Raw genomic sequence first — 120,063 nt, 5'->3', positions numbered from 1 at the left:
GAAGGGAGGGGAAAGAGGACAGGCCGATGTCCTTGCCACAGACCTCCCGCCTCATACAGACTGGAGAGTTGAGTTTGTCCGTCTGCCTTCGGTCAGACAGACGTCGGGACTTCTCCCTCTTCTTCTCTCCTCCATCTAAGAGTCTCACCGCTCTGTCATTTGCCTCTGGTAAGAGGCTGTGGACCATTCAGCCAGTTATAGCCACCACAAAAGAAAATAACAGAAAAAAAGAGCTGTCAAGTATACAAAATGTCAAGTATAATTGCTGAAGTGATGAGTGTTCCAGACAAACAGTATATTTAGGTTTAATTTGAAGAGGAAGTCGTTAGGTGTTTATCTAAAAAGACATTCATTTATTTATGCACTATATCTACTTGCCAAAATGAGATGGACTTTCATGTGGTCTTATTTTTTTATAGCCAAAACACAAGGAGGAAATGGCTTCTGATTTAGATTGAGGATAAACCATGAGAGGATGAGGAGACACTCAGAAACTGAATGCAGATTCATTTTGTGCAGCGCCTAATTACAGATTAAAGCTTTTAAAAGACGTCCACTGCGGATTATGGTAATGACACGATGATAATCGCATTTCTTGAAGTATTTTTTCTCATATTTACAATTTAAGGCTAGTGCTATCTGGCTGACACCGTAATGACAGCTGTTAAATATGAATCAGTATTCGGTGACTGCAGATTTGGAGCATCGTTGATGTGTATTATTCTCAATCGACCATTCTGACCTCTGGTTTGGGACTGATGTTTAAAAAAAGAATCCCTGTGCTCTCTGACAGGAAAGCTCACCTCTGCCAATCCTCATGAGGCATCTCCAGTAACCTCTACTAACGCTCCTGATCACAATTTGTATATGTGCTTCACTTCTGGTCATAGAACAGACACACCAAGATCTCAGCCTCATGACCGTCTCCTAATAGTACTGGATGGGCTTTTTCTTTTATTTGGGGGCTTCTAGTACCTTTGACTGATGCTGTTCAAACTTCAAAACCATTCGCTGCTGGGGGATTGGGGCTTATCAACATTTCCAACAAAAGTGCAAAAGAGGCAACTAAATATGGTGATCACGTACAGTAGTAGTCTGGTTGTAATCCGTCGCAGTTCATCATTTGATCATTACGATGTTTAGGAGCCGCTCTGTTTCATAGTGCCTTGATGCACTTTGTTTTGGACCACATTGGCTGTATAAGAGTAGAGCCACTGTATAGTACCTTTATAAAGCAGCCACCTTTGAGGAGCCTGTGAGACTGAATCTGTCGGCTATAGAAATAGCTTCACACAGAGCCATCGCACTGATCGGCTCTCGCTTAATGTATTTGCCGTCGCGACTGTGGTTGCTCCAGAGCCACCCGACTGCCATCATATGGGGTTACTATACCGTTCCTTTACAAAGCCATGTATAGAGCTATGATACACTATCCGTATACAGCAACTTAACTGGCCATAGAGCGTTTTTAGGGCCACCTGACTGCTATAGTTCTGCCTGAATCGTATGTGTTTGTGTGTGGATGTGTGCGCGAGTGTTAGTTTGCGTTAAAAACCCTCAAAGGGAATGTCTTTAAAATGAGAAGTGGAGTGTATGAGGGACGACAGTTGTGGTAGCATAGCTGTTTTTTCCTGTTCCTGTGTCGCAACGGACAAAACCCAGTGTTGTTGTGGAGGAAAAAAAAGTGATTTTACTGAAACAAACAGAATCCATCTTTAACCATCAGTCTGCCTAAATGTTAATCTAAGAGAGCAGAGGTATCCAAAAGAATGTGTAGTTCATCAGTGTTTTCTGCTTCAAATGCAACATAGTTAACAAAGCCTCTCTAAATGCCTTAGTGTTACACAGTACGGAGCTCTGATACGTTTCCCTCCCTCATGTTCACTCACGCACACAAACAAATAGATCCTCCAAAATATTCACTCCCTGGGTTTTCTTGGTGTTCTGCAGTACGTATAGTGAGCTCTAATTTTGTATTTTTGCGTCTTGAAACGGTTCGTTATTGATTGATGCCTGATTGATGTTTTGATTAAATGCTTGAAAGCCAAGTGGGAGTTTTAAATTTCAAAAAGCCTCCGACCTTCAATGTTCACACCCACCCAAACCTCACTGTATTGCTCCGGAGGGACGACTCGCGCTACAATTTGAACCTTAACTACTCACTCTGTACAGTTGTTGGTACTATTTGATGTGACAAACATGCTGGCACAGTAACTGCAGTGCGGCTCCGAACAAATCTGACTCAGAGAAACAAAAGACCGTTTGAAAATTGAAATGAAAAAAATGTCCAATTTGGCTCCTTTCAGTGTTCAGTACCTATCATCTGATGCCGGATGCAGTTTTACTTTTCTGGCATTTGTTTGTCTCTGTCCTGTGCCATTTAATTCTGTCTGTATTTCCCCATTTCCACTGTCTGTAAATGAGTGCTACACGTGCCTGTGGAAATGTACCCCCTGCAACTTCCTCTCTTTACCTGGTTCTGTATGCTTACAGTCCTCACACACAAACTAAGTATGTAGGCCTACAGTTTGTTTTGCACCGCAACATTATGCACAACACACCTAACAGCGAACATGTAATGACACTTAGTCACGCCCAGCTGGGAGATGTCAATCACCAGGCAGAAGTAAGCCAAGGATGTCACTTCCCAGGTGTTTTTTTGGTGAGCGGGTGGGAATGTCAGAGGCAAGCTCAGGGAGTGGGTCTCCACAGAGCAGCACGGTCCCGTCGAACAGCAGGTCATGGAGGAATCATGTAGTGATGTCTGTGTGCGCATCCCGACAGAAAAAAAATAAGTCGTCTGAAGGGACCACACGTCTGATTTCTGTGGTTTGACAAATTTACTTTTGCCAAAAAAAAAAAAATGAAAAAAAAAAAATTTGAGAATTGGACCAGCTTGGGAATGATGAGAGGGAGGGGTCAGCTTTAGGACAGGACCCTGGAATAAGTATGGGGTGGTTTTCATAAAGCCTCTCGCCCCCTCCCGACCCTCGCTGCATCTGTGTTGGTGCGTCTCTGTGGGAAAGATACGTGCGTATGTGATTCTGTAGTCTGTAGTCTGGTGCTATGTGACCATGTTTGACAAGTGTGTTTAAAAAATAACAGCAACATTTAGAGAAGAAAAAAAGTGTAAAATCAGTCGAATTTTCAGTGAAGTTATAAAAAATATAGGAATACAGCACTGTTGATAAGTTTGAGATCTGAAGTCAAAATGTTTATTTTTATTTTTTCTTGTGCGAGTGTGAATGTCTGTGTGCTTGGAAGATTTAGCTCCTTCTTTTCTGGACACTGGTCCATGTCGCTCCATTCTTTTTGTAAAAGAAAAGAAGAAGAGGGCAAAATTTGTAAAATCTTGTGTCTGTGACTCCTTGTAAAATATTTTCAAATTGTTTATTACAGAGAATCAGTTATTAAATAATGTTCATATTTTTCACTTCATTTCAGCGTGTGGTGTTTTGTCTTTTTGTTGAGACAGGTCATTCATTAAAAATATAAAATCTATATATAAATATTTTTTTGCACCTTTACATTTAATTATAATACACAATAGCTTGTTAGATTTCATGGTACAAAGGAAAAGTTAGAGATCTCAAAAATACACTTATTAGCTTTCTTACCGAGACGAGACAATTAACACGACTCATGTTCAGGGGTGTAATTTAGATTTCAAAGGAAGTGGAGACAGTCATGTGTACAGCTACAAATCCTCTAAAGGGCTTGAGTTTTTTTCAGATACCCCTACCGGAGCAAAACACAACCATGTCTTTTCATAATCTGTCAAATCTAACTATATAATTGTAATTTTGAGACGTAAATAACCTTTTTAGTGACATTCTAGGAGCTGTAATCACCTTTTAGTAGGCTGCTCTGGGCCCTACATTATAACCAACTCTGAATTTTTTTACCAGGTTAAATATGTTTACAGCAGCATTTCATATGTTTTTTAGATTCCCGCCAGCAGTCGGCTAACACCGGAAACACGGAAACAGCTAGCCTTAAAAAAACATGCTAGATAAAGCATTCATTACTTAGTGGGTTTTCGAGGTTCTGGTGGGTTTATTTTGTTACTGTTGGACAAAGCCAGGCTTGCTGGTTCCCCCTCTTTCAAGTCTGCATGCTAAACTAAGTTAGCTGGCTGTTAGCGGTAGCTTCATATTTAGCATATAGATATATCAATCTTCTCATCTAACTCAGCAAAGTGTTTAAGCCGATTTCTCAAAATATCTTTGAAAGTTTTATTCCTGGTACAATTTAAAAAGCCAAAATTAGGTTGTGCAGGACGACGTGTGTGGGCTAAATTTCTCAAGAATGAATATTGTGTATTTTTGTGTGGCTCCTCTGAATCATTTATGTGACTGTTGTTGAGTATCTCTCCACTGATGCACAGCGAGGAGCTTCACAGCGTATTTAGGAAGTCAGTGAGAGCTTTGTGCCAGGTGTCTGGGTCATCCAGGTAACAAGGGTGACCCGCTCCTTTCATCACCACCACGCTGTGATTGGCCAGACTGCTCAGGTTGTTCAGCGACCGTTCTCCGAGCTGAGCGTCCTGGTCGCCGTAAACGATCAGCGACGGGACCTGGAGGAGAGACGGGACACAAAAACACACGTGAAGGTAAGAGATCTTTCTGTTGAGTCCTTTCTAGAGTCCTTTCCCTCCTTTTTAGTTAATCTGTTGTTGTTTTTTAAGGTGGTCAAATCCGTAACTAAAGGGATTCTGTAGTTGTCCTCTATTTTACCTCAAGTTAAAAACAACAACATTTGAACAGGTCTCATAAAAAGATAGAAGGCACGCTTTTTATTTTTATTTGGTGTGACTAAAAAACAAAAGTATATAAAAGAGTAGTCGGGCAGACCTTGATATTAGCTTTTATCAGCTGCAGAGAAAGTATTCAGACCATTTCATTAAATAAAGTCACACAATACTTGGATATAAATACACTCATTACAAAAAATTACTCCTGCATTAAAGGATCACTCCAAAGATTGAGTTATTCATTTACATAAAGTTGGGGGATTCGCAAGACACAGATTAAACAAAGACTTGCGACCGAGTTACCCCCAAACAATCTGGGATTCACACTGACCTCTTGCTGTGATTGGTCAGCTGTGCTGAGGTGAGAAAGGAACCAAGTTCTCTAGCTTTTCCCTCCGTCTTGACACAACTGTTTCTGTCACTTTTTGTGTGAACAATTGAGTGCAACGCCTTGGATGTTTTCCAGGAGAAACTGTATGAAAATATGTGTCATTATCCCCATATTTTAGTTACTGTTGCATCTCCCTCTTCTCTAGGGCAACACGCTTTTTCACCTCGCCTTCGAGTGTTGCTGTGTGTAGGAGATATTAAAACCTCCGCCTTCTGATGACATTCAACATCACATTCAAGGGGTTAAACCAAGATAACATCACCACGTCATCATGAGGGTTGAAGTCTCTCATGTCATTATGCAGACAGATGAGCGGTATACTATTAATTATTTTATAATTGCATTATAATTACTGATGCCTTAATGTTTAAAGGTAATTGAAAGTTGTATAATGTCAAGATGGAGCTAATTCGAACAACTTCATATTTTACAAGCTTATATTTTGTATGCAAAATCTCAACCTGCAAAGTAACTAGTAATTACAGTTCACCACTTGCTTTTCATCTACTTTATTTACACTACTGTATGTATTTAGTTATTTTTATTCAACATCTCACTTTGTTATCATGTCGCTGCTTTTCTGCTTCGCTATTTTCCCCAAATCACTGAACATTAAGCAGCCACGACGCTCTTATATACAGTGATTTCGAGGGGAACTACTTCTCAGTAACAAACACGTCTCCTTCCTGGATAATCTGCCTTTACTTGGTTTGCCATTTGAGAAATGTTTTTTAAATTGTTGGGCACAGGATGAAAGCAAGTGTGAAAGTCACACCAGCTCTGCTCCTCTCACAGTCGCATGTAAAAGGGAGAGAAGGTTGTGCTGGAAAATGGGGATGACATTCACGGTTGCTCAAGTTATCCTTGAAAGAGGAAATGAAGAGCACAAAGGAGTATAAAGTAAAACCTTACACACAGACTGTACCTTTACACTCTGGTACTGCTCCGCTGTGAAGTTCTCGGTGCAGATGGGAGCCACGGGGATGTAGGCTCGTATCAGAGCCTGGTGCTGCAGGAGGAAGGGAAGGGAGTACATCCCACTGAGGGACGGGCTGATCACCACCACAGAGCTCAGGCTCAGCTGCTCACACACCTCTTTCAGGAAGCCTGCAGGGGCCAGCTGTCCAACCGCTGCCGGGGCCTCGGCTGACTTAGACCGGCCGAGTCCTGTGCACAGAGAAAGAGAGTGGACAGCAAACTAATGAAGGCGTAAGACAAGAAGAAGACGAGGGCTGCAGGTTTTCAAATTGAACGGATACCAGAACCTTTTGATCAGATGTCTTCAAACTGTGAGATATGAGACAAACTGCATGAGGCGAAGGGAGCAGGTTCATACCGGTGCTCTAAAAACCACAGCAAGTTGTTTGTTGTAGTAGTTAGGCCACTGGTTTGGCGTGCTTACTGACACTGTCAGCAGTTGTTGCTGCACCAGTGGCTTTGATAAACAGCTCATGGAGACAGTTAAGGAACCCATTGCGCCTGATTGCCTCCCTTTGCATCAAAGATAGCCCTCCATATGGGACGGCTTTCAGTGCCGTCAGACTCACCCGGCAGGTCGATGGCGACTGCACGGCATCCTGCTTTGGCCAGAGTCTCCAGAGTGCCGATGTTGAGCCAGTTTTCTGATGAGAAACGGATGCCGTGAAGGAGTAAAACGGACATCCTCACTTCCCCTTCAGTAGGTTCACTCTGTCTGTAGAACAGCGGCGCTTTGCAGCCCTCGACCTGCACACTCCCCTCTGTCATCTTAACAGCTGACATCCTGAACAGGAAAGCAGTCGTTTAACTTCACACTGCTACTGGTACACACTATTATTATGTTGTGGTAAAGTAAAAGAATAAGTTAAGCATCAAAATATACTCCAAAATACGAGTAAAAGTAAGAATACTCATTATGCAGAATGATCCATTTCAGAATCATATCTTATTATTGGATTATAACTCTGGGTGCATTAATGTGTTGGCGTAACTGGTGAAGCTGGTAAGGCTGTTTTTAATTACTCTATATACTGCTGGGTATTTAAATCTATAACATTACATACTAATTAATGAGTTGATTATTTTGTGATAATAGTTTGAATCAGATAATAGTTTGAACTCATGTAGTGGAGTACTTGTATAAAACAGCATAAAATGGAATCCCTCAAGTAAAGTACAAGTACCTCAACATTGGACAGCAGTTGAGTAAATGTACTTAGTTAAACTCCACCAGTGGTCGTGATAATATAAAAATATGTCTTCATAGGAAAATTTGAATTGCTAACAAATACTGTACATTAATAAACACTTGAAAATGTCCTTATGGCTGCGTACAACCACATTTAAGTGGGCAATAAACCTTTTTTGAATGCTAAATAGGGGCTTTAATAGTAAAAGTTAACCTGTTGAATATGTAAACACGTACATCCCTCTGACATGTAATGCAGTACAAAACATAAAGTAGCATAAATTGGAAATACTTACAAGTACCTACTAAGACTGTACTAACTAATGCATTATCATATGCAACCAGAGTTCCTCAAGAAAAGCATCAGTTGAGCTGCTAACATTAACACACCAGACGATGTTTTTACTTCAGTTCTCTGCCACAGTTTCAACAAGTTACACTTTGTAACTTTCTCCACAGAAACATTGGTCGCATCGGACTGCACTGCTCGTTGTCCGCTGCAGTTCACTGATGTTGTGTCCAGTTCAGACTACACGAAGAGTTTGTGGACAGCTGGCAGGTTAAACAGTCCGATCAAAGTCCAGATTAGATCATTTGATTTGTAATATCGAGCTCGCGCTCAGCACTTCATCGAAAACACGATGAGAAAATAATCCGCCTTTTTTTTTCTTCTTTTTTTTTACCTGACGGCCTCCAGTAGTGAACCGACGATTATCCTGCAAAGTCGAGCTGTAAGCAGCTGCGGTTTCACCTCATTTCCCGGAAAACAGGAAGAAAAAAACAGCACTGGAAGATTATTCTACTGACGCCTACTGTTTGATACGAGAAGTGCTTTTGCTCTGACAGCCATTTAAAAAAGTATATTTCTTCTGTATTTTTTCCGTAAAATATTTGGTTTAATCGTTTGCATTGCTGTCAGAGTGAAATCAGTTGAGTAGCATGAAAAGAAGAACATGAACAAGGACTGATGTGCCGCTCGTCATTAATGATTAATACGCAGTATTGATCTGTGTTTGGGAAATTAGGGCCTCTGTTTGTGTAAGAGTCCAGTGTGGGTGGTTGTGTGTTAAGTCAATAGTATGTTTTCTGCGTGGATTTCTAACATCCTCCTGGAGTTTTTTGGGGGATTTGTTTTTCAGCGTCAAACCGACCTGTGATCGGATTTGTAATCCTCAACTAGGACTTCATAGCAGAGACCTCTGACTTCCATCCAGTGCTATAAAGCTCTTTATCGTCCGCAGACCACAAACAATGAAACTGTTGCTGTCCTTTATTCTCCTGACTGTCCGACTGGCTGCTGGTAAGAACGTGTTATGATCCTCAATGTCTTCAGCTATAAATGACTCATATTAATTGTCTGCGTTGTTATGAAGAGTTAAAATGTTTATGAAGAAATATTTAACAAAACAAACAAAAACAAAAAAAGTCGTCCCATATTTGTAGTTGAATATTTTTGAGAGTACCAGGATTATTATTTAATACATCTGAAGGAATGTCAGTGGTGGAGGACGCATTTAGATATTTTACTTTAGTAAAAGTGTCAACACCACTCTTTGAAAACATTCCACTGCACATTCTATCAGATGATCATGTTTGTAGCGTCGCTGTCCTGTGTGAACCACTATCCCTAAAAAGTCAACTTTCAGGAAAAAACGGTTTTGTGACGATGCCTTTTCCAGCTGATCCAAGATGCTTTTCATATATTTTATTTAACTTCAGAAGTAGGAGGATTTGCTCATCACATAAAGGAACAATTCATCCTTCAGATTATCGGAAAAAGTAACTTCGGCTGTCACACAAATGTAGTGAAATAAAAGATAAAAGTACAATATCTGCCTCCCAGATGTTGTGGAGTAGAAATATAAAGTAACATAAAACAGAAATACTCCAGCAAAGTACAAGTACCTCATATTTGTATTTAAGTAGTGCTTGAGTAAATGTACGCAGTTAAAGTTCACTTCTGTAAATTACTCATATAGGTATATAGGTATATCTGTGTTGTTATGAGGAGTCTAACTTTCTTATTTTATATGTTATATTATATTATATATATAGAGCGAGGACCAGTTTAGTAACTATCGCCTTGAGAGGGTTGGTAAACTAATGTGGAAACTACAAAAGTAAAAACCAGTTATTTTCAATCTTGTGTATTTTGTGAGTAGTAGGATTATTTTGTTATACATTTTAGCACTGCATGAATGTATACCAGTATAAGTAGTAATATTGGTGGTTGTCGGTTATAGTAACAATGGTGTACTGATTTGCTGTTTAAAACTTGTTCTGGTCTCTGATCTCACAAACTCTTGGTCCAAAGGTTATATGTATGCAGGCTCGTGCCCAAATGTTGCAGCTGGTACCAATGAGCAGCTGCACTCTAGTTCAAACCTGGACTCAATAGATCAAGATACAGTCCTGCCAACACATTTTATTTAGTTGTATTGTTCTGTTGTGCATAAACAGGCTACCGAACTCCCCTGAATGACTTCCAGCGCTCAGAGGGCAGAGAGCTGGTTCCCACCTCCTGGAACTCAGCTCGAGTGTTGTTGTTACCGGTTCTGAACCTGGAGGACTGCGCCACTCGCTGCTCTCAGTCTCTGGACTGCAGGTATACAACCTCTACTTTAACACAGCAGGTTGTAAGCACTACTGGTCAACCTTGTTCTTTCCAGCAAGGCCATAATTAGAAATATGACTTCATTATTTAAAGCATTCAGGTTGTGTTCGACCTGTAAACTTGATGGCTCACTGTGAAGTGAATTAAAGTCTTAATAAGGTAGCTCATGTAAAATGAATCTGTTAATTATTAACTTCATCTACAATGTATTAAATAGGATAATTGTGGTCTTTTACAACCTGTCTTGTTTTCATCGGTTAGGATGAGTTTGTATTGGTCAGAAAGTCAGACAGGTTATCAACAAACCATTAGACAGGTCATCTAAACTATTGTATTGGCATTGGGTTTTCAATGGATGTTGTTATTTCTGACAGAAATGATGGCCAACACTGTAACAATGGGAGCCAAGTTGTAATAAGCCAGAATTTTGTCCAGTAAAATTTCGGTTCACACATTAACAACCCAACAGATCTTTTTATTTAATTTATATAATGGCCTATTGGTGATCCATTCCTGAGCATTAAGAAAGGGATTTTTGCTAAATTATAAACCCTTTCATTTATATACCTTGTTGTAAGTTTGTATTCCTTAATATCCCTCAACACCAGAGCGTTTAACTACGAGACACGTCCAACTGTGTCCTGTAAACATCTGCCCTGGGTGGGCGACGGGAGCAACGCAGAGGTGAAGAGGAACGTAAACTGTGACCTTTATGAGAAGAAAGGTAAGACTCAATGTGTGATGTTACAGAGATCGATGTGACGGATCAGTGCTGGAGTTGTTTGATTGGTTCGTTTCTATTATGAAGTCTATGTCAGAAAGTGCATCGTGGGTAAAGGAGAAGACTACCGAGGGAAAGTCTTCACCACAAGAAGCGGGCTCACCTGCCAACAGTGGTGGTCCAAGTTTCCTCATGATCACAGGTGAGACGTTCCTCTGATGAATCTTAGTAGAGGCTGCAGTCTTTGATGCAGGGTAATCAGGCACATCAGGTTTAAAGTGGCAGGACATCCATATTGGCTGAACAGTGAAGGACTCGTAGCCTTTTTTTTTAAAGATAATCATCAAATATACAGACAAGCCAAACAGTTAAATGTTTCCAGTCCAACCGAAATCAAGTGAAACCGGTATGTTTCACTTGCTAAAACTAGAAATCCTACCAGACGGTTGTATGCCTCCACCAACCAGTCATGTTGCAGTTTACATCACTTCATCATTTTATCCTATTAGCCATTTTTATGAAAGTGTTTTAATTAGCATATCAATTCTTGAGTTATGGCCAAAGACGTGTTTTGTGAGGTCACTGTGATCTTGATCACCAAAATCTAATCACTGCAGCCTTCAGAGTCCAGGTGGATGTTTGTGCCTAATTTGAAGAAATTCACTCAAGGTGTTCCCGGGAACGCTGGACAGACGGACATAGGGCCTAAAAAGGACTGAAAGCAAAATTTAAAAAAACAAAACAATCAGGAAGTGAAGCTGTCTGCAGTACAGGCCTGTCAGAGAAGACGCTACTGTCTGTTAATGTTTATAGGTGGTAGATTTCAGGCTGTCATTGACAAAATAGTAAATATGACAACTTAGTTTAAAGCTCTACGAATCAAAGTTTTTCATATCAACACCTGATTTAAATGAATGCATGTGAAAGAAAGGGTGACCTGACTGCAGTTCCCCTAAGCTCTTCAGCGCTTTCAGTCTCTTTTAACGCATTGTTTTCGTTTTTTTGGGCCAAATACTCTACTCTAATCTACCTCGTTTCTAATAGTAGATGGCAGCTGTTTTGAATTTTTCTGCTGCCACGTTAAACAAATATATAGCTTTAAGTTCATATTCATTTCTCCAATTGCTTACTGTCCTCTAAAATTGTGACTGTGTATAAAAAGAGCTCCCACTCTATTGATCTTATTATTGGTTGTTAAAACCCTCAAATTAAAGCTGCGAGTCGTCAAAGAAACATGTTACATTTCCAATCCGATGCTCATAAAAGAAACGAATGTGACACTATAACATTTTGACTGCACTGCATGCTAACTGAAGCCGTCCCCCACTCACTGTGAAACTCTCTGTTCGTCTCAGGTGGACTCCCACAGCTACCAACGGTCTAGAGTTGAACTACTGCAGGAATCCAGACGGGGATCGGATCGGTCCGTGGTGCTACACCACCGACCCTGAGCGCCGTTATGAAAGCTGCAACATCCCCCAGTGCAAAGATGGTACAGCCCATATATTTAGTGTGAAGGGAAACGCTTCATTTGCGGGTCTTGACATTTCTCAATCATTTTTCTAGAAAGTTTCTTGTTGCTAATAAGAGGGGAATACTAATTAATTCGATTTTTTAAAGAAAGATGAAGAAAATGTAGTTTCATTTTATTACTTAATTACAGTAATTACAGGAAAACTGACAAATTAATTGAAACCTAAGGAAATACTCACATTCTTCTTAACTCCCTTTGCTAATTTATATGTTTTCCTGTAATTTTCAGCTACACAGAAAATCAAATTTCTAACTTCTGACTTTTGTTTTCAGAGGTATGCATCACATGTAATGGAGAGGACTACCGAGGGCAGGTTGACCACACTGTGAATGGCAGAGAGTGTCAGAGATGGGACCAGCAGTACCCTCACCAACACATCTACCAGCCTGAAAAGTACTCCGTATTTACACTACATTGCCCAATTCATTGATCATATAAACGTGTGTGTTCTAAACAGTTTCAGTCCTTTGTTTTGTTATTTTGGACGGGAAAAAAAACGTGTGTATTTTTCAGATACCCTGATAAGAGTTTAGATGACAACTACTGCCGTAACCCCGATGCCTCTCCGGTGCCCTGGTGTTACACTACAGACACCGAGGTGGAGAGGGAGAACTGTGAGATCAGCAAGTGCAGTAAGACGTTGCTTTTCTTATAGTAACTCGATTAGAAATGCTCATGATAATATTGATGATGGAACGAATAATTGATTCACTATCATGACAACGGATTCATCTTCTTTTCTCTCTATACATTTTTCACTATTAATCATTTTATCAAATGATTAATTAATTCAGAAAGTAAGATTAATAGATGATGAGAATAATCCCTAAATAAGATATAACTGTAAAGTTTTCTTGTTTCTTCTGTTTTGTTTTTGCCATTCGTTTCCTCTGGCACAATCGAGGGGAATAGGTGTTTGGAGACACAGTTGAATTAGAGAGTCTCATTAAGTCGCTGTAATTAAATTTAGAAAAATCACCCTTTTGGTGTTTGTGCAAATTACTTCCCAAATTGTGTGACATTTCACAATTGCCCCAATGATTCTCTTTGATTGAAGAGTGAATGCGGCTAAACTTTGTCAGAGATTCAAGCCCTGCGTCGTCCCACAGGATTTTAGGTTAATTAAAGATGTATTAAAACGTTTACTCTGGTATGCTGTAGTTTCCATTAGGAATGGTGGTGCAATTTATTTGACAAAGAATTAACGGTATGATGAAATGTAAAAGGTATTTTGTACTTTTACAACATGGTTTGTTTAATATAAAATTATAGATTCTAAATTAATACTCTTTAGACTTATTTTTTCCTCCGGTTATGCAGTTGGGAATGCGTTCAGTATAATGACTGACATGCCAAGGCCGAGTCAAATGCTAAACTTTTCATTTCAGAAGATGAAGAAATAAATAAACCCAACCAGGGCATTGGTGTTTTCTCCAGGATTTCAACACAAGTTGTGCAAGATGACACAAGATGACACTGGCTGGCATTTCCCCTGAGGACAGAGTTCACTGGGGCCCAAAATCTATAAGAGAGCACCATCTGGTGGTGCAGGCAGCGTTGAGCCAAAATCAAAACACTGCTCCAAATCAATTCTCATTCTCATCATAGATTAAGATAATTCTCAACGTCACAAAAAAGAAAACAAGATCGATTTTTATCCTGACTTCAAATTAAACATGGTAGCGAGTAGGAATCAACCTGACATGATCATTGAAAAGAAGATTGTTGAATCAGATTCATTAAAGATCTCCTCCAGACAGAGAAATACTCTACTTGAAATAATAATTTGTTATTATTACGAGTCTACCGTGATGAATAGCATCTATAATATGAGTATGCAAATGTTGCTTGTTTCAAAAGTTGAACTGCTGGACACAAGATGTCTTCAGACTTTAAGCTCCCACATCACACTTGTGTAAGTTACATATTGAAACATGTCACAAAATCCTGCTACAAAACTTTAAGGTGAGCACAGAGAAACTTCAGCAGATGGATTTGAAAACAGCCTTCTAGTCTCAAACTCTTAAATAGTTTCACTTAAACACATTCAGTTAAATGCTTGTGCTGGTAGTTTGTGGGTCATTCTGTCACATTGAGTGTAAAAAAAAGAAAGACAGACTTTCTGTTTGGACTTTAATTACACTACAATAACAGAACTCAAATCACAGAATAGTCTCATCCTTCTAACTTCACCTCTGTGCAGCCCAGAAGTGACCTTTAACACTCATTTATTTCCTCTTCAACTTGCTCTTCTCCTCCAGCTGAGGTGCGGGTGGAGAAACGCCAGCGCTCCAGCTTCACGACTAACTGTTTCCGCAGCCGCGGGGAGGATTACCGCGGCAAAGTCAACGAGACAACATCAGGTATCCCCTGTCAGCGGTGGGATGCCCAACAACCTCATGAGCATCCCTTCTTCCCAAACACATACGAATGCAAGTAAGAACATGAACAAAGTAAGAACAAAGTGCTCTATTTGCTCCACACATGAATATTAATGTCAAGATGTCATTGCAGTGAAATTTCTTGCAATCTTATTTCTCTGCTGACAGTTGACAGTCGATGATAAATGGTCATCAACTGCAGATTAAGGAGCCGGTCGCACACTGAGTGGCAATATGGATGTGAAATGAATATTAAGTTTATTTGTAATGCGGTAATCATTCATCGTGCCTAAATCGATTACGAGCATTTCAATCATCTAGTTTGTAGTTACAAGAAGTGTTGGATTTTATTAGTATGTTGTTTCAGTGTAATCCTACATCTCTAAATCAGGGGTTTTCAAAGTCTGGGACTGTGGGCCTCCCCTCACACAAAGCTTGAAAAGTGGCGCCCCCTCACCCCTTAGTTCAATTGATAATGTTATTTGATCCCAGACACTCAACAATTTAACCAAAATAGCCTAATATTGCTGTTTCAGACTACATCACATACATAAAAAAAAGTCTGTCTTATCATTATGGCATTTATTAGTTTCTGACTCTCGGAATGTATTGGGAAAACATCTCTTCTCTAGCTAAATCACTCACATTTAGGCTACTCTATGTGATCTTATTTTAATAATTAATCTAATGATTAATGTCATTTTTATCTTCCAATAAGTGAGCCTCCCACTTTGAACACCTCTGCTCTACTTAAACATTAAACAGGCTAAACAGATACAGTAAAGTCTGACTGTGTAACAGGTCACTTAACGTATTAAAGCCTGTACATTTATAAATATAAAAATAATTCTTAATGTTAGCTGCAAGAAAATATTATGTGTGGCCTTGGTACAATCAACAACTAACTTTGCATTTAATTAGGCATTATTAAACAATGACAGGCTCGCTTATCAGGATTGTACAAAATTTCCTACATTATAAAAAAAAACAGGACATTTTAAATCACTACAATGGTTAAACGATAAAGCCTTCAATATCTTGCCGCAAGTCATGTTTATAAATGCCGATCAGGTAAGCTGTTCTCATGCCTGGATAATTGGGTATTTTATCTTTATTTTGATCCTGTGTCATGCTTTAATTTTATGCAATATACTTTGTTTTATAAAGTGTATTTGTTTGTTTGCTATGTCTGATTTTTCAGTGATACTTAGTGTACTAAGTGTGCTGTGTGTAGGTTTTTTATGACAGAATAAAACCTAAAACAAACCGATTGACTGTGTGCAACGTCTCATCCAGGGGTTTGGAGGAGAACTACTGTCGTAACCCAGATGGGTCGGAGGCTCCCTGGTGCTTCACATCTGTGCCAGAGATGAGGACTGCTCTCTGCTTACAGATTAAACGCTGTGCAGACGACATAGAGGCTGAAGGTATGACCTTTTTATTCCGATTTTAGCAAAAAGAGGAATTCAGTTTCAGCTTCCTATCAAGTGTAATAGATAAAGATGATGTTGTAAAGAATGTATGAATATTTACATGCAGGGCTTAAACCATGATACACTGAGCCCATGAGTCCAAGTTTTCTCCAATGCAACCTGAGAATATTTGGACCAGGAACTGATAATAGTATTTATTTTTGTTTTAAGTATTTAAAGTATTTATCAAATTTTATTTATTAAATGTTATATTTCTCTATATTTTATTTCCCAACATTAAAGCAACACTCACAACGGAAAATGTACACATCTTAGCAATACAATGCTGCTTTGGTCAATTCAATACACAAAGAGGTTTCACTGCTACAGCCTTCATTTCAATGACCAGTAGCTTCGAACGGCTAATGTTGGCTGATTTTATCTAATTTCTTCTTGTACAATCGATACACTATGATTTATTTACATTTACTATTATAATGTTATTGTCATTTGTGGCTCCTGATGAGCTACACTGTCTGTCTTTGAGGTCCAAATGCAGTTTGGAAGAACAAATTTCTGGTGGAGAAATACAGAATCCTTTATCTATTTATTTATTTACATTTTGTATTGTACATGATCAGTGTAAATAATGACCACCACGTTTTTTAATGTAACTCCCTCAGTGTTACTAAAACCCCCAAATTACCCAACAAATATGTAGAATATAACCTCAATGGCAACTATGGTCCTGCATGAGAATTATGGAGTCTCACTGTTTGTTTTGTTTTACATTTTCACTGTGTGCCATAATTCATAATAATAATTTCTTCAGATTGCTACCACGAAAATGGAAAAAACTACAAAGGAATGGTCCGCAAAACTCGTAAGGGGATCACCTGCCAGAAATGGAACGTCAACACACCTCACCGGACCAAGTACGACGATCATTTAAGACGGATGATTTTTTATCCAAGAGGAAAACATCTATGACACTAAACAAAGAATGGAACAACGGGCCATGCTTGTTGCCTTCATGTTATTGCTGTGTCCAAAATCCAAAATGCATAATACTTGAAAACAGGTGTTGAGTATGTTGTGTATTCACACAAGAAAACTGACCAAATTAAGTAACAGTCCATATGCATGCACCCTAAAAACCTTTAATTTCCAATCTGCTGCAGGGGACACTATTCTCCCACAATGCAACGCACGGAAATGTGAGAGCGTCTCACAGCTGGAAAAATCTAAACTAATTATTGATGGAGGTGAAACAGCTGCAGGAAAACCTCTCAAAAAAGTGTTTTATTTTTGGACAAACATTTAGCCGTCTCTTTGTTAACTCGTTATCAGGAGTGACTTTTGACCTCAGCTATAACAGTTAAATATGTTGATTACTTTTATAGAGACTACAAGTTCCATCAAGACTAGTATTTAGTATATAATGTATACAGCTAGTATATAAAGTAGTATTTATAACTTGATAACATGATTTTCCAGGATAAACCCAAGGACGCATCCTGAGGCCAACCTGACAGAGAACTACTGTCGTAACCCAGATGGGGACCAGCACGGACCCTGGTGCTACACCACCGACCCCAAAACTGAGTTTGACTACTGCGCCATCAAACAGTGTGGTACATAACTCTGCTTTTATTGTCTATTTCAACATCCTCAGAGTAGCTTGATCAACTGTGTGGTGACAACTCAAAAGAGCTTCTGTATTCTGACTTTAACAATTCATCTGTTTCTTGTTGTTTTCAAACAGCTGGAGAGAAAGTGTCCATGACTGAACCAGTAGGTTAGTTTCTGAATGAATTTGAAGCAATATTTTGTTGTTGACAACAAGCCTTCTCGTCTGTTTTTTTTGTTTTTTGTTTGTTTTTAACAATAATACGTCACCGTTTTGTGAACACAGAGAATGTGGAGTTCAGTGAGTGCGGGAAGAGAGAAGACCGCATCCAGAGGACGAGGATGCGTATTGTGGGTGGGATTCCTGGGAACTCGCCGTGGACAGTGAGCCTCAGAGACAGGTGAGTCTGCGAGCTGACGGTGTTTGAACCAGCCATGGACACGTAAAATACGCTTAACTGTGCTTTATGTGACCTCTGACCTCTTGGGTGCAGGAAAGGAAACCATTTCTGTGGAGGATCCATGGTTAACCCCAGATGGGTGATCAGCACCAAGCAGTGTTTCTCCTCCTGGTAAAGCTTGTTTATTTAACATGTTTATTTAAGGGTGTTAGCATTGTCATGGTGAACATGTTAGCGTTTAGCTGAAAGCACTGCTGTGCCTAACTGCAGCCTCACAGAGCTGCTAGCATGACTGCAGACTCTTGTTTGAAAATGTCTCTTGCACGGCATTTATGGAAGAGCTTTGTTAAATAGGTCGAGTCCCCCTTGTAGACTTCAAAGCATGAAATAAAAAGTGTTGCATTTTGCTTGTCTGTATTTGTGCACAGCTACGTGGACCTGCCCGGATACTCGGCCATGATGGGAACACTGTATCGGGATCCTCAAGAAGGAGAGCCTGGCGTGCAAACTATCCCTCTGACCAAGATTGTCTGCGGACCCTCAGAGTCTCAGCTGGTCATGCTTCAACTGGAATAGTGTGTACTTTCAAGTGCCCCCCAGCACACACACACACACACACACACACACACACACACACACACACACACAGACCAATAGTAATTTCCCTGCCTTTCTCTCCTTTCTGTAGCCCGGCTCAGTTTAATGAGCGTGTCTCTCAGATCTGCCTCCCTCCTGAGCGCTACATTGTAGCTGAGGGGACGTCTTGTGAGATCGCAGGATGGGGTGAGACTAGAGGCAAGTATAATCCTTTGGCGATGATAACTTGACACTGAATTAACTACATGCTGTGCTTCATTCAACGACAATATGCTTCAATTGCAGTAATTGATAATAGATGACTTCCTTCGAACAAGCATCTTGTTTCTGTCCTTGGAGTAATGTTGCATCTAAATGAGAAAACTATTCAGACGATTGAGCAACAGATGGCATAGATATTTCTAGAACCAGTCAACATCTGTTCACCTTCCTTTTCTTTTTTCTCTATGTCCCTAAACACATCGGCTGCTAACTCATTCCTCCTTCTCGCTGTTTTTAAAGGGACTGGAGATGAAACTGTCCTCAATGTGGCCTACATACCAGTTCTCAGTAACAAGGACTGCAACAAATACTTCAGAGGTCGTGTTCGTGAGAATGAGATGTGCACCGGCTCTTTCCAGGGCGGGGTGGGCGCCTGTGAGGTAGGTGTCCATGAAAAGTGAGCACAGCATTAAAGCTTTACTGTCCATTTTAGATGTATTTGTTTACCCTGGAGCAGCAGCAGAGTTACTTCAGTCACTATTTTCTTTTATTTCTTTTTTTTTGACAACTTTGTATTGGTGGAAGTGGGACAGGTATTATCCAGCTACTGTACATTCTCTGTACCTTGAATATCTTAAGTAATTCAATACTTTTTTTTTACAGTGTTTTTGGGGTCATTCCTCGTTTAAGTTACATATTCTGTGAATTCACTGGATTTGTCTTAAAGTTATATTTTACATATATTTACATATCGCCAGATTTTACTTTACTTTAACTAAAAACACCAGAACTCAAGAAGCTAGAGGGGGGGAAAAAGACAAGAAAGAAAGGGTGAAGGTAAATTAATAAACAAACCAAAACCAAACAACAACACAAGAGAAGGAACGAAACCTTTTATTGTTGCCTTTTGCTTTTATGCGGTTACAGAAGAGATGCATTGTGGGCAATATGGTATATGTCTTAACAACTAAGTCACCATGACACATAAGACCATTTTTTTGAAATTTATTGCAGTGTGTAGTGACATTGAAAGGAATAGTCTGACATTTTGGAAAATACACTCATAGTTTTCTTGTTGAGAGTTCGATGAGAAGATCAACACACAATCTATACCTACTTACACCTGTATGGCTAACTAATTAACACATTATATCTTGTTTGTTTTTTTACCTCTGGACAGAGCCAAGCTAGCTGGTTCCCCCACTTTCCAGTTTTTATGCTAAGCTTACCGGCTGCTGGATGTAGCTTTAGTGGTATCAATCTTCTCATCTAACTCTCAGCAAGAAAGCGAATATACGAGTTCCCCAAAATGTCAAAACTATTCCTTTCAATGAACAAGTATAACATTGTTTGATGAGAATTAATACTTCAAATACTGACGGTGAATAAAATCTTTTGATGATGAAAATCACTTGAAGTAAAGAGCATACAGCTATTTATATGTTCCTATAAATTAAACACATTCACCATTTGGATAATGGAGGAGGACTGGACAAGATGTGACTGCAAGATGTTTCCGACCTTAGCAGTGACAGTCAGTCATAACAGAGACAAATAATGACTCCAGAGTGTTGTTCCTGTGTGTCTGCAGAGAGACTATGGCGGCCCTCTGGCGTGTCAGAACAGCGACTGCTGGGTACTTGAGGGTGTGATCATCCCCATGAGGCGCTGTGGACACCCGGGGCAGCCCAACATCTTCATCCGTGTCTCTGTCTACGTTGACTGGATCAAGAAGGTCATGGAGATGACTTAGAATTAGAGACTGCCATCTAACAGGAACTGATCAAATCTGCTCAACCCTCAAGACCAGTTTTTCACTTAACCATATACATTTTTTCCTTCTCAGATGTCTCTTTAAAACATTAAAAAATGTGAATAATACATTAAGATGTATAGTCAGATTTTATTAGTTAAAACATTAAGGTAAAACATTACTACATCATAAAAAAAGAATCATTCATTCATGGGGAGAATGCAAAGACATGCAGAGTAATGTCTTACAGTATATTTTCTGCTTTAGATTAATTTATATATGCATTTACATTTAGTGAATCTTTACAGCCAGACTAACTGACTTCTGATGCATCAGTCAGAATAAGCAGAAAATATCTATATTCCCAAAACATGATCAAGAACGCTGAGGTGCAAAACAATGCAGAGAAGATTATTATTAAGATCATATAAATGTAGTTCAGTTAAATTCTGTAAATTCCCCATTTAACATTTACATATACATTTAAACTATGATGTAGTTGTTAGCAGATATAAAGAAACGTATTTGTCAAGTAGTGTGCAGTATTGTTCCATGGTTATAACTTCTCCCATATTTTTTACATTATTTTATTGTGTTTTTACTGTTTAGTCATTCATTATCTGTTTATACACCAGCCCCCACTTGCTGCGTGGCCACAGGAGGAGTTATATCCATTGACAAATATATTAATAAACACTGCTTGCAGCTACTTTTTAGTGTGTTACAAACCATTTATCAAATGATATACTTCTTATAAATGCTAAACATTTGGACTTAAGGTTAAGCGTTGGAAATGTTTTGTTATTTATTCTCGAAGAAATAAAAGGGATGCAGGGGCAACATCTAATTGTAGCCCCACAGGTTCAGAGAAGAACTATCAATAACAGGGGAGGTGTGGGTGGTTTACAGCACACATTTTAAGTTCCTAACATCCCCTGGAAATGCACCCTTTACCACAAAACTGTACGCCTCCCGTCCTCTCCCTGGCATTGAATGGAGCTCCAAAATACCTTCTTTGCCCCCAGCCTCTAAAGAAATCCCTCCTCTGCCTGTCTTTTGATGCCTGCCCCCACCTCTAAAGACATGCCTTTGTGCCTTATGCAGAACTGTATGCGCTGCACATTCTTTCTAGTTCTATAGGAGGATTTTTGTAACCCGGTCCTGATGAGCCCACGGAATTCAGCTTAAATAAACCTCAAGATCAGAGTCCGACCGAATCTCAGACACACCAGCCTGCAGAGGACCACTGAACTCACACATATACACGCACACAATTCTCTCGCATGCTAACCCTCCCCCCTCTGCCTTATCCCCCATTCTATCTGTCTGTTTTCTGTCGCTTAGAAATTTTCACATTTTTTTTACTTTTCAGGAAAAATTCAGAAGATACTGACATTTCATCGTTAGGAGAACTATTAGGAATGAGGTGTAGACGATGTTCCCTTTAACTAATGATGCCAATTATCCACAGCATTTGGAAATGGCAGGTTGACAGTTATGATTTCATCATCATTCTGTTCACTTTCATTTAGTAATATTAATAGTGGATGACTAATGAGATTCAAATATGACAGCAGTTCTCACCAACTGTTAAAGCTTCTGGGAAACCTGAATACATTTTAAATAAATGCTTCCACAGAATTATGCCAACAGTTTCTTTATTTATTTCGTTTTATGCCTTTTAGGGTGAATGACATAAACATTTTGTATGTTTGAATTCAACATTTTTTTTAGTTTTTAATGGAATAGTCAGATTTCAAAGGGTATTTAATCAGTAAACATCTGAATAACATCATTTAACCTAAACTATAAAGAATTAAAATGGAGCCCTGTGCTTTATCTTTGTAACTTAAAGCTTTATATTTTGGTCTCATGCCAGCACGCTCACCTTACATGACTCCATGCAGCCGCCCCTGGAATGTGTATTCACTGTGGTTCAATCATGTCGGTCTGTGTTTATCAGTTTGTGCAAATTTACAAAGTTACCTCTTGAAAATCACGAAGGCACGTTAAAAAAAAAAGAGAGATTTTTAAACCTTCACAAAAATATTCAACATAAACTACGATGGGAATATTTCTTTCCAAAAATACTACATGTCCACCCAGGGAGGATGAGATTTTCCAGTTTTTATTTCATAAAATAAAGAGAGAATAACTCAAGATAAGATTAGAGGAATAAAGAACTAGAGTGTCTAATAAAAACACTTTAGCTACATGTTCTAGGTAAGAAACTTAAAAGGGAAATGTTGTTCTTTTACTACTCACTTCTAATGTATGTTTGCGTGCAGTGCGTGATTAAATGAACCAAACTGGGGTCAATTCCTCCCCAAAAGCAAACGCTCATCCCGCAGACTTTCTTCTTAGAAACCCCAAATGTCTGTCCTTTGTTATGACTTACAGAGTGATATCTCTCACACTGTGGGTGGGGAGAGAGAGAGAGAATGAAACTTCTGCTCGAAACTGTCTAGACAGACTGATCTCACCAGAATTTCTACTAAACCTATTTCTCTCGTCTGTGGGGAACTTCCCAGCCCCCGGATCCCACTTTGGGAACCCCGGAACCAGACTCTACCCTCCCGTCTGATGCCCGTCTCTCTCCCTTTCCTTCTCTCGAGTGGGTGGTCCCGGTGAGCTTTTCGGGGCGGGGTCCTCTGTTTCAACCCTCCTACCCTCGTTCCCTCTTGAAACATGCTTTAATAGAGAAAGTATGCAATGCATACTGCTCAGCTACAACCCCCCCAATTATACTGCAACTGGGGTATTCGTGACTGGACGTCTGGGGGGGATCACACACATTTCCGATTAGAGGAGGAGAGAGAGAGCGAGAGCGAGAGCGAGAGAGAGAGAGAGAGAGCGCGAGAGAGAGAGGGAGAGAGAGAGAGAGAGAGAGAGAGAGAGAGGGAGAGTTTACCCTTTCAATCCGACCAATGAGACTGTCGATACGCTAAGATTTTCATAGTTGTGCAGGAGCACAAAGTGAGCTGACTGTGAGAACTTCCAGGTAAAACTACAAAACCGTCTCAAGGTAAGTTCAACTCTCTCCGCTCTCATTGTTGCATTTGGCGCTGCCTGCATGAACAGGAGCACCCAGCCTGAAACACGGAGCCCAGAGCCTGAATGTATGTATGTACGCTATGGGAGTGTGTATGTTCATGGCTGGTTGCAATGGAGATCTTTTGCACCTGTGTTCTTCGCCTTTGTCCTGCTTGGTAAAGTTTTTGCAGCTCTTCGGTTCATATGCTTCGGCGGACCTGCTATCACTGCGAAAAACCAACACATTTAAGATCGATTGCGCAAGTGATGGGAGCAGGGGGACGTTGTATAGCGAGCGCCGACTTTACGCTTTAAAACACCGTTGGCTTCGACTGTTGTTTTGGTGTTTTACATACGTTACTCAACCCCAAAGTCAGGAAGGTTTGAACTCACGGCCTTTGCAGCAGGAGCGCTTCACGCACCTTCTTTAAAGACTGTAAAATAATGTGGTTTTTTTTATGGTTGCAATTGCCGCCCATATGCAAAAAAAAAAAGTACATTCAGTCCCAGTACTTGACTGCCAAAGACAAACTCGTTTAAGCGGACGGTCCGCCGCTGCAAAAGAAGCGAGGACGCTTGTTGTGTTGCTCCGAAATCAGTTTATTAGCGAAACGAAACGACGCCGTGCGCCTCGTTTGCTTTTAAATCGTTTCAACGAGCATACATTTCTCAAATGGCTCTGACTTCCTTCTTCAGTGCGGCCGTTTTGATAGGCTGTGTTGGCAATTAGTGTTTGGCACATTCCACACAGAGCTGTGGTGAACGACCACCTTGGGGCATTACCAACAGCCAGTTTAAAGTTGACATTTTTAGTTTACGAAATTAATAAAAAAGTGAATAATATAGGGTATTACTTTTTTCGGAAGTAGCCATAGCTATAATGTGTAGGTTACAAAATGATACATTGTTTACAGTAACACAGGGTGATATTAATCGGACTACTGTTTTGATTATGGTTCCATTCATTTTCCTCCTCTGATTCTCAAATGTAACGATTTGCTACGATATGACCAACGTCTTCTACCCCGATGTAATTTCCTATCTCCTTATGTTTTCTGGTAATTCAATAAATTATTAATCCATATGAAAAACCCACATGGTAAAGACTATTTTGTATACTTCTGTGTGAATTAAATACATGACAAAATGCACTGAGTATTTTCTCATTTAATTAAGAACTTTAGAGCAAAATTAACTAAAGTTTTAACTGAAATTATGCGATATTATAGCAGAATTCTTATCAATTAAGATTGTCTGACGAATTTGAGTTAGAATGTGCTTGTTTATTGTCAATTTAGACGATGTATTTGTGTTTCATGATGTCTCAATAAAGGAGTTCATCACAATACGGTTCCATTGAAAGACAGTAAATTATCATAATGACTCATCGCCCATGATAGTGATAGTAAACTGAATATCTTGTGGTTTTAGGGTGTTGGTCGGACAACACGATCAGTTTGAAGATGTCACCATGGGCTCTGGGAACTTGTTTGGGGCATTTTTCACTATTTTCTGACATTCTATTGACTAGAAATGTATCAATAGAAATGAATGACAAATTTGCTTGAGTAATTACTCAACTCTATCACAATTTCCTAAAGCCCAAGATGATGTCTTCAGATGAACTTGTTTTTGTGACTTACAGTCCAAAACCTCTATCTATTCAGTTATCTGTCACATAAGACATAAAAAGCTGCGTATCCTCAAAATGGACAAATTTGAAATTTTTGCTCAAAAACGTATGTATGATCAATTAATTATCAAAATAGTTACAGATACATTTTCTGACTGTTGACTAATCAATGAATCAACTTATCTTTGCAGCTCTAAAGTTCACTAAAGGCCGCAAGCTCAGATTTGTAAATAGTTTATCATGTTGAAGTGATTATTTCCATTAACATTTTGCATGTTTTGTGTGTGTCTCAGTTTGAAACAAGTTTCAGAGTAAAAGTTGCAGCAGAACACCTACAACATGCACAAACTCATTAAGAAGTACCTGACAGAGGGCAGATGGTAAGGCAGCGTAGAGCAGATGCAGGTTTTGGATGGTAGATTGAGTTGTGAATATCTGTGCTACTTTTAGTCGCTGGACACCACTCTCATGTTTCCCTGCGTCTGCCAGACCCCTGTCTGTGTTTCGATGAACCTGGTGCCAAGGCTTATGTATAAGCAGTTCCCACGCTCGCTAGTGGAAAAGGATCCTGTGTGATTCTGAATTTTCCTTTCAATTATATGAACCACTGATTGAAACTCACTGTGGTACTTCTGCAAGAAGAAGAAGAAAAAGATTTAAAGTGGTATATTACAACTGATTATGCTAAATTCTTCAAAGCTGATTTTTGCCACTTTTCTTTGCTCCCATCTGCAGCTCCTGATACTCAAGTCTTCTCCTCTTTAAGCCCTTGAGGCCGCTCCTCCAGGTTTTGATGCCCACACTCTTTGAAGCAGGTGGACAGACACAGGCATGAGTAACAGTGGGACCAAAGAGCCGTCTCCCGAGCTGAGCCCTGCCCAGTCACCTCCTGAGCCTCAGCGCCGGGGCAGAGGTCGGCCACGGAAACAGCTGCAGGTAGGGCTTCCTTCTTTAAGACATCAATTTGATCAGCTCTCTCTTGGACCTCAAATCAAGAAGTATCTAAATAAAGAATGTCAAAGTAATTCTGAAAAACAAAGCTATTTGTTGCGTTGTCTATGTCTCCTGGCTGTTCATGCAAAGACATGTTTTCCACTGGTTAGTTATGGCGCTACATGTGATGTCTCTCTACAGGAACCTGTTGGACCACCGACTCCAAAGAGACCGAGAGGACGACCAAAAGGCAGCAAGAACAAAGGCCCCAAAACTGCACTGAAGGTTGAATCTGTTCAGAGTATCTGAGATGTTGATAAATGTATCTATATTTAAAATTACATTTCTGTATTGTAACAGTGCCTTGTTGCACTATAGTAATACAATCTACATATACATATATATATATATATATATATATGGTAAATCACAATATTTGTTGTGAATTTATTGCAAATATTGTAAGAAAGAAATAATCATATCTGGGACTTCGCAATTTAGTCGAAACAACCCTTATCTCTATGACTCCAGAAAAAATAAACCAGCAACAGACATATGTCTATGTGTGAATGACATACTGTATATATGATCTTAATGGGTTTATCTGTTCTGTGCATCTGCATTAGACGTGCCAGTGCATCTAAGAGTTTTCCATGTAGTACCTCTTGAGTTTATGTCTTTTGTAGGACAATATAAAACAGCTATATCATTATCCGCAACATTCCCATTTGCATTGTTGATTTAGAATTTGTTAGTATACAAAAATATAAAGATACCCATTGTAGTTTTGCTAAATCTTCTCTTAAAGTTTAAGTTTGAGAATTTTCAGAGGCATGTTTTATCAGGAGGAAAGATTGTTGTACTGCCCCTGCTGGCGGTTTTCCAGTTTGCCTGTGCATTTGTGCATTTGTAGATCACCGTGAAGCAACAAGTCTTTTTACAAAACATTGAGGGAAAATCACTTATTATTATTTTTTGTTGTGCTCAAAGAGTGCTTTTCCCACAATTTCTAAAAAAAAAACAATTCTTATGTGGCAACTGAACTTGTTCAACTGGTTACATCAAAGCAGAGCAACACATGTCTATGAGCCTGTAATTAGTCAATGAACACAAGTTCACACAAATTAATTGGTTGTCTGTTCACATTTGGGAAGATTTAAGAGTCAGGTATAAAATCAAAATATGCCATACATATGTGTACTTAGATGTTGATATTTTACAATTTAGTGGTTTAAAATTATCCCCATTTTTATTCAGATAGAAACACTGTAAACACTGATGCATTTGCAGTATTTAGTTGAATGTACAGCTCTGCCGTCCTTGCACACCATGTAATTTCAAGGAATGATTTACCTGAGAGAAAGGATTGTTTATGTCCTTGTTAATCACTAAGAATGTAGTTTTGTTGCAGTGCTGTTCGTTCTGCTGCCAAAGTCTCAAAAACGACAAATGAAAATGTTAATGTCCGCAATCTTAGTTAGAGATTAGAACGAAGGGACTGTTTAAATGTGAAACCTCCCCTTAACATTTCATCTGTTCTTTGTCAGAAAGAAGAGCCCGTTGGGGAGAGACGACCTCGTGGGCGACCAAGGAAATGGGTATGGAGCAATCGTTGACAGTTAGAGACTTAACGGTGTCCAAAGCCTGCAAGGTGTCTCCTGGAGCTGTACAGTCCTCGAGGGCACCTTTAGCTTCATGTTTCACTAATTCTGTTTCCTCTCTTTCCACAGCCTCAGAAAGTAGTTCAAGTAGCTGAAGAGCAACAGGTGAGGAAAACAAAATCTTTAAAAGGCTGTAAGGTGGTTGAGTTTTGCTTTGACGTAGCACTTTAAGCCACAGGTTCCCTTAACTCAACATGTATTGTGATTTAGTTTGTTAAATGATTATAGAACATTTGTTATAAGACCCTATTTCAAACAAACTGAGCAGAGGACTTGTTGCAGAATCTTTAAATCTTTAAAAGCATTACATCCTCAGAGCCTCTAAGTACATCCACACAAATACACACACAAATCGTTTTTCTTTTTAAATTAGACACTAATCAGTTATTAGTTATCATTGAAACCGAAGCTTTAGTCACTTTGATAGTTCGTGATAGTAAATAGGAGAGATGCAAGCTCTGCTTCAGTTGAACAGAAATCTCAGTTTGTGTCACACGTTTTACTTTTTGACTAAGATCAGTCACATTTGTGATGAGGGAAAAGCAGAGCCGATCTCATTTAACTATTCATGATTATCTTATGCCCAAGCCCATAGCTTGTGTTCAGCGAACCTAAACCACATTCAAAAGCCCTTTGAACCCATTATAGTGATGCTGCAGCCTACAAACCACGTTCTTCTGACTTTTCTATACTTTATAGATTCAGTTATTAGATATATCTATCTAACAGTGATGCAGAGGTGTTTCTAATAAGACAAGACTCATGGAGAGAGAGAGGATGATGAGATCCAACAAAAGCATATTGCATCTTTCTACCTGTGAGAATCCTGGTGCACTATCTATTATCAGACAAATATTAAAGTGCTGAAAGTGCCGTTGCTTTGGCACACTTGACGTAAGTAGCGAAGCAACCGATGCGCGTATTCCTTGTGCTTTACATGAATTGACTTCATGAGGATATGACGAGTTCTTGGTAATGCACAGATGGCAGTGCTGAATTCCCCAGATACACCTCCAAACATCCTTTCGAAACATCCCGTTTTGGTGAATGTACGCTGTGTTTCTGAGAAACTTTGGTTCTTGTAGCCACCGTGTTCATTTTTCAAACAGAAAACATTGCACAACAGTTGTCACCGAGGCGGGCAGTTCTCTTGATGCCCCTCGTCTGCCTTATCGCATCCCCTCCTCTGAGAGCAGTTTGTCAAAGATGCTTCAAGAACTGAAACCGTTGAGACAGACTCCCTTTCTCAGACGCACGCACGCAAAGGGGAAGAATGAGTCAATGTAGAGAGGGGAAACCTGATCTAACTGTTCTCTTCCTCTGTCTTCTTGGTTTCCTGACATAACTGTCGTCTTCCTCACATTTCTAGGTCTGACAACTGGACCTACTTCCCTGCACGCAATCACTCAATGAATTTGTAACACCCATTCTTGTTCTCTTGTGCTTTTTTTAGTAGTGACTCATTAGCCTGTGCGTAATGAGTCACTAGATAGCGACAATAACAGACAAAGTGAGAGTGTTTTTTTTTTTGGTCTCTTGCTGTTCCAGGACTCTTCAGAAGACGCTGAGGAGGGTCCCTCGGCGTTTGAGCCCTCGACATCTCAGGTTCCAGCACAGGAGGAAGGGGAGTAGATAGGATGCCTCTCTACCTACCTCAAGGTTTGGCCTCCAACAAACAGCGGTACTGTCTGACTCCTATCTGTGATGGGGATTCAGGAACACACACACACACAGATCATTGCAGACAGTGGTTTCTTCTCTCTATCTGGTACTGTACCCTGGTTTTATTGGTTCACGCTAAGAGTTTGGTGAACAAACTCTGTTTTACATCAAGGAATTCGATCTTTGAACATGGCTTTTGGTGAGGGAATAGTTTGACATTTTGGGAAATACATCTATTCACTTTCCAGCCAGAGAGTTTCATGAGAAGATTGATACAAGTCAATCTAGCTACTGTCAGCAGCTGGTTAGCTTAGCTTAGCATAAAGACTGGAAATAGCTATCTTGGCGTTATCCAAAGGTTACAAAATCGAACTACCAGCATCTCTAAAGCTCTGTAATTAACAGGTTATATCTCATTTGTTTGAACCGTACACAAATCAAAGTGTACGGATCAAACCTTTTTTTTTTAATAAGACCTTTTTTTCATTTTTTGTTGACGGAGTTCATATGCCTTTTGAGTTTCCAGTCTTTATGCTAATGTTCGCATTGTTCGTTGTATCAATCTTCTCATCTAACTCAGTGTATTTGCTAAAATGCTCACCTACTACTTCAAGGATGCCTGCTTTCCTGAACCTCTCAGTGTGTGTGTGTGTGTGTGTGTGTGTGTGTGTGTGTGTGTGTGTGTGTGTGTCTGTGTGTCTGTGTGTGTGTTTTGTGGTTGTGTGGAGAGGGGACGGGCTTGCGGGTTGAAATGAGAGGGGGTTTTAAACAAAAAAGGAACCAACCTGAACCGTTTTATTAAAACATGTTTCTAAATACAGTCATAAAGTGTCATCAATCCTCATATGAAATGGGAGCAAGACGGTGACATTTTTAGCAATGTTACAATATTAATTAACATGGTGTGCTGAAGTCATTATTATGAAAGTAGACGTGAAAGGTTTTATTCCAAAATGAAATATCCAATTCAAGTGGAAACATTAGCTCAATTGTCAATGTAAGCAAGAGTTCAGTTTAGATTAATAATCTCAATGATTTGTTTTCCTTCCAACCAGCAGCAAGAAAAAAATGCACCCAAAGGTTTGAATGGATATCTCATTTTTGGAAAGAAACTCCTCATACATACTTTGTTGAAACGTCATTTTACCACACTCAGGATTTTACTATTACAATGCTTTTACACCATATTGAAACCTCAGGTACAAAACTATTCAGGAACATGTTGTCATTCTACTCAGTAATAATTATTGTGCCGTGTTTGTTGTGCATTTCTGATCTGTATTTGACATTACCAGTATGCCTTGACACAAAGACCTCATTTAAACCTCAGTTGCCCTCAATTTCTTAATCTCTCATACTACCTCAGTAACACAAAAGATCTCCAACGAACTAACTCTCCACTCCTTCAGCAGTAATGACATACACACTCACTATTCACACACACACACACACACACACACACACACACACACACACACACACACACACACACACAACGGTTCATGTGCAGGTATACAACACAGACAGGCACGTTTTCAGGCCTACATACCAACACACAGGAGCACACTCCCGCAGAGGATTTTACCATCTGAGAGCAAATAAATCTCGTTTCTTTTTTGTTAAAACTGTATTTGTTAAAAGCTGAATTAAGGCTTGGTTTGTTCTCCTGGGAAATAAAATGCAGCCAATAGTTTACAACAACTTAAGCTTTTTAAGGTGTAGTTCCTTATGAAATACTTTGTTTTGGGGGGGGGGGGGGGGGGGTCTGTTAGTCCTTTCTCATTTTTACTACATCATGTATTTTCTCATTCTTACACTGTAAATTGTTTGTGTGACACTCTTAATACGTGTGATTGGAAAGGGCAGCAAATAACCACACTGTGCTGAAATACATGACAGTTATGGGAAACAACAAAACAACAGCACCGCAGTTACCTTGTATGAAAATTGCCAAATGAATTGTGGAGAAGTTGTTAATACTTAACACTGTAAAGTTGTTTCTGTTTTAGCAATTTATGAGAGAAAAAAAGACCCAACTTGCTCCTTCCTTTCCGATTTTACATTAAAAGTAAGACTACAAGCGACCACTGTGGCCACAATGTGACAGTAATGGATGAATGGTAAATGCAAAAATAGTGTCATAGAAGTATTAAGAAATGAGTTATTAAGTGAGCAAACTGACTTACATTGTTTATTAGTAACATCTGTCAAGTGAGACTGGCAAAAGAAAACCCTGATGTTGAATTGAGGGTGTGTTTTATTGCTTATTACTTCAACTATTCATTTGTTGTTCTTCTTTCAACAGTTACCTAGTCTTGCTTTAATAAAGGAGTTCAGTTCACCCAAATTACCACAAAACAATCTGAATGATTAGATACCACAAGAGGCTAAGTGTAAAAACCCCACACTTAAAAAGTTATCTCATTAAAAAAACTAGTTCATTTTATCTGTAATGACTCATCACAACTCTGTACTCATTTACCAACAGAATAAAATTGGTGTTTTGGAAGAATTCATTTTTTTAAACAAAGAGTTTTTTTACAAAACAAGACAGCCTATTGCAAATACTTCAACTTCCTCAGATTCTGTCCCTGAGTCATCACGTGGAAGACATTTATCCAACATGAACTGCATATTACTTACTAATTGTTTATTACATGACCTGAATATCACCCATAATTTGCTGTATATATCAAGTCTTTCCTTCTCCTAAAACCTGCTTATTTTATCACTGATGATGAGTTGTATCCCAGTACTTTCATGTATTTCAGCTTGTTGACTAAATTGCTGCCAGAGGAGTTTAATTCATTTACAGGCAGACATGTTTTCATGTTCAACTGCATTGACGTTACTTGTTTTGCCCTCCGGACTACCTCTGAAAACTAACACGCCTGGGACACATCTGAGGAAATGTTTGGATTTATCTGATCTTTTCCATCAGACCTGCAGGCGATGTGGATCATGAAATCTTGAAATAACTGTCAAACTGTTACTGTTGTAGTCCACTCATCTCATCTCACTCCATTCATGTCACCATAATGAATGAGAGTCAGCCTGAAGGGTGCCTCTTAATTTAACTACAGCTTGGTCAATGTTTATTATTTTACACACACTGTGTCTGGATATTTACTCTCTATACTGGGACAACGTTGGTCTGTGATCTTACTGATGGTGATATAGTTACATACAGTACTTGATCCATTTTCAACTATTGAAATGTTGAAGTGTAACTTGAGAAATAATCTTCTATGCCTTACTTTTAACACACTTTTGTAGTTATGTTATTGATCCTCATCCACTTCATTAATACAACTCACAAACCTGTGATATATATTTTATGATTCTTTACCATGTGATTTGTGTTATTCTGCTTCTTTATCGCTCATCAATAAAATATCACACCTATCGACTCCTTTGTTATAGATTTGTACAACAAAACCCTTTTTATCAAATTGGTTTAAATAGTTTTAATGTATACAGACGGAAACAATCCTTCATTGCTCAATAAAGAAGAAACAAAATGGAGAGGGACAGTTCACTTAAGGATGGTGACACATCCAGAGTTCAAGCTTGTCAGAGACAAAAGACCACAAAATCAGTATAACACAAATTTACACTTCTCTTTTATCAAACATGGAAGTAGATATTGAAGCTCAGAAGAACTTCACTGACAAGCTACCAACAATTGTAACACTAATGACACAACATGATTCAAGAAAAGTGCATCACACTCCATTTGTGCTCCAAATGACAACAGTGCAAGATCATACATGATGCTTCCCATTATGCTCCCTCATCATACATGCAACCTACGCTTTTTTTCTTCTTTTGAAAACCACGGGCATTTCACGTACTGTGTCGTAGTGATGAAAACTTTCACCAAAGCTCCAGTTGTTGCCAGAACCAGTCCAGTTTTCCCTTTGTTTTCCTTCCTCGGAGACAGTCTGTTTCTGGATGATTGAACTAATAGAAGAGAGCTGTTAAGCATTGAGAGCTTTGGCTACATCTGTGAAGACCAGGCGACTGGGCCTCTGCGTGGTCCCCTGGGAGGTTGTGAGAGTCTGCAGAGGAGATACAACTGTTAGTGACATTAAGATCAAACGGGGTCTCCAGCCTCGGATTGTAAGAAATAGTATTGACTGCTATTTGTCCCCTTTTTATTCATTTTAGGACCATCAAAACAGCTGAATCAACTTAATATTTGAGGATGTAAAGTATGACTGATAACTGAAACCAGAGAAAATGTGTTCGGACCAGAGGCCACATATAAAACCAAAGAGTATGCGAACATTTCATGTACTTTTTTAAGGAATGACATTCGCTCAGTTTGGTTTAGTTGCCATGTGTGAGATGGAATTGAAAGCTATGGAAAAAGCTAATAAGTGGGCTAATTAGATTGTGAGCTTACGTTCATGTTATGAAACTTTGGCTACTGAACAAAAAAACAACAAATAATAAATAAAACAAATAAAACAGCACTTATCAGTACTTCTCAACATATCACTCCAATTGTACCACTAGAAGTCTTCAACGTGTGTATTAAACTCATGAATGGATTGATTTGATTATTTAAAAAATATCACAAAAAGTGGTGTTTTGCATACTTTTTGAGTGCATGTGGCCCCTGGAATATTTGACGATCAAAGTATTAAGTTGAGGGAGCACAAAGGAAAGGATGAAAGATAATATGGATGCATGTTTAAAGGTTACGACTGAATGTGATGGTGTGTGTCCTCTATTAGCATATACTTTAACATAGATTAGTTCATATAAAATGAGAAACAATAAACATTACACAACATTAGTTTGAGATACTGAAATAATGATAGAATGAGGATGAGAGATGGTTCAAAAGACACACAGGTGATACTTTACCATGTTTGCCTTTTACCATTATGCCATTGTTACAACTTAAAAGAAATCAAAGGAAGTAAAGATAAATTATGACAAAAAACAAACAAATTTCAACAGTTTCAAATTCACCGCTATAAATTGTACAAAATAAGCTGATCATCAGTAAATGGCAGAAATTGAGAATTTATCAAAAAATAATAACATGTAAAATATACAGTGGACATTATTAAATCTACAGCTAACACGAGCCAAAATAATTGCTTTGATGTACCACAAATATAGATAAAAAATGTGTGTTTTGTTATTGATCATGGTAAAAATTGTATACGCCATTAAAATATAGTTATCATGGCTTTTGTGGTCATCAATCCATTCACCACGTCTGAATGGGAGCGCTTTCATTCTAGTTAAGGCATGTTGTCAAACAGCTTCAGTGGTTCCTGTGAGAACTTTACCTTGGCATTGGGACCTGTGAGGCTGCCTTCCCGGCCGTGGTCCAGTAGTTCCTGTTCCAGCAGGTCATCTTGTTCTTCAGCCGGGTCAAAGTTGTACATGGGCATGAGCTGGTGCCTCAGCTTCTCCAACCTGTATGACAAGAGTATAAAGATGAAGACCAGTCAGCATTTAAATCTAGTGTTGGTAATCTTCTAACGAGATTTCTCGCTCGATTTCTCATTCGATTTCTCGCTAGATTTAGCAACTCTTGGAGCTAGTGCTGCGGGCTACTTTCATTAAAAATGATTTGGCAACACTGGACTGGGTTTTTGGGTTGGATAATTGTTTTTAAATCTAGTATACTCTTACAAGTCTCTCAAGATTATCTACCCGGTTTAAGTGAGGAGAAAGTATACCTCATTGCAATGCCGGATTAACCTAGTAGGTTAAAAATGGGCGAAAAGGTGCTGACCCCTACAAAGCCTCCACCAATGTGTGTATATATACTGACATCTCCAAGTTCCAACTAGTGCAACCAGATGGAATAATACACAAATTGTGTTTCTGTGGCAACATGTATAAACTAAAATAATAAAGCTTATTAAACTAGATTTTGACACAGGGCCCCTCTACAAGACAGCCACAAAATAACCTAATACTGAAGGACTTAGTTGATACTACGTTTTAGTGGTGCTGCAAATAATCAAATTACTAAAACCAATTGGCATGTCGTAAACTAAGGCCGTGGAATCAGCAAAAAAAGTCTTTGTAAACTTACCGCTTCCGTTTCCGAATATACAGCATCTAGGATGGAGAAAGACAGATATAATGACAAACAAGCAGTGTTGTTGATAGAAGTAACATGCACAAAGGAAATGACTGAATGCAAGTATATAGTACCAATGACATGTGTCAAGACAATTATACACAAATGTGGACGACTGTGGCTCAGAAGGTAGAGCGGGTCGTCCCTCAATCAGCAGATCGGCGGTTTACCCCGGCTTCTCTAGTCCATGTCGATGTGTCCTTGGGCAAGACACTTAACCCCAAATTGCTTCCAAAGGCTGTGCCATCAGTGTATGAATGGGTGTGAATAGTTAGATTACATGTAGTGTTAAAGCTCTTTGAGTGGTCGGAAGACTAGAAAAGCGCAATACAAGTACAAGTAAGAAAAAAATGAATTTCTACTTAATCAAATGTTATTTTACAGACAATATTTAAAATGATTCCTCACAATTGCCACGGCCAAGCCAATGACAGTGATGATGCCAAAGGGTACGAGCACCATTCCCATTCCCGAGCCCTCGATCACCGCCTCTGGAAACGCCGTGGCATTGAAGCTGGTGTCGTTTGTTGTTATAGTAACAGTCATTAATGTCGTTCTTGAGGTGACATTGTCTCTGGCGCTCTTGCTCGTCGAGAGGAAGGGGATTGCGGTGGTCGTGGCAGTTGTAGAGAGAAAACTTGTAGTTGTCTTAGCTGCAGTAACAGCCATGGTCAGGCGTAACAGTTTCAACGGAAGGATGTATTTTTGATCTCTGTGTGTGTGGATGTCGTTGTGTCGCTCAGCCTCTAGTGCATCTCATGGTCGACACAGGTGTCTTCCCTTTGGGTTGAGGTCTGCTGGGGCATTGATGATACGCTGGTCATATGATGAGGAGAATAAAACCTAAAACTGAAACAAAAAGGTTAAACAGTATGTGATAAGTAAATGGTTATTGTAGGGAGCATGAATACAAATGAAGTGTTCCTTTAAATGCAGCCAAACTACTTAAATATAATTTCCAATTTGCTTCTGTGCACTGATTAATTACTGAAAAAATTCAAACATTTTAGTTTTGGCACACCTCACGCTCAATTTCAGTCAAACCACGGCTGATTGTGCCAGCAGGCGTGTGGTGGGTGTTTTTGGGGCAGGATGTGGGTAGCAAAGGCACAGGAGGAAAGTGGCATAACAAACTTGATAAAATGCAGAGGAATAATAACCACTCAAACTGTAACGTGCACTGTGAGGAAATGTTTTGGCATCAAAATCTAACTTACACCCACACACGCTACCGCACACACAGCTTCCATAAATATCCACTGCATCCAAACCCTCGGTACATGTACCTCCAACCCACACACACACACACACACACACTGTACACATCGCATGAGAGAGAGGAGCATCGTATGCCGAAGATTTACATATATTATGAGATATAAAACGTTTCCTTTAAAAGCAGAAAATAGACACATGATCCATTTCTCCTTAGTGCATCCTGTCTGCTGAGCCCTTAATGAGGAACATGTGCAGCTGAATCAAACAAACAATGAAAACCAAATTCTGGATTCAGTCATCACTGTTGCCTATAGTTAACAACCCCTGCACTGCAACAAGACAGACATCTTTGTTTGGATCATGTTTTAGTCTTATTACTGTGTGCTACTGACACATAACGTGTATCTCATCTCAGCTGTCCTGTCCAAACAGCTGAGCTGCTAATCCCGCCAACGTGACCGGGTCCTACTACCATGTGTCCTCTCAGATTAGAGATGCAGACGTACCTTAACATACAACATGCATGAATTCAGAGGTGATCTGCGGCAGACCGGGGTTAGCTAGAGAGACGAAAATTTCACTGGAAGAGGCAGCATTTCCTCCAGCGGCTGCTCCTCCTCCTCCTCCTCCTCCTCCTCCTCCTCCTCTTCTGCTTCCCCCTTCAGCAATGCAGGTACTGCACAGGCTGTTTACACTGACAAAACAGCCATTTCTTTGTGAGGATGGACTCCACACACCAGATTTAACCCTATCCCGGCAGCCTCCAAGGGATCACCTTCCCGTTCTCCGGTTGCCTCCTCGGATCTCCCCCCCCCCTCCCCCGTCTTGCTCTTTCTTGTATTTCACACAACAGAGCAACAGAGGCTGCTCCAGGGATGCTGCAAACAGAGATCAGTGCGGCAAGCTCCCTCCCCCGCCACCCTGTTATTGGTCTAATGGCTTCAAGATGACAGATGTGGTTGGCTCCCTCAACTGTCTATTTGGCTTTGCGGGATGAGAATGGGATTTAATGGCTCTGCACACCAGATGCTGTCAGACCCATGTGAATGACTGCATCCGGCAGCTCTGAGGAAATTAACCCTATGATGTCTTTTATTTAAGTCTCCAGGATCTGGATTTACTCTTTGACAAAACAGACAAGGAAAGGGGGGGGGGGGGGGAATCACTGACAAATCGCCCCATAGATTCCTTTTACTTTATTAGTTTATTAGTTTCTATTTGTACAAATAAAAATGTGTTGAAAACCAAACTTGTCTTATAATCGTGTGTAACTGCAACAGATGTGCACAACAGCTGCAGAATATCCATACAGTCTTCAGTTCATTTTGAACGAGTCCCCAGTCATCATGGCCACAAATTCTGAAAGAGTTTAAATAAGCAAATTTACGAATTGAATTGTGTAATTTACTTATTACCTTGTCATCCCATGTATTTCAATCTAACAACATATCTTTGAATATACAAGTGTATTTGGACGTTTTTGAATTTAAAAAATGAATAAATGCGGTCCTAGTCACAAAAAACTACAATATGGTAAACTAAGGATCATATATTTTGTAATTTAATTGTATATACAACAGTATAGGTGGCAGGTGAAACACTTCTGGAGTCAATCTGAAACATAACATTTCACATACATTTACAAAGTTTACTGAAGGCTGTTGTGTTTAAATTTACACAAGCATGCATACATACATTTGTAAAAACATAATGGATATATCCTGATTACTTTATGACCTGAAGGTTTGTTTTGAGTGGTTATGGCTTGTAAGTGAAATATACATTCAAACCTTCATAATTAATGGTTCCACCTCCATCTTTATCTGCTCTGCCGCAATCTTATTAAGTGGTTCCCCTGCATTCATCATCGAAATTAATTTTAAATGTTAAGGGAAACACTGGAAACGCACAAGGACAAAATAATGTGAATACACTGAGTAAACACAAACAAGTGGACATCATTTTTTACAATTGAATTTGTTTTATCTGGATTTAAATTTGGGATCAAAACAAATAATAGTTGACAGTGTATAAAATGTATAAAATAGATCAAATTAAGAGTGAATAAAGAATGTACTTGTTAAGTGTAGGGTAAATATTTATGCCTTGCTTTTCTATTACTTATGTTATTCTTACTTGAGTGCGTTCCAGGCGATATATCCTTTGGCCTCTTTGTCAAATACTTTAAAAGCCGCTTTGAGTTCAGCATCCTGGTTCTTGGTTCTTTCGTGGTACAGTGCCATCAGACCCAGGAAGCTGTCACAGTTAAACATCCCTTTACCTGAAGACTCACAAAAATAATCAGTTTAAAAAACATTATTATATGTGTGCAGGACAGTAACATTTGTTTGATCGTTTGTTGGATTGTGAGTAGTGAAATTAAAAGAAAAAAATGAACATCACAGCCATTACAATTATCTGCATCCCAACATACCGTATCTCTGAAAAACACCAGTGGTCACAATGGATGAATTGAATGAATTTGTTGAGGGACATTTTAGCATTAAAGAACGTCTTCTGTTTACGTCTTACATTTTTATGAGAACCCAAACATTTTAGCTAGATTCTTCAATTTGGATAAAAACGATTTGGTGTGTAGGGCTGATATTTAAAAATCTATGTTTTAAATCTATAAGTTAACACATTTCTGTAATACTTCTTTGACATAAAAATGCCAAAATAGAGTTCATAAAAATGGCAGCATATGTTCTTTCCCCTTTTCAGTTCAGAGAGAGATGGGAGACATGAAGAGAGAAAGGTAAGAGTAGGGGAAATAGGAAACAGGAAAGGAAATGGTAAATTATAAAATGTGTTAGTTAAGGTTAGCCTAATGTACTTCATTTGACATAAAAGTTATACCAAAAAAACTAAACTCAAACGATGCCTCCTTCTTAAATTAGCAGAAGGCAGAACATCATGGTGCAGTTTTTAATGCTTTGGTGAGCACAAAATGAAGCCCTCAAGTCAAATGACAGTAATTGGAGATTTTTTATATTTTATATTTTTTATAACGTTTCTGTATGATTCAATTTCACAGTGATGGCAGTAAACTATCTGTTTATGTTAAGGAACTAATTGTTTAGACAAGGCTCTAAATTGTAGGTAGAACGTGTGAATTTAATTGGAAAGTAACTGACATCAATAACATCTTAATTAAACAAACCTTTTCCAACTGCCCTATTGCAGAGTGTTAACTTTAACTCCAATACGACTGATCCTATCTTGAGGTAATTGCTTGTGTACGTGTGTATGTGTGTGTGTGTGTGTGGTGCACTGTGGGATGCACCAACAGTCTCTTTATAGACCCATTTTACCCAAATCCCACATAGTAAAACACTGACACCTAGTGATATTGTTTGTAACTTGCACTAAAAACAGAAAACTACAGTTTCCGATGTTTTTGTAATGCATTTTGGAAGATGTTTCTCTCTTAAAAAGTTGCACTATAAATACTTGCATTTAATTAAAACCCAAATTTGATCACCTGCAAAGAATAATTCTAAATATGTCTTCAGATTACTTAATCTTGACCTTATCAGAACAAGTGGCAAACACACATTGTATCTACTCCTACAGTTAAGCTTGGGTTAATGGCCAGGTTATTATTAAAGAGCCAAATTTAGCACTTTAATTACTTACTTGGTTTGGGCTGAACTTTAGATAAAGCTTCTAATTCCTCACCTCCGGGTGCATCTTAGAATATATACAAGGCATTACTTAAAGGCTTTTAAAGATGTAGCTCATGTATAGAAATAGAACCATCTTACAATATAACACAGTCAAATCCACCACCAGCACCACAATGGTCTCAAATATAGAGTTGACTCTGCAGCTTTCTGACAGTGTCAACAAAAGAATTAACATTATACACTTTAAAAAAAAGATTTATGGCAGGGCTGGATTACATTTAAGTGTAATATATATTACACCTATAGGCCTATATATATATATATGTACACACACACACACACACACATAAATATAGGCCTACACAATAAAGTGGAAGTTCATATGCTGTCACAGGTGTGTGTAATACCTTAAAATATTATCTGAAACTTAGTCGGTGGCCCATAAAGGTAAAAAAGGCAAGTTAAATGTAAGAATGATACATTTCCATTGTATGAGTTTATATTCACCATTGTTGTCCACGTCTTTGGTCATCTGGCTGAGCTCTTGTTTTGTAGGATTGATCCCCATTAAACTCATCAGCCTCTCTAGCTCCTGTGTCTTCACATCTCCGTTTCCCTCTTTGTCAAACATCTCAAAAACTCCTTTGTACTCTGTGACAACTAAATAAGGAGGTACTTAACTGCAAGAAGTTATTTTCCACATTGCAATGAGAACAGTAAGATTTTACATTTGTTAGTCAATGGGAAGGGCTTTGAATCTTCCACCCGCATACAGTAAGATACAGTAAACCAAAATGAAAACTGTGACAGACTTGTTTGGGGATTGAGACTTAATATTTACATTATTTGATAGTCAGCAAGTTAATCAATAAAAAAGTACCATTAAAATGTATATTGTTCTCGTTTTGTACACTCATGATGCACATTTTCACAGCTGAGCCGTAATTTGAACCACAAATGAAGTCATGTTAGACAGAGCAGCCATATCAGAAGATTGTTGATTTTAGACACTGAAGTTTGGATCAATCTTGTGGAGGAAACAATTAATAAATGAATGAATATTCTGGTCAATTTAACTGTATGAAATGACCAGAATACACTCATTGGGCTCCTTCTGACTTACACAACTCACTGGCAAAATTGTTGTTGTTATAATATGCTTATATTATATTGTTTATGACCCGGCAAAGCAATGGCAAAGCAATCTGTTTCTGCATCTTTGCGACACAATTTATTTGCATGCAGTGATCAATGTCTCAGGCATTGGGTGTCACCCAAGCCTACCTCGAGCTCCAGTTGGCTATAAAGAACGGAGAAAGGGAAGAGGTAAGGACTGAAAGAAAGGGGGAGGATGAAGGATATGGAGGATAGATGGAAGGTGATTAGAAGATGGAAGGGAAGGATGGGTGGCTCGAGAAAACTGAGACAGACAGAGTATTGGTTGACCAGCTATAAAGGCAGTGGGCTTGACAGCTGATTAGATGTGTGTCTGAGATGTGAAACCTTAGTTAATATGTTCACTTCATTTACTCAACACAAATTGTAATTAAGAAAATGCTTCAATTGAACACTTCACTCAATTGAAAGCAATTATTTTATGTGAGTTCCAACCATCGACTGTAGCCTATGACGTTTATGTATGCAGTCTATGATTCCAATCCTTAAATATATATGCTTCATATACAAAGTGTTTGGTATGTTGTAAACTGTGCACTTCTTTGCCTTTATTGGTTTCTATTCTATTTCCTAATTAACTATGGCCAGATCATGTTGTTGACAGCGCTATTATTAGAGCCCTGCTGAAATCATTACTATCACTTCCTACTTCAGGAGTCAAGTTGGGGCCCGACTAACTGACTCAGCATATGTGTTGGAAGGGGGCTGAAAGAAAACAAACGAACACCATGTTCTCTCTGCTTTCGGAACCCTCTGGTGAAATGCTCCAGTAAATGAGAAGTGCTCAACATTGTTCAAAGTGGTTGATAGTGTCCAACTGTAGATAAAACACCAATCGAACCTTCTCTACCCCCTCGCTGCTGCAGCGTGGGGTTTCCCAGCGCTGACTGCAGGGTTACCGCGCCCATCTCCCCATCTCCTCGTTCGATGGCCGGACGAGAGTGTAATTACGGAAAGGGGCAGATGTTAAGCTTGGCAAAAAGGGAGACAGTAGGCTGTCTTGTTGAATGAGGTATAGTGACTTTAAAGATTAGCCTTTTTGTCTGCCTGGGCAGTGTCTTCGGTACAAGGCTAGTGGGTGTGATTTCTCTCCCCCCACTCCCTCCCTCCCCTCTCCGGTTGGTTGACTGAGGTTGTCGAGCTCCCTAGCCGTAGCCTGCACTTCGGGAAGGGCTGCTCCTCGGAAAACTAACGCTAGCTGGCTAGCTAGTTAGTGAGCTAGCGCTGTGGTGTTCGTTGATGCGTGGATCGGAGGTATACGCCGTCTTGCTCTCCAGTCAATGCCAAAACGAAAAAAACCAAACGCAAATTGAATCAGGTAAGGTGAAATGAAGCGACGATAATGCTGCTTCCACGACTCTCACAGTAGCGTACATGTTAATACCCTTTGCTGATTAATTGTGGAAGAGAGCTTATCCGGGGGTGGGGTAGCGTTAGCGATAGATAGCTTCCTAGCCATTAGCTACCGTTAGCTAACTTTCAGGTGGCTGTTATATCATGAGCAAATACTGGCGGATAAAAGTACAAGAGTGTCTGCAGCGGTGGAGCCTGACGCTCAGTATTTTCGGTGGATAAACTGATTGCTACAAAACATATCTCCACATAAATGCCTTCTGCATCCAGTCGATTGAGTTCGGTTAACTAACGCTACTGTTAGTGTTAGGAAAGCTCCTGGCTGGCGTTTAAGTACCGTACATGTTGGCCAGTGAGGCTCGATGTCGGCTATGGCCCTGCAGAGGTGCTTCTTGGCCTAAAACACAGTACTTTAAAGTACTGTGTCGTTAATGCCCAAAAGGTATTGAACACAGCTGAAGTGATATCGTTAACACCGTAAGTTCTTTAGTTGGTTGTGGGTTTTGCTTTGTAACGTTCCGCGGAATGTTAACGTTCATTTTAAGGATGTTTGTGTCAGTGGATGATGACACATTGGGTTGGGCTTGAACAATAAACGTCCCGTAAACAAATTAACAACTATTATTGGTTATTGGCAATAGCAGAGCAGCCAGCATCACTAATCAGCGTTAAAATGTCACCCTACACATAACTTTGCATCAGCTACATGTTATTAACGTGAGTTATTGTAGCCGCGTTAACACCCTTTTTTTTTTTTTTTTTTTTTTTTTTTTTAACCTCAAGTAATAAGTTAGCATATCGCTGATTTTCTTGCAATGGACGACTGGTGCAACGCCTTTAACTTAGCTCAGTAATGGTATTGATTGATTCATCATCAGTTGGCTAATTTGCAGTTCTGCAGGAGGTAAAATAGATGGTCATCTTACTACTTTATGATAAATCACCCGCATCTGGTGTAGCATTTGTTGCTTACTGAAGTCAAACAGGCCACAGCCGCCCGACCTTGCAGTTTTTACAGGCTGATTAGAGAACCAAATAAATATACGGATGCGTCGTAATCAAATCAACTTTGCACTGTCGGGTTTAACGAGATTGTTAGTGTGTAAGTAAGTGGATTACTGAAGGCCACGCAACCACCGAGTTTCTCGGTTAGCCCACTATATTGGCTTAGAAGCTAAACACATAGCACTCCGTGCAATTGCGGAAGAGCAGCTGAGTCCACCCTGAAGTAGCGGCGGTTGTGTTTTTTTGCATTAGATGCTATACACTTTAATTTATCCGTCATAAAATGCAGCTTACGTTATATCGACTTCGCTTGTATACCGGACATTGTTCAATTACAAGCGATGTTGTTGCGAATAAAGAGACCGTACATTTATTTCTTCAAAACTAGCTCTTCCCTGCCTGCAGGCCTACACTGTCAGCTAGCTAGCAGGCTAACTAGCGGGCAGCCGTCTGCAAGATGGCGTTTAGCTGCATCTTCTTAGATTTCCGTCAGTGCAATTCATATTGTCATTACACTGTGCAGCGTTTAGTGAACGTAGAAATCACATTAGACGTAGTCGGATACTAATAGTCTTATCCTCTCTATTTTGCCACATTATGGGGCTGAATTACAACTCATTTTCTCGTGAAGTGTGTGTAGAGCCTCAGCAGCCCAACCCTCTAAACATACCAGAGTAACAAACTGAATAAAACGGCCATCCAGCAGCTATTCAAATGCAACGCAAACGAGCCTACTGTTGAAGGCAAATCACAGAACGGCACACAGTGACTAAGTCAACTACCAGCACAGAACACACATTCATTGGGAAACCTGTGCACAGACTTCATTTAGACAATATGAATGTTGGGTATGTTGATCACTTGTTTTAACATTACTTTTAAGTGTGCCTGTTGGTATGTAATTCGCAAATTACTTTGATATATACACAGCTTCCTTGACAACTTCATCTTAGTTTATTAAAGCAGGAGTGGTACTAATTACACAGTAGCCGGTCACAACTGACAGAGAGGGACTGTACTAGGTTTATGATTTCCCCGGTAGTGTTAAAATCCAGCTACTTGCTTTAAGCATGTTGTGTGTAAAATAATTAAGATTAAAGTCATCCTTTTATGATTGGGAAAACATTTCTAATGCTTGTAGTGGCTTTGCCAGCTGTTTATGTGAGTGGACATGGATAGGATTAGAGACTCATTGACGGAGGATTTCAGCTTTTAGGATTATGTAGTTGCTCAGTGATATTGCTGGTTATGGCCTTTTCTATGATCCAGCTTTAGACCTGTGAAACATTGCATTATCATCGTTTAACAGTACAGATAAGCAGACCGGTCCTTTGAGAACAGATGTAAACTACTGCAGAGAGATCATTTTTTATTTTAGCTGGAAATATAGGAGACAAAACGGCAGGCACAGACTGCCCTTAAGGGACCTGAGAACTCCAAGCTGTTTGCCACTGCTCATTGTTTATCATGCAGTCAGCTGACTATGATCAGGCGCTTGGAAAAGAGAAGTGATGAGGGAGAGGAACTCCTTAACTGTAAGCATCCACAGAGGTCAATGGGAAATAATATTTCAGATATTTAAAACCTGGGCATATAACATCTTTTGGATTTAACATATCAGTTTTACAATTTGGTATACAAACGGTAAAGAATTAAAGTTAACTGCATCTTGTAATTATTAGATAGAGAACAAAGTGTGAATTTAATATATACCTTATGTTATTAAATAAAATGAATAGCCATTTGAGGAAATCACCAATTAGTAGTGACAGGAACTTGTCAGGTTTACCTCAATAGCCTGTAATGCGATTACTCAGAACTGCATTTGAAAGCTAAATAATGACTTGAAAGATATTTTAGATGTTGTCTTTTCTTTGTCTGTTCTTGGCTAAATACATAGTATTACAACAATTATACTCTATGGACAGAAACATACAAATCTGCGAAACTGAATCAACTTTAATTTTCTCGCTGAAAAAAAAAAATAATAACATCAGAGGTCTTCAAGTTGAGAATGGCATTCTGCTGTCCCCTGATGATACTGCATAATAATTACATTCCATGACACATTTATTTATAAGATTAATGAGTGTAAGAGGATAACTGTAAAAAGGTCAACCAATCAGAGGACCTAAAGGATCACAGTGAGGTAGAGAAGATGTTCAGTCTTGTTCTGGAGCCTCCAGTGACACAGGCCTGCTGACTGATAGACACCAGGTAAGGGAACTGGGAAGGCAAGGTTGGTCCACCTTAATGGTGCATAGCTGTTTGCAAACTGCCACCAATCTGAATTCGATTTTAGTTTTACAACAATCTATTACAACAATGTAATATTGCACTTTCAGCTGCTTCCCCACATTATGCAGACATCTGCTTTGTTTGTTTTTTCAAGATACAAGGGGGCGATACATTTCTCATAGAATACAGCTTTTATAAGTGATGGGCCACTATGTACTTAAATATTCTTGGTTGTAATCTCCCAATGTCGTTTACATTATCTCCAGAAAGTAGGCTTTGGGAAGTCCTTTTTAGGATGAACTCAGCCGCGTTCTTACTTGATCAGTAGAAAATCTTTGTTGATGTTGCTTTTGGTCAAAATTGTATACTTAGCTTTGTTAGCCGGTTTTCTAGATGTAGTCAGAAATTACGAGTCTGATATAGTACCACTAACAACATATTTACCATTTTAATCATACTCAAACTCACACATATAAAGAGTATAATTACAATTGTTTTCTTAAAGAACTTTTGTTGGACCTGTGTGGAAAGTTCTCCATTTCACAGGGAAACTGGAGTTGATATGCAATCAGTCACTTTTTCACAACTACTGGGATAGTTTAAAATAATACGACAGTATATTCAGTAAGCTGTTCACAACTATGGACATGTTTGCATTGTGCTTTATTTGCAAAAACTGCTTTTGATTGCTTTAAATGGGTAGACTTGGACTTTGCATGTGTCATCAAACGGATGGATTGCACAGTGTGCTCCAGAGATTGATAACAATCCTCTTGATAATGTAACTGAAATTAGTATAATGGAATAATTGTCTTATTCTTACTCAAAATGTTACTCTATGTTGGTTAAGGTTATCTAAAAATATGGTTTACATGGAGCGTTGTCTAGTTTTTACTCTATCACATTTGTACAGGGCCGGTCATTATGGCTGGAGGGTTTCTTGTGATTTTCTTTGGCTTCCTTAAAATATTTATCAATGAATGGACTTGAAATAATGTATTTCTTTGCTTTAATAAGTGAGACTGGATATTATTATATTTGGAACATGCCTTCAGTCTTTAAAATGTATTGTTTTAGATGCACTTTGAGACAGTATTAATATAAGTGGCTTATTGATCACTTGGTTCAAATTATATCCACGGGATTGAGGTCAACAGGATAATGACTGCTTTTCGGATCATTGGAAAGTCATGCCATAACTAGATGTGTCTGGCAATCTAAATTATGTGTCAGGATTACGTTGCTGACATTGAGGTAGTAAAGTAAGGTTGAACAAATACTATGTACTAGTACTTTAACCCATTTAGTCGATTGAAAAGTCATGTTTTAGGGAACTGGCTGAAAGTCCCTTTTCTACCATTACCTTTTGCTGTTAGATTAGTTTTTTTCAGGTAAATCGTAAATATATCTTGCTAAAGATTTGGGGTGAATGGTGAAGATGTATGCAAATGATTGAAGTGCTTCTCTTTCTTCTTTTTTTAGATCAACAAGTGCCCCGGTAACTGGAGTGAGGTAATTAAAAAAGCAGAATAAAATGAGTGAACTGGACCAGTTACGCCAAGAGGCAGAGCAGCTCAAGAACCAGATCAGAGTGAGTAGCCGGTTTTTAAAATCACTTTTTTTTTATTGCTATAACATCAATTATTGTTAAAATCCCATTTACAAGTTGAATTAGAGTTCAGCCTATTCAACAACGATTAATGTGAGAAATCCTTCCCTAAAGATTTGAGTTTTTCTTTTATTCAGGATGCCAGGAAAGCATGCGCAGATGCCACATTATCACAGGTAACAATTAACACTATGATCTGTTTCTGAGGTTGAAAAGCATTTGGTGTGAAAGTAACCAAAGTACTTAATGTTTTGCAGATCACAGCTAACATTGACCCCGTTGGCCGAATCCAGATGCGTACAAGACGAACGCTGCGGGGTCATTTGGCTAAAATCTATGCCATGCATTGGGGAACAGATTCCAGGTAAAGCATCTGCCGGAGTTTATGACTCATGGTGTGAAGGGAAGTTTTGTGTTTGCATTCTGTTTTTGCTTGTTAAATGTTGAGCAAAGTGCAAAAGTTAAACGATGTCTAAAAGTAGGAGTTGTTAAATGTTGTTCTTCAGCTGTTTGGCAGGCGTCTTTTGGCTTATGATTCCAGATAAAAATAGATTGTGTGCGATGACTCTGATTGTTGTTGTAGTGGTGGTGTTAATATTGCGTTTATCATTTTTGTAGGCTCTTGGTCAGTGCCTCTCAAGATGGCAAACTCATTATTTGGGACAGCTATACCACAAATAAGGTAAGGCCTGTTTTCTTTTCTTTTGACAGGGATTAATTAAGTTATGGTTGAATCTGCAAATGGCAATCTGTGTCATTGGAAAGCAAAACAACAATGGTGGTTGTTCAGGCATGCCAATGTTGCCATCTACATGCAAACACAGTAATAGCTGCTGCAGTTTAAAAACTTGAGGCAGATCCAGATGAACGATATGGACCTGGTTTCTGGTGCTTCACACCAATGACTCTATACGTCTGTTAAGCCGTTTCATATTGTTCCTGCTACACTATATTTAAAAGGAGGGTAACTAACTGCCCATGCAGAGTTCATTTTGAATAAATGTATACGGGTTGCAGATCAGCTGAGAGAGAAGCATTTGTGGCCTCTGCCCGGGGGCCTGTGTGTCTGCTGTGCAGTCAGTGGGGTGGGTGGATGTGGTGCACAGTTTGTAAATAGTGTCAAAAGTTATCTTAATGAAAACTTTTTCAAATATTATTGCTCTCCAAAAAGTATGAACATTTCTTTTTTCAATTTACCAGGTTAGTAAATGTAGCCACTGTAAAAATACTGACTGTAAAATGGACGTTTAAGGAACTTAACGTATTTGTGTGTGTGTGTGTGTGTGTGTGTGTGTGTTGTCCCATTTGTTGTAGGTTCATGCCATCCCACTTCGATCTTCCTGGGTCATGACTTGTGCATATGCACCTTCAGGAAATTATGTGGCCTGTGGTGGCTTAGACAACATCTGCTCCATTTACAACCTGAAAACACGCGAGGGCAATGTACGCGTGAGCCGTGAGCTGGCTGGACATACAGGTATATGAACCACTTTGCTCGTTAGTTTTCTACTGCTAGTTATGTATCCGACGGGAAATTCCATATTAACGACTCCTCTATTGATTCTCTGAATATCAGGATACCTGTCCTGTTGTCGCTTCCTTGATGACAACCAGATTATTACAAGCTCTGGAGATACCACTTGGTAAGTAAAAGTGTTGCCTACGTCGAGTTGCTGTACGGACGTTGCAAAAAAATACGTACGCGTATCTTGATTGTGCGTTTCATATTATAGTGCACTTTGGGACATTGAGACCGGCCAGCAGACGACCACGTTTGCTGGACACACAGGCGATGTCATGAGCCTGTCATTGGCCCCTGACTCACGGCTATTCGTCTCTGGTGCTTGTGATGCCTCTGCTAAACTCTGGGATGTCAGAGAGGGCATGTGCAGACAGACCTTCACTGGCCATGAGTCTGACATCAATGCCATCTGTGTAAGTTATTTAAAAGAATCTGTTCTGCATGGGATGTTCTTTTGTGTTTTTGTTTATTAGTATAGGTGTACTTTTAGTTTTTGTGTGTTCCTCTATTGTGCACTAATTATCTCTCTCTTGGAATCTCTAGTTCTTCCCTAATGGCAATGCCTTTGCCACGGGCTCCGATGACGCCACCTGCAGGCTTTTTGATCTACGTGCTGATCAGGAATTAATGATCTACTCTCATGACAATATCATATGTGGAATCACCTCCGTTGCGTTCTCAAAGAGTGGCCGTCTTCTTCTGGCGGGATATGATGACTTCAACTGTAATGTGTGGGACACACTAAAAGCTGACCGTGCTGGTAAGCCATTCATGCATGATCTCAAAAAGCAGCCTTATTTCTGCAACACGGAGGAACATGTTACAAAAATGCGCTTGGGTCAATAATTGCTTCTGATAAAATGTACTCGCTTGCTGTCTTGTTGACCAAATTACAATTGCTGTACTTGTCTAGGTGTGTTGGCTGGACATGACAACCGCGTCAGCTGCCTGGGAGTTACTGATGATGGCATGGCAGTCGCAACGGGATCCTGGGACAGTTTTCTGAAGATCTGGAATTGAAGCCTGAAGGTTCTTTTTTTTTTTTTTTTTTTTTTTTTTTCATATTTGTATTATTGTTTCATACATTTGTACCTAAGGCGTTTCTATTCTTAGTAAAGTACTAGTCCAAAAGCTGTATGTGGACATTTGTTGAAGCGTCATCTTTTGCTTGGCTGGAGTGGAAGCTGATGTGCTTTTGCACTACCGTTGTCCCCTTACAGGTTTAAGTGCGTTGTGGGTTCAATTAAATACCTTTCTGCTTCTTAGTCTTTTGCTGGGCTGCATATTTCAGAATGGATCCTGGATTCTTTTTTGACTAATAGTGGCCGATAAGCGCACCTCAGATAGACATTTCAGCCACTTACAATAATATTAAACACAGTTTTGGAACCCATTAGCTATCGGTCTGACGACAGTTTAGCCTTTGGCACCAACGGCCAATATTTCTGGTGTCTGGTGTATCCAGCGGACTGACGGATAACGGATATCCGGGCCGTCACTTCCTCATCCGTGCGCAGACAGACGTCAAAGACTGGATTGTTTCCCAAGTAACCAGTTTCCACTAAATCATTGTCAGGCGATAGCTGCTGGGTTATATTTCAGCCAATGTTTGCAGCAGAGGTAGGTAGTAGCAGGTTACATGTACTCCCTGACATGTACTCGTGTAACGTTTTTGAGTAAATTGTGCTTGTCAGAGTAGTGTTAATGCAGCATACTTTTTACTCTTACTTGAATAGATTTTTAGAGAAAAATCATTACTTTTTACTCCGTTACATTTGGGTACATAATCATTCACGCTACTTTTATTTTCATGCTTTCATGATCCGTTATGGGGAAGGTGGCTCGCTGGACCCAGGTCTGCTAGCACTGTTAGCGTAGCGCAACCACGCCCCTACGTGACTCTGTTAAAAGCAGCATTGCTGAAGTTACAGCAGGAGCAAAGTTAACGTTATGACTTTCAAATAGCGCTAGCAGCTAATATTTACAGACGCAATAACAGCGGGCAGTGAAGTCAGAACATCAGAGAATTGTGTCGACACTGAGCTGACAGTCTGTTGTGTTAATGCTAATAAGTGTAATAACATATTTACACATCATCTACTACTACCCCTGCTTTCAGTCGTAATGTGAATATTAAAGCAAATTCTTAACACAAAAAAAGGAGAACTGCGTTCATTTCTCAACCACAGATGGTCTCCCTCGGGTCAAAGTGAAGAAGTGAACAGATTGTATTTATTAGGCAATTAATGATGAAACATTATAGTATCTCCTAATTAGCCTAAATGAGTCACATGACATGAGACATTTTCAAAAAGTTTAAGGACACTGAAACATGTTTAAACTCTATATTTAGGTTTTGACATAACAGACACAGTATATAATGAACATGCACACTATTTGCTGATTTATTTGCCAAATTATAATATAATAGGAGCCAAAAAGCAAATGTAATTTTGAAGTATTTTGTGATCAGAGTTGAGAGACACAGACCAGATATTGTCTGGTGTGTATGTGGAAAGTCATCTAATCCACAGATGATGACATTTCTCATTTTCATCACAAATACATTCAGGTTACTGTCACAAGCAGAATAGCTCGGCTCAAATTTGAGATTTGTGTTGGCGTTGTCGTAAAGAGTTGTTAACTTGCTGTACTGTACGACTGTGACGTTGTTACGGAGCTAAGGGGGTAAATAATATCTCTTATAACTGAACTGTTCAATGTCTCCCTCACCAAGAGACCAACCACATGTATGTTGGGTGTTATCCCTAAAAAAACTGCAGATACATTTCTTCAGTAAACTGGTTCCGACTGGCTATGTTAACATGTAGCCGAAGTATTGTGAGACAAGTGGTGGACAGTAACATGATTGTACAGTACAGAATCATTTTTATTTAACTGGCTACTCAAGTAATTAGCTTTATACTTTTTCTTTTTGCCGTGCAACAGTACTTTTACTTGAATACAGTTTTTGGGTGCTCTACCCACCTCTGTCGTCCCGCCTCTTTTGCTCTCAACTCTGTTTACGACTGTTTACCTGCATGCAACCAAAGCCCGTTCAAACGTTTTGGTCAATACATCTGGGAGTACAAATGGAAACCAGAACACTTCCAATACCAACATCTCCAAACAGGCCAAAACGTGTAAGCTTGTTCTGCAGCTGGTTGCAGATGTGCCTATAATGAACACAAGCTGCCTCCTGCATTCTTAGGTCTATCTGTGTTATTAGAAAGCTCTTTGTTTAGATCTTTGCCCATTAGGTCCTAAATTTACAGGAGGCGGCTACAACTGTAGGTCAAATGAGACGAGCTAAACTCACAATTTCGTTTGTCTTTGTTTCCCAGATGTTCTTTTAACTCCAAAGTTGACTGGAAGACCATTACAACTTCAGAATGTTCACAGCATCTTCTTCAACACTGTTTAAACTGACTTGGACACCACAAAAACGAAGGGAAACCAATGCCTTTCCTACACAAAGAAGAGCACAAATGTTTATCACCTAGTTAAGAAAGGATCTCCTGTGGTATCAAATCAGAAACTTGTGCATTCCTTCTTGGACCATTCTATGTTACCTTGAAAGAGAAAACAACACTATCATCCCATGCAAATGTGTGCGTCTTGAAAGCAAATGTTGGAGTGTAATTGTACAAATTATTTAACTTTTTTTTTCTTTTCTTTTTTTTAAGAATTCTATTCTGATGGTTTGTTATTCTTGATGGCTTTCTTTTTGTCATATTTCTTTAGTGGTTTTAGATATGTTTGAATTACAGCTTGTCTTTCTAATCCAGTTAAATCATATAAAACAGATGACATGAAAACATGCAGCAAGTAAAAGCTTGGATCATATTACACGAGCAGCTTTCAAAATGTCCATTATGTATTTATATACTAGCTGTTTTTGTTTCATCACAGCCTTTTGCACATGAAGAAGCTTTGCCTCTCAACTAATACTATGTTAACTAACCAAGCACATGCTATAAGTTATGAATGCTCATTCCAGTACAAAAGGAGTTATTACGAGTAACTTATCCAGTTAACCCCCTTAATTCTTGTACATGCCTTTTGACTTTGGGTGGGAAGGGGTGGGGTAGCAAGGTAGGTGCTGAGATAATTGGGGCATGGCTGGATTTTATTATATGGATGGCGGATTGTGTTTAGTATCCACTTTGAGTGAAACATCTCACTTGACTAAATAGACACTTCCTTTGCTTGGGACTGCAGTTGCAACTCTGTGAATGAAATGTACAAATCAATGTCTGAAAATAATGGTCTGTTTTAAGTTGAGACATTTCATTTTGTCTGCCATGGGTTGATTTAGATGTGCATGCTGTAGACTTGCTTTCAATGGTGCAAAATCCTAATTTTTATTTTTTTTTTTCTGAAAAGGAGAGTCACCTATTGATTGAACTTAACAGACGCCAATTTCTTTTTGGCTCAAATTCTGCATACATAATGTGCTAATACTGGTAACGCTATGCACCAGAGTGAGCAAGAATGGAGACAGACTTAATATCGACTGCATACTTAGTGTAAATTATGCTTACCAGTTCTATTGATGCCAATTTTTTGTAATAACTATAACAATCATTGTAAGAATTCTATCCTTGACAAGTCCTTCTTCTCTCCTCCAAATCTTCACTCTCAATGGAACAAAAACGTCCTCGCATACTGTCCATACTTAAACTTTTGTACCTTTTTCTTTTTTCTTCTTGGTCTTAAATTGAAAATCAGAGCATCTGAATGACAACATTTCACTGTATACAGAAGCACTTTTGTTAAAGTTGTGACATATTTTCACTTTTCTTTTTTTTTTTTTTTTCTGCGATGATGTACAATAAATGTGATGTATTCGTGTGTGGCCACAAGTGAAAATGCAATTCAACTGAGATGGATTCCCTTTTCTCTTTTCATTAATATTATAGAGCTCTGCACCATTATGTACCTTTTCACTTTTTGTATTTCATTTCAGTCTGTTGGTGTTACACGGTGAGCTGGATGCAAGATAGATACTGTACTAAATTGTACTGTTATTGATTGAAAAATGTAATAAAAAGCTGTTTGAGATCTCTTTGTTGAGTCGAATCTATGAACTGCATTCAATTTTTATTGTGTGTATATATATATATATTATAGATTTTAAGACCAGAAAAATTACGGTAACACTGAATACAGTAGATACAATTTTGTGAGTTAATGAATTGTAGTTTTTGGGTGCTGCTCTCTACTTTTATCTTGCAGCAGTTCTCATATTTTTACTACGATATACTTTTACACGGTGTCTTTCATTATCAGACAAATCAGCACTTTTATGACTTGTCATAATCAAAAGTCATGTCGTGGGTTGACTATTTTGTATTACCTGTGTTATACTGTCTTATATTTTGATATACTTACTGGATTTTGCATATTTCTATGTAAAAACTAAAATAGTAGGTCTTGGATGGTATTGGAACAAGTTTCCAGATTTAGACAGCCAACTGAATTGATATCCTCTTTATGAACTTGTGTATTACGGTCTAGTCGGCTACTTCGCACAGACTTGCAATTTATTTTATAATCTTAAAACAAATGCCATTCACATATCACATAAATGCTTTGATAGCAACAAAACACATTGTGATGCAGTGGTTATCATTGTTGAAAATAAGGCAATATAACATTGAGTGTTTTAAATTGAAGGTAAATCTTTCTGATCAGAAATTGTAATTGAGACATTTTGCATCAATGTGGAAAACTCAACTTTATTTGTCAATGTATAGAATGTGATCAAAATGTCATACAGTATACAATAAAAAATGTCACACATATCACACTACAGTATGTCATAAAATTAAAAAAAGGTTCTAGTATAGCATGTTATAAAACTCTTAAAAAAAGTCATACATACTTTCAGCTCACCCTGCAGGAAAACACTGCAAAGCCAAGCCCTGTTGTTGGGGAGCAGGTCAAACGTATAGTCTATCTTCATGCAATTAAAAGCCGTGTATGTCATAAAAAGTCACAATATAGCATAAGTAATTTATAGTATTCCATGAAAGTGTCAAAGTAATCGAACATAACACAAATGTAACAAACATATAGTGTTCTATGCCATTCAAATGTAAAAATATCCCAATACAGCATCTAATAAAATGTTAAAAAAGTTACATTATAGTAATACATAAAGGTATAATAGTATAGTATGTTGTAAAAATAAATATGTCATAGTAAAGCATGTCATAAAAATGTAAAAAATTTAGATTTTAGTAATACATGAAAATATTGTAGTTTAGTATGTCATAAATATGTAAAATAAAGTTATAGTTTAGCATGTCATACAAATGTCAAAACAATACTATCAGTATAATATTACATAAAAAATGTGATTGTTTATTGTGTCATAAAAATGTAGAAAAAAGTCATACTGTAACATGTCATTAAATTGTCATAGAAATATCAGAGTAATGTACCATAAAAATGTCTTATGCCATATTAATTTTTGTTTTACAATTTAATGACAAAAGTATCATAGTATAGTATGTCATAAAAATGTAGAAAGAATATCATAGCATGCTAAGAAAATGTCTTAGTATAACATGCCATAAAAATGCTATAATATAGTATGTTATATGTTTTACATATAAATATCATAGTATAGTATATCATAATGTTACGACCTGGCTCAAAGGCTGCAACATAAGGATGACAAGACGAGTGGAAAAAGTAATAAATAGACATTTATTTAACGAACAAATAACCAAACTAAACTAAAACAAACAAACAACCAACCAACCAAAGAATCAATCAAATGAAGCAGCTGCCGTGAGAGTCGGAGGAGGGGAGGCACAATAAACATATAAAATAATGTCATGGTATAGCAGGTCAAAATATTTTTATTAAAAAATCTTGGGATATTATTACATACAAATGTAAAAGTATATTATGTCATAAAAATGTAAAATAAATTAAATGCATGTCGTATTAATTTCATAAACATAGCATAGTCTAGAAAATGATGCTGAAAAAAAGCAGTATGGTAATTCATGTGTCTTCCTCCTTTTTCCTATATATATATATATATATATGTTTGTATATATATACAATTTATATGCCGTGTCTCCAACGAAATTACGCACTTGCGGCTCCTTGCAACCGCCATCTTCCCATCTCTGCAACAACATAAAACACGGAAGCTAGTGGAAATCTGGCCTACCATACTCCCTTACGGGGAGGGGGAAGCAAAATATAGTGACATATCAACAATACAATTAATCGAGTTGTGTAATCTTCCATACAAACAATAAGCACATTTCACATCCGGGGTGTTGGTTTCACAACTTCATACAGACCAATGATTTATACTTTCCTATATTAACGACACACTCTAGACACAAACACCACCATGAAATGAAACCGTCCAGCCTCATGACGTAGTTCCCTTTTCGATTGGATCAAGCCATTTTGGTAGGCCGTACATGGTGGTTTCATATTTCTCCTCGTGGAAAAAAAAAATCCCTCGCTGCATTTCTAACAGTGCATTTGAGACGAGACCAGCATTTTGTTGCAGTTGGATAACTTCATTAGCCACACTAGCATCGAGGACATCGCTTTGTTGGATCAGTTAGCGTGGGGCCGTGCGCAGTTGTTATCACGCGGCGCAGCTGCACGGTAGTTGTCCAGCGTAACGACACAGGTCTCGGTGGTCCCGACGAACAAAGGAACAGCAAGGCCGATGCACGCTCGCGAGCGGTGCGAATGTTATTTATAAAATAACTCGAGGTTTAACCCCTCTGAAAGCCTTTTTTGTTATATTTTAATTTGACACGTCTTTTCCTAAAATATAACGAACCAATTAGCGTCACTGCTACAGTGCTGTTAGCAACATCGGCTACCGTTAGCCGTTATTGTGGACAACCAGCCGAGCTGCTGATTGCTAACCGTTAGCATTGTTTTGATTCACGCGAGGAGTTTTCTGTTTGGGCAAAATGGCGGAAGTCTATATTCGGGTGGCAGAGGAGGAAAACGAGGAACCCATGGAGATACCGTCCGAGGACGACGGCACGGTTCTGCTTTCCACTGTGGCCGCTCAGTTCCCAGGGGCGTGTGGCCTACGCTTCAGGAGCCCCGTGTCTCAGTGCATGCGAGGAGTGCGTCTCGTGGAAGGGGTCCTCCACGCGCCAGAGAACGGATGGGGGAACGTGGTGTATGTGGTGAACTATCCAAAAGGTAGATATGATACCACGTTGCATTCGTTTTACCTTCACGTAACACTTTACCCGAATAGGTATGTGAGGGTATTTATAATTCATGATGTAGCTTCAGCGCACTGAAAATAGATGACAATGACGTGACCTGTATTTTGTCCACGCCCACAAACGTGCGCTTTGCGACGCAACCTGTATTCACAAAAATAAACAAAACAAGATCAACGTTTTGTATTTATGAAGTTGGCAATCTATTTAGACAGCAGCACTGCAATAAATGCTATCTTCTTGGAGGTTAACATTACATGTTTTATTGAAACTCCAGTTAACATTCTGGTCATTCTAGAGAATGCAGTTGTTGGTGTCCATGACTTGTATTGAATTATACATATCTGTTTGTAATGTTAAGTCTACTCCTGCCATAGATATCGATGTGATGTCAAAGTATTAGAAAACACCTCGAATATTATGCCTTAATCTGGACATAATACTGCATCGTCTAAAATCACCATAAAGTTGAAAATACGTTTTTAAAACGTTATTTTTTATTTACATAAACATGGGATTAGTTTGAAAGTAGGGTTTATTGGAAGGGTATTGTAGTATGTTATATGTACCCAATAAACTACGTTCTAGCAACTGCATAATCATTAAAAATCAATTACATGAAAGACATGCATGTTAACACCTATTTGTTAATTGTTTTAAAACCAATTAGGCTCTTGTGAAACAGTTGTACAAAATAAGTTCAAACATTTAGCAAAATATTAGCAGGACAGTGGAAACAATAAATAGAAAATATTGATTGCATATTTTGCTGATAGAACTGGAATCTAGTTTTGTTCCTGCCGATTATTATCAAAATCAGGGTAGTGATGGCACGTTAAGTTGTATTTTAATGAATTCCTCTGTGTTGATCACATTTTAGACAACAAAAGGAAAATGGAAGAGATTGACGCCTCCTCCGCTGTGAAAATGAAGAGGGGCGACATGAAGACGTCTGATCTGATCGTACTGGGTCTTCCTTGGAAAACGAGTGAGCAGGACCTGAAAGACTACTTTAGCACATTTGGAGAAGTCATCATGGTCCAGGTATAACATTACTAATAGTAATAGAAACGCACATTGCTTTGGGCTGTACGTGGTGTCAACGGATCTTCATTGCTCCATGTTTCTTCTTCTCTCAGGTAAAACGAGACGCCAAGACTGGAAACTCCAAAGGATTTGGCTTTGTGAGATTTACAGAGTATGAGTCCCAAGAAAAGGTGGTCTCCCAGCGCCACATGATTGACGGGAGATGGTGTGACTGCAAGCTCCCTAACTCAAAGGTGAATCTGGTAATGTCCATGTGTATCCCCACACTTTATGGGAATACAAAACTGTTGTTATTACTCTATAAGCTGGAGTATTTATTTCTGTCCCTTTTGGGTACAGCAGGGTCCCGATGAGCCTTTGAGGAGCCGGAAAGTGTTTGTAGGCCGTTGCACAGAAGACATGACCACCGATGACCTACGGCAGTTCTTCATGCAGTATGGTGAAGTCACAGATGTGTTCATCCCAAAGCCATTCCGGGCTTTTTCCTTTGTCACATTTGCAGATGATCAGGTATACTGTTACATTTTTAGAAAGTACCTCCTGCTGTAGTGGTACCATTGCCCAGATGACCTCATTCATGTCTTCTTTCCCCCCCCTCATAGGTTGCCCAGGGTCTTTGTGGCGAGGACCTGATTATCAAAGGTGTCAGTGTTCACATCTCAAATGCTGAGCCCAAACACGGCAATAGGCAGTTTGATCGTACAACGCGGTTTGGGAACGGTTTTGGAGCTCAAGCATTTGGTGGTGGTGGTGGTAGCAGCCGTAGTGGGTTAGGGGGGAGCAGCACTAACAGTAGTCTGGCTAATTTTGGTTCCTTCAGTCTGAACCCTGCTATGATGGCTGCTGCTCAGGCGGCCCTGCAGAGTAGTTGGGGGATGATGGGTATGCTGGCTAGCCAGCAGCAGACATCCACCTCAGGCAGCACCCCCAGCGGAACCAGTTCTAGTCGGGACCAGAGTCAGTCTTTCAGTACAGGCGGCAACAGCAACTACGGCACCGGCTCAGCCAGTCTCGGCTGGGGAACAGGGTCAAACTCTGCAACCAGCGGTAGTGGGTTTAGTTCAGGTTTTGGGTCCAGTATGGAGTCAAAGTCATCTGGGTGGGGTATGTAATTTAATTATTTGTATGGTAAGTATTGTGACAGAGATGAGTCTTTTCAAAAGTTAATTTCTGGTGTTGATGCGTATCTGAAAACTTAACACTTTTGTGGAAGATGTTTTGTACATTTGGAAAAAATGCTAAAGATTTAATTTAGAAAGTGTTGAAGTGAATCGTTTCCCAGGATGTTTGACTAAAGTGCTATTTTTGATGTCTCATTTGTTTGTATCCATTTCAACTGGATTCTCTAATGCATGTATTGTGAAATGTGTTAACCATTTTGAAAATGCATGAATGTTTGTGTTTCACCATTATCCGGCTTTGTCATCGACTTAAAAGGCAATCTTGCATTGGGAAGAATCTGGTTGAAAGCTAAATGTTTTAAGTGCAACTTTATTTACAGTCAAGTTCTGTGGAAACGCCTTCATTGAAATCTCTTCTGCAGTTCACCTCTCTTCCATTTTCCTGTGAGGAAGCTCCTCTTTGGCAGCATTCTTGGGGTGATATCGGTATCATTCTCCCTCTTCCCACCTGTAAATGCTATGCCATCAAAGAACGGCTTCACTCCGCATGTTCTGAGAGACGGTGGGTGTTTTCACTTTTATCCACTTTTAAAATGGAAAGAACGGCGCAACTGACATTTTAAGAACTGATGAGTGCGATTGAGGATGGCTTGTGGCGAAGAGTGAAGCGATGAGTGAGCGAACGGAGACACGCGTGAAACGGACTGGCTGTGCAGTGAAAGAGCCCAATTTGACTGCTTTCTGAATGTGTGAGTGGAAGCTGCAGACGCTGCGAGCGCCTCCCCTAACATGGACATTCTTTAAGTAGTACTTCAAGATTTTTCCTTTTTTCTTTTTTTTTTTAAAAGTCTTTGCAAGTTTTCCCTTACTTTTTATTAAGTATGTTGATCAAGTGCAGAAATATCAAAATGTAGTGGAATGTTGTGATGAATATTTGTACTGCTTCTATTATCTGATTTGAATGCTGTATGGCGTGTGCTTTCCTGTTATTGAACTGATCTGTAAGTGTGTACTTGATGTGGATGACAACCTGCTGAAGACTCTGGGGGACGTGAGTGATAGTGTGAGAACGTGGAGTGGTGTGTCCAATAGCTCCCGGTAGCTCTCGTGTTGTTTGTGAGGTGTTTAAAAACATGTCAAATGAAGGGAGTTCTATAATAAAGTTTGTTTGAATAGATGCTTAGTTGATAATTAATTGGGTCAGTTTGTCAAATAAAAAACCATCTAATTCGATTCACATATCTAGGGACCTTGGGCTCTGCTGGTCGAGGTCTCCGTTTGAACCCTGACTGAAGGATGAAGACGGAAGTTGCAACACTTTCAGTGTGCGGCCTTCTCAGACATGACACGGGGTAGTACCTGTCTTTTTGCTGCTTTTGATAGCTTGTCCGAGTTAATGATCCCTTTTTGATTTTCCACAGCTACTTTTAAGTTGGGAGGGAAGTTCTGAAGGGTTCTTTGTATGTCGATGAGCTCAACAATGTGTCATCACCTCAAGAGTGTGTTTTGTCTTCGATTTGGTTTTAAGTAATGAAACGATGGCACGTTGCTGAGCTTTGTAATTGGTGATTTTTAGATGGCCAGATGCACTTAGTGCTGCTTTTCTAGCTCCACCTGTTCAATCCAACCGTCATGTCTACATTTAGGGAGTTTAACATGTTGCATTTTATAGACATTGTTGTAAATGTGTAAATTCAATGTTTAACTCTGAGGTCATAGGTGGTGGCTACATTATGTTGGGATGTCTCTAATGTTTGGTCCTCATTTACATACACGAGGGGGCGGAAAATTAGAGGCCTGAATATAGTGTAGAACAGCAACACTAACTATGGAGGTCATAGGTTAACAAAGTATCAACAAAAAAGTCAAAGAAATGAGTAGATTTATTGGATTGCATTTGATTATGCAGGTGTACCTAATAAAGTGGTCACTGAGTGTACCTAATGGATAGTTTGCCTGACAGTAACTACATTTGAGTTTTCCTGAAGTGTGAAAAACATTCAGCTCATTTGGCGGTTTGGAAAAACAAGGCAGGTATATTGTTTAGCACAGTTCTTGTATCTTTATTTATACTTTATAATGTGATCATACATCATTGTTTGTCATAATAGTGCCAATGCACTACGACATGACGATGCATCAACAGGACCCACGACAAATAAGTCAGAAGTTATTTTCTCCAAACCTTCAGACAGTGTACATAAAACGACTTTTATATAAGATTTAATTCTGTGGAATGCTAATTACCATAAACAATGGCACTGAAGTTATTGTCATGTGTTAGTGGGCTTTCATGTTTATTTGAATGTTGGGCGGCAGTGAGACTGCAGGTCTGTCTTGTCCTTATTCTCTGCTCTCCTCAGTGTCTCTGCTTCTCCTCTTCCCAGTATTCTTCTTTTTCAAATCCCGCTGCTCCTGGTTCAGTTCTTCACTTTTATTTTGTATGTAGATCGACTGAAATAAATAAAGGCAAATTAAACATTACGTTTGCTGTCTGCTGTAGAATATATATATAGTTTCAGTATTCTGCATTATGAGGATGAAATGTGTTTGATTTGGTGACTCGTGAGTTAAAGACGTGTTGTGTGATTCCTTTCTGACGAGTAGAAATAACTCACCAACGCAGTACTACGCCGGGCGACGAGCTTCACGTCTTCTGAAGACACCGTGCTTCTTTTAGCGTGCCTGAAATCAAACATGAAAGTGTAAATCAGATGTATTATAGAAAGTGGAGATTATACTAGTTCTACTAGCTTAGACCGAGACAAAAGACCTCACCAGGTATTATATAAATTAAAAGACAGCACATGGTTAACTCATCTGTTGATCTGGTAACAGAAAGATTCTCACCGTGCAAAGGCCTCCAGGTCTTTAGCAAATATATCTGAAAACAGTGAGAGGATGTTGAGTTTAGATTGACCTGTGCCAATTATGAAATAGAGTTATGACTTATTAATGGTATTTTGTCCAGCTGTATACTTTTACATACATGAGAAGTATACATGAGTATATGTACATGAGTCAGAATATTAGTTATTTACAGTTAGTTACACATATTTCTCAGTACTCTTCACAGTCAACATGGCAGCAGTTTGTGGCGCTGGAAGCTAGAGAACTAAAATAACTAAAAATTCATCGTGTTTTTAAAGCTTTGTTTCCACATTTTAAATACCATCTTTGTATAAAATAACAAATACAAGTAGACAGCAAAAGAGCAAATTTCTGGAAGTGTTTCTATACACACACACACACACACACACACACACACACACACACACACAGAGAGAGAGAGAGAGAGAGAAAGCAGAGTGGCCGTGAGACGGAGACAAGTGTGTTATGTGTTGTGACAGAACAATGAAGGCTGGATGTCTGAGCAGCTGAGAGGAAACGTGGACAGTAAGCTGTGGACAGGGTTGTGTCGCGCTGCTCTATATCTATATGAGTTACAGTAGTAGCTATGATATACATGTGTTGTACACACTTTACTGGAATAACTTAATTTGTGCATTTTGGAATAACTGCAAACAAAACATTCTGCAGGATTTCAGATATTTAGGGAACATATTCTGAAGGATTAAGTGATATCAATGTAATGCCACCATGTTAGTCCTTTAGGGCATTTGTCAGAATGATTATGTTGGTTTAATACGACAGAAAGACTTTAGAGAGCCGACAGGAAATGAGGTGAGACACATCAAGAGGTCCTGGCCGGGCTCAACGCACTACAGCACCAAGATACCTCAGTATTAACATTTAGGCTAAGTGACAGTAGAATGAGTTGATGCTGAGACGGCTATGAAGTGTTTTGGTTGCATTAGAGCCTTCTGGATGTGAGATGGATCTATTATACTGGGCTGCGTGCTGGTTGAGAACTGTGTGATAAAGGCATGTAAACAATGAGTAAAAAAAATAATGCAAACACTAAAATATAATCCAGCGCAGGTACTCAACTCAAGTACATTCACTAAAGTACTGTACAAAATTACAATATTGAGGTACTTAATTGGAGTATTTCCATTTTATGCTACTTCTATTATACCTTTACTCCACCACATGTCAAATTGAAGGAATGTACTTTTTGACAAGTGATTTGATTTAGTTACTTTGCAGCTTCTGATTAATACACTATAACAAATACACAATATAATAAATACATCATTATTATAAATTACTGTAAACTACCCAGTAATCAGTTGAAATCAGCCCCACCTTTGCCAGCTGCAATTTTAAACTAATACTTACACATAAACACATCACTACATATAACAAGATACTCTGTCAGTCTCGCTGATGTAATCCAATTGTGTAAAGTGCCAGTCTGTATAATGAGTACTTTTACTTTCAGAGCTTTTACTTTTATTACAAATATACCCAACATAACTGGATATCTTGGTAAATTGTACAAATATTGCAACTGTTGTGCTTTGTAATGATGTGTTTTGATATTTCAGCACATGGTACACCGATCGAGATTATACTCTATACTATATATATATACACATATATGTATATTGTATGTACTGTAAGTCTCTGGTGGTGTCTGCTGGACTAGCACCTTGTTGACATAAACCCACCGCATTGTCTGAAGGTTGTCTCGGCTATCGCTGCTACGACTTGTCGGCTGAAGTCTCTCCGGTGGTCCTCTGTCATCCTCTGACACATGCGACCCACAGCATAATGGACGGCTGCCTTTAACCTCTGAACTCAAAACAATTCATCAGATTACAAGAAATATAATGCATCAATATAACGTTAGATGTATTACCTGTCTGCTGCTGTGCCAGACGGATATGTAGCTAGCTACCGTTAACGGTCAATGACGTTCTTACCTGCCGAGTCTCGTCTTCATCAACGGACATTTTCTTCCAATCACAGCGGCTTCAATTGAGTTAGAAAGTTTGGATAGTTCTCACAGAATTAAGGTGTGACAGAAGAAACGAGACGCAGTTTGTGAACACATATTTCAAGTGAAAAACAAAAACTCGCGGCACACAAGTAGTTTACACAGACAACTTCCGAGTTTAACTCAATGTTTAATACACAGCGACACCGTGTGGTCCGGAGGAGGTACTACAACGTGGATACATTTAATCACACACATCAGCCCACACTCAAATGACATGTTCTTTATGAAGTATATAAACTATATTGTGTGGCTTTTTATGCAATCTAATTTCTTGGAAATGCTGTGGTATTGTTTTAAAAGACAAGTTCACAGAGTCCTTTTATAAACTTGCTTGCAGACTTGATCCTCACAAGTAAGTTCCTGAGGAGAGAAAATATGAAGTTGTAAAATCGTTCAACATACTTCAGTAAAAAAAAAGAAGCTAAAATGATCATATAGTTGCATGAATTGTATCCGGTTTCAGGGGAGGCAACATTTTCTTTGTGCATAACCAATTAACATATACATTTTCTATGCGCATGAGTCCACAAAATACTATAAATAATGATGTTTACAGTGAATTTTACAAAGTGTTTATGACAAACACTAACTGGACAGTAAGGGCCACCAGAATAAAGACTAGTCCTACCAGATGAAGCTCATCTCCGTCAATCCAGTGAGTCCACCCTCGGTTCTTCTTTTCTCCTTTCTGAACACACACCAGCTTATCATCTTTCCAGTTGACCACCGTCTGATAGAGAACAAAATGAAATACAAATACATAAAACTACATATAAATGTTTTTTTTTTTTTTTACAGTAGAGCCACACAAAACAATCATTTGCTTGCTTTTATTGTCTTGTATTTGGGTAGTGATTATTACATAAAAATGTGACTAAAATATTACATTTGACTAAAGTTTTTACCTGGCATGACCTGTTGTCCATCCCTTTAGTCACCTCTTTGACCTCTTCTCCAATTTTGAACAAACTCTCGTAATTTTTAAAAGTAGTGAACGTCTTGATGATGAAACAATCTCCGTCTTGCTTAATCACTTTCTGGGGCTTCAACATCGAGGCAATCTTGCGAGTTGCAAAATCAATGCCTGCGTGTCAAAGTGAGAGGAATTATTTTCATGTTAACTTTACCACGCCACCACGCACGTCATGCTCTGATCAGAAAATAAATGAACATTTACTTTCACTGCATATGTAACACTCTTCAGGACATCCATACTAAGAAATGTTCACCGATGATGAATCAAATACTTTCTCATTAATTTACTATAACGGACAATTTTACACCCACAAGCGTTAACCTGCTCCATCCACAACACATACATCTTTTCCTCATAAATAATTTAACATTCATTGAAAACAAAAAAACCGGCTCATACAAAGAACCGGTGACACCTACCAAGTGCAACCATGTAGCCCTCAAAGTTGACATTGCTGACAATGTCCCACGTCCCGCTGTAGTCGACAGGCATCTTTACAGGTTTGACTCTCTGACTCTCTAACGCATGAGTACCAGGAGCAAACAGATATAAGATGAATGGGAGGGATGTTTCATTGTGTGTCAATATGGGGTAAGGGTGATGCAGCTATTTTTGAGACATACAAAGGAGGAGCACTGGAGGGCGGAACGGGACCTTTTACCCATAATGTGGGGAAACTATTATTTTCCTGTTAAGACAAAAGCCTCTACAACCGGGCGTTATTCTTACATCTTACATTTACCAAAGCAACCTAATCTTCAAGCTTAAGTGAATGCGCAGATGTTGAGCTTGCAGGGAATACAATATGCAGCAGAGGCCTCTGTGCATGTGCAGCGTGAAATACAATCCTCCCCCCCTGCTCACATTTGGAGCGCTTAATCCCTCAGCAGAACACATCCAGCCATCAGGAGTAGTGCGACGGTAAAGTCTGCCTGAGTGTGTACCGTCCATGTTTCTCTACATGCTGATATTCATGGCGTATCATAGCAGCAGATGGATACCGAGGAATCAGAGGTTAAAATTGTAAGTGCTGTTTTCATTAGTCACGTTTCTGTTTTGAGCTGAAAGAATAAAATATGTCATCACAACAGGTTTTACTGTGATGCTTTATTCTATTTTATAGTCAAATAGTGAATGCAGTGTTCGTGACACTTGTCCTGGTCCCTCAGTTCTACGTCATGGGAAGGTAACTAGAGCACAGGTGATGGAATCGAGCCGTAGAGCTCACGGGTCATCTGTACAAGAGGAAGCGTGGCATTAATCATGCCGTCCTCTCTGTTTAAAGGCCAACATCCTCAAGATACTGCAGGCAGCCTCTTCTGAACAACTTATCTGCCTCGATCGCCTTGTCCTTCGTAGCTTCAGGTAAAGCCCATCACAGCAGACACTTTTAAAGAAAACACATGCAGGACATACCACAAGCATAAAAAGGGGATTAATATGGACACAACTTCAAATCTTCCGATAGGTTTTTCCGTGATATTCACAGTGGTAGACCCAGTTCCTCAGAGCTTGTGGGCCTCCTATCATGTGTTTGGGCTGCTGACATGTGGACAAGGACTATGCACTGCCATCCTGACTCTGACAGCAGCAGCATGTGTAAGAAAACCACTGAAGCGTTATCATCAGGTTACGTAGAGAAACTGCAGCATCCAAACTTTTTACATGTGTATGTTCACAGGCCAGAACCACCCCGGAGCTGTACTACATCTCCCTTATTCTAACTGCTGCTTCTATTTTCAGTACAGGTGACGAACACTCCTTATGAATTATAGAAGACCATTCGTACGCCGGATTTTCTGTTCAAAAAGGAGTAACACCTGCCTGTGTCCCATCAGGTGTCTTCATGGTGAGGGGAGGACTCTGGTTGACTCACAGGAAGCTTGTGACGGACCCAAGCAGAAACAATGAGCAGTATAGCCGTCCAGCTGTCACACGTTGACATCGGATACGCCACACATTAAGATTTCATGTGGTTTCCGTGCCACCAGCAGCTGGTAACGTTAAACCTTGCGAAAGTGACTTAATCCTCCTCACGTTTCAACGCTCACTTCAGGAAAACATCACAAAGCAGGCGTTTCTCTCGGTTGTTAAAAGCTGTTTTGTTGGACATTTGTTTCATGTAACAATCAGTCATACACTAATAAATATGTACTTTACCGCTGTAGATTGAGTGTATAATAATTATTACAGTACTGAATAAGAGGTTTATCTCACTGGAAAAGTAAAGCTACATTAAACAGATTATAGCAAGACAATTCAAAGGAAACGTGTTCAATTTTAATCAGTTTTGAACTTTCACAAAATGGAAAATGATAGTAATGGAAAGAAAATCTAAATTACAACATGTGATGCTCACCTTACAATGCACGGGGGAAACATTTTGTAGATGTATTGACTGTAAAACACAGAGACTATTATCAAATTGTTCTTTACAGGCCTTTACTGTTTTAGGAGGATGCAGGACAACGTCTCCTCTAACGGATCAAACACAATAACACGACTGCTGAAACTCAGTGGCTCTTTAATCTAAAGAAGCTACGTAAAATAAACATTAAGCTGCTCTTGTTTGGACTACAGGTATTAAAATATTCCAGTTATTCTATTTTCCACATTGTTTTTACAGTGGAATGTGAACGGGTCAGAAATGTGCCGTTTTATTAATGAAGCACCCGATATTTTGAATTACCTGAAGTATTCTAATAACATGTATTAATAATAAACATATCAATATTACATTATGAATGGGACCAGTCACACAGTGTTTTCTAACGCACTAACTCACGCGGGTCACTGCCACGCAACAATAGAAAACATACAATCGAGAAGTGAACAGCATATCTGTAGATTCACAAAATCCCCTGAGATCAGACAAACACCCTGGATTAGAAGTAATGAATCATCAACAAACAGTTTGTCGGAATTGCTTTTTGGCACGAGACGTTTACGACATCAGATATGCATAAAGTGCTGCACACTCTGTAAACGATGATAGTGATGTATTGCTCTCGATTTTCACTCATCTCATACATAATTAGGCAGATTAACTACAAATGCATTTCACACACACACACGCCCATGCAGACAAAGATTTGAAGTAACTTTCAGCAAAAGAGGCAGCTGTGACAGTTGTTCTTAACCCATTAACTACAGATTGTAGCTACTCGACATTCCTGCCAGAAACCTCATTGCATAACGTACACATGTAAATACAGCAGCAATGCAAGAGCTAGGGTGGGTAATGTATTCTAGAAACTTTTTTTGTTGTATTTGTTAGAAGTCTCATTACCTCCCGATAGAAAGCAATAAATCATAGAAAACAATCTATTTCTGGTATCTGTGGCTGTAGCAGAACTGTAATCAGTCTGCCTGCACTCATTGCACATCACCGGAATTTTTCACAAGCTGGTTGACGGCCGTGAGTACTAACAATAGCTTGTTGTTTACGTTCATCATGGTTATTTTGGGGGAATAGCTTTGGAGGGGGGCTTGAAGGGAATTATGGCTAATAAGCTAAAAACATGTAAACCCACTGATCCTGCTGGCTCATAAAGAAATGGTCTAATTGACAGTTTGTAATTCCTATCCTAAAAGTGCATCATAGTCTATGTACCAAACAAGCCTGCCGTCAGCAGGCTTCACCCCGGTGACAGGCCACTTGTCTGGGTTGTCCTTCACGCGGCTCAGCTGGGTGATCAGTTCATGCTTGCCTTTGCCCATCACTAAAAGAGCCACGGCACGAGCTCGGTTAATGGCGCTGAAAGTGAGGCTCATGCGCTGGTGAGGCTTGACGGGGCTCTCGGTGAGGGCGACCAGACTCTCCCCGAGTTCATCCACTTTACTGCCAGGGAACAGAGAGGCTGTGTGGCTGTCATAGCCAACTCCCAGCAGCACAAAGTGGAAGCTGGAGCCGTTAACCAACTTGCTGATCTCCTTCTCATACAGCGGCGCTCCTCCGTCCTCCTCCACGCACAGACGCTGGTTGAGCTGCACGGGCATGGGGTGGATGTTGAAATAGGGTATCCTCACATGTTGGAGGAGATGGTCGTGCAGGCCGTGGAAGTTAGAGTCCAGTTCAGTCAGCGGCACGCACCGCTCGTCCACCATCCACACATGGGTGTGGCTCCAGGGGAAGGAGAAGTGGTGCAGGGCCAACCTGTGGAACAGAGCGAGGGGAGTGGACCCCCCAGAGATGGCAAGATGGAAAACACCGCCCTCGAGCACAGCTGCCTCCGCCGCTTCCTGAATGTCCGCAGCTAGCCTCTCCATCAGCTCCTCGGGCCAGGCCGACACCATGTCAGCGCTACGAAATTTGCCTTGCATTACTTGGAAACTGTTTGCCGACGCGCCACCCATCTGCTCAGGGCTGATTATCACCACCTCACTGTTGTAGCCGATGTCTTTACCATTCACACGGATGTCCAGCAGGTCTCCATTGTCGGCTCCCCCGGGGTAAATGCGGGGATAAGAGCCGGCCAGGCTGTCGAGCAGTGGTGTCCATAAGGCCCAGGAAGCCAGCAGGTTTTCAGCACTAATGAAACTATTTTTACGTCCAGCAAAAATGTGAGAAATAAGTTGTGAATAGGCTTCCTTCTGCTCCGTTGGAGTTTGCACATAATAGTCTGAAATAGGTAAACCTAGAATATTGACATCTGTATGCTCCGTCACTTCCTTCCAATCACCGTCCATCGAAACTGGCCTGAACAAATTCTTACTCACAAGAATTGCTGGATATCGAAGGCTGCCATGCCCAAAGTAGAAAACTATTTGTTTGGGCTTGCAGTGGACGCCACTGGGGTTCTGAAGACAAAAGATGTCATTCTTGAAAAGTATGCGTGCATATCCCACCCGTTCATCTAACATCTTCCCTGAGATCATCAGAACTGGCACACCTTCATACTGGGCCTCATCGATGTGTGCCAATACAGCTGAAAGACACAAACAGGATCACTTATTAGAAGAACCGTAATCATCGTACAGCAAGTGTTTTACAACAGTGAAGAACACATCAAATCATGACGATTAAAAAGAAAAGCCGTCACCTGCAAATGTCGGCGTGAGACTGACGTGATCTTTGGTCTTATTCGTCTCCTGCTGGACTGTCGTTTGGTACGCTTGGTACTGGCCGACCACAGCTTGATTCTTTCTCAAAGGCAGCATGGAACTGAAGACCTGCAGCTTCTTTTGGAGGACTTCTTCACTGCTGCTCAGATTCATGGGAAGCCTCATCGTCAACAGGGTCATGACCTCAGTCAGGTGGTTCTGTAGCACATCTCTGATCACCCCGTATTGGTCATAGAAGGATATACGACCTAGAGGACAAATGAGAGAAAACACATGATTATGTTAATTAAATTCTTGCTACTTTTCCCATTTACATCATTTACACAATTTTTAAATTACCTTTAACATCGAGGGTCTCTTTCATTACGATCTCCACCCTCTCGATGTGGTGCTTGTTCCAGATGGGATCCAGAAACTTCCTGTTCTCTACTCTGAATGGAAGTATCTTTGCAACAACCTTTTCACAGAAAAAACACACCATGAGTTCAAACATCTCAACTACAGACTCACGGGTGACGGGCCACACACTGTGAGGTTCTCTTACCTGCTTCCCCAGGTAATGGTCAATTCTGTACATTTCTTCATCCTTCAAGGAGCTCCCGAGCTGAGTCGCAAGTACCTGAGCGCTCCTGAAGTCGTGTCCGAAGGGTTTCTCCAGCACCACTCTCAGCCACGCCCCGCCGGTCGGCCTACAGCTGTTATTTATCTTATCAGCAACGTCTACGTATGCAAAGGCTGGTAGTGAGAGGTAGAATAGCCGGCCCGCCTCTGTCATTCCCTCTTGTTGAAGCTCTCGCTCGATGTGCTCGGCCAGATCCCGGTAGTCCTCTAAGGTCTTCAGCTGCCGATACCGTGCGAGCCGCAGGAACTGCTCTTTCAGCAGAGCGCAGCGCTCCGGCGCTACATCCTTTGAGCAGGACACCGCCTTTAGGATCTCGAAGAGGACCGGTGTGGCCGTGTCGGCAGGCGACAGCCCTCCGCCATAGAAGGAAAAGGTGTTTCCACTTCTGACCTGGTTCACGTACAGCTGGAAGAAGCCCTGCCACAGGTACTTCTTTGCCAGGTCACCGGTGCCTCCCACTATGACCACTGAAACATGGCCGCTTCTCTGAGCCTCTGCTCTTTCCAAGCCATTTCCTCCCTGGGCACACAGAGTGACCAGAAGCAGGAGCACAGTCACAAACATGCTCCGGTCCTACCCGTCTACGCTCCTGTATGAACACAGCCACAAGAGACGTTACATGTAGGCGGACCTCTAGCACCACTAAGACATCAAGACAATCATATCAAAGCTTAATGTTTGATTAACACCAGGCGTGACGATGCATGTTCGTAGGGTTGCAAATAACAAATATTTTCCCCTTGTGATTAATCTGACGATTATTTATTTGATCTATAAAATGTCAGAAAACAGTGAAAAACGCAGATTATAATTTCCTCGAGCCCAACGTGATGTATTCAAGTCTTTCTTCTGATGAAACCCAAAGATCTTCAGTTTACTATTACATGTGAAAAGAAACGCAGCAATCAACAATCAAGACAATCAACAATTAAAACAGTTGCTAATCACTATTCTCTTGATCAACTCATTGAATAAACAGCTAATTTTCCATCTCTAAACGTTTGAGACAGAAAGCCATTTGAACATGAAAGTTGCCCTCTTTGTCTTATGAATGCCACATTGCAGAAAAGCTACAAGTGAGATACACATTCACATTTTTAACAACATGCAATAGATATACTGCTGAACTGTAAAGTCAAATATCCATAAACATATCGCAATTAATCTTAAAAGTCACATTTAAACATCTAAGAGTCAATAGATACATAATCTGAACACTATGAATGTGAAGCAATAGTTAATACAACCTGGAAAAAGGAAACTTACACAATTCTCCACAGACAAAATAGATCAGCAATAATTTACTTCGCACTTCTCCAGCTGTTTTGAAGTGGCTTGAGAGCTGCTGATGTACTGCAGTTATGATTGTGTGAGCGTGATGATCAGTGGATCCTAGTATACTGGTGGAGCAAAGGGGTGTCGACTTTGCACTTTGCTCAGGGCCATTGAGCTTTCTGTACAACCTCTCTGCTGTTAACAGAGTGCTGGGAATGTCCAACCAACTGTTGATAATGATTCTGATAAACCGACGGAGGAAGGCTGCAGCAAAGGCAAAATGTTCAGTAAGAGTATACGACGCCAAAGACAACGCCAACCGCAGGCATGTGTGCGTTCTGACTATCAATACATGGTAACACAGTACAAATATTTAATGCCTTGTTAGAAAGTTAAAAGTAAAGCTTTTCAGGTACTCGCTCTGATTAATCTAGTGTCATTTTTTTGTATCTAGGCATCAGGGTCCCAATGGTTTTAAAGATTTGCAGCCAAAGTTATTTGGACAAAAACAACAACTTGAAAACATTAAAGACAAAATGTCTTCTTGTTCTGAAAGCACCCGGCTTTCAGGCGTAAACAGACTTGTTTACTTGATGTGTAAATTTGGCGGGCTTCCCATTTAAAACATTTCTTGAAGGTCAAAACTGATCAGGGGAATGATGCCGCTGCCATCAGTCCTTCAGTTGTGGACGCCCCATTCCCATCACAAACAATGAGTGAACAGTTTAATCATGGTGAAAATAAAAATGCTTCGACTTGAAAAGTGAGGCATGTTAAAGAATATAATTATATATTAGAAGTCAAAATGATCAAGTCAAAGGAATGTAGTGTTTCTGTTAGTGCACATGCTGCTTTACTTTTGCAGCTAAGTAGCACTGTAGAGCTATACAGTAGTTAAGGCCGAGGTGTTATAAACCTGATTAATGACAGAGAACATGTTATTTTACCCCCCCCCCCTCTCTCTCTAGGGAGACTGGAAATGATACACGTTGAACAGAATACTCGCAGTATGACGCTCATTTTATGACTGAATGCAACATCTGGAATCCCAGTGTTCCACCATTGTGTTTACACAGCGGCAATGCAAACAGCAAAGGCCACCTCACTGATTCAACAACAGCTGAAATTAAGGTCCGATTTACTTTGTCAAGGATTACTGCAGTCAAAATAGATAGATTTTCTGTTCTTTACAACTTGTTAAATCTTACATGAGGATTAACAGCGTACACAAGGCGACTTCTAAATTATAAATGTGACAAACACTTTCATTGCTCACTAAATTGCTCTGTACCATGTAGAGAGTACATGTACCACATGTACTCTATTGGCTTCAAGGATATTACCATTCTACTCATTACCACGCAGGAATCAATTAAGTGGCAAATCATCTGAAAAGACACTATCTCCATTCAGCTTTGCATTCCTGTGCAGCTCGTCCAACAACACATGATTCCTCCACATACAGTTCAACATTGACTCATCGATCCATCAAACTTGCCAAACAGAATGAGCAGAAAGGGCATCTTTCCATGTCCTGAAGTGATGATCCTCAACTGACCCTAACACATTCGGTTATTCTCTGAATGTTATTCTGGTGAAATTCTCAGGAAGTTTCCTTTAAAGTGGCGCCGCGTTAAACCAGAGCACATTGCCCACATGTACAATGAGGACTTGTCAAAGGAATCTTTGTGGCCACATTTGTCACAGCCAAGTGGTCTGCAGTAACACGAGTCTTCTGCCCGGGATGTTTAAACTATTCACTCGTTATCATAAGGACATGGTGAGTCTATTCAACCGCCCTGCTTTGTGACTAATATTCAAGTCATTAGCCTGAAGTTACCGACAATCTTTAGCCGACATCTCTATTGAATTTGGAACATGGTTTGGCAAAAAAAAGGTGTGCAGTATTATCCTGGTGAATAGCTGGCAAATGACAAAAGCATCCAAAAGACACTTTCTGTCACATAGTGAAGATTTAAAGGAACTTAATTTGGCTGTAAATGTATCCGTCATCAGCACCTTGTCCACCTCAGTGCCTCCATGCAAATCAAGCTGAAATGAAGTTCAACCTCAATAGTCCGTTTAACTCAGCACATGAATAACAAGGTGAAGACATGCAAATGTGGCCAACGGTCAAAGTGTTAACACTGACAGACTGAGCATATAGCTTCCTGTAGCTTCATTTTATTATGTACGAATGGTTATTACATCTCATCTGGTTTATATACTGTAGCCTATTTTTTCAGATTGCACATTCAGATTTTTCTGAAGCATGAATTACGATTAAGATTTTTTTGCCAGCTTTTCCAGTTCAATATATTGATTCATTTTAAAAGAGACAACTGGAATTTTCATGAGCCAAAAATGTTTTGCATTTCCCAGAAATCATGTGCCTTTAAATAGCAGCTTAACGTAAGCAAGGCTTGTGACACACACACACACACACACACACACACACACACGTCGGCCCAATTCCAAGCCATCGCCCTACACCCCCTCCATCCACTTCCACTCTGTTTGCACATACACGTGGAGGGTCTGCCATATTATCCCAAACCAGCAGGGAGTGGAAGGGGGTTTTAAACCCATAAACAGCTAGTCTCTGGCTCAATCCCAACGTCCACACTCACACACTCACAGACGTTGAGGCGTACTCCTGCAAAGTCTGTGAGGGCTTAGGGCCGGCCCCTCTTGAGGGCTCTCTCACAGTCATTTTAAGCCCTTTATGCACACTGTCTGTAAGCCTGCATCTCTGCAGACTTTGCCTGATGGACTTACCAACGATTCATAGCGTTGTGGCGTTAAACGCGGGGTAACCAGAGAGGAAGCCTGGCCGTGTGAACAAATGAAGAGGATGGCATATTCCATTTACACAGAAACATTAACGTTAAGGATTTAGGATGGTACATAAAAACACATGAAATCAGAGGAACGCAAGCAGAGACTATATTACACACCTGGTTTGTTTATCAACCATTTCTTTTAATTTCGCTTACTGAAACCGTTTTAATAAATACGAGTGAATAGTATATTTGACGTTTACCTCTCATCTGGTAAGAGCCTGGAAGACGTTCAAATCAGCCAGTAAAAAATGTAAAATAAACACCCACAATTGTACATGTTTTGGTGTCATCAAGGTAATGTGAAATGTCTCAGCAAAGTGCTGTCCCATTCCTATTTACACCATTTCAAGCTCTTACAGTATCTCACACTGAACCACTTACCAGGTGACGTCAGTAAGTCCCTGAGGGTTCAGGGTTTAAAGCCTGACGGGGGACATTGGGATTGGGCCTACAGTACATCAAGCTGACCAAGTAACGCCCACAAATGGTTGCATGCGATAACCTGAACAAACGTTTAGTCATAAACTGCTCAAACTACGACAGACATTTCATATTGTCACACAGGCGATAACAACTTAAAGATGAAATGTTATTTACGATCAAATTTTCCCATGCCTCGTCTCAAAACGGTAGAAAGTGTTCCTTTGATTGTTAAGTGTTGTGTATTTACATACAAACATATATTTATTATTGTTTACACCTGTCAGCAGCTAAAACCCCAATATCTTCAACTGTGCAGTACTGACGTAACAGTGCAATAATTTAGTATAATAATCCAACTGTGCACTGTACTCTGGCGAACAATGCATTTAATTACTCCTGTTTTTTCATATGTATTGTTGTTATATTGTAGCATAAGGCACATATTTTACATACGTATTCCTAATTAATATTTTATTATACTTTCTTAAAGTTATACAATTATATTCTAGAATGGGAGCAACTGTAACGTAACCCAATTTCCTCCGGGGATCGAACAAATATTTACGAGTCTAAAATGAATTTACTTTACTAGGGAAGTTCGCCAAGCAGCTTGCCGCTGTATTTACACCACCTCGCACCATAAAGAAGGCTGCTTCATTAAGCAGTGAGTGGTGTTTGTTTTCCTGCCACTGTGGTCTCACTAACCAGGAAACAAAACATCACACAAATAAACGTAAGGGGATTATCTATCGGTGGCATCAGGAATGAAAGTAACCAGTAACGTTAGAAACGTAACTAACGTTCCCAACCGCTCTGGTCTGGTGAACGTAGCGTTACGTTAGCGTAGTCACGTTAGCGTAACGTGATTTTATCTTAAACACAGGAACTGTCCGTTTATGTACTGTATAGCGAATTCATCAATGAACGTTACAAGTCGTTGTCGTTTACTTTACTTGACACACACCGACAGATGAACGGTTAGGTCGATATCTATCCAACGATTCCACCTGCTAGTTAGCTGTCAAACTTCACTTCCGCTAACGTTACAAACAAAGAATGCTCCACAATCCTTTTTCTTAAATCTGCTACTGCAGTTTCACCACAACTGCCGATAAGGCTCGAGTACAACCCCCCCCCCCCCCCCCCCCCCACGCGTGACAGCAGTTGACAGACAGCGTAAAAAGTAAATTAGATACGAACCTGGCCCTTGGTGGCACGGAAGATACAACATCAATACACGCTTCCTGCAACAGTCACGTGACCCTGTTCCGATGCTTATACCTTTACCGCAGGCTGCAGATAGCTATGAATTTGTACTATGTAAGACTCGGTTCTACAGTAGCGTGCTTTGGATGGATACAGTTTAAAATAGGGGGACTGGGACTGGAAAAAAAAGAGTGGTTTCCGTCTTCTTCAGCTGCAGAAAATAGTGCTTCATCAACAAGTATGCATCACCAGTGGGACGTACAGGTGCCAAGTTCAGAGGAGGGAATCTCACAAATCTATATTGTGCAATTGTCTTTCTTGAAATTGATTATACAAAGTGAAATATATAAGTAAAGAAAGGAAAATATATGCACTGTAGATATTAGATTAATGATTTATTGATATTCGTAACATTGGACATTGTATGGATTGAAAGTAATGGACCAACGTTGTGTACATGAGTCCTCTCGTCTTTCTCTGCAAAGTTTTAAAGTCTATAGTTCTACTTGCAGCGAATATCAGAGTATTTTAAGTTAAGCAATAAAAGAAAATACTTTGCACATTTCTCAGTAAAATAAATGTTTCTTTTAGTGATGGAGTCCAAATGCTCTTTTTACATCTTAAAAAAGATTAAGAGTATTCGATTATTAAACATCTCTACACTTATTTTATATCAGCTGTAGTTAGTGTCCCAGGCTGCTGCCCCAGCAGCTGCAGACCCGAGTGTATTATCCACACAACAGGGACCTCTGTTGGTGTCTGTGTGGTATAGCTGCTTTCTACTTGAGTCATTGACTTCCAACGTCTGAAGCTCATCAATCAAGTGCTCCATCTCCAACTGAAAAATAACAGCTTTAAAACAGGAATAAAAAAAATCGGAATAACACACACTGCTGACTTTGAGTGGACAAACATTTAGCTCCTGTTTGCTCTGCATTGTCCAGCTGTCTCATGACATCACTCCCTGAATCCAGACCTCCCCCAAACAAAGCAGGTGCCCTTTTGGCCAAATAATGAACCAGTTGTTGTTGACCACACTGTCAGTCGCCCTTTCTGGTCCTCCCCTTTCCTCTTCTGAACAGTTGTGGTCGTTACAGCACAGACCTTGACTCAGCACCTCCATGATCCCATCTAATACACATAATGTAACTTATAGATGCTGAAATTACACTTTACCTTTAACTTTGAATAAAGTTTGTATTCTTAAAATTGTACCACCACAAATTGAGAGTTACTCTCGTTTTTCTATCCCACCTGAGAGTTGTTTGGATGTTCACATTTTATAAGAAAAATATTGGAATTTAGTGGCACAGTAAGTTGTAAAAACAATTTTACCAGGTCCATTTTGTAGCTATTCTTGAGCTTTTGATTGTATTTGTATTCTATCTTCCTCAACAGCTGTTTCCATATAGACAATAATTAACTTTCAATAGCACATTTTAAGCAAAGCCCTTTGGTTGGTTAGGAATTCACTTTTCATCTCAACAACGTGTTTTAGTTTAATCCCACATTTGAACGTGGGCTACACACAAACACACGCACACTCACACACACACACACACACACACACACACACACACACACACACACACACACCACTCCCTTACAAACAGCTGTAATGCCTGTGATCACGCTGTATAGCCTTCCCAAGTTGTCCGGCCACTGTGAAATGTAAACAGTAAACAGGATGGAGCATCCCCTTTGTGTGTGGACAGGAGGGGTTGGCTGCTACAGACAGAATGAGCCCATGCAGAGCGTGCTAGCCCAGCTGTCACTGCTATAACTTCAGACTTGAGAGACCACAGGACGCAAGCTGGAGGGCCACTGTGTGTGTGTGTGTGTGTGTGTGTGTGTGTGTGTGTGTGTGTGTTGTCGGCCCACACCCCCCAGGCATTCCCCTCAACCCCTAGCTTCCTTCCTCCCCTTTGTTAAGCCTGCGAGGCAGACTTCGTCAAGCTGAGCACACAAACGAATGCATATGAATGTGTGCTGCCATCTTTATTAGGCCCCTTTGCCAATACCCATTACATTTAACACGGGTCTTTGCTGAAGGAGATTTCACTTTCAGTCATGCCCTCGTCCCCCCACTCTTACTTGTCAGACGAGGAGGATTATAGTGACCTCAGTCTGGGATAAGTTGAATACACAACCTGTTCCACACTAATAAGAGTAGATAATAACAAGCAATGAACAAAGGCTGATTTTGTTATGGTTGTTTATGGGTGATTATTTGATATGTGACTTTAACGGCAAAGGTAATTAGTGGTGGTTTTGTATTTCAAAGGTGAGACAATCTTTCTTTGAATTCTCACGAAAAATATATCTGTCTTTACCTGCAGCGTTCACGGCTCTTTGATGAGGTCAGTGCCAATGCAGGTGGCGATGACTAATCAGGGCGAAGCCACAAATAGACTTCTCCCATGTATGTATGACTAATGCTCTGTGTTTTAAACCACATTCCCACATTTCCTCTCCTCATAAGACAAAAACTTGTCGGAGCGTGTTCCCTCTTTTTTTTTCGGAACGCTACACTGCACACAATGTAGCCCACATAAACAACAGACACCCACCCCAAATTCCAGTGAAGAGAGGTAGTGTTTTTCAGAGGTGGCATGTGGAGCTTTTAAAACGAGATGACTGAGGATATCGAAGGGAAAAAACAAAACAATGCCCAGGCTTTTCAGTCCAGACAACAGAGCACAGAATGGAGGAGCTTCCACAACATCCATCGTGTTTGTTAGGAACATAAAGGGGTGGAGGTTTGGGATGAGTGTAATTATTAGAGCACACTATTGTTGCCAGATACTTTACAATATGTGTTCTCGTGGTTTTAAATTCAGTTTTGGTGTGGGACTTTATGTACCTGTATTGTACTTCAAAACCTGTTGAAGTTTATTTGCGTGTAGCTTATCAGTATGGTTTCATATTGTGTCACTACAAGTACAGCAGTGAATTTAATAATGCCGTGGTTGTTGGGCTAAGATATCTTGTGTTTTTGTCGTCACATCTGATTGTTTTTGCCTTGTGCGATTGTTGTGTTATCGTAAAGATTACACACTCCTTTGTGGCTCGCAAAGTCCTACCTCATATGCTCATAAAAAACTTAAAACCAACAGGATTATCTAAAAGATGTCTCCTTTAGCCTCGTTCCAGACATCTGAATCAGGGCACATGACCGATTTCTTCTGTGATTGGAATCCAGCCTGATTAAAGACAACTAAAGTCACCAAGCCAAGTATGCAAAGCAGAAAGTTCTTCATTATTTGATAGCAAGCAGACTTTTAAATACTATTATTTCTATAGAAATAAAGATATTACTTGATTTAAAATGTATCAACTTATGATACATGACATACTAAGACAAATAGGATTTTTAACACAAAGTTTGAACAATAAAAGAAAACATGTTTAGGTAAAGAATTGTTTAGCACCAAGAATAAAAATCAAACGTACTCATGCCCTGTTAGGTGAAAAGTAACTGTACATTTACTCAAGTACTATACTTCATTAAAACTTTGAGGTACTTGTATATATTGCTCTTTTGATTCCACAGCCTTTATTTAACAGTTACACTTACAAGTTCCTTTTCAGGTTATTAAACATTTCATACAAAACATATGATCATTTAACATGATACATTATTATGGATTGAACTACCCAATGAAGGAGTTAAAACTAGCTCCACTTCGACAACTACAACATTAAAGTACACGTAAATGTTAAAGGATCAATGATAATGATTCCATAATATAATAACGAAACACTGACAGTATTCTCTATATAATGAATACTTTTAATACTGTAGGTATTTTTTGTTTTTGCTATTGGTCATGGTGTGGCATTGCTATCTTACTTGAGTAAATAAGCTGAGTACTTCTTCCACTGCTGATGGTTATGCTGTCAAACGGTGTAAACAAAGGTGTGAATTCATCATTTCTTAACAAGGGTTTTGGGGGGCCCTCACTGAGACGGTGGAATGGTGGAAAACAGCGGGCGTATTTTATGTTGGCAGTACACAATCGGTCCCCTGGTGTTTTCAGTAGTGTTCCACCTCTCTGTTTGCTGATACCACGAGGCGTGTAAGGAAAGCAGGGGGTGTGAGGGGAGGAGGGTCTGAATGACATGGCGCTGTTGCTTCGGCCTGCTATTCACTGACCCACAAAATGCCGACCCAGCCCCCAGTGTGAAGTACTTTTGTGTTGTCGTCACCCTCAGAAGCCCGGGACCGGGGGGGGGGGTTAGGCACCCGGGGGGCTCAGCGCTGATGTGAGGCCTCAGTCTGCTCTCCAGCAGCACGCATGCACTGTTAGGTGGATAAAAAGAAGCCTGAATTGTAATGAAAGCATTTGCATACTTGTGTGTGAGAGAGGGTGTTAACCTTTGACACCGTCGAGAACTGGCTGACAACAGAAACCACTTCTCAGAGTCTAAGCATTAACACACTCGAAAATAACACCTTAGCGTACCTCAGTGTGTATCAAAACTATTGCAGAAAGGAGGGAAAGGGCTGCTTGAGTGCTTAAGATGGAAGTTTCCTTTAAGTGGCAGTTCACACTCAAAACAAAGTGTGTCGGATCATTTGCAGGTGAGGGATGTCTGTATCTTAGAGCATGGTGTCAGGTCTTTGTGGGATTGAAAAGCTCAGGAAAGACAAGAAACTGAAATGTAGTTTCCAAAAAGAGCTGATATTTGAGAAACAAGTTCAACCTGAAGGAAAGCAAACACATTAACTCTTACTATAACAATAGAGGCGCATCTTTACTTGCAGTGCATTAATAAGAAGGCGTCGGGTTTCTTCTTCTCCTTCTTCTGTTCTGTTGGATATACTTATCGTGTTAAACTACAATTTGTGTTTGAGAAATTGAAGTATTTGTCATTTGAAGGTCAGAAAGCCATAATTCAGCCCACACTTAACTTGTTAATCTATTATTTCACCAACATCTTTCATTCTGTCTGTTGTATGATTAATGTCCGTGTATGGTAACGTCGGACAAGACAACGTCCGGCTCTTCAGTTGGTTTTTTTGGGGGGGGTCTTTGTCAGGGTGGCTGACTGTGTTTGGCTCTCAAATCGAGGGGCTCTACTCTCCAAGTACACGGCGCTTCACAGAGAAGACTTGACTCTGAAATTCCTCCAGATAAGAGTTGCTAGGTGATGCTATTGTCAGATCTTCTTTGTGGTCACATATTCATACCCAAATTGTAAGGTTCTTTATGAGGAGTGTCTCATTAGTAGTCATATATTCATACCAGACCACCCCCTCCCACTTGACCCCTCCTTTACCAGTCGTGGGAAAGACAAGTCCTGGACGAGACGTGGAGGATTCAGGCAATTACTTGGAAGACGGTCTAAAAAGATTGTCCAGCTTTAACACTCTTTCATTTTGAAAGGCTAGTAAAGCCCAAACGTATTTGTACTGTATTGCTGACACTTATTGTTTGAAACATTTAGCCCGCTGCCACAGCGTAATATCGCAGCATAGATAAAACATCCAAGAAGGTTTTTAAATGTACATTTAAACACCAAGTTCAAATGTGATCAAGCAGGACTAGAATGGATCTTTTACAGCCATGCTATGGTATAGCTTGGTGCTCCATCTTTAATTAAAGTCCCACGTCATGTCTTGCACATGACGTGGGACTCAAAGACTCAAATGAAAACTGAAAAACTTTATGTTAAACTTTGCTTTACTTGAATATTTCCATATTACGGTACTTTATACTCGACTCCACTACATTTCAGACGGAAATGCATATTTTACTCCACTGTTTATTTGTTGTACATTTGTTATAGTTGTAGTAACTCTGAAAAATTATATTTAACACTTACTTTAGGCTACTTACATAATGGTTAACATTGGGGGATTTCTACTTTCACCATCACTGCTTGACAAACTTGCAGAATGTTTAAACAATGACTTAATCTTTTGCATTTAGCTTAAGTTACCTAGTGCTGACTAATATACACGTGTGTTTGATATGCAAAATATACATGATGGTACAGAGTTTGATTAAATATTGAATTATCCATTTAACAAACACTTTAAAGTCAATAAAATGACAGTGCAGTTTATGAGGGCCTTCATCCTTCTCAATGAAACAGGTGCGGTTAAACCGTCTTGGCCCCGCCCCTATATTACCATATTTGGAGAACTTCAGCATTCCAAAGCTTGGGGGGGGGGGGGGGGGGGCGGAGCGGAGCGATGACGCCACCTGTTTCTCAATGGTCTGCGGGCTCGTGCTCACTGAGCCGGTGGAGTAAAGTATTTGGAGAAGTGGAGCCAGTGGGACAGACGGAGGAGAGCAGCGAGGCTTTGGAGACTTCAAACCACGGCTTTATTAAAAGTTGTGCGGAATCATGGAGCTCCATCGGGTCAACTTGTTCTTCTTTTTATTCATCAACCAAGTGTTTATCAGCCTCCAGTCCAAAGAACGTAAGTTTTTCACGCGTTGTGTAAAAAGAAATAAGTGTATAGCCGAGCTTTACCGGACATCGTGAGTCAGGAGGTTGGAATTTGATAGCCTCAAGTGTTTCAAAAGTATGTAAATGTAGGTTTAAAGTGCTAACGTATAGGACTTTATGTTCTACTTTTGTTTTTCATTAAGTGTATAAAAGATAATATAGTGTGGTGAATGCCTCTTTTGAAAATATACATTTACCATTTGAACCTTGTTTTAATTAGTTTAAATAGTTTAGATCATTTCGATCATAGTTTGAATGATCGAAAAGATGGAATTATCTATTTGTAATAACAAAAAATAGTTTATTTCATATTTCTTTCTATTTGTTTTACTGGCCTTTTGTCAATTTAGGATTACATGTCACCTGTGAGATGCCTTAACATGTCCCACTTCCTGTTTCACGTGTGGCGCATATTCATGTAGTTCTCTCGTCATGGTAATTTAACTGCTTCCGCCTGTCTCAGACATTATTAGTCCTGTATCCTGGACCTGGAGGACACGGTCAATGAAGTCCTGAATCAGACCGACATGCCAGATTAGACTGTCAAAGCGTGGCATGTGCCCCTCATAAAGATAATGACCCCCCCCCCCCCCCACGAGATCAAGGCAGAGAATTTAATTGTAGAGTCACACAGTAGCCTACAGTCCAAACGTAGTCATTTTCTCATTTAACTGCAAGGACAAAAGGGTGTATTAGGCCTGCATATATACATATATATATATATATATATATATATATATATATATATATATATATATATATATATATATATATATATATATATATATATATATATATATATATATATATATATATATATGTATATATATATATATATGTATATATATATATATATATATATATGTATATATATATATATATGTATATATATATATATATGTGTATATATATATATATATATATATATATATATATATATATATATATATATATATATATATATATATATATATATATATATATATATATATATATATATATATATATATATATATATATATATATGTATATATATCTCAGATGCTTCTGTGCTTGTTGTAACTATGTCATAATATGTTTTTCTGTCTGTCTCTGTAGAAGTATTGCTGGATATGAGAGCTGCAGGATCAGAGTTGGGGTGGTTGACGTCGCCATATGAGAACGGAGTGAGTATTTATACCTCAACAGGCATTTTTCTAACACTTCAGGTTCAAGACTTGAAACCGTCTCTCTCTGAGTAAGACAACAAATGACTCAAAAGGGCAGCTGAAGACAAGTTGATGTGAGGATTTGCATACTATTTAGCAACAATAACCGAGGCCTCTTTCTGCTCGTTCAGTCCACTAAAAAAGCTCTCTGGGAGAGATGGAATGAGTGGCAGCTCGATGAGGTTTGGCAGAGCTCAGCTAGTCTTGTGTTAACGCTACCCTTTCATGAAGAACTTATGAATTCCATTAAAATGTCAAGGGTCAACCTACATTTCAATTTACTGTGCCGTCGTGCTTTTAACACAACCACAGGAGGTTGTTTTAATTCCAGAAATGAACCGAGGAACAAGATTTTAAGATTTTCTTGTGATTCCTCTCCGAATTTTAGAGATAAGAGCAGTGAGCTGATATGTACAGTTGTGGGAAGACGTATAAGTAAAAGCGAAAGAAAGACTGGTCCGTGTGTGGAGAACCATCCCTCTATCTATAGTTCTGTGGCTTTCCAGCTAAAAAAAGCAACAGGACATGGCTACTTCCACTGTGTGGGCAAAGTTTCTTCTTACGTTCTCGAAAGATCTGAGGGCTCTCCTTTGATCAGATAGGATTTCCCCCTGTCCATCAAACTTCGCTTTGTTCTATCCCGACTTTCTCACACTTGTAAAATGTATTTAAATTTGTACCAGGGGTGACTATTTGCTAGGTGTGGTCTTGGCTTCAGAACATTTGAACAGTAGACAATAGAAGTTGGGTAGTAATTACAAGTAATTGTCTGAAATGATGTATTAATGCCTGATAGAGTGCTGCTCTATTCGAACGGTAGCAATTTAACTTTCTTGAAATAGTGTAAATATATATGTCTGCCTCTCTTTTCTAACAGGTTAAGTTCAGCATTGATGTGTTTCTTGAAACACAGCAGTAGCCCACTATAGTGCTAACATATGAGGTGTTAACCTTTAATGTTGTATGGAGGCTTTTAATCTTTCTGCTCGTCATTGCGTCCCTCTCTTAAAAAGTCTTAATTGCAGGCAATTTTGCTGCCACTTTGCTTATAAAGCTCATTTAACTGCCATAAATGTTGGTTGGTAGTCTCAGTAGTATTTGCTGGATCTCGCACACATGCACCCTCGTGTGTCAGTGGAAAACCCACACACGTAGCGAGCACGGCACATGTCCAGGCCAATAATCTTAATGTGTGGGAAAAAAAAGCTCCAGCTCACTTCTGCACTTTATGAGCTTCTCAGTCAGCATGAAAGAAGGTGTCTCATCTATAAAACCGGTTCTCTGCAAGAACAAAGCCTCTGAACCCTATACTTATTCCCTGAAAAAATAAATAAAGGAGTTTTTCTCCTTTCATTATTGTAGCTTTGTAACAGTGACTTTTGCCCCTAAAACTAATCCCTCTGCTTTGTCTCTTTCTGTTCTACAGTGGGAGATAGTCCAGTCGGTGGTGAACGGCTCACTTTTCTACACCTACAGCGTTTGTAGCATAGACTCCACTGAACAGGACAACTGGTTACGCACGACATTCATCCAGCGGCGCCCGGGGTCTACCCGAGTCTCTGTGGAGCTCAGATTTATTGTGCGAGACTGCAACACTTTCGATGGCGCTTCTGTCGCCTGCAAAGAAACCTTCAACCTTTTCATCTCGGAGGCCGATGCCGACGTAGGAACCAACTTCCGCAAAGGTCAGTTCCGCAAAGTGGCCACCATCGCTCCTGACGAGGTGACGCGGGGCCGCGTGCTGAAGGTCAACACGGAGACGAGGGCCGTGGGGCCGCTGGCTCGAAAGGGCTTCTACCTGGCTTTTCAGGACATGGGCGCTTGTGTGGCTCTGCTGTCTGTCAGAGTGTACTACAAAACATGCCCGGCCACAGTGCAGAGCTTGGCGGCCTTCCCGGAGACGGTGGCGGATGCTCTCAGGGAGGTGGAGGGAGCCTGTGTGGAGAATGCCGTTAGTCAGGCCACCCCACGCATCTACTGCACCGCTGATGGTGAATGGGTGGTTCCCGTGGGTCAGTGCCAGTGTCTCGCCGGCTACGAAACCACCGGGGACTCCTGCCAAGGTAAGCACTAAAGTATGCCACGCGCTCAACTGAGGCGCGTGTTTGCGTTGCCATGCGAGTTGTAGTAAATTAAACTCCTCCAACCACTGCTTTGGTAGCAAGGAATGAGCACAGAGGAATGTTAATTGCGTCTAGTTTGTTTGGAAATCTATCACAAGAACACTCCGTCATATCTGTGTTGAAGTGGGTCCGATAGCGAAGGTGGAGCGTCAGGAAGGGAGGAAACAGACAAGATGTCTAAGCCCGTTTGTTTTGTTTCGATTTTACGGCAACCACAGATTGCTTCATGTGATATAGATAAAAAGCTTCCAGTCGATGCCTCATCCCTCTACCTGTTGGCCAACAGCACATTCTTTCCACTGCCTTGTTTCTCAGGATGCAGGAATGGGGCCGGGCTGAGGCACAGTTTTATGGATATGTCGATGGCTGAGGGTGATAATGTACAGCTCAAGAAGCTGTGTCTCAATTACTACATACTTCTAAGTGTACTCATACATACATACACATACTTTTAATGATGTCAGTGTGTGTCCTAAATTTCAACGTTTGTTTTGACACTATTGTCCCACAAGTCACTGCTCAGTATGAAGAGCTAAGCAAAGCTGGAAAATAGTTAAAACTAAGACAACCTAAAATAAGGTAAAATATGCAAAAACTTTGCAGTATCTAAAAAAACCAAGTAGATATTTACAGTAAAGGACATGTCTGCGGTGTTCGCATTGAACGGTCTCCTGTCTGTGTGGAATTTGTCTTCCTTGGGTGTGGTGTGTTGGGCTGTCTGGAGGAAACGTGGGAGGAGAGAGGCTACAGAGAGGAGGGAGGAAGGGCACAGTGTGCAGCAGGGACTTCTGAAAGGAATTCTTTCACCCTCACGTCACCTTACAGCACTGATTGACGAAAAGAAGGGACCGTGTGAATGTGTCAGAATAACTACCTGAGTGCTGCGTCTTCTCCTCCTCAAGTATTTGTTTTGCGCCAGTTGCTAAGGCGACCGGAACCACAGATTACAGGGCCGGGGCCGACACGCCTACCGGAGGTTAGACTGAGTCAGGCTGCGGTCTGTCCGAGGCACCTTGACTGGCTGAGTTTGGTCTCTTTTTAGACTCATTCCTGTGAGACGGAAGATCATTCTCACCAGCTTAAAGAAATAAGCCATTAGTTAATAGACAGGAAACAGTAAGCAACTCTTTTGACAGTTGATTCATCCTTTAAGTCCCTTTGTCAACTAAAAATGCAAAGAAATAGTTTCCAACCTTTCAATAGTTTTTCTTCTCTGTGTCTTATATCACTCTAAGCTGAATATCTTTGGCTTTTGCGCTGTTAGTCGGACTGAACTACACATTTGAAGATGTCACCTCGAGATTTAGGAAATTGTGACAAGCATTTTTCACTATTTAGTGACATTTATAGACCCAATGAATAATCTATTAGGTGCTAGATTAATAGTTATTGGAAGTTGTATTGTTAGTCACAGCTGTACATGCCTTTTGATAGATAAGTGCAGTGGGTCATAGAGTAAATATTGTCCTGCGGTTGTAAAAGTGATTCAAAAGAGGAATGCAGGGAGGAAGTCACGGCAGAAGATTGTTTCAGTCTTTGAGGTTTGAGGTGGACTCTGAGCCGATCACTTGAAACGGAAGTTGGCAGAGGAGGACAGGAAATGTTTATGACTCGGAAAAAACTGTGATTCCAAAGTCTGGAGGATGACCTGAGTATTAGGATGCAGGAAACACGTTTTATGAAATAAGTTCAGCCACAGTGAATAAGTTGTAGTTTGTTCCAACGCCCTATTTCCACTTTACAAGAGAAAGTGAGATCCTTAAAGGCTCGTGGCCCGCATGTGCATTCCACTGAAGAGCACAACTGTTGTGGGAAAAGGAAGTAAAGCGACATGAGGAGGAATGCTGACTGACACAAATAAGAAGGCTGTCCTCGCCACGGAGTCGGAGGGTGGGGAGTCAGTCGACAGTTGGTGCATGAGGGTGGTTAGTTTGGTGGCTGCTTAGTTAGGTGTGGAGTGTAATTTAGTCAGGAGGATTAGTAGAGCAACAGGACAGCTGTTAGCCAATGACATGCCCCGCTTTGCCTCCCTTTGCTCTTTCATCCGGTTGTTAACACACGCAACGAGCTCCCTAATCCATGTTCCCACTCATTAGAACAATGGGTCGACACAAAGAGCAAAAAACGGATTCAATTAACAGATGCACCGGAGTGGAACTTAAGTCCTTTTCACGTGTGTGTCGTAGCCGTAGAGGAGCGTGGGACTATTCATTCATTCAAGAGGGGGAAAATTAAAGTTTTGGATCAAATGAAAACAGTATTTCAACCCTTTCCCTAGATTGACAAAACAACGCAAAAACTTTAATTCAAAGTAAATATGAGAACCCATCGTTGCCAAAGTTTGCATTAACAATGTTTATGTTCATACGTTGCACACATGCCGCCATTTGGGAGCTGTATAAGGAGTAAGCCAACATATTTATGGCACCACTCTGTCCAATCTCAGAGACAATAGATGAATAGGGCCGGAGTTTCTTTGGTACGTGACAGAGGTCCTGCTGCTGCAGCTCAAGATGAAATGGGCTGGCCTCCTTTTCTTATGCGAAAAGACCTCAGCTACACCCCCACTGCCGCCGAGTGACTCCCCAGAGAGAACTTCTGTTGGTGCTCCAGACCTTTACCCCCCCCCCCCCCCATCCCCCATCCATCCATCTATTCATCTTCATCCCTCCTACTCAAACTCAACCTGCTCCTTCTCCTCCACTGCGGCAATACTTGGAGTGCAAAGGTCTTTCCGCCTGAATGGTGAAGTAACGCGACCGCGTCTTTAATCCAGGGTTCACTCGACCTCTTCTCACGGCCACCAGCACAGGGGCCAGATGAAAGCCATCCTCCCTTCAGAGACAGCAGAATGAAAGCGGAGAGAGGAGATCTTTCATAAGATCCATTCTTTTAAATTTTTCTTTTTTACTGCGCTGGAGCCCTTTATCACCTCAGAAAGTATGTCTGTTTCCATAAACACAATGAAAATCATACTCGTCTCCAGCAGCGTTTCCTATTTCCTGATTCTCTCGTCCTCCTAACTGTTGAACCTTGGATGCTGTAATTTGCGATTGGTGTCGGGGGGGGGTTAGCGGAAGGAAGGAAGGAACTAAGAAAGAGAGGAAACATCAGCCTCAGACTGAATTGCAGCTCCCGCGTCCTGGTTTCTGTCCACTCTGCACGTTCATTAACCTCTGGAAGACCTTGTGCCCTGGAAGACTGTTTATCCGTGTGCTGAAATGTCCATCACAACTCTCCAGCAGTGTCCAGGGTTTCCTTTGGCGAAAACACAAGTGTTATCTGCCAGAGAATATGAGCCGAGAGTTCACAGGGGAAAGGCAGATCAGATCACCTGACGGATTTAATGCTCTGCTGTCATCCGGTTGACACTGGCAGTGTGACCTGAGATTAGGCCTTCAGGCGAAAAAGGCGAGTAGAGGCAGATCGTCAGGGAAGTCCCTTTTCATTCCTCTGGATACAAAGCCTCAGTGATTATAGGTTACTCACAACAAAAGCTTCCTGTCGGGTGGAACGGACTGGTGTTACAGAGACGGCTTCATTGTTTGCATTTACATCAGTCATCCCTTCCTGTGTTTGTCTGTTTCAGTTGCTCCTAATGTCAACCTTAAACACACACACACCTTCTCTCTCTCTCTCTCTCTCTTACAGTATGCAAACCAGGCTACTTCAAGACATCTGTATCGAGCGAGTTATGTCAGGTTTGTCCTGATAACAGCAAGCCCTCCGCAGCCGGCGCCACCGAATGTCAATGTGAGGAAGGTTTCTTCCGCTCCCCTTCAGACACTCCTACGTCACCCTGCTCTGGTAACAACCACACTCACTGTCACAGTACTGACAAAGTCACATTTTGGCTCATTACAGGCAGGGTAAGAATATCAGGCTAACTGTTCTGTGTCCTGTACTTCCTCCCCAAGATCCACCCAGTGCCCCTCGTGACCTGACCTCCACCACCCTGTCAGCACAGGGCAGGCTGCAGCTGGCCTGGAGCCCACCGCTGGTGACCGGGGGCCGCAGCGACCTCACCTACAGTGTGGTGTGCGAGCACTGCGACGAGGCCCTGTGTGTCCCCTGTGGCGAGACGATCCGTTTCGAGCCAGGTCCTACAGACCTGCAGGACACCACGGTCGTTGTCGGTGACCTGGATTCTCATCTGAACTACACGTTCACTGTCGAGGCTCACAGCGGCGTGTCCCAGTTCGGTACCGACAGGCCCATCGCAAGCATCACCACCGCTCTGGACTACACAGGTGAGCCCGATCACACCAAACGCCTTTTCTTTGTGCTTTGATTTAATCCCAACTTTAAACTCAACTGCTATATGTGTGATAATAATAATATTTATGAAATCAAGCAAAAAACCCTGTTAAAACCCAATATGTAGACAAGTATTGAAGTGGTAACCCTTTCCTTTGCAACAAACAGAACATGTACAATTGTCAAAGAAGAGACCATAAAATGTTATTATACCAAATTGCGAAATATTACTTTTACATTTTTCTGTAGCAGACTTATGAAACATGTCATCTGTTCAAAATTATGTTTATAAGCAATTCTGATGAGATTAGGAAAAGTATCAAGGTGGTAAAACTATTTTTTAGTATGTTATTTGAGCTGTTTAAACATGATCTGTTGTCTCCAGAACCCTAAACGGACATGTTGAGACATTTAGACATTGTTTCATGTAAAATTGTATTTGCTACTGAAAACCATTGTACAAAAAGAAGGGCTTACTACACAAAGAGGAATTCAGTCTGAGCCACTCAATCACAAAGGCTTTTATTTCCAAAGACTGTGATTAGTCACTAACCATTATTTTGCTTTCTGTCTCTCGCCGACCGTTAGATCCCCCAAAGGTGACGTCGATCCATCTGGATGATCGCAGCCCCACCAGCCTGTCTCTGTCCTGGACTCTGTCTCGCAGGCCTCCAGCCCACATCAATCACCGCTACGAGCTTATGTACCGCAGAAAAGTAAGACGGAGTGCTTTGTGCTCTTTTGTCTCCCCTCCCCTCGTTCAAAGTTGAGGCGGTAAATTGTTCCAAAATGTTTCTAATCCACCCACTTTCCTTTTCGCAGGATGATGAGGGCGAGCGTGATGTGACCACCTACACAGTCCTGATTTTGGAGAAAAGTTCTGTCCAGATTATTGACCTCACCCCAGACACTACTTACATGTTCAGGGTCCAGGCACTGAGTCCCGAAGGAAACCCCGGCAGCTACAGTGTGGAGCAAGAGTTCCTTACCTTACCATTAGGTACCAGCAGCCTTCAAATCGACAGCAGATGAAACTAGTCTCTCCGTATAAACTCTTATTTCACATATTGAGTTGCTAAATGTGTCTTTTTTTCTGTGATTTGCACAGCTGAGTCTCAGATCCAGAACAACTCCACCATGGTGATGGGAGCTGTAGTTGGAGTAGCGATCATTCTGCTCGTGGTGGTGGCCGTCCTGCTGCTGCGTAGACGGTTGGTAACAACATGCTTCATATCCACATCCAACGCCTGCGTCATTCAGATAAATGTTATCTACAGACCTGCAAACTGTGATTATGTGCCACAAGCTCGAGCAAATTAAAGATTTTCTGGTACGACGGCTCAGGGAGGGTTTATCAGTAATAGCTGGTGCTGCTATTGAACACAGCTTTGGTCTTTTTCAGTAGAGACTGACCTGCAATTACTAAAAAGCCAGTCTATGTTCTGTTTAGTCCTGTAGTGATTATTCGTGTTTTCCTCTCAGGAGACTGAACTCTCGCGGCAGGGGAGGAGCTGAAGATCCCTACTTCTCATCAGGTTAGAACCATTCTGTACATGCAATAATAATAATACTAATAATAATAGTTAATTATGTTAATATTCAGCCTACTATTCTGGTCATAATTTCCTCCATAGATCAACTCAAGCCTCTGAAGACTTATGTTGATCCACACACGTATGAGGACCCTAACATCGCCATCCAGAAGTTTGTCACAGAAATTGACCCCACTGCCATTAGCAAACAGAAAGTCATCGGTGTTGGTAAGTGTTTTTATTTTATCACCTGTCTTACATTTAATGAAATCTCAGAGCGCAGTTTCTAACGTTTCCTCCTGCTTGTCCGTCTGCCGATCAGGAGAGTTTGGGGAGGTGTTTTGGGGCGTGATGAAGTCTCCCAAGCGAGGGGAGGTGGCCGTGGCGATCAAGACGCTGAAGCCGGGGTACTCGGAGAAACAGAGGCAGGACTTCTTGAGCGAGGCCAGCATCATGGGTCAGTTCTCACACCCGAATATCATCCGCCTGGAGGGAGTTGTCACCAAATGTGAGTCGAAAACCTCAGACAGAAGTCACACGATCGTTCTCAACTCATTTGTATCAACTGCTTGTATACTTTGCTTTCACTAAACGTACGTTTTTGTTTTAATTTTCAGTCAAGCATGCCATGATAGTGACAGAATACATGGAGAACGGAGCTCTTGACACATATCTGAAGGTAGGTACATGCATTTTGTTGCAAACAGGAAGGTCACATGACTTGAAATTTAATATTTTTTAGTCCTTAATATAACTCGAGGGTGCAAACTAAAACATTAGCAAACTGTTTTGAGCTTAACGATCTTATACGTTTCTTTGTGCGTCATCGTGCAAAGGAACTTTGAATTGTGTTTCTGTATATTTATTTACATTGGATCATATTGAAGTGGTGGTATTGATTTATTTACATTGTCCAAAATGTTGAACTATTCCTTTAATACATTACATAAAGTTAAAAGCCGAAAAAAAAGTCAATTGTGTTTGACTGTAATTTATGACAGAACAAAAATCTTGTAACAATTATTTAAAAGAAAGAGTTATTTAATAGACGTATTGTTTTCCTTTAGGACCGCGATGGAGAGATTCCATCATATCAGCTCGCGGGGATGCTGCGTGGAATAGCTGCTGGCATGAAATACCTCTCTGACATGAGCTACGTCCACCGGGACCTGGCAGCAAGAAACGTCTTGGTCAACAGCTGCCTGGAGTGTAAAGTGTCTGATTTTGGGCTGTCGCGTGTGCTGGAGGATGATGCTGAGGGCACCTACACAACGAGAGTGAGTCTAACAGCTGCATATTTAACAGCCTAAAAGCATAGAGAGAACAACCCTTTCTTTTTCTTGTAACGAATGCCAGACTGCTAATGGTATTTTCACTCTCAAGTGTCCAATCTAAAGTGTTGGTCTTTCAGCGCTTTGTGTTTCCACTCCCTTCTCACGTTTAACATGATTTGTTAATGTTTCTCTTCTGTCAGGGAGGTAAAATCCCCATCCGCTGGACGGCCCCCGAGGCCATCGCTTACAGGAAATTCACTTCAGCCAGCGACGTGTGGAGCTTCGGCATCGTCATGTGGGAAGTCATGGCATTTGGAGAACGGCCCTACTGGGACATGAGCAACCATGAGGTATGTCCACCTCTTGCGGTTGAGATGAAGGATTGGTTTAGCCTGTGTAGGTCAAACTTTAATGTGTATAACCACTGAGAGTCTGCTGGGTAGGTGGCGGTAGAAAGTTGCCTGACGTCCAAAGTAGTTTCCCACCATCGTCTTCAAATTTGCTGTTGATGTCAACAAACGAACACAGCACTTTTTCCAGACTGTCCGTCAGCACACTCGTAAATATACTTTAGATCTAAGAGCTGCCTTCCCTCTTCCTCAGGTCATGAAGGCTATCAACGAGGCCTTCAGGCTTCCTGCTCCGATGGACTGCCCATCCGCCATCTACCAGCTCATGCTCCAGTGTTGGCAGCAGGACCGCCCCAAACGACCTCGCTTCACAGACATCGTCAACATGTTGGACAAATTGCTCCGAAGCCCAGAGTCTTTGAAACCCATCGCTGACTTTGATCCACGGTATGAATTGAAGTTTATGATTTGGTAACAAAGTAAAAGAGACTAAATGAAAATAACTATAAAAGACACTAATCCTCTCAGGTGCATAATGAATTTTGTGGAGAATTACACAACTTACTCTATTTATAAACCCTTGTTGTGTGTTAATAAGTAGATGAAACTAATATTCATCTTCCATTTCAATTCCAAGATATGTCTCTAACTTTTTTTCTTTAACTAGAGCTGTATTAGTCTTGGTATTTGCCATTAGAAAATTACAAAAGATTGAAACATCTCTGGAAACTGTCCGCATTGAGTTGACAGTAAAATCCTCACATGTACTCAGTGAGCATAATGTGGCAGTAAATGATGAGTAATCCAAATCTACACTGTTCCTCGCAGCGTGTCCATCCGCCTGCCCAGCACCAGCGGCTGTGACGGCACCATGTTCAGGTCGGTGCCCGAGTGGCTGGAGTCCATCAAAATGAACCAGTACAACGAAAGCTTTGCTCGCGCTGGGATCACGACCATGGAGCAGGTGCTCGCCTTGAGGCATGAGTAAGTGCACATATGGCACAGGTGCAGCTCAGCCGTGCCGCGCTGATTTTATCTGGCACCAGGCCACGCTTTGTAGTAACACAGAGGAAGTATTGAGCTCTCAGCTTGAACATTTGTCAGCCAGTTTGTGAATGTTGAAATACTTCACTCTGCCACGTCATTCCTATCATTCTCCACCGCCTTTTTTAATCTCATGCAGCGCCACAGTCCTGCCCAACATTTTATCAGTTAATTGTTGATTCAGTACTTTAATCAATCTATTTAAACCATGTGCGCATTGCTTTCAGATGCAATATGTGCATTTTGTTTTCCGAAAAGAACACAATTTATATTTTTTCTAATTAGTTTAGATACTCCCCAGTGAGAATCAGTGCTTTACAAGGACCTCTGTAGTCTCTTTATGCAAAACAGAGTCCATAATGTTTTTAGCGTTTTTAAAACGGTGTCATTGATCTTGTCCTTTCAGAGACATCAGGAATATTGGAGTGCGGCTGCCCGGCCACATGAAAAGGATAGCATACAGCATCCTGGGTCTGAAAGATGAGACCAGCTCCCTCAGCGTGTTTGCAGTGTGATCTAAGCATTCCTCCAAATCTAAGAGCACTGACCGACCACGCCATTTCACTCACGAACGAGGAGGACTGAAGTGAGGGGGGGGGAGATGAAACTGAGCTACACTGCAGGGGGTTTACTTTGTGGCGTGACTGAAGAGGACCCTCCAAGCCACTCGGAAAGGACTGAGATCAAAAACACTTAAGTACTTTATGATAACAGAAGACAAATAATTTATCTTCATGTAAAAATGTTTTATATGTTGAACATAAACATAAGTTATGTAATGTAGTAAATAAAACAATTATAAGAGTAAGTGCAAAATGTGAGAGTGCTTGGTTTGTAATTACTGAACGACTGAAAAATGTAATGCTCTTTACCATTTAAAGGCGTTTTCTTCCAAGCACTCACTTTATCCTGCCAGTGTTTCTGGATCTTTACATCTGTTTGTTTTTCTACATGTTTTATGATCAATCAGACTTGCTTTTAAATTTGGAATTATAATTCCACTCAGGGCAAAGAATCACACATTATGTTTTGTAGTTGGTCTCTGTATCACATGATGCATTTTTTTCCTCAAGTCTTGTTTGTTTACATAATGTCTTAATACAGCTGTCCATTTTTTTTAATTTAATATTTATTTGATTTTGTATTTATGGCATTTGTTACATGATGAATTACTGATCTGGTGCATATTTGCCAGGCAGTGTATTTTTGTGTTTAAATAAAATCTGTGTTTCTATGTTACTGGATCACTTTCTTGTACTCATGTAGTCAACAGGTATTTGCTTTAAACTTTTCCAGAATGAAATATCTCCGCAACCGTTGGATGGATCGCCGTGAACTTTGGAACAGACGTCATTAATATTATTATGGTGAACCCTACTGACTTTGGTCATCCCCCGACTTTTCATCAAGCACCAATAGCAGGTTGATATTTGTGTTTTGTGGTGAAATGTCTCGTCAAATATTGAATGGACTGCAATTAAATTTGTTACAGACATTCAGTCTTTTGGTGAGCCCACAAATTTACTTCTAGCACCATCATCTGGTCAAAAATGTAATTTGTCCAATTATTCGGTTTATGACCAAATTAACTTAAAAATGACCGGCTACAGCTGTACTTTGTAACTATTGGCATGCGATTGTGAAACTAGGACAGTAACAGTGATAAGAAACACTATTGTTTAAGATGTACAGAAATAACAGCCAGTAAAAGTATAAATACTTAAAGCCTAAATGTTGAACAAAATAAAAAATCACTTTTCATATATGTGCTCAGTAGACGTGACCTAATTACACCACTCTCACACAAACAAACTATGCAGTTCTGCCACACATAGCTCTTAACACCTTGTGCCAAAAACACGATACACTTTCCTAATATAAGTTGCCAAAGGCCTTCTGATACCACTCTCAAGCCAGTTGGTACGTTTACTTCACCAAGACGAAAATCCAAAACAAATTCCAGACCTCAACTGTATTGATGTTAACAGTTTGATTTTCTTTACAATTTACCACTCCAGCCCCACAAAGCTTGTTTTAGGTGACGTCTGCCATCCAGACGGAGCTGATCAACCTCGCTCGGTGACTTTGCCAAAGTGGAGCAGAATGTCACACCTACACACAGCTGTGCTCCATCATATCACAGTCACTAAGACATGTTAAGTTCTGGAAGGTTTTCACTGGGATGCATTAGTACGGTGTCATTTCTGCGACAACCATGACTGATATAGCCTTAAAAAAAAACAAACGCTAAAAGCTACTTTATTGCGTCATAGTGACACTTTTATTATAAATTGTGAATGACGGTTAATTTAATTTCCCACCTGATAATTATAGTCTATTTCTTCAGCTCAACGCTCCTTTCTCACACAAAGACAAAGACTCACAGGCTCCTAGTCTGGGGTGCGGCCAGACATTTTGAACCAGTTGACCAACAGTTGAACAACCGCTCTGACACATTGAATATCTACAATCCGTGTCATCCAGTGCAGCTGAATCATTCAGGCACACACACACACACACACACACACACACACACACACACACACACACACACACACACACACACACACACACACCAAGTGGGACTATGTAGAGTATAAAAGAGTAACACTTTCATCAGACACAAGGAAGATTAGAATTACCTATCTTGGATCCATGCTGTAGATACAGTCGGATAGATAGAGACAATCCACTTCCTCAGCCTGTATGGGGAAAGGTCAAAGTCTTTTCTTTGAAGATTCACGATCACCTCAGCAGACATGTAGAGACAGAGAATTTATAGGTCAGAAAAATAAAGACCGATAGATATATACATGTATATATTCATTTGTTTTGCTTTTTATACAAAGCATGTTTGACCTGTTTTTTGTTGTTTTTTTTAAAAGAGTTTTATGAAGCCTTGTGAATTTCAAACAAAAAAACAACTCAACCTCATCAAACCTGTGCTGCTGCTGGAACTCTTGTCTGGCTGAAGGAGGAGGACAGCACACACATACACTTGTTCACAAAGTTACAAACCGCTTTTTATATTTCCAAAAACATGTTCGCACATAACAAGGCATCCTATAATAGAATCACATCGCTGGTGATCAAACCATAACATGTATCACCGGCATCAACTTGTCACGTGTGTATATGGTTTTAATATCATGGCACCATCTTGTGGTTGAAATAAGAAATACAACAAGTTGTATCCAAACTAAATAGTAACAGCTGAACAAGTTATTATATGAGGATTCATCTCAAGTCTCAAATCTTTGTGGACTCACACATGAAGAAGCTGGTGAACGCTTTGCCCTCCTGCATACAAGACACCATTTTGGTCATGCTGCACTTATCAACAGTAAAGCTATTGATTATTATTTTCAATAAATATTCACTAAAATGTATTAAAATCATATTTTTTCAAAATAACACTTGTAGTACAACAAGGAGGAGCCCATTGATGTGTGAAGTGATTTTGGTTACATTACATTGCATGACAGTGAAGCTATTGAATATTGTTGTAGTAGGTATTTTCCGCATTGCACTTTGTAGACGGTCCCTGCGCACTCGTCTCGCAGCCGGCCGCTCATTGAGACCAATGCAGATTGTGCAGCTCGAAGGAACCCGTAAGACGGCCCGATTTAATTAAATTAAGGTTGTAGCTTGTTGTCTACCTCATTACGGTTACAGGGAGGTATCGTTTGTATTTTAGCAACGTTTCGTTAACGATTTATTGAACCGGGAAGTCCGAATCTGTCAATATCTTTCTAACTTTACCTAAGTGGGACAAAGGATGTCGCATGTGTACAGATTGTAAAGCTCTCAGAGGCAAATTTGTGATTTTGGGCTATACAAAATAAATTGAATTGAATTGCTTACAATGTTAAATGTGTAAAATTAAACACTTCTGGGTGTAAGCTTCCCACACCAATAATGTATGCCTTCCTTATATTCTCAATCCTTATGCAGCTGAGAGAAGATAGCACAGTCACCAATGTGCCCACCAATGCAAACTACCATCGAGTGTGGACCCCATATCTGTGACCATAACGACGGGGAGCAGTGGGGTCCAGACTGTCAGAGCTCACAGGGTATTGTTTTTAATAATGCCTAATATTTCCTCCTTGCATTTAACGTTTCAACGCTGGAGTTTAGCGACCTCTGGCGGTGGGCGAAGAGAACCAATGCACCATTCACGTACTACCGGAAAAATCCCCTTCAAGTGCACTTGAACCCAACAACATTGCAAATGCTGTATAAAAATGGGATATTCTATAACACTCTTGTTAACATGATGGGACAATCAAGGCCACACAGTGGTAGACGGCACAGCAACCTGTAAATGACTGTTTAAAATAACGTTCACAACCTTTTTTAACATCTCAACTGAAACGTTATCATTACATCTGTTGCAACTCTATGAGGCTTACTGTCTAAAGTGTATTCACAGTCGGGATTGCTTCTTGAATTCAGGCTTTTTGTTTTCGTCCAAAAACGACAGGTTAGTGCCTTGAAAAAATACGAAATTAACGACTTTCTGGAGAACCAGACCATCATCACGAATTGCAGTCGCTAACGGAAGTGACGTAGGGGTTTCCTGTCAGGTTGCTGCCCATGGAGACGCTTTGTTTACGGAAGTTTTTATCAGCTGGCTGCACTTTGATGCTTCAAATGCTATTTGGCGACAATAATTTATATTATTAAGGCACTTTATGATGAGAAAAGACTGTTTATTGTAACACTAACACCGGTTTGACGGGCTGTCTTGTTCCGCTACAGTCTGACTTGTTTGATTAAATAAACTGACGTCAGCAGTGTGATGCTAACTGTAGCTGAGCAGCGTCACGAGCGATAACAACATGGCTCAAGCTGCTCCTTCCTCCGGATCAATCGTAGTAGCTGACTGGCATCAATGTAAAGACAGCAAAGAATATTTCAGCAAAATTCTACACAAGAAGAGACGGAAAAACTTCGGTATGACAAATAAACTGTTACGTCTTTGTTAAATAATGGATTTTCAAATGCAACACGTGTTACCCGGGCTTTGATGACACAAAGTATTTCAGGAAATTTGTTCTACAGTAACTGTTACATATTTGAGACTAAGAAAACGTTCAACATGCTGCTACTTATCATACTTAACAAGATACGTTTATTCTAATTTCATCATAATTTGAGTGGGACACTATTTAAAATATTTTTAAAGACATGTTGGTTTTGTCATCATGAACCCTAGATGTAGGGAGAGTTGGTAGCATTTGCAAACACTATATTGAGGCTAAACAAATAAAACAGAACAATGTAAAGAAAATAATAAGATACAAGCCTGACTCAGTGTTTTAGTGTACCGTTTTACTGCACAATCCACATGAAATCACCAAAAACAAGATGACATAACAAAACAGCCTAGGATTGTTTATGTGTTAATTATTGTTTTAGACATCCAAGATTTGTATAAAATAAGAGACTTTTTGCTGTGTCCATGCTGTCATGTAGAATATTAACACCGTACTTTTAAGCCCTTTTAAGAGTTGCACTGTGATCTTTGACCAGCACATCATGTAGGTCCATGTAGAAAGTATGAATTCCAAGCAGTACACAGAAGTAAATATTTAGACGGCCCTTTTCCAACTTGTTTTACAGGCCTCTTGGAGTCTCCAGTGATGCCCCCACACGTAGCTGTGGACACAGTTCACTATAAGATCTTCATCTCTGGCAAGAGTGGAGTCGGGAAAACTGCTCTCGCTGCACGTCTTGCAGGCCTGAATATTCCTAACTTGCACTATGAAACCACAGGTAGGTCCACAATCAATGCGAGTCAGTTGCTTTTAGAGGGAATTACACAATTAACTCTTCAACCTGAAGGCTAATGAGATCGCACAAATATTCGTTCAATGAATCTTTTCCTCAAGGTATTGAAACGACGGTGGTGTACTGGCCCGTGAAGTTGAGAGAGAATGGTAGAGTGCTTTTCTTCCGGCTGCAGCTCTGGGACTGTGGAGAGAACACCTTGCGTAGATTTGACCATTTGCTTCCAGTATGTATAAAATAGTGTTTTCACAAAACACATTGTATTGAGTTATAACAGAAACAGAAAAATGACTACGCTCACATTATTCTATATCAAAATAAATACCCTAACACCACCTACCAAACGTTTTGTAAAGTCACTGTTCCGTGTCTTCCAGGCCTGTAAGGAGCAGGTGGATGCCGTCCTTTTCCTATTCTCCTTCACTGACAGAACGTCCTTTGACGATTTGTCAAATCAAATTGCTAAATGGACTGGGACATCTGTGAAATTGGTGGTTGGCACCAAGTATCCTCTTGTGTTCTATTTTCTTAAAACCTGAATGTTGATTTTCTGACAGTTATAGTCACGGGCTTACTTTATAGCCACTATATCAATACAGAGATGAGCATTTGTCCTCAAGGTTTCCTTCAGATTTGACCTTTTCATGCACTGTGATGTGCCGGAGAGAGACGTGAGGGACTTCCAGGAGACGTGGAACTTACGAGTGCTGCGCGTGGGCGGGGAGGTCAGTGACGGGCTGGGTGACGTAGCCCCACTTCTCAACTGCCTGGCGGAGAACCTGTGGCATCAGGACTGTGTTACAGCTGGATCAGACAACCGTCGTTCACAGCTGGACACAGGGACTCTACTTTAAGTGGACATATCATGAAAAAAAAAAAAAAAATCACTTTCTCAGTGCTTGTGCACAAACAGCAGCGTATCGGGAGTGCCTACCAACCCACAAACTGAAATAAGATAAAGTCAGATTTTGTGGGCTGCCTAGACCAGATGTGTTCAACTAACCATTCAGATTTGCTCCTCTTCCTTAAGTCAACTGCAGGCTCATTAGAATCTCCTGCCATAGATTAAGAACTCCCTATGTGTAAAGGTGTGCACCAACACACAATCAAAATATCGGCCGCTGAGAGATATTGTATTCAATATTTATTCAGTATTTCACATTGAGATGAACAGGGGCTGCTTATGTCAAGTTCTCTTGTTAATATCTTTACTCAGTTAAAGCATGCGTTTGTTGTATTAGGCTGATGTGACTGTCATTTAAAAAAAAAAAAATGAAATAAAAAAGGCACATTGCTTAAAAGAAGTCATTTTAATACAAGTGGAAAACTATATTCACAATATAAAAAACCCCAAAACATCCCCTTACATGCGTGTTGGTTTATTGTGACAATCTCAGTGCATGTTGGAATCCTTATTGTCATGTATGGTGCCATTATCAAAATTATTAAGTGCAGTCAAGTGTATATAAAGTTAACAAATTATTAAAATGCATTATTAAAATGCATTAGTAATGTGCAAGTTAAAAACGGCATTAGTTTGTTTTGTATAGAATCATGTTTCCATCACTGTTTAGACGACAGCGCATTCATCCACTCCTCTTTATCGGACCTGCGAAAAATAATCAGACAAGAATCCCAGATAGATGAATGGCTGCTTCAGGAGATGCATTAGTCATTAGTCAAAAAAAAAAAAAAAAAAGACTAAAGATATAGAAGATGTCGACCTGTACCTTGTGTTTGCAACAAGTATCATGGCGGTCGGGTGTCCGGTGTGACTCTGGGAGAGATGCAACAGGAAGGAGTTTGGGGGTAGACCCAGGACCTCAGCCTTCAGATGCTGAACGTGCACATGTGAGGCCGATGCATGATCCATAACTGTGAACATCGGAGCCCTGACATGTTGCAGAGAGAGAAAACAGTGTGGTTTGAAGGCAAACAACAATGTGAGGACAATTCAGTGAATTACCAAATAAGAAATTAGGTTATGGTGTTAAAAATTTAAAATCGGTAGTTAATTGCGCCTGTTTGCAATCTGGTGAAATACTTTTTCGAGGAGATGATCAAAAGGTCATTGAAGAGGTGGAGGTAGATACTCATGAATGACATTCTTGGGCGGTAAGTGACCTCCACAGTCAGCTGTCTCATGGGACCCTGGTGCACCAGAAAACGCCCGCTTACAACCAGAGGGACTAACTGGACGGAGGAAGAGGCAGTTAGAATGTATCGCAGACTTTATTCCCTTATGTAACCTGCAGATAGCAATGAATTTAGTTTGAGAGAAACAAAAGGACACTTGTCACCTTAACTTTGCCGAAGTCCAGCAGCATTTCCAGGCAGACCAGTTCCTCAATTTGTTTCATTTCTCGGACCCGATTGTTGCACTCTGTCACCATCTGGTCAGAGCAAAGATATTTTAAATGGCAATTCATCTGCTCAGCTCACTTCCAACAACAAGCTCATTCCCCTGTTCAGTTCTGTCTTAGTATGAATGTGCAGCTTTGAACACTTGAATGTAAAACTGCATTACCTCATGGATCGCTTCTATTGCTTTTTTAAGATTTGAAATTGAGTCAGAGTCTGGTTCAGTCAGCTTCAGGATGCTCTGAAATGAAAGAAAACCCAACAGAAGCCTTTAGTGGACTTTTGTAACGTGTCATACAAGTTCAAAATATACATTTGGATGAATATGATTCAAATATCATCAGATGCCTACCTCGAGGAGGAGTTTAATACGAGTAATTCTCTGAAAGGGAAGGACAATGAATGACTTCAGGCGCTGTCTTTGACACACTGGGTCACTCTCAAGCTCCTTGAGTGAATTCAGAAAGTCTCTGTTCTGCTGCCTTGGAAAAAAAAAAGAAAACAGAGATACCATTGAATAGGTCTTATTGGTTGGTGTGGCGAGTAGGCTACCAGTACAGAGACTTACAGCAGGTGGCTGAAAAGACGCTCTTGGTACATCATGTTCGTCACATATGGCACATAGAGGCTGTGGAACTTGGAGCAGTGCTGCAGCACAATGTCTCCGACCTGAGATATTGACACACCCTCTGTCAGTCGTTTTTCCAAATCTATGAAAACCCTAGAGACAGGAAGACACCAGCTCAGCATACACACTCACAAAACCAGTTCAAACTAATAAGAGGTACAGGTATGTGGAGCCCTCACTTTTCACTGGCTGCCATCACACCACGAATGTTGGAAAACAAAATGTGATGCTCCATTTGAGTCAGGGTCTGTTTCAGTGCCTTCGATGCATAGAAATGATTGACAGCAACTCCAAGGCTCCTTAGGTACGACGCTTCAGAGCCGATTAACTCGAACATCGTCTTCAGAGGAGGAAAACGAGAGAACAAGAATTAAGGATTTCTAGAGATGTTTTTATTCAACTTTCTCTGTCACGAAAAAAACGAATTTATCCTACTAACAGGTATTGCCCGTGTAGTCAAAGCTTATTCCGCTCTGTCATAAACCTCCATTGTTAAAAATGCATAACGTGTAAGACCTATTTCGTCGTTGAAAATGTCGTTTATGAAGTTAGTGAGCCTTTAAAGAGGAATGGATGCAGAGGCCGTACGCACCAGAGTGTATCAAGAGATGCACTTAAGTCTTTTCCTGGGATTTGTTGACAACATACAAACATCAGACTCATCCTGTAATACACAAGTACAGCCTATATACTGTGTTAACACTTAAAATGAGACTAGTGGTAAATAGAGTAGTTGTCCCTCCACATTAGTTTTCTGGTTTAATGAGGATTACAGTGTCACAAGGACAATCATTTTTCTACTCTTCTGTCTTGTTCATTTTTTTAATAATCCTATTTGTAATTTTAATATCATTTGGTTTTAATTAGAGAAGACTGCAACATACTGGTCATAATGAAGTTTAAAACATGAAATATAAAGCTTTCCACACCTCCTGAAGGCGAATCTCCCTGGTTGTCAAGATGCTGAGCAGACCAGATTCCTTCACCTCTTCTAGATCTTGCCAAAGGGTACATGGAGTCGCCCTGACAGGTTGAGGTGAAGGTGGGGACTGAGTCGCTTCCGGAGGGTGTAATTGAAGGGGTGTTGCCACAGAGAAGCATTGAGCAGCAAATAGAGACTGCACACCAGACAGATGTCGGGGTGTTATCTGACCAGACTCAAAGGTCTTGTTCAGTCTTTGCAGATCATCGTTCAGCGCCTGCAGAAAGTAGTCCTGATACAGTGGGACTGCAGAGCAAAGGAAGAAATGCAGACAAGGCACTTTACATTCCTGTAATTGTTACACTATTCAGTGACTGACAACAAGGCCCAAAGAAAAAGGTAAACTTACAACGATGAATGAACTTTGACTGGAACGATACACTCAGTTCTTCCTCCTCAGCTGGATCTGCTGCCCTGAGTCTGTTGAGCAGGCCACATTTAGTTAAAAGTATGAAAGATTTTAAAGCGCATAAAGATTTAAAGCCTCTCTTACCCGTCTGTACTTTTATCCTGATCATCTAATGGAGACAAAATGTGATAGTCCTCCTTAAGTCCAGGTCCTGAGAACAGCTTGAGCCTATGTGGACTGAGTATTTCTTTCAAATCCAATTTTGGCATTAAAGCTACTGACCGGAGAGCTGAAGATATGTCTGTGGGAGGACTAAAAAAGGGCAAAGACATTTATTCGTCGTAATCCTACACACAAAGTTTACTGACATTTTCTAGAGGCACCATGTGGTCCTTACCTGCAATCCTCAAGCTGGTTGACAGAGTCACTGCTCTCACCAAGACCTCCACAGTCCTGAGCGCTGTTGGATTGCACCTCTCTTGTCCTTATGGTTTGTATCTGTGAAATCAAATTATTCACTGTAGGACTATCTCCAAAGTAGCAGTGTAGATTAGTGATACGGCTGCTCTTCAAACAGTGGCTGTTTTCATTTGTGCCGTCAAATTGAGCCATAATGCTTCTGTTTGGAACTGTTCTCTCACATGAAGCTGCCCCCAAGACTCTTTCTTTTAAAACCCTGAACAAGTCAGAAAAGTGGCTGTTTATCTACTGAAGCGTCCTTCATTTGCCCCAGAGCTACACCCTCGTATGCAGTCTGAGCAGCAATCACACAAACTGGAACCAGGTGTGGCTCTTTTTTTTTTTTTTTTTTTTAAAGCTTCTGGCAATCTGCTTTTCGTACGCTAGCTTTTTCCCCATCTCAGTATACTTCAAACTGACTGAATGGTGGCCTGCTGGTTTTTTATGGTGGTAAATGTAATATTTGGGGTTTTTAGTTGAACAAAACAATCACTTTGTCGACATCACCTTTGGCTATGGGAACTTCAGATAGGGAAAAATACAATTGGTGACACCATTTTCCCACAATGCACGGCACTAAGGAAATGGAAGAGCTTCTCACAGTTGGGGAAAAAACTGGTTGGTGGTTTGTGAGCTTGTGAACACCTCAAAAACATTAAATGAACCATTAATCTGGAAAAACATTTTGCTTTGAATGTAAATTGTCAGTAACGTTACAAAGTCGCAGTTTGACATCAGTATTGTTGCATTCATTGTTTGTTTCCTGCTGCATCAAACACTTGGGCTGCAGTCGAAAAGTCAAAAAATGACCTCCTAACGTCTATTCCTAACCACTTTTCCTTGACCTTTAAGGAAAACATCATGGGTTCAAGGAAAAGATGTGAAGGAGAATTCATGAGGAGTTTGGAAAAGACAACGTGGTGTTCAGAGAATCCGACTCCACTTTCACTAAGCTACGTCATGATGCGACAGCGGATGTCACTGACGTAGGTCCGCCATGGTGAAACTACAACGGAGGAGGACTACAAAAAGGGCAACTAAAACATGATCCCATGAAATCTGATACCCAATTGCATGCAGTCTTTATAAAGAGCTCCTTCCTTCCTGCTGCTGTCACACTTAACGATCAACACTGCTTCAGTAGAAACAATTCACTCATGTGCATCAATGAACTGTTCAATATCAATTTATCCTTTGTGCAATAATGTAGATTCAACGGTTTGGTTATATTTTGCTATCATATCATAGGCCTAGCTTGTTTTTGTTTTTTTATGGATGCTTCTTGTTATTGAGAACAAGAATTTGGTATATTTACTGTTCCTTTTACTTCGCATTCTTTTTTTTTTTTAAACAGATTTGTTACATGTTCGAGGTAAATAAACACACAAAATGAACCGTCTGTTCATATTCTTCAACATAAATCCCATTAGTTTATGACTGTATGAGTATAATTGTTAAACCTGTTCAAGATAGGCATATCGTTTGTTTTCATGGACGGCCGAATGGTGAGTCACCTTAAATGTTTCCGCCGCAAGGAATTGTGGGGCGGAATTATCTACTTTCCTTTGCTAAAGGAGCTAATAAAGGACGCATTGAAGCCCCTTTCCTGAGCATTTAGAGAATTCGAACAGCTCTTATCATGGCGGCCACTTAGATACTGCCGGGTCATTTCACTCAGTCAGGAACCTTCCTAAGCAAAAAGGACTTCTGACTGCAACCCTGGTGTAGTTGGGTAAATTGATTTTGTCGTTGCTGCCACTGTTTATATACAGAAATTATTTTATGACATGATTATTCAAGTGCAGCTCTAATCAGACTTACTTAGGAGGAAGTAAAAAAGTGAATTCACACAGTGTACCAATACTAGCTCCATTTTATTTGCAATTTAAAATTTCATACAAGATAAAAGTAGATAATTCAATTGTCTGAATATTGTTGGAATATGACTCAAATAAAACCATTAAAATCCTTTATATGATGTATTGACATGGCAATATTCTAACAGATTACAAATGAAAATGGATGGGCTTAAGGTATGAACACACACTGAGGATTTGACACAAAATAAAAAGGACTTTCTGAACAGGAGCTACAAACAGTTTTGTAACTACACATTGCAAAATGTTCCAACTGTGGAACATAATACATACAGTACAATAAACCTTCTGTAATACACATACTGAATTGAAAAATGCCATCTCTGAACACAAACTCACTTGTGGCTCTATTGATATTTTGGTGTGATAAATGTGGCTTCCACTTATCTGGAGAAATGATTTGAAAAGTAGCCCTTCTGAACTGTTACAGTTCCCACACTAGCTTTTCCATCATTGTGAAGGGGCTACGAACATAAACATCAACACGGTGCTTTATTCATCAGCTTCAAATATCCATATTTGTGCTGAATGATCTACAGCTCACCAGTGTTATTCTGGAACGGTGAGTAGGACTAACGCTACTCCACTTTAAGTTTTTTTTTTATTGATGCTCCACAACTTAGACAATAGTTTTATGAAACATATTAAAGGTGAAATTATAATAATGTTCAGTGGCTAAATAATCAATCATACATTGGGCATTTAATGTGTCAACGTTGGACGATAAAACAAGAAAAAATAAATCAATCTACCATACCAAATTTCTAAAAACCAATGAAATGGGTGGCCACCCAAAACATCTGCATGCAAACACACCTCACATATCTGCAATATCCAGAAACGTATTACCAGTTGTCCTTTTTTGTTCTTGGATATTCTGTACGACGAACCAAGACACAGCATTTCCCTGTGTTTATACGTGCTCCCTGCTAAGAAGGGACTGAGACATCGGGTTCTGTAACAAGGTATAAATAAGACAGATGCTGAATTGGGAGGCTGAGGACTCGCATGACTAGTTATGAGTCTTGGTGGGCACAGTGATACTGCGGGCTAGTAGTGCCAGCAGAGCTAGCTCCACAACCCCATGGGCTTGTTCCAGTGCCTCTGCAGCCTCCCTGGCAGAAAACCCTGCTGCCTGGATTCTCTGGATGTGCTCAGCTGGAAATTGTTCTATAAAGGGATGCGGAGAAGGGAGAAGTGGGGCTGGAGGTGTAAGCTGGGGAGCCTGAGCAAGTGGAGGGGAAGAGGGGGAGGAGGCGCTAGAGACTTCCTCAGGTGAGCCCACTGCCATGGACAGGGGGCTGAGAAAAGTGTCCTCAGTTTGGAGGCCAGGATTGTCTGGGGTGTTTGTGCCAGAGGCTCGTCCGTCTGCAACCCCTCTCCCCTGCTGTCCCTCAGGAGGTTCCCTGAACTCCAGGTCCCCTGCCGGATCAGGAGGAACCTCTGGCTCAGGCTCAAAACGGCTGATGTTATTTGCGTCATCTTGCCCGCACCTATCTGCCCTCCTCTCGACGAAGCCATCTGGACACTGCGGTGGTCCTTGTCCCTCCACAGTCTCTGCTGTATCCTGGCCAGAGAGGTCAGGCACAAGACACTTCGATGGTCCCTCATCAGACACAGCAGCAGCATGGTTGGCTTTGGCATCGTTTGTTTCTGCACCGGCTGAGATGGCAGTAGAGGAGATCCGCTGGGTGTTTTCGGGCGTGGGGGTACACGGCTCGGGGGACACTTCCTCCGTTTCCTGTTTGAGTGGTTGTGAGGGGGAGCAGGAGGCGCTGCGGTTTTGGGACTGAGCGCGGTTGTTGGATACCAGCAGCTCGTGAAGTTCCATCAGAGCGGCTGCCAGCGACGGGATGCTGTCGGAGCTGGAGCAGTGCTCTCCTTCAGGCTGGTCCCTCTCAGACGACATCTTGCCCTGGGAGGCAGTGGGGGACTCCATTTCAACCGAGTCCGGTTGGCTCAGAACACTCAGACAGGCTTCTGTGGCGTCAGCGGTGTACGACTCAGTGGCCTCCTGCTCCATGGGTTGAATGGGGGAAAGTTCCTCAGGATGGGGGAGCACGGGGCTGTTCATCACCTCATCTGATTCAGTATTCCCCTCTGTGTGGCCAGGCTGGACCTCCGCGGGAGGGGTACATGTACGGAGGACGTCTGTTGGGGGACTGGGCACAGGGGGCACTTTGGAGTCAGTATGGACAGGCAGAGGGTGAGGGTGGACCTGATTCGGTGTAAAACCAGCACCCTCTGCTGAGCAAGAAGGCTGAGGAAGCCCCTGGCGGCCAGGTTGGTCATGGCACAGCCCTGGTGCTGAGGCCTGCTCCATGGCGGCCGGGTCGGACTGAGAGCGAACCAGGGTTTGGGGCTGGCCAGAGGAAGGGCTTTGGGAAGAGGAGGTGGATGAGGACGCTTGGTCTAAGGTTCTGGGTAATGTAAATGGTGGGGGCTGCGGTGAGGTAGTTCGTCCATCTGCAGTGTCTATTGTAAGAGAAAATACAACCGGGAGTGAGACAGTGTGTGGACACCTCTGGAAGCATTACTTTGGGTAATACGCATTTAAGGAAACAACCTAAAACAAATATGTTGTGTTATTCATGAATACCCGGTGTGTGCATTTACATAGTTTGTGACCTGTGCTACTTTTTCCTATGATAAACAGTTACAAATACATGAATACTTAGAAACAAAAGTACATCACTTAAACAATCCAGCAGCAAAACAACAGCAAAATAAAAGACATAAATAGCAATGGACTTAGCACTCGCAATGGACTTATGAATTTGCAGTACCTGGTTGGTAGGTCTCTCTCTCCAGCTGTCTCCAAATGCATCAGTGCTGTCCTGCTCAGGGGTTAGAGCGCACACCACACACATCATGCAAAGGGATGGAGAAAGTTAGCAGTCACACACACAGAGCATGCATCAACCTAAAAGCCTTTTCACACACACACACACACACACACACATGTGAGAAGTGTCCGAACAGAGAGGTCACAGTGTAATCACATAACCCGTCACTGAACCTCAGGAAACTCAATTGAGATGAAGTTAGAAGGACATTTGAGGAAAATCCCTCAACCATGATAATCAAATCCAGACTGATTGATGCCTCTTCTCTAGTGGAGGATTGCCTCCTTCCCCAATATCGCTGCTGTAACAAAGAGTCACCGAAAATTCTCTGAAACTTTATTGCTGCTGCTTTTTGTTTGAATTCTATTTGCTATGTGCAGCCATAACTGGCTGATAGAAACAATAACAAAGACTACGTGTATCAATGGCAATAGCACGAGTGTTAATGGAAGCCTTGACAAGCATTAAAAAGGGAAACACTTGCATGGTTGTGTTTTGACCATCTCAAAAGCGACAACACACCAACTGGTGGAGAAGGCGCCACTTCCTGCTTACAGTCAACCTCGGACAGATGCTTAAATAATGTGACAGTGTGCGTTTAAACTGTTAACAGAAAAAGCAACCGATCAAGGATGTCTGCTATGTGTTGATCCAGTAAAATAAATACCTGATAGACCTTTTATCCTCTGAAAAATGAAATGCAATACTATAGTGCTGCTGCTATCTCACTGATTTACTGTGTAAGATAGTCCCCCACCTCCATTTCTACTGGCACTAGATGTCCATTTCACTTGCTGTTCTCAAACTCCTTCAGATAGAATCTGACTAAATGTAACAGTCCATGCTGACCTTCTGCAACGAGACACAATCCGGCTCAGTGCTATTGATTAGCACTGATTGCTTATAGTGGAGCCATCAGCGCTATTGGTGCTTCAGTGTTTTCTCCAAAGTTCCTCTCGATATGCGTTTAAAAACACGGTAAATGACGACAACATCACAGCCACAAAGAGCAGCTAAAAACTAGGCAAAGGCCTAGACCTAGAACAAGACTGTTCTGTGGTACGTCTGCTAATTTACTATCATATAGAGATAAAGATTGGTAATGAAGTGTTCATTAAATAACCATCACATAGAAATAGTTTCTAATAATAATAATAGTATGTGCCTTTCACATAACCAAAGGCCCCTCTACATACATAAACAAGCCAAACACAATCATGCGTTTCCCTTTAAGAAGCTTGATCTAAGCCACGAACTCATTTATCTTTTTGTTTAGATTTTACTGACGGACATCTCTCAATTTCCCGACCTCATCTTATTCTAAAGCATTATGTAATTTGCTGAGGTGATGACATTAAGTGATCATGTGACTGAAATTTAAGATGACTGCATAAATGGGGGTTGAGAGTAAGAAGCTTTAAGTGGCGCATGCACATGTGGTTCTAACTGAGCCGAGAACAGGCTGAAGTGCAGAGATGAGAGACTGTTTCTTACCGCTCTCATGTATTGACCTCTGAAGTGCCTCTGCCAGTTCTCTGTCTGCTAGCTCGTCTGGACGGGCGTCGTCGTGCCCCTCCGGTCCGTATGCCAGCCGGGCACACTCTGGCAGCTCTGCCTCAGGCAGGAAGTGAGTCTCGGTGCCCGTGGTGCCTATTAGGAGCGTGTTCTTCTTCAGGTCGATCGAACACTACAAGAAATTTAGGACAAATAATGCTCACAGACATTCTTCAACTGTCTTGTACATTCAGTGAACAGAGAACAGAAAATGGAAACCTCTAATATGCAATTAATGATCAGATGAATTGGGGCTCACACCTGATGTCTCTTCAGCATATCCAGACCAAGCAGCATGTCCATCGGCTGGTCCTCCAAGATGGAGAAAGAACACGGAAGGAAGTCCCCCTCTATCTGGACCTGAGCTACATGAGTGCAACAAGACGACACAATTCAAAACTACACAAGAAACGTCGTGCAGATAATTAAAAATGGAGGCAAAAGGAAGAGATCAAGGGAAAATGATTCTGTCTACTCAGAGTCAGATCATCTCTGGCACATTTTATATCTCTGCGTGCAGTTTTAAAAAAGGTACATTGAATGGTAAGCTCGTTTGTGGATATCTGCAAGTATTTACTTTGTATTTGAGAAACTGCGTTGACAGTGTTTCCTTCTGAGCCATTTCATACCCACACATTGTACAACATAATCAACACTTAATTAAACCATAACCATGGATAAATGTGAATAGGAAGTGGACTCAAAGACATAGAGCAATTGTGCTAAGCTAGGCTATCCAACCGTTTCAAACTGCATGCAGAGTTCGTCTGACTGTTGGTAAGTGTTGACAGAAATATCATGCCTTAATGTTTTGCTGGGGACTAGTTTGACATTATCATAGTGTTGCTCCAAAAAAATACTTCACAAAAAGAAACACACTCACCCAAGTGAACTCTGCCAATGATCTTCTGGGTGCCCACTCCCTTGGCAATTCCGGACCAGCGACGGTCCACCAGCCGCATGATGTTACAGCGCTCAGCACACGCTTGGCTCATGATGGTCATCTGGGCTCCTAAAAACAAGGAACGTCAGGGCTCTACTAAATGATTGTTTCTAACCAAAAAAAGCCTGTGCAATGAATATAAGGCTGTGTAAATCCAGATAGTACAGTTAGTGCATCATATTTCTGTTCAGAGTCAAACTGGTCTTGTAAATATCACAAAGGGGAACGAGATCACAGATACAAGCGGCTGAAATAGATTATAATTTACAGATATGCAGGCCGATGGCAATCAGTTTGTTATTTGAGTACAGTATCTAAATCTAATTCATCTGTGAAGCCACAAACAAAAACTCAACCATAACACACCAACATTTAAGTACCATTGTTGTTCATGGCCAGAAAATTACAATAACAACTACAGATTGGATCAGAATGTGATGCTCATTACCTGAGTCAACAAAGGCTTTCACAGGGTGCCCATTGACTTTGCAGTTAATGTAGAGCATGACCACCTGCCCGAAGCTTTCTGGGGCCTCCTCCATTGCAATGGTCATGTTTTCTTCCACGTTGTGCTGCCTGGAATGTGCACAAATGCATGGATAAGAGACGTGATATTTTAAAAAGAATGACAACATGCTGCCTCATTGCCGTGAGTAAGCTGCTTTATCTTTTAAAAATATCTTCATATTACAAATGATTGCATAACAATATCTGGTTACGGAAGTAAAACTGAGGCTGGACCGTGCTGAAGATGTTGTGTTATCAATATTCCCAAGTGGTCAACAGATCTATAGTCTATATACACCATACCTGATGTCCTCCTCAATCTTTGCCTGGGCATCCAAATCAAAAGGATCCGCAGTCAGAAGTCTGATCCTCTCTTGCTCTCTCTTGGCTCGATCCTGCTGTTGCTCCTGCAGCACTTTGGTGAAACGCTCTGAGAAAATAGACAGTTATAATAACGCGACTGCGTCACATCTCAAGTAAAAGACCAGAAACAGAAACCGTGGCCTGTAACAGCGCCAGCTCTTGTTTGTTTACCCAAGTCTCCGCTCAGCAGGGCCTCAGCAAGTGGTGGGTTTCGCTCCTTGAGGAGTGAAAGCTCATGCGGATTGGATAAAAGCATCTGCTGGAGTAAGGCAGGGTCATCCAGCCCCTGAGGAGAGGAGCCACGAAAGGCCATTGGCGTGGACGGTTGTGCGGTGCGCTGTGGCTGCTGTTGAGGCGGCGGCTGCGACTGCGGCTGAGGCGGCTGTAAAGTCTGTTGCTGTTGCAGCCTTATGGCACCACGATTACTAGTTGAAGAAGAGGTGCCGGGGATTGTGATGGAACGGAAGTCAATATGGGGCAGACCTGAGGAGCACAAAGGATACATGGTGAGAGACACGCATTTTGCATGTACAAAAACTCACTAAATAAATGATGCATTCATCTTTTTTATTTATATATATATATATATATATTTGTCTTGCCTATTTCTGAATCTCAATTGATGTCTGTCTCAAAGTCAAAACCCCAACCCATTACCCGTCTTCTTGTGCAAAAACATCAAACCACCTTCATATTCAGTAATTTGCATCTTAAGAGGAAATTGGAAACAGATCTAAATTATTAGCTTTTAAATAATTTCAAAGAGTGTTACCTGGAAAGGCTGGCTGAGTCGGTGGTGGCCTTCGGTCAGCTTGCCTGAGAACCACCACATCTCCATCCTTAACACCATAGGTCCCCAAGGCACGAGTGTGGTCTTTTAGGGGCTGTTCTACATGTGTGATCTGTTTATGGAGAAATACAGAATTCAATTTAACATCATACTGAAGTTTTGCTTCTGTTGTAATGATGTGGATATTAGCTCATTAGCTCAAATGGTACAGTTGTTACAAAATGCTGCAGTCATGAGGTGGCACTTGCTTTTGCTAAATCTACTTTTCATTAAGTAAACCAGACAGCTGTTGATGTCAGGGCTATAGTTTCAATGGCTAGCCAATTCAGTGGTCCACATGACACACAAAACAACAAACTTACATCCTAGAACTACAAGGCTATATTGCTGTGATGGTAGCAATGTATTTGTTTCAGGTGAATTTGTGCCCCTCACTTTCTTTACATAATACATGCTATTTTGCTACAATCAAAATTAAACTACTGCTCCCAAGCTAAATAGAGTTGAAGGTAATGCTGTACCTGTCGGACATAGCCCCAATACAACGTAAAATAACGTAAAATATGATGACTCCACTTCCCCAATAAACTTAAAAACTTGTTATTAATGTAACAATTATTTTAGTCACACGCCCCATGACCCATCACTGTTGAACTCTGGGGAACGTGTTGGGGTAACAAGACTTTATGAAGATCATTTCTGTCAATATAACGTCTCTCACATGAGTTAACGTTAGACCCTCGTTCACGTAACATTAACGTATCTGGGACAATAAAGCGATAAGAAAACCAGTTAACGTCAGTTTGGTAAACTTCGCGTAATCGTTAAGCCAAAACATTTGTCCTCGATATGTTAATCAGTCTAACGGTTAGCTTCACTAGTTTGATTTTCGGTTATCGGTATCTATTTTAAGGATACCCAGCAAGCCGACCGTTTGCAACCGTTAATTGCCGTCGGGGTCACAAGTCAGCAGAATTGTCTGCTGGTTGATAAACGGAGTTCCGCAACAACCCGTCCAGCAAAACAGCAAACGTCCGATTCATGCTAGCAAGTCAGAGCTAGCTAGCCGTTAGCTACGTTAGCTATCTGGCTACAGCTAGCATGGGTCTTACCTGGATTTCCCCAGCTGGGATTCCTGATTCCAGTTCACAAAGTGCTATGAAGTCTCTCAGCTCCAGCTCTGGGGATACATCTAGAGCAAAGGTGGTCTCTGGGCTATCCCTCGGCTCGCAGAAAACGGTGACCAGCATCGCTTTTTTTTGGGTCAGGATCACTCGACAAACCCGCTGCAAACAGAATGCGTTTAGTGTAGTTCGTTGTTGTTTCACAGGAGAAACCCCAATTATTATTTTGATTTTCACAGTTTTAATACGTGTTTCAGTACAAAAAGCGTCAAAAGGGGAAACTGATATTACACCGAAAGACAGTGACTGCTTTTCACCTCCTGGTTAAACGCCTGGCGTGTCAGTTTCTCTTTTAACAACTAAACAACATTAAGTATTGCTCAGTTGTGCCGCATTTCGTCCAGCTTTTTTTTCCGACATGTCGCAATACAGAATGTGCAGTCGTGAATAGTTTCTTCTTCTAATCTCAAAAACACTGCAAGCCGGAGTGCTATTACCACCATCTACTGGATGCTTTGGAAATTACACACATTCAAGAAAAGACACAATGAAACTTTGAATTATTATTAGAAAGTGTTACCCATATGGATATATAATATGTATATATAGTACTGCAAATACAGTTGAACTAAAACACGTGTGTGTGTGTGTATTTGTGTGTTTGTGTTTGTAGGTCATTCCCTGTCCCTCAGTTTGTGGCATGTTGACACACAATGTCGGCGTATATTATGAAACTAATCGTAGTTATGTTTTGAGTAGGCCTATTGTTTGGTGTAGCCTACATAATGACACGACAGAGTCCAGAACATGTACATAAAAAAGATAGATAATATAAAGCAGGATTCTACAGGTTTGTTTATTTTGGTAGACCGTTGGTGCTGTAACTTTGGGTTTGCATTTGATCTCACTTAACAGAAAAGTACACCAGCTAACTAATCCAAAGTTTATTCATGTAGCACATTTCATCCAGAAAGGCAATTCAAAATACTTTACATAGCGCATTGAACAGGAAATAAATAATGATGAACCACTGTTGTTTCTTGCTTTTTTATGAGAAAAGTCTTTGGTTTGGAGAACACACAATCTTTGGTCTAGTGCTGTCTGTTTCTTTGGATTTTCGCAGTTTGAGTTTCTTTTCAACATGCATGAATCACATTCTGCATGCAGAGGCTTTTAATCGACTTGAAGTCTTATGCAAAAATAAATAAATCAATGAAACAATAGAAAGATCAAAAGCTTTTATGAGCTGGGTAGGGGTGGGATCCTTATTGAATACTGTCAGCTAGTGACAAAGTAATGACAAATGTTTTAATGTACATATAACTTTAAAGGTGCAGTATTTAGACACCACACAAGCTAAATTGCACGAGTGGTGTATTTGACCATGAGTCTGTCTTACGAGTGATCATATATGTAGGTCCATCGGACATCCATCGTTTCCTGTTGCCTGTTTACATTTAAGCTTATTCCCGCCCATGAGATTCAGCTTAACAGCAAACAAAACTTTTAGTTTCACAAAGAAACTTTTGGGTTCATGTTAAAACATTTTCAATCACCAAATCATTTTGCTTGCATGAAACATTTTTTGATTACAGTGTCGATATTTTTACTCTCAAATCTATTCTGTTTTTCGCATAATAACAACACAGAAGTAACCCCATAGAACTATAACTCTTTTAACTTGACACCAATTACTGACTTTTTTATCTATATTTTATTCACCACACTGAAACAGAAAATGTTTAGTTTTCATTTCTGTGTTACCTCAACATGAGTGATGTCCCATTATCTACAGAGTTAGTTTTCTGTGCATTGATAATGAGGATGAGAAGATTGCACAAGGCTGGCTCCTTTATTATCTTGTCAGTCTTTTGTCGTAACGCTAATTTTAACTTCTATAAAACCTTTTTCAAGTCTCGGGCACAAGATAAAAACTCATGTATTTGTGTGTCCACAGAAAAAAACCTTAATTCCACATATGCTTCATCTTTTAGTAAAATTATGAGAATGCAAAAGTGTACTCCAATTAGAACGCATATACTGTGCAATGCTTTAAAGTGAACTCGATTTGACTGTTTGACTGCTGAACTGTAAAAAAAAAGAAGAGTAAAAGACAAGTAAACTAATTTCACTTTAGCGTGATACATCTACTCATACGGAATAATGAAGTGCTGAAAAGTTACCACAGCTCAACTCCAAAAAGTGTCATAATACATCTTCACTGATACAGTAAAGTCACGTCACAGTCTTACCTTTAGTACTTGTAGATGGGTTGTCCAAACTGTACGAGCAGGAAGCAAAGAAACTTGTTATGTTGTTGTGACACTACAGTCACATTATTGAAAATTCTACTTCCCTGACATGCTATGAAACCTGTCTTGGAGTTTGTTGCTTTTGACGATCTCTAAGGAGCAACATTTCTTTGAGGGAGATACTATTTCTTCTGATTCTAACTCTCCTGCAGTTAAAAACCAGAGAAGAAATGGCCTGATCAAAACCTTCTGAGATGTCAGAAAGAGACAAACAATGGACAAATCTTGGCAAATAGATTCACTTTGGCCATCAGATAAACTTTATTTCAGGGATGTCGGCTCAGCCTGACTCATCACATCACGTGAGTTACTTTTCACTTGTTAAATTGGTTTATGTTAATATTGTATCACGATTACAACCGCGTCAACATGGATATATTACTTTTTGGATGTCCTAATTCAACTTTTTTTTTGTAATTTCACTGAGCGACAGCCAGCGGAGGTGTTTTTTCAACATCCGTTTCAAGAAATGAGCACGCATGTGTGTATCTTGCAGAATGATCAATAATTTGTGGTTTTTTCCATCTGTTTTTGTAGCTCATTTTCAATTACGTCATGTTCTTACTGGCAAAAAACATAAAGCTGCATAGTTTCCGATAGATAAGCCACATGGTTCTTAGCTATTTCCCTACTAATCCTGAATGAAGATAAAGGTTTTTAAAAACATGTCAAAGTAGCTCTATTTTTATTATAGATGATAACATTCTGTTTCTAAAAACGTTTATAGTTGAGCAGGCTGCAGCACAAATGTAAAATAATTATCCCTTTTATTTATATCATATCAATCAAATTAACTTCAGTTTTTAATGATTTGTCAAGTAACATCACCAGAATATATATTTTTGTAAAAAATGAAGTGAGAAATATAAAGGCTGTTTGAACAATATCATTATTGTGTAACTCATCAGTGTAGGTTGTAACAGGAGTCTGTGAGAAGGAAGCATTTATCCTCCCTCATGGAAGTAGAATGATAATACAGTGTCTTAGAAAACCCACTGCGCTCATCATTGAAAGGTTTTCTTTGTGAAACGATGTGACTTTAATTATTTTGTCACTAGCTCGTCTGTTATGTTATATGAAGTAGCACAGGTTTGCAATGTATAAAACATTTCTAATCAGAACGCACAATTATTAAACAAATCACAACATGGCAGATAAGAACAATTCACATGTTATGTGTCCATTCTTGATTTTGGAAACAGTAGTTTGACAAAGAAAAAAAAACTTGACTCAAGGTCCAGTTGCCAGCTTTTCCCAATAAGTATGCTGCAAGATTAAAGGGGTTGATAAAAAAAATAATTTGTGAGTTTTTCTCAATCTCATTACAAAGTTTTAAAAGCACAACATTATAATACATTATATTATCACTCCTGTTTATCACATCAAGCCTTAAATGTTTCCAGCAAAAAATAAATAAAAAGGGTTGTTGTGTGAATGAGATTCATGTCATGTTAAAAAAAGCACGTGGGATTGTCAGGTCTTTATAAGGGGGTGATTCAAGTCTGGGGTGTTTTTGTCACACTCTTTGTGGTGTTTCACACCAGGAAACCATAGTGGCACTTGTCGGCTCTGAAATATTGAACATGGTTCTTTTCAAACTGCTTATATTCACTTTAATATTTTACAAATTCATTGTTGATTTGGATGCTAGGAGGTTTTGCCCAAAAGGTAAAGTATGACTTTCTTGTACAAATTTCCCTCGTCATTCTGGATAATGCTGTAGAATATACAAACATTTTTAGCTTTACAATTTCGGCTTATCTTTTTAATCCAAGGTCACAGAGTAGGTAAGATTGGTTGTGAAAAATGCCCCAATGAAGGTTTCCAGCCTGACACGAATGATGCCCAACACTGCAAACCGTGTACA

General features: G+C 40.3%; 16 protein-coding genes across 26 annotated transcripts in view; 8 read left to right on the top strand and 8 right to left on the bottom strand.

Annotated features, from left to right (window-relative positions):
- Nucleotides 1–2,379: 2,379 nt before the first annotated feature.
- Nucleotides 2,380–8,068, bottom strand: abhd14b (abhydrolase domain containing 14B). Of its 2 annotated transcripts, none has more exons than XM_076110696.1 (4): nt 7,995–8,068; nt 6,692–6,906; nt 6,070–6,311; nt 2,380–4,576 (listed from the first exon to the last, which is right to left on the bottom strand). In XM_076110696.1, exons 2-4 carry the CDS (start codon nt 6,903–6,905, stop codon nt 4,397–4,399), a joined length of 636 nt encoding a protein of 211 aa, XP_075966811.1. In that variant the 5' UTR covers nt 6,906; nt 7,995–8,068; the 3' UTR covers nt 2,380–4,396. The 2 variants fall into 2 exon arrangements, with proteins under 2 accessions (XP_075966811.1, XP_075966810.1); XM_076110695.1 differs by having other exon boundaries at nt 7,608–8,058.
- A 494-nt stretch (nt 8,069–8,562) lies between these two features.
- On the top strand, nt 8,563–20,554 carry mst1 (macrophage stimulating 1). The gene is made up of 18 exons (XM_076110818.1): nt 8,563–8,611; nt 9,772–9,916; nt 10,534–10,649; nt 10,734–10,848; nt 12,002–12,138; nt 12,453–12,573; nt 12,694–12,812; nt 14,442–14,616; nt 15,858–15,988; nt 16,806–16,908; nt 17,471–17,607; nt 17,739–17,771; nt 17,889–18,003; nt 18,097–18,174; nt 18,432–18,578; nt 18,692–18,798; nt 19,102–19,241; nt 20,393–20,554. Exons 1-18 carry the CDS (start codon nt 8,563–8,565, stop codon nt 20,552–20,554), a joined length of 2,130 nt encoding a protein of 709 aa, XP_075966933.1.
- Nucleotides 20,555–23,531: 2,977 nt separating this feature from the next.
- LOC142970618 (uncharacterized) lies at nt 23,532–31,160 on the top strand. Its single transcript, XM_076110953.1, has 6 exons — nt 23,532–23,579; nt 25,956–26,156; nt 26,355–26,438; nt 27,701–27,751; nt 27,884–27,919; nt 29,363–31,160. The coding sequence occupies exons 2-6, from the start codon at nt 26,052–26,054 to the stop codon at nt 29,444–29,446; spliced, it is 360 nt and encodes a 119-aa protein (XP_075967068.1). The 5' UTR covers nt 23,532–23,579; nt 25,956–26,051; the 3' UTR covers nt 29,447–31,160.
- Nucleotides 31,161–32,323: 1,163 nt separating this feature from the next.
- cunh3orf18 (chromosome unknown C3orf18 homolog) lies at nt 32,324–37,416 on the bottom strand. The gene is made up of 5 exons (XM_076110701.1): nt 37,316–37,416; nt 36,000–36,440; nt 35,544–35,569; nt 34,786–34,915; nt 32,324–33,537 (listed from the first exon to the last, which is right to left on the bottom strand). Exons 2-5 carry the CDS (start codon nt 36,258–36,260, stop codon nt 33,457–33,459), a joined length of 498 nt encoding a protein of 165 aa, XP_075966816.1. The 5' UTR covers nt 36,261–36,440; nt 37,316–37,416; the 3' UTR covers nt 32,324–33,456.
- Nucleotides 37,417–38,423: 1,007 nt separating this feature from the next.
- On the bottom strand, nt 38,424–44,627 carry LOC142970716 (calglandulin-like). The gene is given in 5 exon segments (XM_076111135.1): nt 38,424–38,635; nt 38,638–38,681; nt 38,943–39,090; nt 40,946–41,098; nt 42,456–44,627. Coding segments are annotated over 5 exon segments (480 nt in total). The 5' UTR covers nt 42,523–44,627; the 3' UTR covers nt 38,424–38,567.
- gnb1b (guanine nucleotide binding protein (G protein), beta polypeptide 1b) lies at nt 42,540–54,405 on the top strand. Of its 3 annotated transcripts, none has more exons than XM_076111127.1 (11): nt 42,540–42,932; nt 47,693–47,801; nt 47,957–47,995; nt 48,077–48,183; nt 48,438–48,501; nt 49,134–49,296; nt 49,396–49,462; nt 49,553–49,754; nt 49,885–50,101; nt 50,255–50,370; nt 52,686–54,405. In XM_076111127.1, the coding sequence occupies exons 2-10, from the start codon at nt 47,745–47,747 to the stop codon at nt 50,359–50,361; spliced, it is 1,023 nt and encodes a 340-aa protein (XP_075967242.1). In that variant the 5' UTR covers nt 42,540–42,932; nt 47,693–47,744; the 3' UTR covers nt 50,362–50,370; nt 52,686–54,405. The 3 variants fall into 3 exon arrangements, with proteins under 3 accessions (XP_075967242.1, XP_075967244.1, XP_075967243.1); XM_076111129.1 differs by lacking the exon at nt 42,540–42,932 and adding an exon at nt 43,845–43,871; XM_076111128.1 differs by lacking the exon at nt 42,540–42,932 and adding an exon at nt 45,843–46,189.
- A 2,363-nt stretch (nt 54,406–56,768) lies between these two features.
- tardbpb (TAR DNA binding protein b) lies at nt 56,769–62,224 on the top strand. Of its 3 annotated transcripts, none has more exons than XR_012959291.1 (6): nt 56,769–57,546; nt 58,453–58,616; nt 58,712–58,852; nt 58,959–59,129; nt 59,222–60,302; nt 60,987–62,224. XR_012959291.1 is itself a non-coding variant. In XM_076111125.1 (5 exons), exons 1-5 carry the CDS (start codon nt 57,306–57,308, stop codon nt 59,729–59,731), a joined length of 1,227 nt encoding a protein of 408 aa, XP_075967240.1. In that variant the 5' UTR covers nt 56,769–57,305; the 3' UTR covers nt 59,732–60,917. The 3 variants fall into 3 exon arrangements, 1 of the variants encoding a protein (XP_075967240.1); XR_012959292.1 differs by having other exon boundaries at nt 56,770–57,546; nt 58,962–59,129; XM_076111125.1 differs by lacking the exon at nt 60,987–62,224 and having other exon boundaries at nt 59,222–60,917.
- Nucleotides 59,401–64,759, bottom strand: cenps (centromere protein S). Its single transcript, XM_076111134.1, has 5 exons — nt 64,570–64,759; nt 64,315–64,438; nt 62,591–62,624; nt 62,359–62,425; nt 59,401–62,194 (listed from the first exon to the last, which is right to left on the bottom strand). Exons 1-5 carry the CDS (start codon nt 64,597–64,599, stop codon nt 62,084–62,086), a joined length of 366 nt encoding a protein of 121 aa, XP_075967249.1. The 5' UTR covers nt 64,600–64,759; the 3' UTR covers nt 59,401–62,083.
- A 31-nt stretch (nt 64,760–64,790) lies between these two features.
- On the bottom strand, nt 64,791–66,123 carry rbp7b (retinol binding protein 7b, cellular). The gene is made up of 4 exons (XM_076111132.1): nt 66,042–66,123; nt 65,552–65,730; nt 65,275–65,376; nt 64,791–65,006 (listed from the first exon to the last, which is right to left on the bottom strand). Exons 1-4 carry the CDS (start codon nt 66,112–66,114, stop codon nt 64,953–64,955), a joined length of 408 nt encoding a protein of 135 aa, XP_075967247.1. The 5' UTR covers nt 66,115–66,123; the 3' UTR covers nt 64,791–64,952.
- Nucleotides 66,124–66,600: 477 nt separating this feature from the next.
- Nucleotides 66,601–67,789, top strand: LOC142970711 (uncharacterized). Its single transcript, XM_076111131.1, has 6 exons — nt 66,601–66,645; nt 66,792–66,808; nt 66,908–66,987; nt 67,091–67,221; nt 67,304–67,370; nt 67,461–67,789. The coding sequence occupies exons 1-6, from the start codon at nt 66,616–66,618 to the stop codon at nt 67,562–67,564; spliced, it is 429 nt and encodes a 142-aa protein (XP_075967246.1). The 5' UTR covers nt 66,601–66,615; the 3' UTR covers nt 67,565–67,789.
- Nucleotides 67,790–67,880: 91 nt separating this feature from the next.
- h6pd (hexose-6-phosphate dehydrogenase (glucose 1-dehydrogenase)) lies at nt 67,881–99,909 on the bottom strand. Of its 4 annotated transcripts, XM_076111117.1 has the most exons (6): nt 99,721–99,909; nt 97,948–98,273; nt 71,231–71,897; nt 71,026–71,143; nt 70,665–70,934; nt 67,881–70,550 (listed from the first exon to the last, which is right to left on the bottom strand). In XM_076111117.1, the coding sequence occupies exons 3-6, from the start codon at nt 71,870–71,872 to the stop codon at nt 69,205–69,207; spliced, it is 2,376 nt and encodes a 791-aa protein (XP_075967232.1). In that variant the 5' UTR covers nt 71,873–71,897; nt 97,948–98,273; nt 99,721–99,909; the 3' UTR covers nt 67,881–69,204. The 4 variants fall into 4 exon arrangements, with proteins under 4 accessions (XP_075967232.1, XP_075967231.1, XP_075967234.1 ...); XM_076111116.1 differs by having other exon boundaries at nt 97,948–99,909; XM_076111119.1 differs by lacking the exons at nt 97,948–98,273; nt 99,721–99,909 and adding an exon at nt 77,050–77,260.
- Nucleotides 83,258–96,544, top strand: epha2a (eph receptor A2 a). The gene is given in 18 exon segments (XM_076111115.1): nt 83,258–83,318; nt 83,321–83,488; nt 84,616–84,683; nt 86,152–86,788; nt 90,500–90,655; nt 90,766–91,098; nt 91,694–91,821; nt 91,928–92,105; nt 92,214–92,316; nt 92,588–92,640; nt 92,740–92,865; nt 92,960–93,145; nt 93,255–93,316; nt 93,705–93,914; nt 94,112–94,261; nt 94,515–94,708; nt 95,090–95,245; nt 95,712–96,544. Coding segments are annotated over 18 exon segments (3,078 nt in total). The 3' UTR covers nt 95,821–96,544.
- cplane2 (ciliogenesis and planar polarity effector 2) lies at nt 99,892–103,533 on the top strand. Its single transcript, XM_076111130.1, has 5 exons — nt 99,892–100,264; nt 100,934–101,086; nt 101,203–101,327; nt 101,479–101,606; nt 101,733–103,533. The coding sequence occupies exons 1-5, from the start codon at nt 100,150–100,152 to the stop codon at nt 101,953–101,955; spliced, it is 744 nt and encodes a 247-aa protein (XP_075967245.1). The 5' UTR covers nt 99,892–100,149; the 3' UTR covers nt 101,956–103,533.
- LOC142970706 (rho guanine nucleotide exchange factor 19) lies at nt 100,312–107,604 on the bottom strand. Its single transcript, XM_076111121.1, has 12 exons — nt 105,819–107,604; nt 105,566–105,733; nt 105,422–105,492; nt 105,020–105,318; nt 104,270–104,430; nt 104,031–104,183; nt 103,815–103,944; nt 103,629–103,703; nt 103,402–103,494; nt 103,146–103,294; nt 102,832–102,993; nt 100,312–102,710 (listed from the first exon to the last, which is right to left on the bottom strand). The coding sequence occupies exons 1-12, from the start codon at nt 106,031–106,033 to the stop codon at nt 102,665–102,667; spliced, it is 1,722 nt and encodes a 573-aa protein (XP_075967236.1). The 5' UTR covers nt 106,034–107,604; the 3' UTR covers nt 100,312–102,664.
- A 131-nt stretch (nt 107,605–107,735) lies between these two features.
- ddi2 (DNA-damage inducible protein 2) lies at nt 107,736–116,351 on the bottom strand. Of its 3 annotated transcripts, none has more exons than XM_076111123.1 (11): nt 116,202–116,351; nt 115,873–116,046; nt 114,743–114,872; nt 114,142–114,453; nt 113,911–114,037; nt 113,549–113,676; nt 113,041–113,169; nt 112,419–112,522; nt 112,098–112,290; nt 110,544–110,594; nt 110,078–110,232 (listed from the first exon to the last, which is right to left on the bottom strand). In XM_076111123.1, exons 2-10 carry the CDS (start codon nt 116,008–116,010, stop codon nt 110,584–110,586), a joined length of 1,272 nt encoding a protein of 423 aa, XP_075967238.1. In that variant the 5' UTR covers nt 116,011–116,046; nt 116,202–116,351; the 3' UTR covers nt 110,078–110,232; nt 110,544–110,583. The 3 variants fall into 3 exon arrangements, with proteins under 3 accessions (XP_075967237.1, XP_075967238.1, XP_075967239.1); XM_076111124.1 differs by having other exon boundaries at nt 116,178–116,290; XM_076111122.1 differs by lacking the exons at nt 112,098–112,290; nt 112,419–112,522; nt 113,041–113,169; ... (4 more) ...; nt 115,873–116,046; nt 116,202–116,351 and having other exon boundaries at nt 107,736–110,232; nt 110,544–112,084.
- A 3,352-nt stretch (nt 116,352–119,703) lies between these two features.
- LOC142970713 (uncharacterized) overlaps nt 119,704–120,063 on the top strand; it is a 3,563-nt gene continuing 3,203 nt past the window's right edge. Inside the window, exons 1-2 of the mRNA XM_076111133.1 lie at nt 119,704–119,864; nt 119,972–120,063. The exon at nt 119,972–120,063 is cut by the window's right edge and continues 13 nt beyond it. Coding sequence (XP_075967248.1) covers nt 119,780–119,864; nt 119,972–120,063 — 177 coding nt within the window. The 5' untranslated portion in view covers nt 119,704–119,779. The remainder of the gene's footprint in view (nt 119,865–119,971) is intronic.

This window comes from Anarhichas minor, unplaced genomic scaffold (genome assembly GCF_050575085.1).
Source record: "Anarhichas minor isolate MPS153535 unplaced genomic scaffold, ASM5057508v1 ptg000043l, whole genome shotgun sequence".
Lineage (NCBI taxonomy): Eukaryota > Metazoa > Chordata > Actinopteri > Perciformes > Anarhichadidae > Anarhichas > Anarhichas minor.
This window is presented reverse-complemented; position numbering and strand designations above follow the sequence as displayed.

Bases quoted from the DNA above. Each gene is read 5' to 3' on its own strand.
- abhd14b (XM_076110696.1), bottom strand. From the start codon at position 6,905: ATGTCAGCTGTTAAGATGACAGAGGGGAGTGTGCAGGTCGAGGGCTGC. The intron at 6,312-6,691 runs GTGAGTCTGACG...CTCTGTGCACAG, and splicing joins AGTCGCCATCGACCTGCCGG to GACTCGGCCGGTCTAAGTCA. The intron at 4,577-6,069 runs GTACAGTCTGTG...TCTCTCCTCCAG, and splicing joins AGCAGTACCAGAGTGTAAAG to GTCCCGTCGCTGATCGTTTA.
- mst1 (XM_076110818.1), top strand. From the start codon at position 8,563: ATGAAACTGTTGCTGTCCTTTATTCTCCTGACTGTCCGACTGGCTGCT. The intron at 10,849-12,001 runs GTGAGACGTTCC...TGTTCGTCTCAG, and splicing joins AAGTTTCCTCATGATCACAG to GTGGACTCCCACAGCTACCA. The intron at 12,139-12,452 runs GTACAGCCCATA...TTTTGTTTTCAG, and splicing joins CATCCCCCAGTGCAAAGATG to AGGTATGCATCACATGTAAT.
- LOC142970618 (XM_076110953.1), top strand. From the start codon at position 26,052: ATGAGTAACAGTGGGACCAAAGAGCCGTCTCCCGAGCTGAGCCCTGCC. The intron at 26,439-27,700 runs GTTGAATCTGTT...GTTCTTTGTCAG, and splicing joins GCCCCAAAACTGCACTGAAG to AAAGAAGAGCCCGTTGGGGA. The intron at 27,752-27,883 runs GTATGGAGCAAT...CTCTTTCCACAG, and splicing joins GTGGGCGACCAAGGAAATGG to CCTCAGAAAGTAGTTCAAGT.
- cunh3orf18 (XM_076110701.1), bottom strand. From the start codon at position 36,260: ATGGCTGTTACTGCAGCTAAGACAACTACAAGTTTTCTCTCTACAACT. The intron at 35,570-35,999 runs GTGAGGAATCAT...TCTCCATCCTAG, and splicing joins TTGGCTTGGCCGTGGCAATT to ATGCTGTATATTCGGAAACG. The intron at 33,538-34,785 runs GTAAAGTTCTCA...TCTCCTCTGCAG, and splicing joins TCACAGGTCCCAATGCCAAG to ACTCTCACAACCTCCCAGGG.
- gnb1b (XM_076111127.1), top strand. From the start codon at position 47,745: ATGAGTGAACTGGACCAGTTACGCCAAGAGGCAGAGCAGCTCAAGAAC. The intron at 49,297-49,395 runs GTATATGAACCA...TCTGAATATCAG, and splicing joins TGAGCTGGCTGGACATACAG to GATACCTGTCCTGTTGTCGC. The intron at 50,102-50,254 runs GTAAGCCATTCA...GTACTTGTCTAG, and splicing joins ACTAAAAGCTGACCGTGCTG to GTGTGTTGGCTGGACATGAC.
- tardbpb (XM_076111125.1), top strand. From the start codon at position 57,306: ATGGCGGAAGTCTATATTCGGGTGGCAGAGGAGGAAAACGAGGAACCC. The intron at 58,617-58,711 runs GTATAACATTAC...TTCTTCTCTCAG, and splicing joins GAGAAGTCATCATGGTCCAG to GTAAAACGAGACGCCAAGAC. The intron at 59,130-59,221 runs GTATACTGTTAC...CCCCCCTCATAG, and splicing joins TCACATTTGCAGATGATCAG to GTTGCCCAGGGTCTTTGTGG.
- cenps (XM_076111134.1), bottom strand. From the start codon at position 64,599: ATGTCCGTTGATGAAGACGAGACTCGGCAG. The intron at 62,625-64,314 runs GTGGGTTTATGT...CACTGTTTTCAG, and splicing joins GACAACCTTCAGACAATGCG to ATATATTTGCTAAAGACCTG. The intron at 62,426-62,590 runs GTGAGAATCTTT...GTTTGATTTCAG, and splicing joins GACCTGGAGGCCTTTGCACG to GCACGCTAAAAGAAGCACGG.
- rbp7b (XM_076111132.1), bottom strand. From the start codon at position 66,114: ATGCCTGTCGACTACAGCGGGACGTGGGACATTGTCAGCAATGTCAAC. The intron at 65,377-65,551 runs GTAAAAACTTTA...GTTCTCTATCAG, and splicing joins TGGACAACAGGTCATGCCAG to ACGGTGGTCAACTGGAAAGA. The intron at 65,007-65,274 runs GTAGGACTAGTC...TTCTCTCCTCAG, and splicing joins ACGGAGATGAGCTTCATCTG to GAACTTACTTGTGAGGATCA.
- LOC142970711 (XM_076111131.1), top strand. From the start codon at position 66,616: ATGGATACCGAGGAATCAGAGGTTAAAATT. The intron at 66,988-67,090 runs GTAAAGCCCATC...ATCTTCCGATAG, and splicing joins CTTGTCCTTCGTAGCTTCAG to GTTTTTCCGTGATATTCACA. The intron at 67,371-67,460 runs GTGACGAACACT...GTGTCCCATCAG, and splicing joins TGCTTCTATTTTCAGTACAG to GTGTCTTCATGGTGAGGGGA.
- h6pd (XM_076111116.1), bottom strand. From the start codon at position 71,872: ATGTTTGTGACTGTGCTCCTGCTTCTGGTCACTCTGTGTGCCCAGGGA. The intron at 70,935-71,025 runs GTAATTTAAAAA...TTTGTCCTCTAG, and splicing joins AGAGACCCTCGATGTTAAAG to GTCGTATATCCTTCTATGAC. The intron at 70,551-70,664 runs GTGACGGCTTTT...TGTGTCTTTCAG, and splicing joins TCTCACGCCGACATTTGCAG to CTGTATTGGCACACATCGAT.
- cplane2 (XM_076111130.1), top strand. From the start codon at position 100,150: ATGGCTCAAGCTGCTCCTTCCTCCGGATCAATCGTAGTAGCTGACTGG. The intron at 101,087-101,202 runs GTAGGTCCACAA...CTTTTCCTCAAG, and splicing joins CTTGCACTATGAAACCACAG to GTATTGAAACGACGGTGGTG. The intron at 101,607-101,732 runs GTATCCTCTTGT...GGTTTCCTTCAG, and splicing joins AAATTGGTGGTTGGCACCAA to ATTTGACCTTTTCATGCACT.
- LOC142970706 (XM_076111121.1), bottom strand. From the start codon at position 106,033: ATGGCTCAATTTGACGGCACAAATGAAAACAGCCACTGTTTGAAGAGC. The intron at 105,319-105,421 runs GTAAGTTTACCT...TTTGCTCTGCAG, and splicing joins GTCAAAGTTCATTCATCGTT to TCCCACTGTATCAGGACTAC. The intron at 104,184-104,269 runs GTGAGGGCTCCA...TCCTGTCTCTAG, and splicing joins GTGATGGCAGCCAGTGAAAA to GGTTTTCATAGATTTGGAAA.
- ddi2 (XM_076111122.1), bottom strand. From the start codon at position 110,080: ATGGAGCAGGCCTCAGCACCAGGGCTGTGCCATGACCAACCTGGCCGC.